This window comes from Callorhinus ursinus, unplaced genomic scaffold, assembly GCF_003265705.2.
Source record: "Callorhinus ursinus isolate GAN/ISIS: 27379988/994484 unplaced genomic scaffold, GSC_fseal_2.0 scaffold4, whole genome shotgun sequence".
Lineage (NCBI taxonomy): Eukaryota > Metazoa > Chordata > Mammalia > Carnivora > Otariidae > Callorhinus > Callorhinus ursinus.
The window spans coordinates 81,779,547-81,901,442 of NW_027397066.1; the positions used below are offsets into that span (position 1 = coordinate 81,779,547).

The 121,896-nt window shown below is 42.3% G+C and overlaps 2 protein-coding genes across 2 annotated transcripts; one reads left to right on the plus strand and one right to left on the minus strand.

The window, feature by feature from the left end:
• Positions 1–70,650: 70,650 nt before the first annotated feature.
• DAPP1 (dual adaptor of phosphotyrosine and 3-phosphoinositides 1) lies at positions 70,651–121,198 on the plus strand. Its single transcript, XM_025873499.2, has 9 exons — positions 70,651–70,936; positions 92,002–92,124; positions 95,723–95,856; positions 107,808–107,938; positions 113,143–113,190; positions 114,463–114,525; positions 115,734–115,819; positions 118,171–118,258; positions 119,514–121,198. The coding sequence occupies exons 1-9, from the start codon at positions 70,836–70,838 to the stop codon at positions 119,580–119,582; spliced, it is 843 nt and encodes a 280-aa protein (XP_025729284.1). The 5' UTR covers positions 70,651–70,835; the 3' UTR covers positions 119,583–121,198.
• On the minus strand, positions 86,199–87,658 carry LOC112825438 (U2 small nuclear ribonucleoprotein auxiliary factor 35 kDa subunit-related protein 2). The gene has a single exon (XM_073892022.1). It carries the CDS (start codon positions 87,647–87,649, stop codon positions 86,759–86,761), a length of 891 nt encoding a protein of 296 aa, XP_073748123.1. The 5' UTR covers positions 87,650–87,658; the 3' UTR covers positions 86,199–86,758.
• Positions 121,199–121,896: the final 698 nt, after the last annotated feature.

The following is a 121,896-nucleotide window of genomic DNA, read 5'->3' on the forward strand; positions in this document are numbered from 1 at the left end:
TCCTGGGCAGGTTGCTGCAGGTTGCCGGTCAAAGGTCTATTTTTACATATGGTCTAGCCATTATCCATTTGTATGTTCAGTCCCTAAGGAGTCTAGCTGTTGTGTCTGAGCTGGTAGTCCAGTTCGCCATAGGGCCTGCCTCTGTGGTTGGTGAAATTGTTTCCTATATTTTCTGCTTTAAAACTATTTCTGGGAGCACCTGGGTGGCTCAGTTGGTTAAGCACCCCACTCTTGATTTTGGCTTGGGTCATGATCTCGGGGTCGTGAGATCGAGCCCCCAGTTGGGCTCCACGCTCCGTGCGGAGTCTGCTTGAGATGCTTTCCCTCCCTTTCTCCCTCTGCTCCTCCCCACTGCTCAAGCACTCTTTTACTCTCAAATAAATAAATACAATCTTTAAAAGACAAAAAACCCCTGGGATTTCTGTTTTTAAAACGAGGATTGTCTGAGGTTTAACACAAAACTCCCATACCCTGGGAAAGCCTTCAGGCAAACGAGGATGGTAGGTGGCCCTACCAATTAATATCCTTATAATAGTCCTAATTAACTGAGTTAACAAGCAAAGCATTGACGGTTTCTAACATCTCGTCCTCTTCAGTGCTCTCTATCCCTTGAAATATAAAACAGCCGAACTAACGCAAGGCAGAATGACATCCTCATTTTTAACCAGCAGAGTAGTGAAAACTACATTTCTCTCAGATCCTTTGCACATGAGTGCAATACAATGCTGCCCTGGGAATTAGGAGGCCTGCCTTTGCTGCCAGCCAGCTCTGGGACCTAGCATAAATCTCAGAAGAACATCCTGCTCACTTTCTGGAAACAGTGAGCAGCCTTGGTTTCAACAACTCGTTCTCTATAGTGTTGGGAAAGTTACTTTATTTTGGAGCCCAAATTTTCTCATTTGTAAAATAAAGATAATTTTGCTTTAAGGATCATTGTAAAGAGCAAATGAAATAACATATGTAAAACAGTTATCTCATTGCCTGGTCTGTAATATGCTTCAATAAATCTATACACTTGGCAAATATATTTTTCTTGCTAATACCTCCTCTCATGGCCTGAGCTGTGCCCCCCTCAACCAATTCAGTGTTGAAGTCCTGACCACCCCACCCCCATACCTCAGAATAAGATTGTATTTGAAGATAGGGCCTTTGAAGAGGTGGTTCAAGTTAAAAGAGGGAATAAGGGTGGGGCCTCATGCAGTTAGACTGGTGTCCTTGTAAGAAGTGGAGATTAGGACACATGCAAGTACAGTACAGGCAAGATGAAGTGAAAGCACAGGAGGAAGGCAGCCATCTACAAACCAAGGAAAGTGGCCTCAGAAGAAGCGAACCCTGCCGACACCTTGATCCCGGACTTCTAGCCTACAGAATCATGGTCAGACATCTGTTGTTTAAGCCCCCTGGTCTGTGGTACTTTGTTATGGCAGTCCTAGCCAGCTACTCTATCTCTAAAGAGGACATCCTAGTTTATTTTATTTTATTTTATTTTATTTTAAAGATCTCATTTATTTATTTGAGAGAGAGAGACACAGCGAGAGAGGGAACCCAAGCAGGGGGAGTGGGAGCAGGAGAAGCAGGCTTCCCGCCGAGCAGGGAGCCCGATGCGGGGCTCGATCCCAGGACCCTGGGACCATGACCTGAGCCGAAGGCAGACGCTTAACGACCGAGCCACCCAGGCGCCCCCATCCTAGTTTAAATAAACAACTTGAGATAGAATAGCAACATACTACAGTCTGCTAGCTGGTTGATTATTGCTTGATTTCCTCTATACCTGAGTCTCAGACATAGCCAGAAAATATGCAAAATGTTTCCATCCAAGAGGTCTCCACAGCAAACAAATATTTGAATGTCTCAGAATGAGTGGGTTTCTAAAGAGGTTGACTGAAATCACAGTACCTGAGTTATATAAAACTTAAAATTACCTGTTGGGAAGTAGATTTCTATTTTTCCTAAATACCTGATTCTTAATCTCAACAAATAAGACAACAAGGGTTTCGGAGAGCTGTGTACATACTCCACAACAAAACGGACTGCTCTCAGAGCCAGATGAGCAGGAAGAGGACTCTGAGAAGAAATGGCTGTTGTCAGGAAGGGTTCCCTTTTTCACCCTCAGTTCCGGGATTACATCCTGGCCTCTGGGTACTATTGTGAATCTTCGGGTGCTTCAGAGCTCTAGCGAATTAACGACCACACGGTGGGGACCTCCCCCCGGGAAACGGCTGCAGAGTGCCAGGGGGGGCCCTTGTCTTCACTCTGCCATGACTGTGATAGCTTAGCTTTGGATGAAAATACCCAGTAAGGGAGGGCAGGAGATTTCAGTGATTGTGGTGAAAAGGTCAAGGCTGCCACTTCAAGGCATTAGACTGTGAGGTCCTTTTTTCTCTTAATTGTTTGATAACCGGCACAGGTTACCTGCAGATGCCTGATTGGCTCCGAGAGAGACTAAAGGTGCCCCATTTCCTACATTCCCAGGGGAGAGTGGGAGCCACGCTCACTGAAGAACCAACTATCAGCGTGGTTTGGGTATAAATTTTCTCCAAAAAGACAGGAACAGTGCAAGGGAAAAAAATAAATAATAACATGGGCAATCTTGGCATGCTGAGTGGCAACCACAACTAACACAAAGTAATGCTACAGCAAATATGCTGTAAAATAGTAAGCATATTCCCTCCAGAAAGCAACATGATCATTTCCGATGCTCTCACGTGAAGCACACAAAAGAGCGTTGGGGAAAACAACAACCACCACAACAAAAACCACACACCCGCACAGCCTGAGATATCCAAGCTAACAGAGGTTTAAAGGGAGTATCTAACAAGGAAGAAAATATCTAGGGTACTCAGAGTGCCAAGTACCTCATCAATGTCATCATTTTAAGCCCCAATTCAGTCAGTCATCTGCAAGCGTACCACACGCTTGGACTGAATGCAGTTTGGATATTTGGGTTTCCTGTAACATCAACCTCCGCGTGACGTCTGAGCTCAATTGTCTTCTGCCCCCCTGAAGGCAGCCGGGGTGGGGGGGTTGGAGGGGGAAGGACAGAGTGGAGGTTGTAGGGGCATGAATTGCTTCTTAGGCTGTCAGAGAAGCAGCTGTTCCCTCCTAACAGGGACTGAATTTCCATCTGAAGATTTTTGTCACAGTGCTTTTTACCACTTTCCAACTTTCCAAATTTGAATTCTATAAACATCTGTATGCATTTTGCATCACTCTAGAAAATAGCTACAACTCTGATTTAATTTTTAAGTCTCTTTTCAAATATTTTGAGATCATTTAGACGGTGCTATGATCTGAGAATCCTTAGTTTAGGGGAACCAAATGGCAGTTTCCAGACAACAATTTTAAAGTTGTGTGAAGTTTACCAGTGACTCTGAACTCCCACCTTTCCTTTCTATCAAATGAAAAGGATGGTCAGGAGAAAAGAGACATTATCTCTTCCGTCTTTGCAAAGTTTGATCCATCTACAAAATCCCATTTCCAAGGACTGTGACTGTGAGCTGCTTAATGACCAGAAGTCAAACAGGTTTCATAACTTTCTGCAAAGGTATGATTTCTTTCTTTCTTTCTTTTTTTTTTTAAGATTTTATTTATTTATTTGACAGAGAGAGAGAGAGACAGCGAGAAAGGGAACACAAGCAGGGGGAGTGGGAGAGGGAGAAGCAGGTTTCCCGCAGAGCAGGGAGCCCGATGCGGGGCTCGATCCCAGGACCCCGGGACAATGACCTGAGCCGAAGGCAGATGCTTAACGACTGAGCCACCAAGGTGCCCCTGATTTCAATTCAACTTCAAGCTTTTACCTTCCTAAATGATGCCTGCTTAATTTTTTTCTTGCCTTGTGCCACTGTAATTAATATAAATCAAATGCAAAAGGATAGGATTTTCAGCCACATCCTTCTACTTGATAAAGTCCTGCTCTCCACCAAGGTCCAACTCAGATCCTTCTGACGACCTTGAAGAATCTTCTCCAGATAAATGGATCCCATCCTGCCCTTCCTAAGTATCTTAGAGCGTCATGTATGCCCGTCTAGAATAGCACTCCCTGCATCAGAAATGTCTCTCAACACTGGTCATACACTCTTCGAGGAGGGAAGCAACACATGATTCTTCTCAGTATTCTCAGAGCCTGTGTTCTCCCTCATATAATCCCTGGAATACAGTCAGTGCTCCATTAATCCTTGTTGAATCCACGTAAGGCTCTACTGAAATCAAAGACATCATCGGCTACCTCTGTTTTATGAAAACTCACCCACGATCAGGGTGCTAAAAAATAAAGACCACCCCACAACAATGTTTATACATGATGTTCCATCTTTGGGATGGTTTTCTATATAGTTACCAAAACAGTCTCAGGTCTGTAACATGATGTTTATTAGGGCCATTGACCTTGGAATTCATTTAAAAAACTATTGCAGAAGGAACGGATGGCAAGACCCCTACGACTCTGAGAGCTGCAACGGTTATAAAGACGGCTCGAGCGTGTGAAGGACCTTCTGAGTTCTATCTTTTTCTCTATTTCATCAAGAAGTTTAAGAATCGAAAAAAGCAAATCAGTCTTTGCTTGGTACACTTATCTCTGCGACCATGAAATTTTCTCGGGGGTGTTTGCCTAGTCACCATATATGAGGGGCTCCTGAAAGGGGCTTAGCATTTTAAGATGTGACCATGCTTTATCTTAATGTTTTAGGGCCTCATTTAACAAATACATATAATTTACTATTTGCCAGGCACAGTGTTAGACGCTGGGATTGTAGCCATCACTACTGGTTCCTACTCCAAATCCAGGTCCTGCCCCGCCTCCACTTCCTTATTAATTTCGGTCATGGCAACAATGTGCCTGGCTGACAATCTCCAGCTTCCTGGACTGTCAGAACAGGGTGTGGCAAAGCCACACATTGCAGACAGTGAGATCTAAACTGATGGTTTCCAGGAAATCAACCTTATAAATTTAAGTTATTTGGGGGGACGGTTCTCTGTTACTTGCCGCTGAATAAATTTCTGACACTACAGCAAGGCAAACCCAAGTACTGTTGAAGTGTGACACTTCTCTGCTACAGGAATGATAGGGCTTAAATGTTGACATTTCACATCCTGAGCCTTTTACTTCTAGACTAATCTGAAATCTCAGTGGGTGGGTGAAGGAGAAGAACTGAGGAAATACACCTTCCCCTGTTTTAGGGAAGGAAGTGGATTTTGGGCCCATAGTATTACCATTAGGCCTGAGATACAGTGTGGCTGTGGCTGTCAGGCAGCATCATGCTAAGGAAACCAGTTGGGGTTTGTGTTCTGTGGACAGGTAAAGAAGTAAAGTCATCAGTGAAGGATCAGTTCCCACAGGGATATGAAACTCTCCTGGGCAACAATCTAGCCCTTCCAGGGGAGGGAACATGATCATTGTAGGAGGACTCCGAGGCATTTTCTAGTCTTCTAAATCCAGATTTCCTTACCGACACTGCCACTTTACGCCCTTGAAGAGAAAGCAGTCCAGGACAAGAATTTCCTTATTGGCAAACAAATTATGTCTAGAAGCCTAAACAACCAGCCAAGGACTAAGTATCTGGTTTGGGGAGAGGGGGCGATGCTAAATGAATTGAAATAGAGCTATATTATTGCATTTCCTGCCTCTCTTTTGAGGTCACCTTGGTCCTTAGGTCATCTTTTGTAATAATCATTCACTCACCTCCGACTGGAAAAGCAAAGTCACTCCCACTGGCCGCGGATAAATATAGTAAGATCCTTGCAATGCAATGCCTCCGAGGAGCCTGCATCCTCTATCGGGAGCGACCTCATCTCAATAACAAAGAGATAGTGAGGGACCTCCGGCGGGCCTGCTGGGTGTTCTGGGACTCAGACAGCTGCTTCCGGATGTGTCATTCCCACCTTTCACAGCCTTTCGGCGGAAATATTTACTGGCTCACTCACAGAATAGAAAAATCTTTCCAATTAAGGCCCAAGATGGGAGCTGGCAGAGTTCCTGGAGAAACCCACCTCGAACGGCAGCCTGAGTCCAAGCGGAGGGCCCGGGGAGGGGGGGGGGTCCAGGCGTGTCAGACGCCTTTGGTCACAGACATGGGGCCGGGTGCCTAGGATGGGGTCCTTCTCATTTTTTCTTTATTATCTCATTGCTGCTGTTGACGTTTTTAATTTTTCCAAGTTGTCATCACACATACATCCCCCCTCCCGCAGCTGTGTGTGTGTGTGTGTGCGCGCGCGCGCGCGCGAGTGTGCGTGTAACACCCATATGTTCGTAGAGAAGGGCAAGTGGATGAGACGAAAAAGCCTCCTGCTCCCTGAGGACCGATGTATGTGCACTTACTAAGACATTTGTAAATAACTATACTGACAGTACTCTCGGAGGAGCTGAAATATACCAAACATAGAAAAGAAGTGAATGGACTAAAATAAAAAGTGAGTCTTAGTCAAGGGCCTTGCTGTTTGGTTTAAAGAGCAGTTTTTTCCTCCCTCTATCACCTGCCTACCAGGTCCCGGCCAGCTTGTCTTGCCAAGGCCAGTGACTCAGCAGAGTGTGGCTCTAGCAGCTACTGAATGACACCCTGGGAGCAGTTACTGTGGGTCTCTCTACTCAGGAGCAGCATAGCGACCAATGAGGCATTGTATCTTTGTTCCTGCAGTTTTCACCTCCAAACGAATGCCTACCACTGTGAGCATTTTCTGCCCGTCTCTACATTGCCTCAGTGCTATGAAGTAATGCAGTGAGGGGGCCACGAGGGAGGCTTCCCGCAGTCTTCAGCCTCAAGCCTGCGATTTTCTTACCTGACTTGGCATTTAGAACAGCCGGATGGCTCTAACCCTTGCCGAATGTTGCTTGGAGCTGTGCAGCGGGGGCATCTTGCTTTGTGACGTGATTAAGTGGAAAGCATACGCTTTCTCTTTCGTTGACTTTCTCTGTGCCCAGACCTGAAATCAATCCGATCAGTAAAATCCTGATGCAGCAAATGATAAACCTCAAGGCTTACTACTGTTACTGGGAAAAGGCCAAACTCAGCAACCTGTGCTACAGCCGGGGGAGTTTTGCCTTTACCTGGAGACCATGCCTTTCCCTCCCTGTTGAAAAGCATGAAATTGCCATTAGATGGAGCTCAATGAAAGAAAAAAATAGAGGATGGGCTTTGTGTGGGTTAGAAAGAGGTTCTGTTTTCCCCGGGAAATCTACTGGAACTGTTAAAGGAGCAAGTTTCATTCTGGTATGTGATTTTACAGAGTAAAACTCCAGATAAACTCAGCAGACATCTCTCTGACGTTAATGGTCCCAGTGCAAATCCATCTGCCTGAAGGTCAGAGAGGAAACTGACAAGTGGGAAACAACATGGACCCAGGAAATAACATCGAAATCACCACCAACAATCTAGTTTATATCATGTGGGAGGTTAGAGTACCAGCAAACTCACATCTCCTTACAATTTGTAAAATGAGCTCTAATCTATTTGTTCCCATCTCTCTGCTCCTCAGTCATCCGGGCCACCAGGAGACTTTTGGGCTTCATACATGGAGCAAACTAAAGTCAAAGAGATGTACGGTCTGGGAAGAGAAAGGCAACTTAGTGTGTAGAGTCAGAAGGAAGTTTCCAGTCTGGCTTCTTGTGGTGGTGTGCATGATGATGGAGCCAAATTCCACAGCCCGGCAAGATTGTTCTCCCTTGCTTTATGGGTGGGGTCAACTCAGAATGTGCATGATCCTGTGTAATAGGGAAAACCTATGTCACGGGAAAACATAACCCTTCTGAGTCTCACAGAAGAAAAAGAAAAAGACCTGTAGCTTTTTATTAACAGCCAGCTAGTAATATTACTTAACTGAATCATAATCATGGATATTCCACTGAGCGACGTCGGAAATTTGTGAAGGATGTTTTATTTCAGAACTTCTGCATGCTGAGGTCCCGTGCCATCATAGAACTCAAAACAGCAAGAGTAAGAAAATAAAAATAAATCATTTCACCGAGTTTCTTTATACCCACATGAAACCGTAGTGTGAGATTTGTATGCTCTAAGCGGTGAAGAAAATATGGATTTAAAAAGGGAATTTGGTTCTATGAACTGATCTGTACCAGTCAATTCTGGAAAGAAGTCATTTTCCTTCTGTTTTCTGATTGTACCCCTACAGTTCTTCCATCAATGCAGAGACTGTCCATTTGTCCTTTCCTTTCCACCCCATATACATCACTTGACATGTCAGAAGAGATGTACTTCTAAAACATTTGTTTGTAAATCAAAATGTTTTAATTTTTTTTAAACTGGTGATTGCCAGGGGGCAGGTAGGTGGGGACATGGGTAAAATAGATAAAGGGGATTAAGAAGTACAAGCTTCCAGTTATAGGATAAATAAGTCACAGAGATGAAAAGTGTAGCATAGGCAATATAGTCAATAACATTGTAATAATGTTGTGTGGTGACAGAGGGTGACTACATTTATCATGGTGAGCAGGGAGTAATGTATAGAATGGTTGAATCACTATGCTGTACACCTGAAACTGATATACTATTGTATGTTAATTACACTTCAATTAAAAATATGTTTTAATCACACTGGGAGAGGCTTCATTACACTATTAGGAATAATTTCACAGATAAAACATCTTTTAGAGAGTGAAAAATTAAACTGTAGTAGATCTTTTACATAAATAGGAGTTCATATATTAAGTGTGCATAGTACAAAATACTCCACACAAAGTAGTAGATTGTGGTACCCTTTCACATATATGGTAGGTGCTATCAGTTTGGTCAGTTAGCGCATACCTGCCAAAAAGGTGTCCCAGAGATCCTCAAAGATTCCAAAGCTCTGAGCTCCTTCACTAGACCTCAAATGATGTTCTCCCACGCTTTCACTTACGTCCTGATTTTTACCCTGAACACAACTATCCACCTGGTCTTAAGTCTACTCACACCCAAAAACAAAGGTAGCAATAAGGAACAATAGCCCTGTCACTGAGTCTTCAGGAAGATATTTTCTCCCAAAGAATAAGGGAAGAAATGTCAAGGATAGGAAGAGAAGGCCGAAGAAGAGGAAGAGGGCAACAGAGCTTAACTCAATAGTGCTGAACCACAAGTCTGCGGTTTGGTGTTAATTTCATCAGTGAATGCTGGGGTGGAATATTAATTTGGATTTCTATTCTTGCATTTACCCCCTTTAACAAAGAAACAAAAAAAAAATGTAGATTCCCCAGGACTCACAGACTGATTGGGGAGTGAGAAAAGAAAAGGATCTAGGAGGATGTGGGGTTCCTGACTTGGACCACCAGGAGATATTGGTAGTTTTCACCGAGGTCAGGGTGGACCCCTCTGCAACACGTCCATCTGTATTTGGTAAAAGACAGTGTTGTAAAGAATTGTGGTACTATCGTTTTATAGAACGTTACAGTTCTCAAAGGTTTTTCGAAAACACTATCTCTTTTGCTATAACAGCCCAATAAAATATGTAGGTGAGTTATCAATAGCCTTGTTTTAGAGATAAATCTGAGGCCCCAAATGCTTAAATGATTGTCCAAAGATCACAGGAAAAAGAAATGACAAGGTGGGGCTTGAACTTTGGTCTTCTGTTTCTGAATCTTTAGAGCGCTGAGTTTAGTATTTATTGATGCTTTGTACCTTCATGAATGTTAGTTAAGTTCCTGTTTCGAAATTGGTGTATAGAGTCTCCGAAAAATTGAATAATGGTATATGTTTAGTCCCTGATTTTCTCTATCTTAGCACTATTGACCTTTTGAACCACCTTTTGTCCTGTGCATTGAAGGGTTTCTATAGCAATCCTGCCCTCTACCCATTAAATGCCAATAACACATTCCAAGTTGGGACAAGTAAATATGCTTTCAGTCGTTGCCAAATATTCCCTGAAGGGCAAATCGCTCTTGATTGAAAAATCACTGATTTAGCATGTTGCAATCCTGGACACATAAGAGAAGCCCAGTAAATCCCTGGTGATCGAAAGCTAATATGCGTTCTAGCATGTTTTTAATAGAAACTGGTCAGACAATGAAGTTAAATTGGAGTATAAAGTCAAGGACTTGGCCTTTTTAACATTTTGGAATGGTGCCTACCAAACCGGGGAGGGTTGTGACAGTGACTGTCCTTGTGCCGGTTAGCAGAATCAGCACAATTCTATAGGGATCAATTTAGGAGGAGAAAAGGGACATGGTTTCTTTCAAAAGCGGGCATGTGCACAGTGTCGGTCTCCCTCCGCACTGCAGCAGCGGGTCTGGAGTAGAGAGCACGCTCATATGTATTTCCCTTGTTTAGAAATCCCAGCCGCCGGGGCAAGAGCTCACAGAAGGGCGGTGAGTGGAAGGAGCCCGCGACTTGAGCACCTGGGGAGTGGAGTCTATTTCTATCTCTGCTACTAACCGAGTAGTAAGACCTTTGGCAGGTCACTGCACTTCTCTGGACTCGGCGTCCTCATTCATAAAATGAGGAGGTTGGAATATATTATCTCCTAGGTACCTTCCAACTTGAACATTTATTTATGATTCCGTGATCCGGGTTCCCAGTGCCCTGGGTGAAAACCTGGAGATTGCATGTGTTACTGAATTCAAACTTTTCACATTCTTTCAAAGAGAATAAAGTGCCTACACTCTTTTTAAAACAACGTTTCCAGTGTGGGCTGAGGCAACACCCCCTGATTCGCACTCAGTGACATACATAAAGGTGATGAACAGCAAAGCATCAGTTCTGGTTCGATTTTTTTTGCCACAATAGCAAACAAACAGAAACCCTTCTTGGTTCTCAGACCACTTTAGACTTCAGAATTGTGGATATGCAATCCTCAGTGTGTACTTAATTTTGATTATTGATAATTCATTAATAGATCTTGTTATAAGGAAGTAAAGTCTCCTAAATAAGCCTAGGGTATACTCTTTAAAAACATTTTGGGATATAAGGCTTTTTTTTTTTTTTAAAGATTTTATTTATTTTGAGAGAGAGCGAATGAGAGAGAGAAAGCACGAGAGGGAAGAGGGTCAGAGGGAGAGGGAAGAGGGTCAGAGGGAGAAGCAGACTCCCCGCTGAGCAGGGAGCCCGATGTGGGACTCGATCCCGGGACTCCAGGATCATGACCCGAGCCGAAGGCAGTCGCTTAACCAACTGAGCCACCCAGGTGCCCGGGATATAAGGCTTTTATTTATAAAAAGTAAGAGACCTTTTCTCAATATTTATTCTCTTGGTTTCCAATTTCAAAGCTAATGCAATAGGCAATGCCTCAGGCCTTGATTTTTATTCTACTGTTTTGTTATCATGCCAAAAAATGATTATCCCAGGTAATACATGTGATGGGAAAAATATGAACGAAAATGAAAATTAAATGAAGTCCTTCTGTATCTTAGTGTAAAAGCATATAATTTCATGACAATGATAATAACCAAATGAAAACTTACCAAAGTATGTGTAAAAAAACACTAAAAATTTAACAAATACAATACTACTATTTATTTTCTGTTACATTAATTAGGGTCCTGTTAACAGGCAGTATGATAAAAATGAAAAAGGAAGACATTTCAGTAAATGCTGTTTCCGGGGCGAGGCTCCCGGAAAGCTCTGCTACCTCCTAGCTGGCACAAACTTTAAGTTCTATGGTTGGACGTGAGGCTGACTCTCCTGCAGGTGTCCGTTTTCCAAACTGCTATTAATAGTGCTGCCACGCATGGCACTTTCCTTCACTCACTCAACACTTTCTGCCACACATTAGTATTACGCCTCAACAGAAAAACACCACTGAGCTAAAAATGTTCAAAAGTCTTTCCCCAAACAGAAAACGCATGTTCCCTCTACTGCTAGACAAACTCAGGCAGGTAGAGAGCCTCCAGTTCAGGTCATGCAATCTTTCAGTCAGAAGCTAAAAGCAGAATATAATTGCTTTGCCCTTTCCGGGAGCAGCAAAGTAGAAAGCTGAGACTTTTTACCTATTGCAAGCCAGAAAGACATGGAGAGAGCGGGTGGAGGGTTGGGGGAAGGACAGAGGGAGGAGGGAAAAGAAGGAGCGAAGAGTGTGTGAAATGGCGTCGATTATGGAAATTTGCCCTGAAATAGCCAGCTGTTCACTTGTCTATTTTGTCTCATTCACTATTCTAATGAAGAGGAGGATGATGACAAATGTCAGTCACAGCGCTAGGTGTTGGGAGTACAAGGGCGAGCGAGACATTCGAAACTTAGGGCATAGTGATACGAACAGACAATAAACAAGCAGGAAAATAAATTATTTTCCGATAATGATAAATGCTACAAAGGAAAGCAACCACGTGCTCAAAGGGATTGTGGGGAAAAGCCTTTCTGGGATGTGGGAGTTAGACTCAAAACCCAAAGGAGGACAGCACGTCAAATACGGGACACACTGCCGCTGCCAAAGCCCGAGATAGGAAGGGGCTGGGGTATTGCAGAAGAGAAAGGAGGCAGGCCATGACCAGGGCTGCGGAGCCTGAGCAGTCACCGTGAGGAGGCTGTACTTCTGTGCAAGGACAATGAGAGGACCCTGAAGGGCATAGCAAAGGAGAGATGATGGGTTTTATATTTGAAAATGAGCATGCCTGCTGCCTTGTGGAGAATGGATTGGGAAGGGCGTGAGAGAAGGTGAGAGCGCTCCTTAGACGGCTGATTTGGATGAGGGGACTGCAAGAACTTACGAATGCTCCGACACACCAACCCTGGGGCTCGTTAAGGGGAGGAGGGGCTATTACCTTTACCGCCAGCTTCCCGGAAGCCTGTGCTGTTTATAAGCTTTACATGCAACTTCTGTACGATTAAAAAAATATGTTTAATTCCTGGTGTGGATAATTTTTTTTATATTCCAAATATAGACAAGACTGCCACAAAAGCCATATTGCTAAAAACCTAAGCATTCACCCTGACATCAGATGAACAATCCCTCTTTAGCTTTTCCACGTCCTGTAGGATATTGAAGACTGAGATTATATTTCCTCTCAACCTTTATCTTCCTAGGCTGAAAAACATCTGTCTCAAGGAAGCTGCCCCTTTGTTAGTATATCTATTTTACATCCTCCTACCACTCTTTTTTCTACATTGACCAGTGGATTTTCTTGCGATGTAGAACTAGCACTCTACCCAAAAAGCCAAACATGGATACTACGTTTTATTTAGTTTCCTTTAGAGCAAAATTTTACCTTGTTCCTTTTTTCTTAAGATTTTATTTATTCATTTCAGAGAGAGAGTTTGAGCGACCATGAGCTGGGGGTGGGGGGTGGGGCGGCACGCAGCAGGAGAAGCAGACTCCCTGCTGAGCCCAAGGCAGGCCTCATGTGGGTGTCCACATGGGCCTTGATCCCAGGACTCTGGGATCATGACCTGAGCTGAAGTCAGATGCATAACTGACTGAACCACCTAGGTCCTCCTTACCTATTTTTTTCCCTTCTCATCTGTATTATGCTTAAATGGGTCAGCGGTTTGTTTCAGCTAGGAACCATGGGAAATGAGGGAGACACTTGTTGTTTTGTGTGTGTGTGCGCACACGCATATGCACATGCTGGCCTTAATTACCATATTTTCACACTTTTAGTCAGGTTTTCATATGTATTTTCAACTTTTGTCATCCTGTTAAGACTTGGCTTTCCTGGTTGGCTGAGTGGTCTCACTGGTGAAATAAGGAATTTAATTAGTTACATATTGCTGTGTTACAAATTTTCAAACCTAGAAACTTATAATAAGAAATGTGTATTATCTCACAGCTTCTATAGAGTAGGAATTCAGGGGAAGCTTGACTGGTTCTTCCTCAAGGTCTCTTATGAAGTTGCAACCAAGATGTTTGCCAGATCTTCAGTCATCTGAACGCTTGAATGGAGAAAAGATCTTCCAAAATGGCTCACTCTCATGTTGAAAACTGAAGCTGGCTCTTGGCAGGAGGCCTCGGCTCCTTCCTAGGGATGCTTGAGTGTCCTCATTACATGGCAGCTGGCTTCTCTCAGAGCTAAGAACCCAAGAGACAATGAAGCAGAAACCACGTATCTTTTATGACCTGCCCTCCGAAGTCATGATCCATCCTTTCTGCAACATCCTATTGGTTACACAGCTCAGCTCTACTCAGTGTATACACAGACATGAACGCCGGGACGTGAGAATCATTGGGGGCCATCCTGGAAGCTGCCTACTGCAGGATGTAAACTAGAGTAGGGAGGGACAGATTGGGAAGAAGTAGACACACACTATTGCAGGATCAACTGTTTTCCCTTGAGGAAGTCCCACTGGCCAGATGCAGTGTCTGGAAGGCATAGCAACAAACACCGCCGTTGGAATGTAGGGGGCCAAGCAAAGTGTTACAAGGGTGTGGATCAGGCATCAGACCATGACATTGATTCCTGTCAGGGCAAGAGGTATTCTGATTCAGGTAGGCACTTGGCTAGCATCTGGACAAACATTTATTATTCACAGTAATTCATTAATTATTATATTATAATAAGAAATAATATTACTGTTATTCATTATTCAACAACTGTGCACTGTGCACAAGAATACAGTGGGAAGATGGACTCCCTGTCATCATGAAGCTTAGAATCTAGAAGGGACTATGTGTAAATAAAAAGGTAATGTCACTATCATGTGATGAGCTCTGTGATGGGAGAGGTACAGGATGGTGGAGATTTCACAGGAGGAGCAGGAGGATCAAGAACTGAGATAAAGGAGGGAGTGACATTGGAACCAAAGCTTAAAAAGGAGTTAGCAGCTGAAAGACAGGAAGACAGAGAGCATTCTAGACCAAGAGAATAGCTCATGGAACAAGAATAACCCTGTAGCAAGAAAGAATAATTCCCTCTGTAGCAACTAAAAGTGTTTGTGGATCTAAACATGCAACCCTGAAGATAGCAGGAAGTGGGAATGAAGTGGTAACCCAGTGGCAGGATTTCAGCTGGGGTGAAGGGTTAGGACTACAACCCTGGAACGGAGCGGGGGCTCAAAGGGAGGCAAGCAAACCCCAGTCCTGGCAACACAGGGATTCTGGGGAGTTCCCCAGATAGGAAATTCGATGCTGGGACAGACATTTGGTGGGAGGATTTGCCAATTCAGGTGATATCTAAAGTGGGAGGTCTCTTGTGATGATTCATATCAAAAGTGGTCACCTTCACGCAAGTGCTGGGACAGGGAGGTGTGGGGGTGTACCAGGGAGGAGAGCTGAGATGCAACACAGCACATGAACTCAAGGGGGGGCCAGCAGATGCACAGAGAGTCCTCAGATAAGAATGTCAAAAGAATACTGTGGACGTGGAGGTAGGGGGTGAATAAGGTTTAGGAACTAAACCCACAAACTCTGGACACAAGTCCCTTCATGCAAAGCCCTGAGCTTCTAGCCAGGAGCAGAGTCGTTCCTTAGAAAGCCACCCCAGACCAGACCCCATGTATAAAGGGAACACATCTGCTAGAAATTAATGTTTCAAGAACAAAGCAGAAAAGTAGATAGCCCTGGAGTCTAAAGACAGAGCTGTCCTGGGTAGTCAGACTGGATGCTGTTGCCTCAATTAAATCTGAAATCTTCAGGTTTGGATTTGGAGAGTACATGGGCTGAGCTTTCAAAAAGGACTCATCGGTGGGCCTGATAATGGGAGAAAATAGGCAACAGTAGACGCAATGACATGGCTTTGACCCCTGAGTTGCTACAGGGAAGACAAGCATGATGGCAACCTCTGTAATCATGGGCCATTTCCTCTGGAGGACTATAAGGCAGGTCATACTGTTCCCCATTTTTATGAATGAGGAAGCTGGAACCCCAAAAGTTTACATGGCTAAAAAGAAAATCAGGATTCAAACCCAGGTCTTCAAATGTAGTCTAGTTTTTTGTTTTTGTTTGTGTTTTAGTTTTGTTTTGTTTTAACCTACTATACTGTCTTCTTACCCAATAAAAGGAGAGGCTATTAAAAATGACATTCTAGGTGGACATTGGAGTAGGCCTCAGAGAAAGAGACAGAGAGAAGGAAAGCAACACATTAATTTTATGCACATAAGGAATGCTAGTGACATCCAAGTTTAAATGTTTGGGTATCCACTTTGGGGGATATTTATGTGACACAATTGAGACATATACATAAAAAAACCTACACATATAAAATGATTTGGAGCCATACAGGTATATAGAAGTAAACCTCATGACAGTTGTTGAAGTTAACGAAGTAATGTGATATAAATGGGGTATTCTGATGGCTGTAAGGAGACACTGATGAAGGATATTTTCATATCTACTTTTGAGAACATGGAGGATACCATACTCAGTGCTATTTACTGAGCACCTACTCTGTACTAGGATTTTTAAAGAGCTTATCTCATATAGCTCTAAAAGCAACCCTGAGAAGTAGGCATTGACTTGAGCATTAACAGAAGAGAAACTGAGAATCAGTGTAGTTTGTCCAGTGGCACAGGGCTTGAAAGTGGTGGGGAGAGTCGCTATTTGAACCCGGGTCTAACTCCAGCCCATATAGTCTTGCTCCTACACCAGCTGCTACAAGTCAATGGAACCAAAAGAATTCTCGGTTCTTTCTCTCCTAATCCCTTAATGCCGAGTTTCCTAAAATCTATTCTTGTTAGCTGACGTTTCTCCCAAATCTGCCTCTCCTCATATGTTTTCTCTCTGTGACTCCCTTGGCAATCATCCCAATCAGCTGGGCTTGACGCCTTTTTTCCATTCATCCTACCCATCCAATCTGTTAGCAAGTCCTGGCAATTCTAATTCTATCTTCATTTTCACACCATTCCCCTATCTCGGCCTAACAGGAACCACCTACTGCAATGCCTCATGACTTGTAGCTTACTAGGTTGAAATAACCTCTAAAATGGCCCCCAATGAATTCCACCCACTGATATTTACACCCTTGAGTAATCCCCTCCCCTTGCGTGTCAACTGGGTTTGACAACTTGCTTTGAATGAACAGAATAAGGCACGATAAATAGAATACGGCACATGTGATGGGATACCACTCTTGAGGTTAGGTTACAAAGAGACTCTGGTTTCCATCTTGCTTGCCCTTTCTTTTTCTCCCTTCCCTTCCCTCCCTTCCCTTCCCTCTCTGCTTTCTGGTTTAGAACAAAGAAATGTATTGCCTCACCGTTCCAGAGGTCAGAAGTCCAAAATCAAGGTATCATCAGGGCCATGGTCTCTCTGAGGCACTAGGGAAGTCTCTGTTGTACATTCTTCTCTTACAGCTTGTAGATGCATTACTACGATCCTGAGTTCATCTTCACATAGCCATCTTCGCATCTTCTATGCATATCTCTGCTTTCTCTTTCTTGCTCTCTCACTTGGCTGACTCTGATGGAAGCTGGCTGCCATGTAATGAACTACCCAATGGAAAGGCTCCCTTGGCAAAGAATTGAGGGAGGTCTCTGGCCAATGACCTTGGAGGAACTGGGGTTCCCAGTCTAGTAGCCAGTGAAGAGCTGAATCCTGCAATGACTATGCCCAGATTTCTGATCCACAGAAACTAAGATAATGAATGCTTGTTGTTTTAAGTGGTAAACTTGGGGATAATTTATTTTGCAGCGATAGGTAACCAATATACTTTTAAAGGGTATTCCCAAATCTAGGAATAACATTGTTAATTTTGGGGCTGCCAAATTAAACTTCTAGTAATATAATTCTGATTATGTCATTCCCCTGTTAAAAACCTTCAATGACTCCTCCTCTGCCTTTAGAAAATATCTAAGCTTTTCAGCTTAGCAATGAGATGTGTTATCACCAAGTTCCAGCATAACAGTTAATAATTAACGAAGGATTATTTCATAGTTGAAGGCAATAATGTATAATTCATATATCAACTGAATCCCCTCTGTCCTTTAAAGCCTAAATAAGAGGCTCCAACCACCACTACACATTCTGTGGAAAACCCAACACCCTTCCCAAAATTTCTATCAATTCTTTGTGAGTTTATGTTCTCACAAACACCTTTGGCTTCAATTTTCTCCTGCTGAATTAATCAGTGTATGGCTTCTCTCTGCATCCTACACATTACTTACTGTTCCACATCATGTCAACCCAGATATGGAACTCAGTCGTGTTCCTTGACACACACACAACCACACACATAAACAAGATTGTTGTGGGACACCTAAGTGGCTCCTTTGGTTAAGCGTCTGACTCTTGATTTCAGCTCTAGTTATGCTCTCATCAGTCAGGAGATTGAGCCCCCTTCAGGTTCCACACTCAGTGGGGAGTCTGCTTGATGATTCTCTCCCTCTGCACCTCCCCATACTCATGCTCGCTCACTCTCTCTAAAATAAATAAATTAAAAAAAAAAAAGACGTGTGAAGCAGATTTTGCTAAATTTCAAAGATTTGCCTCACATCTCAAATAACTTGAAGTGAATATTAGACATTGCTATTAAAGTATTTTTAGAAGTTAGAAAATTAAAACATAAATTAATGTTAGTTTGTTTTTGCATAAACACTGGAAAGATACCCTAGAAACTAAAAAAGAAACTACCTGGGACTGGGAGAGGGTGGAATGGGGTAGATGGGGACAAAAGTCAGACTAGGACATTTCACTGAATATATTTTGTTTTATAAAACACATAAATGTTTTTTCCAGAAGACCAAAAATTTTTTAAAGATTTTATTTATTTATTTGAGAGAGAGAGAGAGAGCATGAGCAGGGGGAGTGGTAGAGGGAGAAGCAGACTCCCTGATGAGCAGGGAGCCCGATGCGGGGCTCCATCCTGGGACTCTGGGATCATGACCTGAGCCGAAGGCAGATGCTTAACTGACTGAGCCACCCAGATGCCCCCAGAAGGCTAAAATTTTAGAAATTTAATTTAACTTACGAAATCATTTAAACCCCCTCCATTGGGAATTTCTCAGTGACCACATCATCCTACTGGATTCTGAATCCCCCTCTCATTTCTCCTCTTTAAACATTCCTTCGAGGGCTGAATTCTTTCCTGCTCCAGTTTGGATTTTTCTCACTCCCAATTCATTTTGTCCCCACTCTCAAACTCAGCTCTTTTCAGGGCTACTTTTGTACATTAAAAACTCACAAAAGTGTTGATATACACAAAGTACAAAGGGAGACCTAAGAGGGGTTCTTTCCAATGTACCTTCCCATCCAGGATGCAGAACAAAATGGGGGTAATGGGGAGGACTTGTCAGGGGGGCTGTGTTATCACAAAGAAGTTGGAAGGGTGAAAACCAAATAGGTGAGGTGAAAGGATAGAAAAGGCAAATTGTGTTTATTAAACAACTTCGCTTGGGACCAAGTGGACCACACTCTTTAGCTTCTCTAGTCATCTTTGTTGGGTGTGTGTGTCCCAGATAAGCTAATAAAACAAAATGCCTCTAATGACATACATTGTTGAGGTGACTTCCAATTCTGTAGTGTAACTTTAAAGCATCATATTTTTAAAATTGTTTTTAAAGATTTTATTTATTTATTTGAGAGAGAGAGAGAGAGAGAGAGAGAGTGAGACAGAGCATGAGAGAAGAGAGGGTCAAAGGGAGAAGCAGACTCCCCGCTGAGCAGGGAGCCTGATGCGGGACACGATCCTGGGGCTCCAGGATCATGACCTGAGCTGAAGGCAGTCACTTAACCAACTGAGCCACCCAGACACCCTAAGGCATCATTTTTTTTTAATTGAGCAAAAATTTGAACTGGCATTTCACACAAGAGGATATACAAATGGCTAATAAGCTTATGAAAAGGTGCTCAATCTCGTGAGTCATTGGGGAGCGGCAAACCAAATACATACACTCTTATCGGAAAGGCTAAAATGTAACAGACAATCCAAAGTGTTGACAAGATTATAGAGAACTGCTGATGGGAGTGTAAATTGGTACAACCACCTTGGAAAACTGGCAAGATCTACTAAAGGTCAACTTCTGCACCATATGAATATCCTCTGACTCAGCCATTTCACTCTTAGGTATATTCCAAACAGATATGTGTACATACATCATGGTGATGATATTTTAAAATTTTATCTTATGTTAAATTTAACTATATTTTTCAATACAGTCTGAGACATTTAAAACTCACAATTCTGCTACTTATTTTATTCTGCTCCTTAGCTATTTATGTGACATTGGGCAGGTCACTTCACCTCTATTGGCCTCATTCTCCTCAGATATTGAATGAGGAAGTTGTTAATGAACAATCCCAGATTGAAGGTCCTTGTAATGTTGATATTCTATGTATCCATGATTTGGCTTCTATACCCTCCTGACTGCATCTCCTGCACATCCCCCACACCCCTTCACACATCCCATCTGTTAATCAAAAACGACAGTTAGCAGTTCCCAGAACAACTCTGCCCATTCTCCCCCACCTGCCTGCCTTTGCCTTTATCTCAGCAGGTCCATACCTACTTGGAATACCTCATCCTTCAGCAAACTCTTCTTGATTTCACTCTATCAAATATCATCTGCCTTTCCCCTGAAATACGATACTACTTAATTTATGCATCTCTTGTGTCAACGTCATTCTCTACCTTGAATTTTAGTTATTTGTTTATATTTTATCTCTTATTTCAGACTCTGAGATCCTTTGAAAGAAAGATACTTGCACTGTTTTGCCCATCATAGATGTTTATCAAGAATGTGTTCACCAAGATGGTGACATAGGTTGTTCCTGCCTTTGTTCTCCAACACAAGAAGAACAACTAACAACTATTCAAGAATAAGACACTACTGAGAGAAAGCCTAGAAACCTAGGCTGAAGCATTCCCTGCACCACAGAGACCAAGACAGACTGTATTAGAAAGGTAAGAGATGTGTCTACACATTGACTGCATTGCCTCTACCCTAGGCCAGTGCAGCACCACACAGAGTGATCCCCCTGAATTTCTGGTTCCTCCAGTGGGAAAAGAGAACCCAGTGGGGACAACCAGCCCCACTCCAGCATTGTGGGTCACTTTGCAGGAGCCCTATTCTGATCTCACACCACAGGGATTACAGGAGAATCTGCAGGGCTCAACAACTGAGAATCTGACTGTGGTGAAGAAGGGGAAAAGGACTTGCAACAACCATCATATGGGTCTTGGCAGACTGAGTTCATACCTGCGGTGCCCGAGTAGTAATCCCAATCAGTGTTTTTGTCCATCTACAGAACCAAATCTGGGGGGAACTCCCACCTGGAACTTGATAGGGTACAGATCTGCCTGATTGGGATCCTCAAATGAGGAGTTTTGCCAGCCCTAGAGCCTGATGTCCCCACGCACTGACAAGGAGCTGAATCACAGTCCCACCCACTGTGGAGAGTGTCTTCCAGCCCCATATGACCAGAAAGACTGTTGAAAACTCCTGGAAGCTGTGTGGCACAGTCCTGCTCAAGCTGAGAGGTGGTGGGCAAAGCTGAGAGCAAAGTCAGTACCAGGGGTGGAGTGTTCTGTGGTATGCACAGGCAGGGGGATTAATTCATATCCAAAGGTGAAGGTAGTTCCTGGCCCCTCCCAACTGGAGAACCTGCTTGAGAAATTGAGAATACCCAGAGTGTGCTCTCCTCCCTCAGGCAAAGGAGATGAGACATAGCTCCAACCTCTGTGGAGAGTGTCTTCCGCCCCCTTCCCCCACCCCCCAATCAGAAGGGTTGGAGACAACTCTTGGAAGCAGTGCAGCCCAGCAGCACTGGAACTAAGAGGTGGGTGAGCAAAGCTGATACATTGCAGAGCAAAGCCAGGACCCTCTTCAGTCAGCACTTGGAATGTGGGTTGGCTTGAATTAAGACAACAACAATGAACATTACCAGCTTTACTTCTCCTGCTGCACCTGGACAGAAAATCTAATTCATATCCCCATTCATCACTGAATACAGCCTTCAGCCTATCCAATCAAGGAATCTAACCATAGCACACAGGAAGCTGTATAGCCCATTCAACAGCCCTGTGTACAGTGGTGATTGAACAGAGAGCACAGCCCATGGCTTCCCCATCTGTAGAGCAAAGCTAGTGATCTCAACTGACAAGGGAATTCAGGACACACTCTGGCCTGATTTAGGCCCCCAAACAATGAGCTGTACAGTTCCTGAACTCTGTCTAGCTGCCCTCCCAAGACAAGAAAGCTAATTTATAGCCCATCTATAACTGAATATAGTGCCCAACCATCTAAGTCTGACCAGAGAATCCAGGCAACTGCTGAGTCCATCCTACAGACTCACATGGGCAGGTAATCAAGCCAGCAGTCCTATCCAGCTCTTCTCAGCCAGTGGCACATCCCCCATCCCCACCCTCAGAGCTCAAATTGTTGTCTTACCCCAAAATAGGCCATAATAGCAGCTCCCACAAACCCAAGGACATTACCAGCAGATACACGCAGAAACCCAAACTGTGCTGACTGAGGAAGAACTTTCTCTGCCAAAGTAAAGTCTGGAAGAGAGGCCCAGTTACCCCAAAACACTGATACCAATATAAAGAATCAAGGATCACAAAAAATCAGGTAAATATGACACCACCAAGGGAGACTTATAAAGCTCCAATAACTCACCCTAAAAAATGGAGATCTATAAACTGTCAGATACAGAATTCAGAATAACCCTCTTAAGGAATTTTTGTGAACTACAAGAAAACACAGACAACTAAACAAAATTAGGAAAACAATGCGTGAACAAAATGAGAAGTTTGACAAGGAAATAGCAACCATCAAAAACAAACAAACAAAACCACAGAAATCCTGGGGTTGAATAATTCAACAACTGAACTAAAGAATTCAATAGAGAATTTCAAAAGTAGAATCAGTGACCTGGAGTATAGGACATTGGAAATTATCCAGAGGAGCAAAAAGAAAAAGAAATTTTTAAAGAGTAAAGAAAGCCTATGGGAATTTTAGGACAAAATTAAAAGAAACAATATTTGCACTATGGGAATTTCAGAAGGAGAAGAGAAATAAAAAGGAACAGAAAATATATTTAAAGCAGTAATGGCTGAAACCTTCCTCAGCTTGGCGGGGGGGAGAAATGAACACCCAGATTCATTATACACATTATAATTAAATTGTCAAGAGTCGAAGACAAAGAGTTTCAAGGGCAGCAAGAGAATAGAGAGAAGTTACATACAAGGGAATCCCCATAGCTACAATTTTTTCAACAGACATTTTCCAGGGCAGGAGAGAAAGGGATGACATATTTAAAATATTGAAAGAAAATAACTGTCAACCAAGAAGTCTATACTTGGCAAAGTTGAGGGATAAAAATTTTCCCAAACGAACATAAGCTGAGGGAGTTCATTACTGCCAAAGCTGCCTTGCAAGAAGTCCTAAAGGAAGTTCTCTGAGTGGAAGTAATAGAATGCTAATTAACACCATAAAAACATAAAGAGGTAGTGTAAATATTATTGGTAATGGTAAATATACAGTCATGTTAGCTTCAGCAACATAGCATAGTGGTGCATAATTCACTTACAACTCTAGTTTAAAAGTTAAAAAAAATGAATGTAGTATCAATACCATAACTACAACAATCTCTTATTAGTAACAATATAAAAAACATGTGAATTATGACAGCAATCATCTAAAATGTGAGGGGAAGAAGTAATAATGTAGTTTACTAATTCTATTGAAGTTAATTGCAATCAGGTTAAAATAAGGTGTTATAAGTTTAAGGTATTTTATTTAAGACTCATGGTGACCACAGAGGAAAATTCTGTAGTAATTACACAAAAGAACACGATAAAGAAGTCAAAGCACACTTATACCAGAAGACATCAAAACACACAAGAAAAGACAGCAGGATAAGAAACAGAACAATGGATCTACAAAACAACCAGAAAACAATTAAAATGGCAATAGTAAGTCCTTACCTATGATAATTACTTTAAACATAAAAGGATTATATTCTCCAATTAAAAGACATAGAATGGCTGAGTGGATTTAAAAAAACAAGATGCAATATGCTTCTTATAAGATACTCACTTTAGCCTTAATAACACATATAGACTGAGAGTGAAGGGATGGAAAAAGGCACTTCAAGCAAATGGCAACCCCCAAAAAGCTATACTTATTTCAGACAAAGTAGACTTTAAACTGAAAATGGTAAAAGGAAACAAAGAAAATCATTATGTAATGATAAAGGGATCAAGAGGATATAATTATAAATATTTATGCACCCACCCTTTGGAACACCTACATACATAAAACAATAACTAACAGAACTAAAAGGAGAAATAAATAGCAATACAATAATAGCTGAGGATTTTTCTACTTAACTTTCAACGATGGGTAGATCATCCAGAGAGAGAATCAATAAGGAAATGGCAAATTTAAACAGCACTATAGACCAAATGGATCTAACAGACCTATATAGAATAGTCTATCCAACAACTGCAGAATACACATTCTTCCCTAATGCACATGAAACATTTTCTAGGATAGACCATATGTTAGGCTACAAAAACAAGTCAGCAAATTCAAAAGATGGAAATCATACCAAGTATCTTCTCTGACCACAATGGCATAAAACTAGAAATCAATAACAAGAGGAAAACTGGAAAATTCATGAACACATGGAAATTAAACAACAGTCTTCTGAACAACCAATGGAGCAAAGAAGAAGAATTCAAGGGGAAATAAAAACGTTTCTTGAGATAAGTGAAAATGGAAACAAAACATATCAGAATTTGTGGTATGCAACAAAAGCAGGTTTAAGTGGGAAGTTCCTAGCAATAAACACCTACATTAAGAAGCAAGAAGGATCCCAAATAAAGACCATAACTCTATACCTTAAGAAACTAGAAAAACAAAACAAACTAAGCCCGAAGTTAGAAGAAATAAAAATTAAAGCAGAAGTAAATGAAATACAGAACAGAAAAACAAAACAAAACAAAGAAACAGAAAAGATTAACCAAATGATGAGCTGTTTCTTTGAAAATATAAAGAAAAAAATTGACAACCTTTAGTTAGACTAACCAAGGGAAAAAGAGAAAGAACCCAAATAAACAAAACAAATGAAAAAAGAAACATTACATCTGATGACACAGAAATTCAAAGGACCATAAGAGGCTGTAGTGAACAACTATTTGTGAGCAAACTAAACAACTTAGAAGAAGTTGAAAAATTCTTAGAAACACACAACTTACCAAGACCGAATCAGGAAAAAGTAGAAAATTTGAGTAGCCCATTTACCAGTTGGGAGATCGAATCAGTAATCAAAAAGTCTCCCAATGAAGAAAAGCTCAGGACCAGACAGCTTCTTGGGGAATTTTAGCAAATACTTAAAGAAGAATTAACACCAATTCTCAAATGCTTACAATAAATCAAAGAGGAGGAAGCACTCCCAAATTCATTTAACAAAACCAGTATTATTCTGATATCAAAATCAGAAAAGGACATTACTAGAAAATAAAACTATAGGACAATATCCCTGATGAATATAGTTGCAAAAATTCTCAATACAATACCAGCAAACTGAATTCAATAGCACATTTAAAGGATTATATACCATGATCAAGTGAGATTTATCCCTGGGATGCAAGAATGGTTCAACATATGCAAATCAATTATGGTAATACATCACATTAATAAATTGAAAGAAAAGAATCATATAATCATATCAATAAATGCAGAAAAAGCATTTGACAAAATTCAACATCCATTCATGATAAAAATTCTTAACAAATTAGGTATGGAAAAAATGTATCTCCACATAATAAAGGCCATATTTGATAAGCCCATGGTTAACATCATACTCAATGGTGAAGCATTGAAAGCTTTTCCTCTAAGATCAGGGCCCAGACAAGGGTGCTGACTCTCACCACTCCTATTCAACAGAGTACTAGAAGTTCTAGCTAGAGCAATCAGGTAAGATAGAGAAATAAAAGACATCGGAATTGGAAAGGAAGAAGTAAAATTGTCTCTATTTGCAGATGACATGATTTTATAGAGAGAAAATCTTAGAGACTCCACCAGAAAACTGTTAGATCTAATCAATAAATTCAGTGAAGTTGCAGGATACAAAATTAACATACAAAAATCAGCAGTGTTTCTATACACTAACAACAAATTTTCTGAAAAAGAAATAAAGAAGTTAATCCCATTTACAGTATCATTAAAAACAATAAAATACTTAGGAATAAATTTAACTAAGGAAGTGAAAGTTCTCTACTCTGAAAACTACAAGACATTGATGAAATAAATTGAAGAAGACACAAATAAAGGGAGAAGTATCCTGTGTTCATGGACTGAAAGACTCAATATTGTTAAAACATCAACACTACCAAAGCTCTCTGTAGATTCAGGGTAATTTCTAGTAAGATTTCAATGGCATTTTTTACAGAAGTAGACAAACAATTCTAAAATGTATATAGAACCACAAAAGACCCTGAATAGACAAAGCAATCCTGAGAAGGAAGACCAAAGCAGGGGCGCCTGGGTGGCTCAGTCGGTTAAGTGTCTGCCTTCAGCTCAGGATATTATCTCAGGGTCCTGGGATCAAGCCACACATCAGGCTCCCCGTTCAGGGGGGAGTCTGCTTCTCCCTCTGCCCCTCCCCACTGCTTGTGCTCTCTCTCTCTCTCAAATAAATAAATAAAATTTAAAAAAAGAGGAAGACCAAAGGAGGAGGCTTCACACTTCTGATGTCAAACTATAATATAAAGCCACAGTCATCAAAACAGTATGGTACTGGCATAAAAACAGACAAGTAACCCACTGGAACAGAACTGAGAGCCAGAAAGAAACCCAAACATATATGGTCAACTAATATTTGACAAGGGAGCCAAGAATACTTGATGGAGAAAAGACAGTCTTTTCAATAAATGGTGCAGAGATAATTGCATGTTCCCACGTAAATGAATGAAACTGGACCCATATCTTACACCACTCCCAAGAACTAAATGAAACTGGATTAAAGATTTAAATGTAAGACCCCAAACCATGAAACTCCTAGAAGTTTCTTCTAGGAATAAAACTCCTTGACATGGGTCTTGGTAATGATTTTTTGGCTATGACACCTAAAACACAAGCAATTAAAATTAAAAATAAACACGTGGGACTATAGCAAGTTAAAAAGCTTCTACATAGCAATGAAGCCATTAACAAAATGAAAAGACAACCTACAGAGTGGGGAAAAAATATTTGCAAGCTATATATCTGGTAAGGGGTTAGTATCCCAAATGTATAAAGAACTCATACAATTCAATAGCAAAAAAAAAAAAAAAAAAAAAAGTAACCCAATTTAAAAATGGGCTGGGGTGCCTGGGTGGCTCAGTCAGTTAAGCATCTGACTCTTGATTTCGGCAGAGGTCATGATCTCAGGGTCATGAGATCAAGCCCTACATCGGGCTTCATGCTGGGCATGGAGCCTACTTAATATTCTCTCTCTCTCCCTCTGCCCTTCCCCCCACCTCTCAAAAAATAAATAAATTAATTAATTAATTAAAATGGGCAAAGGCCCTGAATAGACATTTCTCTAAAGAAGATAGGCCAACAAGTATATGAAAAGATGCTCAACATCAGTAGTCATGAGGGAAATACAAATTAAAACCATAAAGAGGTGTCACCTCATACCTGTTAGAATAGCTATCATGAAAGAGATAAGAAAGAACAAATGCCTGCGTGGATGTGGAGAAAAGGGAACCCTTGTGCACTGTTGGTAGGACTGTAAATTGGTGCAGCCAGTATCGAAACAGCATGAAGTTTCCTAAAAAAATTAAAAATGGAACTACCATATGATCCAGCAATTCCACTTCTGGGAATATATCCAAAGAAAATGAGAAAACTAACTTGAAAAGTGATCTGCACCCCCCGTGTTCATAGCAGCACTATTTACAAGAGCCAAGACGTGGAAAGAAACTAATTGTCCATCAGTGGATTAATGGATGAAGAAGTTGCGGTTTATTTATGCAGTGGAATATTACTCAGCCATAAAAAAACAAGGAAATCCTACCACTTGCAACAACCTTGAAGGCAACATGCTTAAGCGAAATAAATCAGACAGAGAAAAAACAAATACTGTATGATCTCACTTACATATGGAATAAAAAAAAAAACTTGTAGAAAAAGAGATTAGACTTGTGGTTGATCACGGGAGGTGGGGAGTGGGGAGTGGAGAAGGTAGTCAAAAGGTACAAACTTCCAGTGGTAGGATGAGTAAGTGCTAGGGATGCAATGTACCATGTGATGACTGTAGCTAACTCTGCTGCAGGATACATAGGAAGGTTGTTGAGAGAGTAAATCCTATGAGTTCTCATCACAAAGAGAATTGTGTTTCCTTTTTTCTTTCTTTTCTTTTTATTGTATCTATATGAAAGATGGGTGTTAGCCGAATCTACAGTGGTAATCATTTCACAGTATCTGTAAATCAAACTATCGGGGCGCTTGGGTGGCTCAGTCGTTGGGCATCTGCCTTCAGCTCGGGTCATGGTCCCAGGGTCCTGGGATCAAGCCCCACATCGGGCTCCTTGCTCCGTGGGAGGCCTACTTCTCCCTCTCCCACTCCCCCTGCTTGTGTTCCCTCTCTTGCTGTGTCTCTCTCTGTCAAATAAATAAAATTTAAAAAAAAATCAAACTATCATGCTGTATGCCTTAAACTTATAGTGAAGTGTGTCAATTATTTCTCAAAAAAACTGGAAAGAAAAAGAACTTGTTGAAGTGATTCATTCATTCAAGAATGTTAATACTATCAAGCCACTCCTTCTGCAAAAGAAATCGAATATAGAAATTTCTTTAAAACATCTGAATTAAATGACCAAGATACCATCGTCATTTTATAGCTCAGAATCTTTCCACATTAGGGTTTGTCCTAAGACAACCAAAGCAATTGAATCTGGTAATTACTGTACCATGGGGCTCTAATCTAGAGAGAATGACCATGAACAGCTGAGAAAATGTGTGTTAGTTTCTGAGACTGAACTGAACTCCTTTCCTAAGTAGGGCAGCAGGAATAAGGCAGAAGAGCTGACTCTATTTGTCTCATGTTGGTCTTCTTTCCCTCTCCGGCCTCCTGGGTGTAACAGATGGAGAAGAAAGGCTTTGCACAGTTATATCTAAGCCAGGAGAACCATCCCCAGGGAGGGCTCGGTTAACCTTCATTAGTTGCTAACTATCTTTTGCAGGTTGTTTCTAAATTAAGTTCTGTAGATTAGTGGCTTTCAGTCTTTGCATGCACGAAGCAGACTGTTCTTGCTCCTCTGAGTAATCCCTAAGGAAGTCATAGCCATGATGATCCATGCGGGGGTGAAAACTAAACTCAAGACCGGAGGAGTTTTTAGGGTAATAGGGTTTTTGTTTTTTTTTAATGTCATTTTCAGATAGGAAGGTAACATAATGATGTACAATGCTAGCTAATTAAAATGCAGTTATCTTTCAAACAAGAGCCTTTACAAAATGATTTACAAAGAAAAGACAGGTGTGTCTGTTGCGTCTGACATTTGGCTATCAGCCACAAAGACTATGGGGGTAAACGGAGAACCTCCTCCCCTGCTTCTCTCAGATTTCACTCTATCTGGAAGTGTAAATATCAGACCTGTTGTTCCAGGTGGAGTTTCTTTACCTCACAGCAGAATTTTATCTTGCTGTGAATTGTAGCTACATTGTCAGGATGAAGAAGGATATGTAGTTGGACATGTTCTTGCTGAATTTGTTAAAAGACACCTTAATTTCGAGTTCAACCTTATTGGAAAGCTCTCTGGAAATATGTATTTAAAGTTTTAAAATTTGCCTGTCCTTTAACCAAGAAAGTGCACTTCTGGAAATTTAATCTAAAGAAACATTAAAGGATTTGTTCCAGATATGTACCTCTAAGAATATTTATATGAGAACTATTTATGTGTAATGAGAAATCAGAAATAACCTAAATGCCCAACAATAGAGGGCTTGGTTAAATCAACTTTGGCCCAGTCATATCTTTTTTTTTTTTTAAAGATTTTATTTATTTATTTGAGAGAGAGAGAGAGAGAGAGTGCATAAGCTGGGGGTGGGGGGAGGAGCAGATGGAGAAGCAGAATCCCCGTTGAGCAAGGACCCTGAGATCAAGACCTGAGCGGAAGGCAGATGCTTAACTGATGGAGCCACCCAGGCGCCCGTGGCCCAGTCATATCTTTGAGTACTAGTCAACTCTTTAGAGTGATGTTATAGAAAAATTATGTGTTGATATAAAAAGATATTCAGTATATATTCTTACTTTTAAAAATATATCTTATGCCTATTTAAAAAAAACAACTAAACAGCTAAAATCTGTGGAATATTTACTATGCACTGACATTCATATACATCTTCATATTTAATCCTAAAGCAGTTCTATGAAGTAGATATTACTATTACTACTACCTTCACTTTACAAATGATGAATATTCTCAAGGTCAGAGGAGTAGTAAATGGCAGAACCACGAGAAAGAGGGAGATGTAGAGAGAAAGAGATCAGAGAGATTGGGAGGTATTGGTTAGTCAACTACATCATAAAGGATCTGCTGCAAGATGTTAAAAGCCGTTATCTATGATTTTATGGGATTGTGAGTATCGTTTCCTTCTTTGTGTGCACAGGTTGTTTTTTTCTATAATGAGACTGAGTTGGTTTCATCATTAGAATTGCTTACTCTCTCAAACATCTTTTTTTCTCTTTGATCCTTTTCAGGATGGCCTCATATACGTGGGAGAGAGCCCTGGCTCATGTGACCTCTTGCTTACAGGGCTGGTGGGGAAGGCATGGGTTCATGCAGAGTCCTTTAGATCTTGCCAAGCTCTGTTGCAGAGCGGCTGATCTCAGCTGCTCCTTGTACTGATGAATACAGATAAACACCTCCACCAGTAATGACCACATGGTCTTTGGTTATTGGGCTCCCCACTCTCAGAGGCCTCCTTTTCCCAACACCAGGCTCGACAGACCAGTGATGCTCTAAGAAACACTGTGCTCCTCTCAGTCAGCACCTGGGCACATTTGTACCCCATGGATACTCTGTGTATACTGAGGCATTACCTTTTTTTCTTATTGTGTTAAGAATGATAACATGAGATTTATCCTCTTAGCAAATTTTTAAAGGTACAATACAGTGTTGTTAACTATAAACACCTCTATACAGCAGATCTCTAGAACTTACTCACCTTGCATAATTGTAACTTTATACCCCTCGAACAACAACTCCCCATTCCCCCTCTCCCTAAGCCCTGACAACAGTCACTTTACTTTGTGCTTCTATGAGTTTGACCATTTTAGATAAAAGGTACAATCTTTTTTTTAAATAATTTTTATTGTTATGTTAATCACCATACATTACATCATTAGTTTTTGATGTAGTGTTCCATGATTCATTGTTTGTGCATAACACCCAGTGCTCCACGCAGAATGTGCCCTCTTTAATACCCATCACCAGGCTAACCCATCCCCCCACCCCCCTCCCCTCTAGAACCCTCAGTTTGTTTTTCAGAGTCCATCGTCTCTAATGGTCCGTCTAAAAGGTACAATCTCTTAAGCTCATTCCTGCTAGTACCTGTCTACCATCTCTTTGAATCTTACTGGAAGTGGTCACAAGTCTGGCTTCTCTTAGCACCTTCTATCCTTTCTCCAGCATGCTCAGGCAAGTAGGGTTCCTCTGGGTGGTTCCTCCCCTGTCACCATCTGCATCTCCCTGTTTCTCTCATAGCCCATCCCCAGTAGAAGAAGGAAATCTTTCCTCTCTTCTTATTTCTGCCAGAGCAGGACCTTCCTTAAATAGATTTTATGAATAGGTTCACCAGGCCTGATATTTGATATGCTAAAGGTGAGGACAGAGGAATTTTATAATTTTCTCTCTCCAAAATGACTACCTTTCAGAATTGTTATTGAAAATTATGTTTTAGATGCCAAAAGAGGAATATTAACTCTTTATTTCTCTTGATATTCCTGCAGCAACAATTTGAAAACTTCCCTAACAAGTCAGTTAGAGGTATCAAATGAACTTCTTCAGAAGATATAGGGGAAGTCAGTTCAAGAAAATTCAAAGACATGGGGTGCCTGGATGGCTCAGTAGGTTAAGGGTTCGACTCTTGGTTGCCTCAGGTCCTGATCTCAGGGTTGTGGGGTGGAGACACACGTTAGACTCTGTGCTCCGTGCAGAGTCTCCTGGAGATTCTCTCCCTCTGCCCCTCCTCTTGCACTCACGCTCTCTCTCTCTCTCTAAAATGTCTGCAATAGCCAAACTGCGGAAAGAGCAGAAGTGCCCTTCAACAGACAAATGGATAAAGATGTGGTCCATATATACAATGGAATATTACTCAGCCATCAGAAAGGATGAATACCCAACTTTTGCACTGGCATGGATGGGACTGGAGGAGATGATGCTAAGTGAAAGAAGTCAAGCAGAGAAAGTCAATTATCATATGGTTTCGCTTATTTGTGGAACGTAAGGAATAGCACGGAGGACATCAGGAGAAGGAAGGGAAGAACGAAGGGGGGGGAATCGGAGGGAGAGATGAACCATGAGGGACTGTGGACTCTGAGAAACAAACTGAGGGTTTTAGAGGGGAGGGGGGTGGGGGGATGGGTTAGCCCGGTGATGGGTATGAAGGAGGGCACGTACTGCATGGAGCACTGGGTGTTATACACAAACAATGAATCATGGATCACTACATCAAAAACTAATGATGTACTGTATGGTGACTAACATAACATAATAAAATAAAATAAAATTTAAAAAAGTTCGAAGACATAATAATATTTATATTTCCCTAGTACACTGTTATAGAAAAGATTGAAATTTGGCATAGCCATTATACAATTAGAGAACAGGACAAATTATCTGGGCTTTCAGAAATATGAAAAACATCTCAATTAGTGAAGGTTTGAGAAAAATGATCAGATGCTTTGTTTTTCTATGAAGCTCTGGAAAATATATTCTGAGAACATTTTCTGAGAATGCTAAGTAGTGGTGTGCTGTGAATGAGAGTTGGAATCGAAAGGCAAATTTGGAAATAGCCATACAAAAGTACTAAGTGAAATATGTAGGATACTTTGAAAGAAAAGTCAAGAAAGCCAGCTCAGGAGTAAGAGGAACTAAAAGAGATGACAGTGGAGAACAAACCACACGCAACCACTTGCCGCAAAAGGTGTCAAGCAGATGGAGCTTGATCTTTGAGGTCAAACAGAATGCAAATGAAATGGAACTTTGCTAGTTACTGACTATATGACAACCGGAAGTGACCAAACCTTTCTCTCACCAACCATTTATTCATTTAAAAGATGGGGATGATAAAACCTAGCACAGTGACTTATACAGACAATAAAAATCAGATAATGAGTAAATGAGAGTAAATGATGTATGTAAATTCCTCAAAGTACTTGTGGGGCATATAATAGATGTTCAGTAAACAGTGGCTTAAACACATGTCATCATCACTGTGCTCATCATCATCATCATCATCATCACTACCACTATCTTTAGAAAAAGCACAGTACATATGAAACTCCAAGTGAAGGCAAAGGAAAATGGGGATATATAAGAGTTCCTTACGGATATGGAACCAGATGTGGTAGTAAATTCAGACTCTCTCCAACGGAGCTTAGAAAGGTCATCTTGCTTCCTCTGCTGAGACACACAACTCTGAAACAAGAGGGGAAGAAGAGGAAGAAGCGGAGAAAAACAACATGCACTATATTTAGATTTTACACTGATCACGGTAAGAGCCATGAAATCCTCTACACATCCCCCACACGTGGAGCTTCCATATCCAGAGCATGAAGCCCTCTCTGAGCACAGGATATGTTGCAACCTGGATGTTCTCCTGGAGTTTCTGCACCAGGGCCTCTTTCTCCCTTCCTGGCCTTCATTTCCCTGTCTTCCTATGCAAAAGAGCTCTAACTATTGAAAAACCTCTACTAATTGCTATGCCTGGTGCTGTGCTAGGGACATAGCTCTTGGCATTTATGGGAGCGAGATGGCTTAATGCTTGGGATCAGTATTTCAAGAAAAGGGAAAGAAGCCACAGTGAGGCTTTATCTGTGAGAGCCCCCATCAGGCACAGTATCTAGAAGACGTGTTCAATATTTGCCCCCTGGTTAAGCCTGCTAGTTTTTGTTGTTTCACTACAGTTCTTCAAATCTGTGGAGCTGTCATTTGCTTCTAGCCACAGGGTGAGAGGCCGTAGCCCTCAAAATGAACATGCTGATGAATTACTGCCTTCTTCCTTGGGCTCTCTTCTCTAGGAGCCCCGCATAACTATGTGACCAATTAGATGTGTCTGCTGGTTTGTTGCCTACTTCTCCACCAGACAGGGGGGCTTTATTTGGGAGCATTCTATCCTGGCATGAATAAGTTTGCTTACCTCTGCCAACAGCCCAATATATATGTCTGTTCCCACACTGCATATAGTTCCACAGCTGAGTTGCTATAATTATGATTGAGAGTTATTTTTGATCTAAACTAATATTACTATTTGCCTACAATATTCTCGGTATGTTTTTTTAAGGAGAGGGCGACTGAAATACCTCATCTTCATCAAGGCAAACCTGTATGTAAAGAGGAGATTCAGGAAGAAGCAATTTGCGCATTCGGGGACCTTGGAAATGAAGGTTTGCATTATTTATACTATAAAAATGCTTTTCTCCCACCACAGAACTCCAGAAGTCCTTTACTCAAATCATTTAGTGGGATATAAGTATTGTGGCTGAAAGTATTGGCCTTTGGTGTATTCTAGCTTCCAATTCTCAAAGCTACCAGTTCATTTAATTAATGCTTCATGCCTCAAATCACATTTATTAGCATACGAAAACACTAGTCAGGCTCAAATCCCCAAAGTCAGTTTAATTTATTAGTGATCAGTATTTGCTAAGAACTTGCTAGTTTTGTTCCATTCCATTCAGATGAACAAACGGAATGTGTCATCCAGGCAGAGAGGAGACAAAGATGCCCTCAAAGACCTGAAGGTCTCCTGGGGAAGACTGGAGCGCGAACAGATCATTTCAACCCAGTGCCTAAATGCTCTCGCTGGCCTTTGCAAAGGTTGCTTTGGGAACACAGAGAGGGAACCTTTTACAGGTTGGCAGTTTGGAGAATCTGGAAGAAATGTCTACCAGAACTAGGATGTGAGAGTTGTGTATGAATTGGTCAGGCCCGTGAGGAAGATGGGCATGTGCATTCCAGCAAAGGAATTTACCCTTACATGCGAAGTGTGAGTGAGGAAATGACAGTAGGTCGGAGTTTTAGGAGAATCGTAACACATTACTATCGTCAACCATTTTGTGCCACAAAATGGTGGTTTCATGTGGTTCCACCTAATCAGTGGAGGTCAGTTACAGACAACGTTGGATTAATTCCAGGTTGAACAACATGTGCTTTCTCCTACATAGGGTAGAAACTAATGAAGAATTTTAACTAGGTGAGTTTCTAACTCAGATCTGTACTTTAGACAGACCGTTGTCACAGGAGAAGAGGGTGGCCAAAACCAGTTGGCTCCCCATCTCGTTTCTCCCTCTCATTTTCTCTCATTGGATGATAGCCCAGATGAGAGCTAGTGGAGGTCTGAACTAAGACCCAGGTACTAAAGCGGTTGGAACAGATAATCACAAGATAAAATCTGTCAGACAGGTTACTGATTTTTTAGTGGAGAAGAAGAGAGAGACGAAAGTGTCAGGTTTCTGGTTTGTGTCACCAGAGGGAATTTGGAGCCATTAATTAAAATGAAAAAAGAGAAAAGGAGCTGGTTTGGGGTGAAAACAGTGAGTTATATCTTGAATGTGTTGATTATGAGGTGCCTGTGGAACATTCCGACAGAGATAATTATCCAGAAGGAAAGTGAATATAGGAGTCTAATCCAGGGAGGACTCTGAACTGGAACGGGAAATCTGGGGACCATCAGATCGTCAGGGGGCGGGGGGTGGGGTGGGGTGGGCAGGCGGTCCAAAACATGAGCGTGGTTGACACTATTGGGAAGCACAATTTTCAAGGGAACTTCACAGAGCTGATGTTTTCTTTACATGCTTTTCAACTGAAGATGCTTTAAAAAATAATCTTATTTGTAAATATGAAAAAGAGTTGCTCTGGTTGAAATGGACATGAGAGCCACAGAACCCACTTGCTCAGGCTCCTTAATCCTTCTTCTTCCCTTAAGGCAGCCCCCAAAATCCCCGAGGAACACTTGGGAAGTGAGTGATCTGGAAAAACTAAGACCCAGGGGCCACATCTGGCCCACTGCCTGTTTTTGTAAATAAAGTTATATTGGCACATAGCTATACACATTCTTTTTCTTATTGTCTTTCCGCGTTCATGCTATAGGAGCAGAGTTGAGCTGTGGGCTGTGTGGACCACAGAGCCTAAAATATTTGCTATCTGGCCCTTTATAGAAAAAAAGTTTGCTCACCCCTGGTCTAGACTAAACCCTTGATTTCACAAATGAGAAAGCTGAGGTCCAGAGAATTTAAAAAACATCTGAAAAGCTGCTCAGGCTAGAACCCTTCTTGAGATCCAGTTCCCACTGTCCTTCTGGAAAAAAAAAAAAAAGCATAATTGGCGACACTTTGGCTAGGAATGAACTGGATGCATTGCCCACCCACAATAATTCTCATAAGAACAGCAAACTAAAAACTTTCACTGACCTGCCTTTCACTTTGGAGCAAAATACAGTTTTTAGTATTTTGTTGTTGCTGTTATCTTAGAAATAAACTCCCTTTATCTATATTACTAATTATCCTATGACTAATGATTCTTGCCTAATTCAATGAACTCAATTCTTCCCTAATTTAACATTTTATGTGAAAATGTGAAGTCTCTTTCCTTTTTTTTTTTTTTTTTAAGGTTTTATTTATGTATTTGTCAGAGAGAGCGCGAGAGAGCACACACACACACAAGCAGGGGGAGCTGCAGAGGCAGAGGGAGAAGCAGGCTCCCCGCTGAGCATGAAGCGTCATGCGGGGCTCGATCCCAGGATCCTGGGATCATGACCTGAGCGGAAGGCGGATTCTTCACCGACTGAGCCACCAGGCATCCCAGTATCCGCTTTCCTTCGCTAACTAACCCGGACTGAAGCATTAGTTCTCCAAAGTGGAGTCAGTATGGGGTGGTTCGCAGCGGTGTAACAGGGGCCGCTCCAAGTCACGTGGCACACAACCTCATTACACACCACCGGCTCCCGTGTGTGGCTCCTCCCTCTTCCCTAACTCGCTCCTTTCACCCATCGCTCCTGTCTGCACACACCGCATTGGAACGAGGGCCAGAAACAAGCTAGGGCTGAAGCGGGCCACGGCTGCACAGGTGGAGAGGTGGACGTGATGAGCGAGGGGCCCGGGGAAAGCACAGGGACCAGCCGTTCAGGCAGGTGCAGGCGCGGTAGTCCTGCCTCTGGGCCCTCCCCCTCGCTGCAGTCCACCTCCCCCATTTGGGCCTAGAGAAGAAACACAAGGCCGGAGGCACACATTGCAGAGTTCTAAATGTAGTTCAAACAGCACCAACTGGGAAGGGAAAAATTTCCCACGGCTCACCAGCAGGATTTTAATGTAGTCAGAGGTCTGGCGGTGAAGAGACGTGAATTTGGTCTCGGTTCATCTGCGGATGACAAGGCAATATTGCACAGACTCCATTTTCTTCAATCTGTATCCTGTTTTCTAGAGGAATAAAATGAATATAGAGACATGAATAACAAACTCTTATTTGTCCTGTTTCTTTTAAGAATGGCAAGGGAGAAGTGATCAGCCACTAATGAAAAGGAAGAGGTTATTTTTATAGATAAATAGGAGCTTCAGTGTTTAAAAATATCAGAATAAAATTCCCATTGTGTTTAGTTAAGATTTCTGGATGAGAAGTATGAAGGAGGAGCATAGAATAAAGAAGGTCTTCATAAGAGAATGAGACAGTTAACTCTTTTTCTTATAAGCTTACCAACCCCCTTAACATACTTCTCTCTGGTTTTGTAAATCATCAGTTCCATTTCATACGGTTAACCATGTTATTTCAAGTATAATGAAGAAAAACATATAAAGGGCTAAATTCGTATCTCAAGAGTGAATATTTTCCTATTATGCATTTGTTCATCAAATATTTATATAGCTGCTTACTTTTGCCAAGAACTATTGTAAGAGCTTCATCAATATTAACTCTTTCTTGAATAATTACAGAATACATCAGGGAAAGAACTGAACACAGAAAAAAAAAGGAAAATAATATTAGAGGCAAGATTCGGAAGAAAAATGCAAACAATATGTTGACAACTGGTATTTCATTTCACTCTATCTTGCTTCGGCAGGACAGCTCCTGTACTGAACATTTTGTTGCTTCACTTAGAGTATTTCTGTGAGAAAAAGAATCCCATGCCTAACAGCTCAACTGACAAGGGTGCCTCATCTCCCCCAAGGGACACTCACATCAATGATCAATTTTCCTCATTGCTGTGATTTAAAAGAAGAAAACTGCTTACATTTATACAATGCTTTTGAGGTTATTCTAGGTACACCATTTTACATATTTGTATTTAAATATGAAAATTGTAATACCAAAAAATTTATTTAACTACAATATCTGTACACTTCCAGTTACCAAGGACTTTCCATGAATAGCTGACAGCCATTTTCTATAACTGCAGTATCCTCAAGTTTTCACTATTTTCCTTTCAACTTTTAGAATCTTCTCTTTGAAGAATGTGTCCTATCCTTCCCATTGCCTCTTCTGGATCTTTACGTGTCTCTGGCTCACCCATTTCCGCTGGATCAATAACCTCATCGACACAAATGTGATTTTGGGTATTTCCTTTCCTCCTACAGTTCGCCAACTTTTATTCAAAGAATTCAGAGATCCCGTAGAATTGTCTTTCCTCTGGCCTCCGGCCTCGTTGGTCAGAAGTTTGCTCTCGGCCCTGAGTGCGTCACAGCCTATGGCCAGCAGGGGGCTATGTGAGTTTGCCTCGTGTTACGGCTGTCTGAGTCCATCTATTCTCTGAGCTCATGCTTCATCCTCAAGTCCCCTACTTTCTAAAGATCTTCTTTATTCCTTTATATTATATAAAACAGGTGTGTCGATTTCCTTTCATCCATTCATCTGACAAATACTGTGTGTGTTGAACTTCTAGTATGCGCCAGGCACAGGTGTGTTACCTCCACACGTCCACTGATGAACAAAACAGACATCATCCCAGTTCTTATGGAGCAAAAGGGAAGTAAACAAATATTATTTCGATTGTGCTAAATGCCAAGAAGCAAATAAACAAGGATCACTGAGGAGAACAACAGAGCTAGGACCTGTTTAGAGTGGTCAAGAAAGGCTTCGTTAGTGAAAGGTCATTATAGCTGTGATCCTAAAGTCTTTTTTATGATACATTTCCCCGGTTTTCTCTTTTGAAACGTTTACCCTTGCCTTCCAGCTATCTCCTAGCATCCTTTTTCAGAGGTTCTTTTCTCTGTTAGCAAAACTAGACTAACACACACTTCCTGCACCTTTTTTGAGAACTGGGAAAACTTGCTTTCCTTGTTGTCATCTCTTGCCTAATAATAAATACAAGAGCTCTATACCCTGGTGGCTTATATGTGAGAACATATACTTTAATATTCCTTACTACAAGGTCAGAATGAGATCCCCTCCATAGACTGCTATCCTGGTGGCCCAGCCAAACTGGGCCATTGGGAGAGAGACTTGGCATCAGGGACCACAGGACTAATTTTACTGTTTTTTGAGGACTTTCTGATCCAGGCTTTTCCCTCCCCAAGATATTTTTTTTTTCACATTTTAATTTTTATTTCTGTATTTCTTCCGTTGCCTTCATCCCCTGTGAATGACAAATCAAGATTCTCTAAACCATCCTCCACTCTTACATCTTTAGCAGATTGAAGCATCTTTATTTCCAGAACTCCTAGCTTTGGGTAGTCAGTAGAGCACAACAGGTAAACACATAGCAATGCAGGAGACACACTGCACTTGAACACCCACCTTACCGCTTTCCAGTAGTGAGACCTTGGGCAAGTGATGGAACTTCGAGATTTCACTTTCCTCACGGGCAGTGTAAGGACAATATATCTATATTAACTTTCTATTTCCAGTAACAAATTACTACAAACTTAATGGCTTAAAACAACACACACTATTGTCCATAGTTTCTGTGGGTCAGGAGTCTGGGCACAGCTTAGCCAGGTCCTTTGCTCAGGGTCTCACCAGGCTGCAGTCAAGGTATCAGTTACACTGTGTTTTCATCTGGAGGCTTGCCTGGAGAAGAATCTGCTTCCAAGCTCCCTTAGGTTGTTGGAAGAATTAATTTTCTTGCAGCAGCAGGACTGAGGACCCCAGCTTCTTTCTGGCTGTTGGCTGGGGGCTGCCCTCAGGTGCAAGAGGTCATCTGAAGTTCCTTGACACATGGCTTCTCCAATGTGGCCACTTATTTCTTTAAGCCAGAAAGGAGACTTTCTAGCTCCAGTCTGCCAAATGGGAGTCTTAAATAATGTAACATAGTCACATGGCTTTTGTCACATACTGTAACCTAGTCAGGGGATTGATGAGTGTCATACCATCACTTGTGCCGTATTCTATGGTTAGAACTCTGTCTACCACAATTTCCTCCAAAGGGCTACTTAAGTAGGTATATTATATTAAATGGCAGTTGTAAAGCCCTTAACACAGTACCTGGCAGGTCCTAAACACTCATCAATTAGCTATTGTTCCTCTGCTTCTTTGTTGTTCTTTTTAAAATCTACTGCCAGAAGGATATCAGCTTTTTAAGTTATAACTGAGCACTGGTGACATCTTCGCATCTCCATTTTACCGTCACAAGCTTTTCTTTTAAATATCTTTTCTGAGGCCCTGATCTCTCCTCTCTTTGCTGGTCACTGGATTAGCTTCACCACCAGCTGAGCATGAGGATAAATGAAGGTCATATTATCAGCATCTTCTCCAGCAAATCATGCCATGATGATCTTAAGGAGAGAATTACATTTGTCTGATCAACTTTTTTTCTGTAGTTCTGAATCCAATAAATATTTTCCCACACCCCTCCTTTGGCACATTTATTATTTCTCTGCTGCTTTCTCGTACCTCTACGCCATCAGTGACATGCCCTGTGCTGTTCTTGGCAGCTTTGCAGCATGTTTACTTCCAAACCTCTCAGAACAGTGTTTAAAATATTAATAGCTTCCAACGTCTAATTACCTTTTGCTTAAGTAAAATTGACTGCCCTGTCCTTGTATCACTGAGCATGTCCATACCCAAGGTTCTTGGCATCCCACGGTATCCTATGCCCTGTGTAAAAGGGACCTAAAAAGCTCATTGCCCAAAAGACAAATAAAATCTAGGGCTGAAAGAGATGTTGTAGTTACCATTTGGATCTGTCAGAAGCTGGTATTAAAAATGGTACAGTACCGAAAAGGAAGGTCCGGACTCAAGGAGAGATAAAAAGAGAGAGAGAGAGAGAGAGACCCTAAGGAGGGACCATATTGTCTACATAGTAGCCAGACTGAGATCAGAGATGGAAACCTACAGTCTGGTGCTCATGCTAAAGTCAAGTGGACGGAGACCCAAAAGGGAATTGAAGCAAAACAAGGAAGCACTCCACTGTGCTTAAACATTGGTGCACATCGACCCAGGGGTAGAAGAGGTGGCTGGTTAGGCAGATGGGCCAGAAGGACAGTGAACTAGAGGGAGGAAGTGTCATACCTTATGAGATGATTTTTAGCCTCAGCTGTATCCAGTCACTTTTAAATTTATTAGCAATTGATTCTGGCAAGTGTGGTTCTGAAGTCTAGGGTTACCCCAGTGGGCCCTGTTTCCTGGCCTGTGGGTACCATTTACAGTGTTTTCCTATGTGGACCATGACTGAGTCAGGCCATCTTCGGGTGTCAACTATTAGGACACTGGAGGCTTAATTTTTGACTGGTAATTCAACTCCAACCTACATCATTTCCCTTCTCTCTTTACTTTTCCTGCTTCCAAATTAGTCCCTTAAAGAACTCCACTCTCAAAAATCCAGCTGTGCAAAACACTATGTACACACATAAACATGAATGAACTCATGTTAACACATACTGGCGGTTATCCCTGGAGAGTACATGTAGTGGTTTTCCATGGTTGTTGTAAGAAATTACCACCCACACAGTGACTTAAAGCAACACCAACCCGGCATGTCACCGTTCTGTAGCTCAGAAGTCCAAAATGAGTCTCATGGGGCTAAAATCAAGATGTCAGAAGGGCTGTGTTCCTTTCTGGAGGCTTCAGAGGAGGATCCATTTCCTTGCCCTTCCCAGCTTCTAGAGACTGCCTGTGGCCCTTGGCTTCCAGCACCTTCCTCCATCTTCATGTGAGGCCAGGTTCTGGTCCTCCTGCTGCCATCTCTGGTTTTGTTTTTGGACTTCCTCTTCTACTTTTAAGGAACTTTGTGATTACCTGGGGCCTACCAGAATAGAAAACAAGAATTTTCCTACCTCAAGGCCAGTTGATTAACAAACACAATTCCATCTGCACCTTCAATTTTTCTTTGCCATGTAACCTAACATTGTGCCAGGTTCTGGGACTGGGATGCAGACAGCTGTGGGGGCCATTATTCTGCCTACCACAGTGGGATTATGGGTGATTTTGTTGTTGTTATCATTTATTTCACCTTATGTGTATTTTAAAATTTCTATATAATAAACATGGATTACTTATATACATTTTTAAAAATCAATTCACAAAATGATATAACTTTCTTATCCAAAATTTTCCCATCACTGTCCCTCCCCTAACATTACCATCACCACTATCACTATCTATCTTAAAGGGCAAAATACATCACTGAAATTTTCCATAGGAGACTACTCTTTCTTAGTTGCTTCTTTTAACAGCTCTATTATGTTTCCATCTTTGGATGTTTTGACTTACTATTTAAATTTTACTTTTTTTTTTTTTTTTACTTCTGCAGTTGGAAATGGGGAAAATATTTGTCTTTAGAACTTTCTCCATCAGAGTCACCATCGACTCTTTCACTTGAGAGAATTTTGACATATTTATAACATATACTCCCAGTCTCTGTCTGATATTTAGAAAAAAAAAATCCATTGATCTTGCCTCTTATAATAAAAGCTTACATTTATGTAGTACTTATAATGTTCCAGGCACTGTTCTGAGCACTTTACATATATTGAGCTAACTCATTTACTCTACATAGCGGTTTAATGAGATAGCTGGTATCCTTTTAACCATTTTAAAGACAGAAATAAGGCACAGAGGAAGGAAGAAACTGAGACTCGGTAGAGTTAGTTAACTTGCCTGAGGCCACACAGCTAATAAGAGATGGAGCTGAAATTCAAACTCCAGAATCCAGAATCCATCCTCTGGTATATTGTTATATTGCCACTCATGTTTTTCTATCTTCTTGTTCCAACATTTTTTCTTAGTTTGCCATAATTTTTTTCATCTCTTATTCCTTTTACCCAAATTACCATTTTTTTTTTGAGAATCTAATTTCTTCTATTAGCATAGCAGGATCAGAAAAGGAAGTACAGCATCTCTCATAATCTCTATCCTTCTAGGCACATAAGTGCCAGGAATTCTATGGGTGATTACTCTTTTTTGGAATATTCCTGACTATTCACTGCTGTATTCTTCAATCCTCTATTCATACAAGTTGATTCTAAGTATTTGGTTTCCTTTCACTTTTTTTATTATTTCTGATCATGTTTGAATGCTTTCTGCAACATAGTTAGATCCTGTTCTATCATAATCAAAACAAATATTATACTCCAAAATCAAATTCTCTGTTACATTTGTTTTAGAAAAGAAGAGAAACTGATGTATATCGATTGACTTTAAGCCAGGAAAGAGGAGATGCTTTTTCAAAGTTTATTTAACCTTCACAATAGAGCTGTGAGGCATGTGGTACCACCCCTATTTTACAACTAAGAAATGAAATCTCAGAGAATAATTGTATCTACAATTTACTGATGGCTTGCTTTGATCCACCATCTGTTTTCATGCAGGATCTTATTCAATCTTCAGAACCATACGAGGTGGTATTTCTTATCCCCAGGAAACTGAGGCTTGAAGGGGTTAAATAAATTCCCCCCAAATCATCTAATAAACATGGTTTATCTGACTTTAAGGACTATTGTCTTTTCTCATTACCACATGCGGATCTTGGCTCCAGCTTCTGTTGGAGAATCTGTTATTCTTATGTTTTTCAATCTTACTCTTCAGGAATTTCTATAAATTGAGGTAAATTCACATGCCTACAGAACCCAAACAGGTGATAAGAGGGAGCAAGACAAACCGTGTATCAGGGACGCAATGACGTGAGCTAAGTGGAAGTGGCAACTGATCCTAGAACCTAATACCTCCAGGGCAAGCACATGGATAGAACTGATTGTGAGGCTGCATCCATGCACAAAATAAAGGCTGGGAAGGCCCACAACCAATAGTGACTGAGACCAGCTGGGTGAGGGCTCAGGGGCTTAGAGCCCTAGGGTAACATTTTCATTTGGGAATGTCATCCCATGTTCCAAACCTTCAGATTTTTCAAGACAAGACAGAAAGTTATACTTTTAAATTATAGTTCCTAATTTTTCAATGATGGCAATTAATCTGGCTCTTTGTTCTTGGGCCTTCAGTTCTTGGGCCTCTGTTCTGAGTACTCACTTGCGTCCTCTCGTTCACTTTACTTTCCTCCCTTTTTCATAAAGTCATGGAATTTCTTTTCCTTATGGCCTATGTCACTTTTTAAAGAAGTATTTCATTTCTGACTTTTTTTTATTGAAACGTGGTTGACATACAATCTTATATTAGTTTCAGGCGTACACCATAGTGGTCTGACATTTATATATACATTATGTAATGATCACCATAAGTCTAGTTACCATCTGTCACTGTACTAACTTATTACAATATTATTGACTATATTCCTTATGCTATGCTGTATCCCCATGACTTCTTTATTTCATCACTGGAAGTTTGCACCTCTTAATTCCCTTTACCTATTTGACCCAACCCTCTACCCCCTGTCCTCCGGTGTTTATGGGTCAGTTTCTGTTTTGTTTTGTTTGTTTATTTGGGTTTTTTTATTTTTTAAATTCCACACATAAGTGAAATCATACTGTATTTGTCTCTTTCTTTCTTATTTATTTCACTTAATGATAGCCTTTAGGTCTATCCATGTTGTTACAAATGGCAAGATTTTTTTTTTGTTTTTGGTTGAGTACTTCTCCACTGTGGGTATACATTTATACATAATATCCTCTTTATTCATTCATCTATCAATGGAAACTTAGGTTGTTTCTGTATCTTGGCTATTGTAAATACTGCAAATAGTAAATAAATAGTGTAAATAGTGTATATAGTAAATATGATAAATAGGGGTGCATTTATCTTCATGAATGAATGTTTTTATTTTCTTCAGATAATTACTCATAATTGGAATTGTGGATCATATGGTGTTTCTATTTTTAATTTTTTTGAGGAAACCACACTGTTCTTCACGGTGGCTGCACCAACTTACATTCCCACCAACAGTGCACAAGAGTTTCCTTTTTTCCACATCCTCACCAACACTTTTTATTTCTTATCTTTTTGATACTAGCCATTCTGACTGGGGTGTACAGTCAGAGCTCGTTGTGGGTTTGATTCTCATTCCCTTGATGATTACTGATGTTGATCATCTTTCCATGTGTCTGTCAGCCATCCATGTGTCTTCTTCGGAAAAATGTCTGTTCGGGTCCTCTCCCCACTTTGTAGTGGGATGTTTGCTTTTTGGTGTTGAGTTGCATGCATTCTTTATATATTTTGGATATTAATCCCTTATCAGATATATCCCTCGAAAATGTCTTCCATTCAGTAGGTTGCCTTCTAGTTTTATTGATGGTTTCCTTTGCTGTGCAAAAGCTTTTTAGCTCGATGTAGTCCCAGTTGTTTATTTTTACTTTTGTTGCCCTTGCCTGAGGAGACAGATCCAAAAACATTACTAAGATGTCCAAGAGTTCATTGCCTATGTCCTTGTAGGAGTTTAATAGTTTTGGGTCTTACATGTCAGTCTTTAATCCATTTTGAGTTGGTTTTTGGATACAGTATAAGAAATGGTTTAGTTTCATTCTTTTGCATGTAGCTCTTCAGGTTTCCCAGCACCATTATTGACGAGACTGTCTTTTCCCCATTGTATATTCTTGCCCTTTCTGTTGTAGGTTAATTGACCATATAAGCATGAGTTTATTTCTTGGCTCTCTATCCCATTCCATTGATCTATGTGTCTGTTTTTGTGCCAGCACATGGTGTCTTATACTATATCTTGAAATCTGTGAGTATGATACCTCCAGTTTTGTTCTTCTTTTTCAGGATGGCTTTGGCTGTTCAAGGTCTTTTGTGGTTCTATAAAAAATTTAAGATTATTTGTTCTAGTTTTATTTTTTTAAATGCCATCGGGTTACACTGAACCTGTAGATTGCTTTTGGTATTGTGGACATTTTAACAATATTAATTCTCCTAATCCATCACCATGGCATATCGTGCCATTTATGTGTGTCTTCTTCAATTTCTTTCATCAGTGTCTCATAATTTTCAGAGTACGGGTCTTTCATCTCATTGGTTAGATTGATTCGTAGGTATTGTATTCTTTTTGATGCAATTGCAAATGAAATTATTTTTTCTTAATTTCTTTTTCTGATAGTTTGTTATTAGTGTAAAAAACCCAACAGATTTTTGTATACTAATTTTGTATCCTATAACTTTACTGACTTTATTAGTTCTAATAATTTTTTGGGAGATTTTTTGGGATTTTCTCTATATAGTTTCATGTCATCTGCAAATAGTGACAGTTTTAATTCTTTCTTACCGATTTGGATGCCTTTTATTTCTTTTTCTGGTCTCATTGGTGTGGCTAGAACTTCCAGTACTATGGCAAATAAAAGTGGTGAAAGTGGACATACTTGTCTTGTTCCTGATCTTAGAGGGAAAGCTTTCTGCTTTTCACCATTGAGTATAGTGTTAGCTGTGAGTCTGTCATATATGGCCTTTATCATGTTGAAGTGTGTTTCCTCTATACTCACTTTGTTAAGAGTTTTTTTTATCATAAATGGATGCTGAATTTTGTCAGGTGCTCTTTCTGCACCTCTTGAGATGATCACAAAATCATTTCTATTTTTTTAATACTACCTTTATTAACAGGTAATATGACCTTTATTATACAAGGTAGAAGACAGTCATCTACAAGCCAAGAGAGGCTTCAAACAAATTCTTTCCTCATGGCCCTCAGAAGAAACCGAACCTGCTGTCATTTTAATTTCAGACTTCTAGCTTCCAGAACTGTGAGAAAATCAGTTTCTGCTGTGTAGGCCCCTCAGGGTGTGGTACTTTGTTATGGCAGCTCAAGCAGACTATTCTATCCGCCTTCATTCTATGTTCAACACAGCAGCCAGAGTGACCCTGTTAAAACCTAAGTCAAATCACACCTCTTCTCTGTGAAAAAAACCCAAAGCCAAAGTCCTTCCACCACCCTGCAATGATCTTTTCTCCCCTGCTCCCTTCCCAACACTCTCTCCCACAAAACTCCCCTCCCTCCTTCTGCTCTGGCCACTGCAGCCTGTTTGCTGGTCCTCAACCGCCAGGCACTGTCTCTGCCTCAGGGTCTTCTGACAAATGTTCTTCCTAGGATTCTTCCCAGCACTGGCTCTCTCTCTCCTCACTTCCTTCCAGGCTTTCCCTCAAGTAGAATCTCTTCAGTGAGACGTTTCCTGGCCGTTTAATCTGAAATTGCAGCCCACCTCCCCCCCCCCCCCCCCCCCCCGCCTACACAAACACTCCACTATCCCCTCGTTTGAAATCTTATTCTCCTTAGTCCCTATTACTATCTAACATAGGGTATATTTTATTTATCTTTAATATTGTCTACCACCCTACTTAAATGCAAATTCCATGGGGAGAAAGGATTTTTGACTGTTTTATTTACTCCTTTATCTACTGTGCCTGACACATACTTGATGGTCAATAAGTAGTTCTTGAATGAATAAAGGAATTAGTGAATGAAGAAATTCTTTATACCAGTTAGAAGTCTTCCTTCTTCCTAAATGAAAAGCCTTGGTGATATTATGAACTTCATCCTTCCCTTTTACAACACACTGTAATGCAAAACTTTGATGGCTTTACTGGTGCTATTAACTTACCACACTACATTTAGCCATGGCATAATATCATTTAAAATCCCTAATCAGTTTTGAAAGAGAATGAGAAGTCTTTTTTCATAACTGCCAATGACTCTTTTCATCATCCTTTTTCCCTGATAAAGTAAATCTAATAAATCTAAAATAAATCTAATTTCTTTGCTGTTCCAAAGTTCCTCTCACACCCACTCACAAGGTTTCTTCTCTATTATTCCATACATCTATTCCTACTTCATAGAATTTGAAATGCTACAATCATATCCCTTCATTTTCTATCTATGGAATTAATAATCAGAATTCTCAGTGCCTTTTTGCAGCAAATGTACAATGTCTGCTTTTCTAATAAAGCTATGGATTCCTGCTTTCCACATGAAAAAGAGATTCTGAGCAATATTAAAACCATTACAGCCTTCATAAGATGCTAAAGATAAACAGTAATAGATTTCTTAATTTTCAGAGATTGAACTGTATTCTAAACCTGACAAAAGAGAGAGTTATAAACCCTGTATTTTTCAAAATATGGCCTGGAAAAGTCTTGGAGTGATTTTAAGCATCCAATGGGGCAAACTGTAGCTTCTAACCTCTTCTGTCCCCAGTAAGCCCCTGAGCTAATCCTGTCCTTCTTTTGAACGGGACTGCTGCTTTCCTGCCCACCTTGTGAGTCACAAGATCAGAGACCATGCCTTCCTTAAAGTCCCTTCCATCAAGATTCTATGAACGTTGCTCATGCTGGGTCAGGAACTGACCACAAAACACTTAAGCCGTCATTGGTGCAAGATTCCTTGTTGGAATATTTTTGGAGTTCAAGGAGATGTATTTTCAAGCAGCAATTCAGTCTGCTTTTTAGTTTCTAAAGGATTTCTAGGAATCCAGGTTTTCAAGAGACTGCCCTAACAGTTGAAGCTTCCATTACATTTTGTTCTTCAACTTGATTTCAATGGCTTCCAAAAAGTATTTGCCAAGTGAGGCCGTGGTGGGAGGCAAAAGAGATGCATAATGTCAGCCCTAAAAATGCTTGCCTTCTGGTAGAGAAGATCAAATTAACATCTTTAAAACAGCGAGAAGTCAAAAAATGCAAATTGGGTGGTACTGATCAGAAGTGCAGGAGTGGTTCAGAGAAAGGAGAGCAGAGTGGTCTGCAGGAATCAGGAAAAGCCTCAGGAAAGAGGCAGTGTATCAGACTGAAATTTAGGGGAGAACAGGATTAGGGTTGAGGGAGGAGGAAGGGGGGCAGTGTAGTCAAAAGAAATATCATAAGCTGAAGCATGGACATCTTTCCTGAGGAATTCTAGGTGGAGGATAAAAATCTTCAGCCTCCAGCCTCTTCCTCCCTTCCTCCAAAATGCATGATTGCCTGGCCCTCATGGGGTTTTAAAAGCACCCTAAAACCAAAGCCCATGTGCATCAGGTGAGAAAGCGTGTAGAAGTCTGTTCCTAGAATAAGAAGTGAGTATAGTGTCTTGGTTTCTCCACTACATTTTGAAGAATATAAATGAGCAAATGTCAGATTCAAATAGATCCCTCAAGAAGGATAATTTTAGTTGACTGTTTGGGACTGGAAGCCTGTCTGGGCACGTACAAGCACACAGATATCAGTTACCTTTGGTTACTGAGGAGGAGCAGGTGTCTAAACAAAGCTGCTGCTAGCCAAACTGATTTAAAATGATACTGTGCTCCTCCACAGCCCTGGGGATTAGTGAGCATGCAGCAGGCCCAAGATCACCTTCTTTTACGGATGGCTTTTGAGGACACCTGTACTTAATTAACTGTCACAGTCAATGCCTACATCTGAAGCTGCCATTTTGTCCTGAAAGGATCACAAAGTTATAATAGCATAACACTGTTGAGCTTAGAACACGGAGAGAGTGACTTCAGGTTGTTGGCCCCAGGCTCAGTGACTTCTGGAATGTTCCTGAGTCTCTCTGAGATCCAGTTTAACTCTAAGTAAGTTAGGCAAAGGTGCAACTTATTATTATTCTTTCTTATTTCTGCGCTATTACTTTTTCTATTTGCCAGAACACGTTTCCTGAGCACTGACTCCATGCAAGGCTCTCTGCCAAATGTTTGAGCAAAGAAGGAAAACACAGAGATGAATGAGGCAATTTATGTCCTCAAACAGTGTGAAATCTCCTTTGGTAGCTCAGTGCGGTAGAGTAAGGCTGAAATCATAAGAAGGGTACAGACTATGCCAAGGGGAGGCAGGGCAGGGAGCCATTAATTTGGAGGGAAAGTTTATGCCATGACTCCTCAGAGGTATTTTTTGCCTTGTGTTTTGCAGAATAGACAATACATACCCTAATTGGGAAAAGAAACATTGCATGATAACGGGAGTGTAAACAAAGACACAAAATATGAAAATGCATGATGTATTTGGAAAATGATCAGGAGCCCAGTGTGGATGCAGGGGATATAATGAAAAATATGTTTTGTTTTATTTTATTTTTATTTTTGTTTTATTTTATTTAATTAATTTATTTATTGGGAGGGAGACAGAGAGAGCATAAGGAGGCATTGGGCAGAGGCAGAGGGAAAGAGAGAGAATCTTAAGCGGGTTCCATGCCCAGCGTGGAGCCTGATGCAGGGCTTGATCTCATGACCCTGAAATCATGACCTGAGACAAAATCAGGAGTCAGACTCTCAATTGACTGAGCCACCAGACACCCTGAAAAATATGTTTTAAAAGGTAGGTTGAAGCCAGATTATGGAGAAGTTGAGTGCCAGGCTAAGAAGATATAATTTTTTTTCTATATACAATAATACAGAGTTACTGAAAGTTTTGAGCAGAAGGATATAGCATGACCATATATAAGTATTAGTATGTGAAGGGTGGCAGACTATGCCCCTCCAAAATGTACTATTTTGGCATAAGGACTATTTTGAGTGGAAAGCAATTGAGAAGAAGCAGATATAAGAATAGCTCCTTACGTCCCCCTGTTTGCCTAAAAGCTAGACATAAATTTGCAAAGGTGTCCGCCTTCCTTCTCTACCAGAAAGGACAGAACTTAAACACTGGAAACAACTCTAGTCTTTACCTGCCCAAAGAAATCTACAAAGAGGAATCTACATAACAAAACTTGCTGAAACTAGCCCTTAGGTACTATTACTTTCCCCATATATTTACCTTCCCACAATTTGCCACTCCTAGAGCCTCAAAGTCCTTTTCCTCTGTCCTGTCTTCTCTAAAAAATTGTTTTTTGTTAAGCTTTATAAGCCCAAGTTCTAACCACCCTTTTGAGTTACTCACCACTGGATGCTCCCATGTGTGTGCACAATGCATTTGTTATTAAAATTCTGTTTGTTTTTCTCTTATTGATCTGTCTTTGTCAGTCCAATTTACGGGGCCCCAGCCAACAAAGTTAAGATGGGTAGAAAGAAAATAATTTTTCCCTTCCCTACCTGTGCTACGAGGGACACGATAGATGGATGCAAGATAAAAAAGGCCAGTGAGGACCAGCAATCACCATATTTCTAGAACGAGATGACAGAGGCCTGAGAGAGAGAGAAAGTGTGTGAGAATGGCCACAAGGGGCAGATTCAGTATGCAGGCCAAGGTACAGGGAAGAATAGAGGTTGGCTCCAAATTTAGCTTCAGCTGGTATTTGCATGTCATCTTCTACCACACTTTCTATGAACATCCATCTCATGGACTAGGACTTGGACCTATTTCTATCACAAAGAAACTTAAATTTACAGACCTTCTAGATCTTCCCAGACCACAATTAGCTACGAATGGACTAAGACTGGCAAAGGATCTGATTTCAAATCCAGTAGCTGGACGGTAGAGATACTTTCAAATGAGAAAGAGGAAACAGCAAGAACCAATTTGTGAAGAAAGAGATGATGTTCAGCTGCCTGGTGTAGAGATGGCCCTGCAGTAATTAAGAATGTTCATAGCATTTGACAGAGATGACGACTGCTGTTTCAGATATTTGTGAACATTTAGGGTAATCTTTTGTTTGTTTTTCTTCATTTGTTTCTTTGGAAATTAACCTTTGAGGAAACATAAGTTTCAGTTCTAATGAATCTCCCACACTGAAGACAAGATAGAAAATACTCTCAGAGACTGAATCTCTTCTAGAAAACTTCATCAGCGTCAAGATAAACATTACGGGAAATCTTGAAACAGAGCTATGAAGGTCACAACCTTGTCTTTTAAGGGGGAGACCAGGCCTTTGACATGATAGCGCAGGATGAAGATCATTTATTTTACTTTCACCTATTAAGGCCCTTACTTACATAAGCTATTGCTTTTGGCCTATTACAACAGCTTACGCTTTCCTGAATCCAACCCCAGAACATCCTCTTTTCCAAAGATTCTGAGGAGAGGGGACTTCACTTGAGATCTTGGATGCTCCAAAGAGGCAGCACCCCAAGAGCACACCTCTGCCCTGGGCAGCCTGCATGCCTTGCCTCAGGAACAGAAGGGACAGCCAGCATTTTCTCCAAAAAGCTTATTCAGGAGCCTGGAAGTGAAACAGTTCAATGGAAAATGTGTTGCAGAGCATCCAATTCCTCTGAAAGGAAACCTAATGCCCTCATGTACCTCCAGAGTAACTATTAAAGTCTTTATTTGTTGAAAACTTTAAAGAGATTCTGAAAATTAAGAATTAATACATTTAAGTGCTCTTGATCTCTTCTTGAACATCTCGATCATCTTGAACAATTTAGGTTATAACACTTGCTTTTACTGCCTCTAAAACACTTGTGAAACATAATTTTTCTTAAAGATTTTATCTACTTATTTCAGAGAGAGAGAGGGCACAAGTGGGAGGGGCAGAGAGAGAAGGAGAGAAAGTCCCAAGCAGATTCTGCACTGAGCATGAATCCTGACGCAGGGCTCAACGCAGGGCACAATCTCAGGACCCTGATGTCATGACCTGAGCCTAAACCAAGAGTTGTATGCTTAATTGACTGTGCCACCCAGGTGCCCTTGAAACATAATTTTGAATACATTCTTGAATGACAAAAATAATAATATAAAGCAAATTTGGTTCTGCAGATGTGGGAATTTTGATGGGTTCATTCATAGTTATACTTGAACAGTGTGTTGACCCAAATTAACATTTTATGATACTTGTTACCGGCCAAAAAGTATTCACAGCCTAGGATTCTTGAGCAATCGTGAGTGAATTCTTGAACAAATTGGTTCTTGCTGTTTCCTCTTTCTCATGTGAAAGTATCTCTACCGTCCAGCTACTGGATTTGAAATCAGATCCTTTGCCAGTCTTAGTCCATTCATAGCTAATTGTGGTCTGGGAAGATCTAGAAGGTCTGTAAATTGAAGTTTCTTTGTGAATAGAAATAGGTCCAAGTCCTAGTCCATGAGATGGATGTGTGTGTTTGAGGTTTGCCTCTACTTACAGAAGAAAACTTGCATAAATTTGCCATTAGGGAGACAATTCTATTTTTTACCCAAAAACAGAACTTGAGTCCTGTGCTATACCATCATCTTACAGTTTGTGGAAGAAGAAAACATCATCTGGAGGGGGAAATATGCATAAGAAATTCACTATGACTCTCTTTGATTTGGAGGCGGTTTCCACAAAGCTGATATGTTTGTGTGCGTGTGTGTGCCTGTTTCTCTCACAAAATAAATGAACAAATATATAACAAAGAAGATGTTCTAACAAGACTGAGTTTTATCCCTGTGTTTGGTCCTCAAACCAAATATTTTCCAGATAAAAACTTTCCTAGCTAGGGGAAACAAACAATCACATTCTCTGTAAAAATGCCTTCCGGCCACTAACGAGAATGATGTTAGGTAATTATAGCTGGCTGTGATGCAAATTCTCATGATGCAGGCTCAATATGGCACTGGGAATGGAAAGTCCAGACTCTTTCTCAGAACCATGGACTCCATCTCCAGTTAAATCCTCTCTGCCGCAGGCCTCCTTCTGGCTCATTCTCTACCCATGGCCTCTCATGCTAAACCTTTGTCTACATCTGACAGCTCCACCAGGCCCTACGCTCAGTGGAAAAATACCATCTGCACATGTTATTTCCCATCCTCCGCAGCTGGAAGACACTGATGACGTATAGTCCTCCAGTCCTCCAGGCCTCCAGAGTTGTTTTCAGGAAAGAACGATTTTTCATGGCAGGTGTCCACGAATCACTCCATCCTGTAGATGGTCGGCTGAGTCTCCAGGATTGAATGACTCGCTCTCTGAAAATCCCTATAGAGCAACGATGGAGCCAGGTTCATAAGGTAGGGAGGGCCTCCACTCCACATGCAAACTCAGGAAATGAAAACGTGGCCTCAGGCTCAATTGCCGGGGAGAACTCTTAGGAGGACTAAGTATAGTCACCCCAACTGGAAGACAGCCAGTGCTCAGGGTGCCAGCTCCAGGGGTTGGCACAAGACCACTCTGGGAGCCTTAATTGCCATAGGTGGATGGCATAGTTCTTTTAAATCTCTCCTAAAAATAAATCTTTCATGAATCTAACTCCAAGTGTTGACTGTATTATCATTTTTATTTTTATTTAAGATTTTATTTATTTATTTGAGAGAGAGAAAGCTAGAGATCGAGCACGAGCAGAGGGGGAGGGGCAGAGGGAGAAGCAGGCTCCCCGCTGAGCAGGGACCCCCCCCCCCCGACATGGGGCTCGATCCCAGGACCCTGGGATCATGACCTGAGCCGAAGGCAGACGCTTAACAGACTGAGCCACCCAAGCGCCCCTATCATTTTTAAATCAAGGATCAAAAGAGGTAGTGGTAAGGAGAAAGAAGAGGTGTTCATTCTTGAGAAATCAGAGGTACCCTCCATGAGTTGCTCAGGAGTGATTTTTGAAAGTTGATTTTCTTTCTTCTTTAAAAAAAAAATTTTCTCACAGACGCCTATTTAATTTCTCCTTTACAGTATTCTTTTTGTTTTGTGAAAGCCTAAGCAATGTATCTGTCAAAGTGTGACTCCTCGCTGCCCAGGTGCGGGGATAAGGCTCCTGTTCGGTCCGCCTCACCTTCAGAGTTGTCGGAACGCCGCCCTGAGGTGCTAGGCCCACGGTGGGTGAGATGAACCCAACACATGGGCCAGCAAGTTCCCTTCTTCACCCTCCCGGGAACCCCAACATCCCTGGGGGCAGGGGGGTGGTAGAACAGACTGGGTATAAGCGAGGGTTCTGGAGTCAGATAGAACCTAGGAGTTGAGCCAAGGTTTCACTTCTTACTGCCATGTCCATGCGCAGACCCCAGGTATTATTATTTCTACCTCAGAAATAATAATATCACGCCCTCAAACAGAGGCTATGAGGAAAGATGATGGGATGGCACAGAGTAGTCCTCAAAGGACCCGTACCCGTGATATCATCTGTGCACCTTTAGGGGATCTTGCTCAGCATGGAAATAATAATCTTGAACAATTTAGGGAATCATAGTTGCTTTTACTACATCTAAAACACTTCTGTAGGGGCGCCTGGCTGACTCGATTGGTAGAGCATGTGACTCTTGATCTCGGGGCTGTTAAGTTTGAGTCCCACATCGGGTGTAGAGATTACTTAAAAATAAAACCTTCAAAAAAATGAATAAATAAAACACTTTTGTAAAACATGTTTTGGTTTTGGGTATAGAGTACGGGGGACAGGATTAGTTAGCAAGTGACAGCAGTTCCATGGGATAACTCACGGAGAAAAGCTTATTGTATCACTGCCAGAAATACAGAGGGAAAACTCTTCTTAAATGGCATTTCAAATGTCTCCTGCTTTTTTTTCCTTGACTCTCAATTTAAAGTCGTATGAATTTGCTTCCTTGCTAGAAGTTAAGGTGGCATTCCACTAATGGGAGCCCAGCTATGCCAACATGGCTGCTTGTTTATGCATTTGCCATTAGGGGGTCTTCCATATTTTCCCATGCGTTTTTCCCCTTCCTCAAAAGCAGGGGCCACATGGGCACCCCTCTCATTGCTTGCTCCCGCAGTCCCGTAACTAGCTAGTGTTCAGTGAACTCTTGGTCAATCAACTGTCGGGTGCATGTGGAGCCATTTACTGCCGGGAGGTTTCTCCAAAGACACAACCTACAAGCTGAGTTCCCCAGCTCATCAAAGCCACACTCTCCAACCAAATTTCTGTATTTAACTATAATCCTCAATAAAAAAGGAGGTGTTTAGGTTGTTTTGAGAGTTTGTGTGGGGTTTTTTTGTTTTTGTTTTTTAGGTTTTGTTTTGTTTTGTTTTTCGCCACTATTTAGCTTCTTTTCTGTTGAACTGTTTTGTTTCGATCCAAATCTACTCCTTTGTGTTTTTTTCCTACAAACTTTTTTTTTTTTTTTCCAAAAAAAGGTTTTTCTCTGAGACTTTTAGCTTCCCTGAGGCTGGGCGGGTGGACTTATGTGGCTTGAATTTTGTTTATGTGCTTTGAAAATTCTAATTATAACTCTTTGGGTAGTTGCTGTGCAAAGTGCTGTATAAAAGCAGAGCTGGATGGTGGACTGACAGGCTGGCAGGGATTAAACGTGCGTGTCACTCTGGGGCTGGGTGCAGCTGCTGCCGCTAATGCCACAACACATAAGCCCGGGACAAAGGTTTGCTGCAACGCATTGTTGTATTTTCCTGGGCTTTTAGAAGGGGGCCTGGTTAAAGGAGGGGAATGTAGCACTGTTAAATATGGTGACGCTGACTGCCTCCCTAAGCTGACTTAGGGGCACCAAGGGGTCCTCCCAAAACGGTGCAGGCCTTTCGTTCTCTAGCTGAAAGGTCAAGTGTGGAATCTAAAAATCCCTGCTAAAGTCATAGCATGCCACTTCCTAAGAGAGGGTCACTGGCTGGTCAGCGAGGGGCAATGAGGAGACAACATGGGGTCAATCCCCTTAGAAGGAGAGGCTTTGGAGTTGGGAGCTTGTTTATGTTTTGTTCCCGGGCTTGTGCAATGAGGATAAGATAAATTTGCTTGTTAAGGACATCCACTGAGGAGTCTCAGGATAGCTGCTCCACCCTCCTCGCTTTACCATACAGCTCACAGTCCAGCGCGAACACCAAGCCTTGTGCACTAAGAACTGTCTCCCCACCCCCGAGTGTCTAATTTCTGTCATTATTTGCAAATGCTAGGCCCAGGGGAAGGTCAGTAGAAACACCAGGTTGCTGACACCTTAGCTTCTCAAAGTGCAGCCCATGGGCCTGCAGCAGCAACATCACCTACTAACATCTTACTTGTTGTACATGAAGACTCCAGCCCCCATCCCAGACCTCCCGGATCAGAATCGGTGTTTTAACAAGGTCCCCAGATGATGTATGTGCACATTCAAGTTTAAGAAGCGCTGTCTCAGATCTTCATGTAGATTTATTCAATTTTGGTTTGCACATTAGAAAGACAATGGGTCATTTCTGGATGTTGAAAGAGGGTATGAGGTCACAAGAAGCAGCACCCCATGCTGTTCCCTGAAGGATTCACTTGCGTGTCTCGTGTCTCGGGGGCCCTCCTCCTGTCAGGCCTCAGCACGGGTACTTTACTAGTTTGTCCCTGTGCTTCCTGGATCTATATGCTCCACCTGCCGGTGACTAGGTCTCCACCATCCCCCTTCTGGAGCCCGTCTAGGGGATGCCGGAAGGGGGATGGAGCCGCGCTGCTTCCCCTCTGCCCAGCTGCCGCAGACAGTCTCCAACCACCCACAGAAAAAGAGGGTATATTCCAGACCTCCGAGGCCCAGAGCAGCCCCACTCTGGTCTACTCTTTGTTAGCTGGAGCTCTGGGCTATCTGCTTCCTGGGCTCTGATAGTCACCTCTCTTTCAAGTAAGAACATTTCCTTTCAACTGGCCACCTCTTTTCTGCAGAGGGGGCCAGGAAGTGACAAGGTTGGGAGAAGAAAGGGGGCCCATGCAAGATGGCGGGAAGTGGTGGCCAGAGGGCAAAGTTGGTCCCCAGAGGATGCTCTGTGGAGATGGGTATGAAGAAATTCAGCAGAGTCTGCTATTCCATGTGAAGTTTATTTCTGTGCTAATAATAAGAGCCTCCCTCCATTTCTCAGGCAAGGCTTTTAGCAAAGTCTGCTGTCTCCCTCTCCTTGGCACGAGAGCTGAGGTTCGGGGACCATGTCTGGCCTGCGGTCAGGTGGTGTGGTGAGAGGAGATATTCCCTCACCCCAGAAGGCACACCAGCTGCCTAAGTGACCTAGATTTCGGGGAAAGCAAGAAGTTGAGACCTGTAACTATGAAAGTGTAAGCCACCCAGATTCATAGAAATCTTGGGGGAAAACACTGTATTTGCCACAGAATATGGAATGGGGGAGGCTGGACCAATTACTTTTTTTTAATTAAATGAATGAGTGCCCCTAAAAGGGACTTGGATCACCTAGGAAATAGTTACACTACTGAACAGTTACACTTCCTGCCAGGACACAAAGGTTCTGGAGCGGAAGAGAGATTAGATTGAATTGAGATCAGGAAAAGCCACCGCGGCCTGCCTGCATCTGGCCCTGGGGACCATCACTGTCACTCTCTGAAATCCCGCTTCTACCCTTTTCTCTCTGCCCCTTATCTGTCAGACACGTGTCTGTCTGAACCCGAAGTTCTAGTTCCCTCCCTGGGACCCCAGGATCCCAGAATCATCAGTGATATTGAGTAACCCATAACCCCTAAGTAGATTTTGTCTGCGGAACACACTTGGAGGATCTCCACAGGAACCACCACGTCCTGACACCTGCCTCGCTGAGTCTCAGCTGAGCTGTAGAGACACAGGGACAAGAGAGCTTGAGTTTACTTAGCTGCCACCTTGCAAGCATGGAAAGATCCCTGCCTTTCCTGTTTCTGGAAGATCTCCTCGCTCTACCTACCCAGCCCATTGCCTGCCAGCACACAGCAGATGCTTCAAAGGAATGACTGAGCCTTCTTTGGTGCGGGAGTGTTGACTGGTGCAAACAGATACAGCTGGTTAGGTCATGAGATGCTTGGTTTTCTTCGTTCGGGCTTACTGCACTCATTTACCTAGAAGCCTGAAAAATCTATCACCACACCACTCATGGTCTGCAGGCTCTTCCACCATCTCCAGTGGTCCTCAACCTTTGGAGACCATGAGAATCAACTGGGGTGACTGTCAAAGATGCAAATTCCTGTGCCCTGAGCCCAGTTGGGATGTGGAGGTTGGTGGTCCGTGGAACCACTGGGAGAAGCCCTGCTCCTGTGCTTGGCCTTTGGTTTTCCAGGGTGCGAACTCCAAGCTCCCCACCTTCCAGAGTCATTAATTTCTGCTCCGTCATGGACTTCGGATGCTTAAACTCCCCTCAGGGCTAGGCTCATCCTTTTTGCTTCTGGAATATTCCTGCTTTAAGAGCTACCTATTTCCCCAGCGTAGTCGGGTTCCTCTTTTTCAGTTTCTCTGACCCCTTCTCAATGTTTCCCCCTAAAACCCCTCTCCTAGTTCCTTATAATTCTGTCCTTCCTTCTGCTTCCTCTCTCCACTTAACCTTCTGGAAATAATTCACCTTGGTAATAGTCCCTTTTATACAGACCACAGAACAGAACGAAACACATTTACATTTTAAACAAAACTTCTCTTTACTCTCATTAACATATTTGGAATGCCAAAGACTCCATCTTTATATGATTCCAGACCTATGGGCGTGGAAGGAATAGTGACAAACTTAACCCACCTCAAAAGTGTTGCTGTGGCCAAATGACGTTCCCTGTGAACAGGGGGCCCACTCTCCGGCCGCTTTCACCGTTAGACCGTGAGACCAAGCACCCAGAGAGGGAGGTCGCACTTCCCAGTCACCATTACAATGAAAGGGTGCTACTTTAGCAGTTTAATAGTACCTAGGTTCCTTATTTTAAATGAAAAATAAAATGCTTTGAAGATTTAGATTTACTAAATGAATGGAAAAAGTGCTTAAAATATGTTATAATTGCAGGAACAAAGAAATCATTTTTTAGGTTTAAAATTGAAGTTTTAGATTCAAATCACTTTTTATTCATTCAGATCCTTTTGGTAAGGTCTCAAAGCTTTAAAGGAGAGGACAGCTAGCCGAATTAAGAATTGAACTGTTTAAAACTTGATGCGACAGATAAGGAATTACATCTAAATCATTTAAAAGTTTGGTTTTTAATGTACCTTCTATAAATGTGGTGTTGAGTAATACTCCGCTCTTTTAATCAAGAGCTAAACTTCTGTAGATAGGAGGGAAAAAAAGCAATGGAGCTAATCTCCACTCCGGATAAAACAGTCAGAGCGCCCAAACCAGTGCGGTATGACTGCCACCTAGTGGCAGAATATCCTCATCACAGAAGCCCTGCCTCGTGGAAGCAGAGGAGAGGGCTACCTCAGGTGCCCGGACTGCAAGGCTAATTTACAAATGAAAACCACCAGGTGACTACAGTAAAGTTTTATTTTCCATCATGTCAACACTTAGAGCTTTTAGGGCTACTTTAAGAAATATACATCTTTTGATACAGTTTCAAAGAAAGTTACATAGGGACATGTAAATCATGGTCTTGGCTCTCAGAAGTTTATCTTATTTCACTCAGGCTCCAAATAGACAAGTAACATATATCTGAGGTTCAAATTTCCTCTCAATTTCATTCTAGCCCAGAAAACACTCAATGATTTAAAAATTAAAAAAGCAGCAAGGTTTGCCGATTTTTGTAGCATTGGAATCAGTAAGGAAAAGACGGTGGGCTAAGTCAGATTCACTCAGCTCCACCGTGGACCCGCTGTGGGACCTTAGGCGAGTATTTTATTACTTGTCAACCCATTTGCCCAACCTTTTAAGCAGAGGAGTTCAAATAGATTCTCTCTAAGATGCTCTCCGTGAAAAGTTCCAAGACTTTTCCTCTTTCTTAATTTCCACCCTACGGTGGACCAAAACATTTTGAAACTTCAGCTTAGCTGCTCCATTCGCCCTGCACCAGCTCCCACCCCACCCCCTCCACACACATTATTGTGGGTGATTTCAAGGCTGACCCATTTTCATAAACTGACTCTATCCCTTCCGGGAAATGGAGTGTCACAGAAATATCTCAGCGGGCCAGTTGGTCAAATCATCTTTGCTCTTTGTCATTTGCACCTATGGTCTTTTCAAATGAAGTTGACCAAGAAGACAAAAAGGCTTTGAATAAAGCCCACATGATTCAAAAGTGTGTAACCTGACATAGTTTCATTTTGTTGAGTTAGCAGCTACTTTTGCAAACTTAAAATCAAACGCTGGTGTGTTCGAGGTTTCATTTCAGTCCGTGCTTTCAGTATTCAGAAATCAGTGCCAAGACGATTAAGCATGACCTTTCCATACAGATGGTGCCTCCCTTTGCCGGCGCAAACAGCACCTGTCACACCAACTCTCAAATGCAGATGTTTGCATATTTGTAAGACATAGTGTCTTAAAATGGTAAAATGAGTGCTGGAGTCAAGCCTTTGCGGAAGGGAGCTTCATATCACGTAATCTGTTCCAATGACTTGATAAGAAAGCCACGCTGCAGTTCTAGGAAATTAGGAGACATGTAAAACGAAGCACTCCTCTTAAACCACACGCATGTGTTCTCTTAAAATTATTGGAATCACATACAAACCCTGCTTCATCTGAAGGCATGCTGATTCACTGTGGTAAGAGGTGTTTTGTGAAATGTAGGTGATCTCCAGCTTCAACACAAAGTAGAACGCATACTCAGCATGTGTGGGATAGCTTCCACAGCGCTGCGTCTTTTCCCCAAAGTCCTAATATCTCACAGTTAAAAGGGATCTTAAAAGCTATTTCCTCCAAATATAAGAATCCTTCACTCGTAGCTACAAAGGCAGGGGAAAGGAAGGTCTGGGAGCGATCTAACCCCGAGGATAGCCACGAAGATTGAGAAACAAGAATAAACCCGTCGAGAAGTCCATGTGTTTTTATTTATCACCAGCAACCAGCAATTCCAAACAATGTCAATGCTAAGACACTCGTCCAGGCAGGGGCAGACCACCTTCACTCGCCCACCCTGTCCCCGCCCTGTTGACTCCCAGGCTTTCTATACTCTCTGGCCTCTGACTTAATATTACATAACTAAGAGTATACTCCTTTCTGTTTGTTTAAATAAATTTTCTACTTTATATCTCCTAATTATCAAAATGATATTTTATAACTTAGAAGATATAAAAACAACATAAACAAGCATTTAAAAATTTGTCCATAATTCCACTATCCAGAGAGGCTTCCAACCTATGAAAGGCATATTTCCTGCATGTCCTCTTCTATCAATTTTTCTTCACATGTTTGAGGTCATGTGTATATCTATACTAAAGAAACTTGATAAATCACATTTTTAAAGGCTGCATAATAATCCAACTCTATTGGGCTGTGCTAAACATTTTTTAACTATTCTGTTAATGTTATACATTTAAGCTGTTCCTAGCCTGTCACTCTTACAAGATAACGTAATGAAGAAGATGACTTCAGTATTATTGTATTTGTCTCTAAGTATTTCGGTTAAAATTCCTAGAAATGGAATTACTGGATCAAAGATTAAGCACTTCTTACAAAAACCGTAGCAATTATACTGCTAAATGGCTAGTTTGCATATGTACAGCAGTGCATAAAAATGATGATCACACCAGACCTCACTGACATTGAGCATTATCAGGCCATTAGGTACAGGGGAGAGGGGGTGGTTTGTTTATTTTCATTTTTGCTAATTTCATAAGCAAAACAAGTATCTTTTACTAATACAATTTATACTTCTTTGATTACCAGTGGGATTTTGCATTTTCTCATTTATGAATTTCTCTTCAAGTCCTTTTCTCATATAGATAGCCCCCCTTTGGAACTTATTTTTTTACTTAAAAAAATGCATAAAGAAGCACAGTTTTTTATCCGTTTGCCTGCCTGGGTAACTCTCATATTGAAATGCTTTTTCTGCTGCCGTGCAACCTTGACCCCAACGACCAGGTCCTGCCTCCTGGGGACACACATACTAAGAAGCCATCCCTTCTTCCCCATGGCCCTTGTCCATCACAGTCCCCTCTGTGCTTTTCTTCCCTGACTGATCAACTCTTCCATCATCCTATTCGGTCACATTTTAGTTTGTTGGAGTCCACTAGAGCGGTGGACAGAGAAGGATACAAAAATCAAGCTATGGTCTCACCAGGATGATGGGGCAGGACTTTGACCTCCACTGGCCTTGGCGCTGTTTTTTGTTAATACTGCCTAAAAGTCCTTAACCCTTTATCTCTCTCTCTCTCACTGTCTGCTGCACTATCTCGTGGATGTTTCACAACAAGTAGGAAATTTATCAAAACTCCCATTTTTCAAATGACTTTTCTCAAGCCAGGTCTCTTTATTCTGTGCTCAAAGGATTGATTTGAAGGCTCTAAAAGCAGATCTTTACATTCATGGGAGGTGTGGCAGACACTAGTAGCAATGAAAAAAAAAATCCGTTCTTCTCTTATTTTGGCACACTGTTTTTTGTTTTGTTTTGTTTTGTTTTTAATAGATTTTCTAGGCTCTGTTGCAGTTGGGTAGAGCCACAGGGTAAGTTATATGGTAAGGTTATATGGATCTCTTATTGGTCCAGCCCATCCAAACCTCCCTCAACTGCTCCTCCATGCTGACTGGCTTTATGAAACTGAGAGCAACTTTGAAATCCATGTGTTAAGGACAGCATGACCACTGATGGCCTGGTTTGTAAATGACTATGAGGTAGAGGCTGTCCCCACTGACTTGAATACACTCACCCGACAATTACATGAATAAGAATTAAATTTCTTATGTGTTGAAGTATTAAATGTTGAGTCTACCTGAAGCAGTGATTTAGCATACCCTAATTAATGCAGGAGAAAGTGAGGTACAGTGGAAAGAGTCTACAATGAAAATATTATGTGGCAGGTCCATTCCTGACCTCTGCTCTCCTTATATCACAGGGGGCTGGAAGCCCACCAACTACATTTTGTTGATTCCCTTGCCAACTGTCTTCCAGAAAGAATCTGTTAGTTGGGAGACTAGAGAAAGGAAGAAACCTTTTTTGTTGTTGTTGTTTTTTTGTTGTTGTTGTTGTTTTGTTTTTGTTTTTGTTTTTTCCTTTCTGCTTTAGGCAGTACATCCAGCACCAGTGGAACATCTGCAAGCTCGAGAAGTATTAGTGCCTGTTTTCAGCTGCATCAACAAAGGTGTGTCCTCCTCGGGCCCCCAGACCAGCAGAGGCAGTGTCTGCCTCAGTTCATCAGCAATGCGGACTTGGGTGTCTGGATCAGAGGAGGTCACAGCTTCACGATCTCCCTCTTACTGCTCTTGCTCTTCTGACATCTTCGTAGCCAATTCCCTGTGTTATAGTCCTCCCTGATTGAAGTATCTAGATTGGTTCCTTTTTTCTAACCTGGACACTGACTGACCATACACACAAGTTCTATTCCTGGAGCTGCTAATTACTAACATATCCCTTATCATTTCTGAGCCCCAATTTTCTCACCTATTAAAAAATACCAAGAGAGGCACCTGGGTGGCTTGGTCAGTTAAACAGCTGACCCTTGATCTCAGCTCAGGTCTTGATCTCAGGGTCATGAGTTCAAGCCCTGTCTTGGGGACCATGCTGGGTGGGGAGCCTACTCAAAAAAAAAAAAAATAACGAGAAGAATGAAAACGTTCTGCCCAATTAACATAATATTCATGATATCCAAAGGAAAGCGGCATGAAACTCATTGTAATTTATACCTGCATTACTTTTTTTTTATGGAACCTGGTTAAGTTTCCTCTTGGTGGTCACATCTCCCTCTTTCTAGAATTTTAGGACCCTCTTGAATATTTCTAAATCTTGATCCAGTTAAATATATTAATTATTTCCTCCTCTGAAAAAAGCTCATATAACCCACTGTCAACAGGGAGAACTGTTCTTCTATAACCACTGAGGGCAAAGCTTCAGTTCTTTCCCACCACCTGTTGGCAAATGTCACCAGTGAACCAATGAGCCCGGCTTGCTATAACTATGCCGAACTGATTGAATGCCAAAGATGGGCTTGGGTGCAGGATACATGGTAGACACAAAGGAAGACGGACCTCAGTATCCCAGGTGAACGTTCCTTGGCTTTACTTACATACACTTGGGCCCCTCTTAGAAGAAGCAGGACCTCAGCCCATTATCCCTCATGTCCTCCCCAATTACTTCTGGGAGTTCCCCGAAACATCACCTCGCATGGGCTGAAGACCACGTCCCCTCTTGTTCTTTGCTCTAACCTTTGTGCCAAAAGTCCTATGTCCTTCTTGTCCTCCATGAGGCCGTTCTCTGCAGGGTACAGAGCTCCACCCCACTCCCCCAGCTCTGTGGACACAGTTCAGGTAAAGTGCACAGAAGCAGGAAAGGGCTGGCTTTTGATCCCACTACGGTTCGCTCCTCAGGTAGGTGACTTTCTATAGCTGCCTTTAGTGGATTTATGATATCATAGTTTTTATGATGTTCTTGGGGTGAGAAAAAAATTGTGCTTGAGGTAGACTGGCCCTTTTGATGTTTGGGGGCTAGGCAATACTTTGGGGTGAAGTGTTATGTGCACTTTAGGATGTTCGGTAGCATGCCACACCACATGCCGGTAGGTGCCTCACATTGTGAAACCAAGGATGTCTCCAGACACTACCAAATTGCTCCCAAATGAGAACTACTGTCTTAGGGTCTATGGAGTATATACGGTATTAGGATTCCCCAGAGAGGGGTGCTTGGTTGGCTCAGTCGGTGGGACGTGCAACTCTTGATCTCAGGGTTGTGAGTTTGAGCCCCACGTTGGGTGTAGAGATTACTTAAAGATAATAAAATCTTAAAAGAAAAAAAGAATTCCCCAGAGAAACAGAACCAAGAGGATATGTATGTAGAGAAATGAGATTTGTTATAAGGAATTGGCTCACGTGATTATGGAGGGTGACAAGTAAAAAATCTGCAGGGTGGGCTGGTGGGCTAGAGACCCAGGAGACTTGATGTTCTTTTGAGGCCAAAGGCTGTCTGCTGTAGAATCGAAGACGGATGTTGCAGATGAAGTCCGAAGGCATTCTGCTGGAGAATTCTCTTGCTCAGGGGAGGCTGGTCTTTTTGTTCTATTCGGGCTTCAACCGATTAGAGGAGCCCCCCCCCAATTATGAAGAGCAATTTGCTTTACTCAGAATCCATTAATTTAGATGTAAATCTCATTCAGAAACACCCTCACTAAAACACGCAGAATAACGTTTGACCAAATAGCTGGGCACCCTGTGGCCCAGTCAAGTTGTTACATAAAATTAGCCATTATAGATACATAGCTATCAAGGTCACTTCTTCCTGAAGCTCACAGTCGAGGCAGTGACCCAAATGATAAACAAGTGTTTCAGTTGTCTAGCACTGGGTAACAGACCGTTCCAAACTTTGTGGCACAGAAGAACAACCATTTTATTATGTGCATGTGTTTTTCTAGATCCAAAATTCACACAGGGCACAGAGGGGATGGCTTGTCTCTACTGTGCAGAGTCGGAGACCTCAGTTGATAACACTCAAACTACTAGGAGTTATTTAAATGGTTGGAGGCTGGAATCATCTGGAGGCTTCTTCAATCGTGCGTCTGGAACCTGAACTTTGATGTCTTGAGCTGGGCTCATCTGGAACTGTCACCCAGAGCATACACATGAAACCTTCCATATGACTTGGGCTTCTCTTGACATCACAGCTGGCTTCCAAAAGGGAACACCCTAGATGGAATGTCTGGAGAGTGAGTATTCCAAGACATCAGGCAGAAGCGGCAAGGCTTCTTGCAACCTAGCCCTGAAAGTCATGCAGTGTCACCTCCACCATGTTCTATTGGTCACAGGTGATCACCAAGGACAGGCCAAACTCAAAGGAGGGGAATTAGGTACCACCTCTTGATGGGGGAGTGACAAGGTCACATTGCAGAAGACCATTTTGGGTGAGAGATAAAGATAGATATAGAACATATGGAATATATAACTTTATATATTATATAATTTATTTGCTGCAACAAGTAAGCAAAAATCCTATATCATTAATTCAAGTAGAGCTAAACAGTAGTGGTACCGAAAATATTTAGATTGCAAATGGATGCAAGGAATCTTTTGGGGTGATGCACACATTCTAAAACTGAATTGTGATGACGGGTGCATGGTTCTGTAAATTCATTAAAAATCATTGAATGTATACTTACAGGAATCGGACACCTGTTATATATACCGTTGGCATGCCACCAGCATTGAAGAAGCAGAATAGCCACGGGTGCTGACCCTAGTGCTAGAACAGAGTTCTAGAGATCCCCTTCAGGTACAGGGTAGTGGAAAGGTCTCAGGTATCTAGGAACAGGGGTGACCAAGATAACTGGGGGACACTCAGGGTTGCAGGGCAGTGACTATTTACAAACTTGGATGGAAGTATTGTAGTATTTTAACAACCAACATCGAGTGCTTTGAGAAGCATAAGGCAGAGTAAAGGAACTGGAAGGAAAGGCCAGGGACGGAGGAGAAGCACTTTAAGACGGTAGCAAGGGAAGCTCCTTCTGAGCAGGTGACCTTTGAACAAAACACCTGAGTGAAGTGAAAGAGGAAACCCCATGAGATCTAGAGGGAGAGAAAGTGGGGGAAAAGGAAAAGCGATTAAAAGGCCCTGAGGCAAAAATGAGCCACGTTCCAGGAGGAGCAAGGAGGACAGCAAAGCCAGGTTGAAGAGAGTGAGGAGACTGCCAAATGTCCATGCCCTGTAATCTAGGAGATACCCTACCCCTGCTTCAGTAACACAGCAGCTGCAGGTACTCGTACAAAGAGAGATAAAGTCCACAGCACCCATGAACTTGATCCTTGGCATGCCCTTCCTATGACCGGATGCAGCCTGGGACTTAGCTGCACTATGGATTACAGTGGATGTGGGCGCACGTATGGCCCTCATGATAGAAGTTCTGAAAGAATGGAGCTTTCCTGGGTGACGTACGACAGTGTGAGTCCTAGGGAGCCTCAGTGCAGGACAAGGATTTCCCACCGCTGCAGGGAACTCTTGATTCTCCACCTTCCCTGATGGGTTTTGGGAAGTGCGCTGCTATACTACTTCTGCAGAACTTGCAAACACTGGTGGATGACATGAGGGAATTAAACCACATCACCGGCTTAGCAAAAGGAACCGACATTTCACATTAGATAAAGAAGGCAGAGAACGGAATTCAAGATTGACTACTGAAAATGAAAAATGGGAAAGCAACAGAGAAAAGGGGAAGTAAAAAAGAGGGAAGCAGAAGGGTCGGGAAGGCTGGAGTAAATTTTACACCCTGAGTTGGTGAGTTATAGCCATACCCAGACAGCCTATTCAACAAAGAAGCTAGGACTGCTTAGAGGGGTGAGAAGAAAATAAAATAAGGTCTCAACTAATTCAAGATGACACAATTGCCTCAGCCTTTGATACTGGATTAAATGATCACATAATTGTGACAGAGAACACAGAGGTGGTAGCTTCAAGCAAAACTAAACTGGCATATTTTTAAAAGCAATATGGCAGCTCTGAACCTGCCACAGAATTAAAAGGAGAGATGGAAGTCTTCCTGTTGGAGAGCTGGCCTCCAGCTGAAAAACATGGTCAGTTCTTTCTTTTCTTTCTCTGCTGTCTCTGTGCTCTAATTAAATATGAAATGGTGATTTTTTTTTTTTTTTAATGAGACGGAAGAGCAGACAGTGGGAAACAGAGTAAGGCTCTCTCAACCCCAAGCTATGGTTAACTCAGTGAGCCCATTCTTCTAATAAAGAGATTCAAAACTAGATACAATAGGTCTCCCCAGATTCTCTTCATGAGACAATTGATGGTTTGGATGTGATAGTCATTCCAATAAAGGCCCAAGATTTCTTGACAAATAAAAATTTTTCCAATGAAGCATAAGATGTTCCAGAATTGTTAAAACAGCTTGATTGTTTGTATCCATTTCTACGTTCAAAACCTGTATGGAAAGAATTCAGTGCTAGGAACCAGTACGAAATTTGTTTGGAAGCAAAAGTTGCAGTTTCTTTAATAATATATATGTATATGTATATATGTGTGTGTGTGTGCACGTGCGTATATATAATATCCAAACAATCTAATGTAAAATATATCACCAAATATTTTTATGAATACCCAGCATTTTGTTGAAACTGTCTTTTAATGCTGCAGCAACTGGTACCACTCCAGTACTGAATGTGTATTAGTGGAGCAAGGAGGGCAGTAGGGAAGGGAGGGAACCTAGGGGAAATGGGGTAAATGACAGAAAGAATGACCTCAGAGGAGAGGGAGAGCAAAATGTGGGAGGGAGACCTCACAGACGGGAAAGCAAAATGAGAAAAGGAGAAGGGCAGGAAGACTGAAAATGGGAAGAGGGTGATCTTAGTAAGTTTTGCATCTTTCCCAAAAAAAAGGGGGAGGAGAGGTTAAGTAAAAGAAAAACCAGAATTTGCTAAAATGGGAACAAAATAGATACTGAAACACTGAACAAAACGCTCTAGAAGGAGAACAGGAAATCTCCGCCCAGCTGCTCCTATCTCTGCCGCGGGTACACTCAGCCCCCCCGCCCAGGCCGGGGCTGGCATCTGTTTGCAAGTGGACCCTGTGCTCCTCTCCTACAAGCTGTAGCAGAAAGAGTTTTAAATGTTCCTGTACAATCAGTTACTGGCTTGTTATCAGGGCTCAGTCTCCCCCAGGCTGTCTGTAGACAGCAGGAATTTCTCACCGGCAATCAGAGTAACGCAGGGTCTCACAAGCCCCTGACCAACAGAGATGCTAGGGAAGAACCTTAAGGAAAGGTGAAACGGTGCCCGCAACAGGTGCTCTCCTTTAGGAACAGCTCCGTGGCCTCCGTATCCCACAAGGCGGTCTCCTCAGACCTCAAAGGGCACGGGAGTCACCTTGGCGGTCTTGTCTGAATTCGGGTGTCGGTCAGACGGGCTGGGACAGAAACTGTGCATTGTAACAAGCCCCTGGTCATGCCAGGGCTGCTGGTGTTCAGTTCCAGAGCACACCCCCGTGACCCCTGAGTGAGTCAGGATGTGTGTGTGTGTGTGTGTGTGTGTGTGTGAGAGAGAGAGAGAGAGAGAGAGAGAGAGAGAAGGGAAAGAATCCAGAAGCACATTTTCTCCTGCAGGTACACAGAGAGAAAAGGCGGGCAGCCGCACAGGTTCTTAGTCCATTTATTGCTGCCCTTTGCCGGACTCCCCAGCATTCAGAGTGACCGCAGATTCCCGTGGGCACTCGCAGGCGGGTGGGCTTCTCCCCTGAGCCGGCCCCGAAGCAAAGCCCGCGGTGAGTCCGCAGGGAAGGACACCGAGCTCAAGGACTCTGGGCACCAAGGCTGGCCTCTCCGACTTTTCCTGCCTTCTCACCCCATCCTCCCCCCTCGGAGAAAGCAGTAACTGTCTCTGAATCATGCCGATCTGAACGCCACAGGCATGGTGGAAAGCTTGGGTAATCGAGGCAGAAATATTGAGAGGGTGCGAAAAACCAGACTTCGGTATCGAGGCTAGGGGTTTGACTGATTTCTCCACCCACCGTAAAGATGATCCTGATACAGAAGCTTCCTCGGAGCCCCTTGCGTTTGTGTGGGAGACAGAAGGTGGGGGTGCTCGTACCCTCTGCTCCAAGTTGAATTAGCCCCTCGGAGGAACTCTGGATGGCCTCGTGGGAAGAGTTCGAATGGATAGTCCAGTCCTGGCTGGTGCGACTTCATCTTTATTTCCTTTGACAGAAACTGCGCGTGGCATGAGGCAGTGTGGGTGTCCTCAGAGGTAGCTACCTAAGTTTGCATACTTCCTGGCTGACAGAGCACTCCTGCCCGTGCCTTGGGGCCAGGGTGGTGAGGGGCAGTGGGAGGAGTAACCAAGTTTCACTTCCTTGCTGCTTGGAGACTCACAGCCACAGCGGGTTTCTCTCTCAGAGGAGAAGAGAGTGAGGAGCAGGAGGGCCCATCTCTCTCTCTCTCTCTCTCTCTCTCTCTCTCTCTCTCTCTCTCTCCCTCTCTCACACGCGCGCTCTCTCTCTCTCGCTGCCTCTTCCCGTCGTAGCACCTGGCAGGGGCTCAGCGGTCGTGAGGCGCGCGAATGGGCAGAGCAGAATCCCTAGAAGGGAAGATGAGCGCCCAGGATCCTTCAGATCTGTGGAGCAGATCAGATGGAGAAGCTGAGCTGCTCCAGGACTTGGGGTAAGAAAGCAGGTCTTCTTTTCACAGTACTGCTCTGGTGAGCGTTGACTCCCAACCGCCACCCAGATGCTCGCTTTGGTTGATTTTCTTTAGCACCCTGCCATCTCGGGCTTCGCTGCCTTCCACTTCACTCATCTGTGAAGGCATCCTCCTGCTTGGGGCCAATTGCATTTTAAAAGCATACAGTGTTTTCCCAGGTGTGAAAACATGTTAAGTGGAGAAAAGGGGACGAAAATCAAACGTTGGGCATTCTTTGGGACTAGGGACAGAATCGAGGTGTGTGAGTTGGTGTTGCTTGTTTTCCTGGATATGAATCTGGTTGATGAATAAAAGCGCTGTTCAAACACTTGAGGCTCTAAGCTATTGACAGTAAGAGGGCTGTCTTGCCAGTAAGATAAGCAGAAAGCCTAGCCTGCTGCATGGGAGAGGGACTTTCTCAAAACGAAAGAATGAGGAAGTGTCTGCACTGTCCCATCTGGGTTTCTCTCTCCTGACACCGCGTTTGCGAGCTCTTGTTTGTATACACATCGGTAGGCACCACTTGGAGCCTTTTAAATACTAAGGAGGCCGGAGGAGGATAACATTTCTGCCTCAAGCAGGTTTTAAGTTTAGGTAGGTGGAGTCATCGTAGTCCTGTCTTTAGGAAGGGACCAGATGAGACAACCCATCGGGGTATTTAATAAAAGAAGCAAGTATTACACAAGACAGGTGTAGGGGGTTTCCTAGAGAAACTGGACCTTTACCCTGAAGCACCAGAAATATCCTAACGAGGCTGGTTTTGACACCTGTGCTTCACAAGCGACAAGACCAGAGCCTCTTCATAAACAGGACTATCTCCACAGCAACCCACTGACCTAGAAACTGTGATCTCCATCTTACAAAGGAAGAAAATGGCACCAAAGGGGTTGAAAAACTTGCCCATGTCACACATCAACAAATGGCAAAGCTGGGATTTCAACCTGCAAAAGCCTATGTTCTTTGCCAGAGAAAAACTAAAACGGGGATGAAATCTCTGCATTAAGATGGCAGAGATTGTAGCTTTTGGTGTCGTATTACTGTAAAAGTTCTCAATAAAGTCCTGTCTTCAGATTTTAAAATGGAGGTCTCAGAATTGAACTCCACTTTCACAAGGTAAACCAGAAATAACAGCTAGAATTTTCTATAAAGTCAACTCCCCTTACTGGGAATTCAGAGTTCTAGGATACCACCGTTCTTCTAGGTTGAATCTCCAAAGAGAGAGGGTAAAATGCCCCTGAGCATCCAAATGGGTGTCACGGAGTCCAGGCTAGACCCTTGGGCTCTCACTTATAGCCTTGTTAAATTATTAAGGTATAATTCTTTACATGCTTCATTATCAATATTCCCAGCCCATGATCAGCAGGAAGCCCCAAAGGAGAAGAGAAACAAAGGAGGTATTCAATTCTGGTTCTTTAATTAAACCATCCTGAGCCCACAGGTAACGTTGTCACCTCCTTGGATGACAAGGATGAGCTAGATGATGTCTCTTCTCTCCACCATATGCCCGTAACAGGAAGCGACTATGGGTAAAACCCGCAAGGAAAACAGAATTGTGCCTTCCCTCTGTGGTCAAAGAATGGACGTCCAGTACAACCTAGAAACACCCAAAACAGGTGCATTTATGTCCAGACTTCTGTATTTCAGAAGGCTGGGAAATTTACTATACATTTGGGGATGGTTTCCATAATAACAGACAAGCTACAATGATCTGGAAAAATTGCTCTACGGTGCAGGTTCTCAACCTTAGCTGTGCACTAGTGTCACACAAGAGTTTTTAAAAATTCCTGTCCAGGCCACATGCCAGACAAATGACATTAGTATCTTGGGAGTGAGCGTTTTCTTGTTACACTCCCCAAGTGATTCTGGGGAGAGACCAAGGTTGGGAGTCACTGCATAGAATATAAATCCATCAGAAGTGCTGAAAAAAATGTGGCTTTATTTTTCATTTATTGGGTATGTCCCTGAATCTTAAAGCCATTAATAAATGTTGACATTTTGTTTGTTGGTTTGGAAGCAGTTTACTTAACAATTTTATTGAGGTGTACTTTACAGATAAAACTCACTCATTTCAAGTGTACAAATCCACAATTTCTAGTGACTTTAAAGAGTGGTTCAAACGTCACTGTAAATCAATTTTAGAACATTTTCATCCCCCCGATAAGAGCTTTCAGTTCAGCATAGTTGTTTTAAGTATACTCAATGGGGTGCTGAGAAACCACTTGGACGAGTGGTGATTTCTAGAGTCTGCTTATTTCCTTGGTATAAATACTGATACCATGGGCAATTTCAAGCTGCGGAAGGTTTAACAACCTACCTGTAAAATTCCTGAAAATTTAGTAATGGACTTGAGCAAGTATTACTTGCCCCACCGGGACATTGCTGACATACCTTTTGCAGGTGATAATATCTGAGAATACTTGAAAATGACTGGTTGCCCCTGGCAGAATTCTGAACATAAATGAAACTTTTTCTTTGAAAATTTGTCACTGGTTAGGTGCAATCTGTACCAAACCTTCAGCTTAATTCAGTTTTTAAAAAGCGCCATAAAAACAAAATGATTTCATGTAATTGATAAATAATAGGTGGCTGGTTTTAATGACTTAATTTTAAAATTATTTTAAATATATTACTTGAGTTGTTAGGTAGATTCCGATGTTTGTATTTTGGGTGGATATAAACAGATAATGTGGTGGTTAGAGAGATATCATACATCCTTGTTCTTTGGTCTCTATTTTTATTCTGGCTTGGGAATATGTAAGGTTTTGAAAATTAAACCCTGAGCTGTAGCAAATTAATTCATCACTTGCCTTTCTAGGACACACATGGCTTACTCAGAGCATCAGTTTATTCTTTTCTAAAGTACCTAAGTCAAACAACTCAGATGCATTTCTGAGTCTCATTTATAAACCCTCAATCTAAAAACACTTATTTTCTGGGGTGCCTGGGTGGCTCAGTAGGTTAAACGTCTGGCTTTGGCTCAGGTCATGATCCCAGGGTCCTGGGATCAAGCTCCACCTTGGGCTCCCTGCTCAGCAGGGAGTCCGCTTCTCTCTCCCCCGGTGGGGGGGGGGGGATGCACGAGCACTCTCTCTCTCTCTCTCTCTCAAATAAATAAATAAAATCTTTTTTAAAAATTAAAAAAATAAAAACATTTATTTTCTTTGATCCTAAATGTATTAATGTGTCCAAAGCAAAGGAGAAATAAAACCATCTGTGATTGTTGCTCAGCTTCACCAAAACTTTGGTGGGATGGGACTGGGGGAGGAGGTGGACTGTGGGGAAGAACGCAGGGGCAAAGCGTGCGGGGACTGGTCAGTGATAAGGAAGAGGTGGGCTGGGGACAGTCAGGTTGTTTTTTGCTTTCAAAATGAAGCAATGGGGAAATGAAACAAGTAGTGAATGCTAGACAGGTCCCCTAAATAAAAAAACTAGTTCTAAAACTGCTAGTTAGTTGATAATTTAAACTTCCAGCTGTTCTTTGATTATAACAAAGGTTCCAACAAGACAGTGTAATAACTAACTAACTAACTAACTAACTAACTAACTAACTAAAGTCTCTAATTCCTCTATCCTGTACATATAAGAGAAGGTTAGAATAGATCAGCGGTCAGCAAGTTTTTTTTGTAAAATACCAGATAATAAATTTTCCAGCTTTGCAGGCTTTATGATTTCGGCCACAAGTACTCACATCTGCCACTGACATGCAAAAACAGCCATAGATAACACAGAAATAAATGACCATGACAGTGGGTTCAGACAAAATGTTATTTGTGGACACTGAAATTTGAATTTCATATTATTTTCATGAGTGACAAAATATTCTATTTTTTTCCATAGCCATTTAAAAATGTAAAACCATTCTTGTTTCTTAGTCTATACAAAAACTTGTACCCTGGCAGGAAATACAAAGACTTGTACCCTGGCAGGAGTTGGCCCTAAAGGTGGTGGTTTGCTGACTCAGGGAACAGATGATCATAACCAAAATGAGTCCTCATTATGAAGCAGGCAGACATTTTGCATACACTAGCTCCGGTCTTCAGAAGGTACTGGCATTCCAACTTCATATACAAGGAGACTCACTAGCAGAAAAATCAGGTTGCCTGTAGTCCCAGGGTATCTGTTGTGATAATTCACTATTTACTGACCACATACTATGTGCTAGCACCATGCCATTTACGCCCATTATGTCACTAAGCTTTCCCAGTACTTTCAGTGTGGTATGATTACACCCATTTCATAGAGACAGAGAGTGAGCTCAGAGAGGTTCGGTGAACCGTGCAGCTCACTCATAGTGGTGCAGCTGAGGGACACACCTGCGAGCCTACCCCAAAGCTGATGCTCTTACACTGATCGGAGAAGCTATATGCTCTAATAATGGCAACTAGTAATTATTGGATGTCACTATGTGCCAGGCACTATTTTAAGCCCTTTGCGTGTATCATTTATTAAGTTCACATGTCACTGTGAGATAGATACTATTACTGAATCATCTCCATTTATAAATGAGAAAAGTGGGTGCCTGGGTGGCTCAGTTGGTTAAGTGTCTGCCTTCGGCTCAGGTCATGATCCCAGGATCCTGGGATGGAGTCCCACATCAGACTTCTTGATAAGCGGGGAGCCTGCTTTTCCCTCTCCCTCTGCCTGCCGCTCCCCCTGCTGTGCTCTCTCTCTCTGGGGCCCACATGCCTATCCACTAATGCAACTTGCTAATTCTCATCACACTTGTCTCTTATTATATTAGCACTATTTGTTAGTACTAGTATGAACTTAGAGACAAAAAGAAAGTTTTGTGATTACTACAACCAAGAAATGTTATCATAAAGACATTATTCTTTCATGTTCTTCACATAATATGCATGCTCATGCACACAAAGCCAGGCCAATACCCTAATTAAGCAAAACTTTATTGAATTTTTTGTAGATTCCATTTTTCAGAGCTAGACAAACAGAATAGGCTAAGAAAAGTGTAGTAAGGTCAAAGTTTTGCTTTTGTTTTGTTTGTTTGTAGAGAGAAAGAGTGAGTGGGTGGGGAGGGGCAGAGGGAGAGGGGGAGGAAGAATCCTAAGCAGGCTCCACGCCCAGCACAGAGCCTGATGGGGGCTCCATCTCACAACCGTGAGATCACGAACCGAGCCGAAATCAAGAGTAGGAGGCTCAAAAAACTGAGCCACCCAGGTGCCCCTAAAGTCAACGTTTTAAAGGAATCTGTTTACAGAGCTGTGATACCAAGTAGAGCAATAAAGCTTGTTCGTCTTCTTTTTTTTTTTTTTTTAATTCAGTTGAGACACAGAGATACAGAGAGAGAGAGAGAGCATGAGCAGAGAGAGAGGCAGAGGGAGAGGGAGAAGCAGGCTCCCTGCTGAGCCAGGAGCCCAATGTGGGGTTCGATCCCAGGACCCTTCGATCATGACCTGAGCCGAGGCAGACGCTTAACCATCTGAGCCGCCCAGGCGCCCCAAGCTTGTTCCTCTTCTTTGCACAACTCCATAATCTTGGATTCTAAAAATGGAAGGTGATTCTCCTGTGGCTGTGTGAGAGTATGTAACTGGTGTGAAGTTCAATCTCTCCTTGACTCAAATGAATTTCCTCTTCGGTTGTTGTGTTTTCTGTTCCTCTGTGGGTGATGGTGACTTCCTTCTACTTACATGTGGAAATCTGTCCACAAATGTTCTCCACATAGAATGGGGTCACTTTGTTTCATTCATTCATTCTTCCATCCATTCACAGATCCAGCTGTTGAATGATGACAAGGCAGTGTGGGGACACTGAAATGAAGAAGAAATGGCTGTCCCCTCAAAGAGTTTATGGCACAGAGGACAGAGAATGCACACACACACGTGTAGTTAGAATGCAGGGTGGAGGGGCTGAGGGCCATGAGTATGTCTAGACAAAGCACACAGCATAGGGCAGCAAAGAAGAAGATCACTGGTTGTGGACAATATGGCTTTGGAACTGATAGGTGTTTGTCAGTTGATGTCAGAAAAGATGACATTTGCTAAAGAGAAAATGGCATGAGTAAAGGGAAAGTGGCAAAACACAGGAGTATTCAGAAAATCTAAGAAGCCCATATGACTCAGAGTCTCTCATCCCAGGGACCCAGTGGTTGGTTCTGGGCTCTACCTCTCAGAGTCCCCACTGACAGCCTCATTGTCTGAGAAACGTCCACCTGCCTTTCCTCTTCTAGTTTCTAGTGTCATAGCCATAGGCTTAGCCTTAAAAAAAAAAAAAAAAAAAAAAAGCCTGCATTAATTTCTTGTTTCTTCCAACTCCTATAGAGGATAAATTCCTATTCAGAGCCCACAGGCTCTGACTCCTTCTCCTTGAAAGGGACCTGTCTAATAGCAGCACAACCCACCTGGTGGACTCTTTAACCGTGTTGCTCCCTCACCTCCAGAGTCTCTGTAGTCATATGTTCTCCCTGCCCACCTGCCCACTAGAGCCTGCCCCCATTATCTGTTTTCAGACCTTTTTGTTTAAAAATATTGATAACTTTAGGGGTGCCTGGGTGGCTCAGTTGGTTAAGCATTGGACTTTTGATTTCGGCTCAGGTCATGATCTCAGGGTCGTGGGGTCAAGCCCCACGTCAGGCTCTGCACTCAGCGAGGAGTCTGCTTGTCCCTTTTCCTCTGCCTTCCGCCCATCTACCACCGCGCTCTCGCGCTCTCAGATAAATAAATAAATCTTTTAAAAAAATTTATAACTTAAAAAATTTATAACTTTAAAAACATAAGAGCAACAAGTTAATTTGTTTTGACAGAAATATGGTTAAGTAAGGGAATGTCACTTTTTTGAGACACATGCTAAACTACTTAAAGTGTCATGATATCTATAATTAACTTTTAAAATGTTCCTGCAAAAATATATAAAGAATATATGGCAAAAGTTTGAAAATTATTCTACCTAAAATATGGGTATTATTTAAATATGTGTATTACTTTTTCTATTATTTATGCTATTTTTCTACTTTCTGAAGTTATTCACAGTAAACAGTTAAAAATAATAATCATATGTATTAATTATTGAAAATTTGGGAAATAAAAGCACCCAAAAAGTCAGCCGTGTACAACCACCCAGAATGACATATTGTTCAACTTGTCTCCAGTCTTTTATTTATTTATTTATTTTTAAAGATTTTATTTATGTATTTGAGAGAGAGAGAGCATGAGAGGGGTGAGGGTCAGAGGGAGAAGCAGACTCCCTGCTGAGCAGGGAGCCCAATGCCCGACTCGATCCTGGGACCCCAGGATCATGACCTGAGCCAAAGGCAGTCGCTTAACCAACTGAGCCACCCAGGCACCCGTCTCCAGTCTTTTAAAAATATTTTTCTGTAAATATACACACGCGCGCGCGTGTGCGCGCGCGCGCGCACTCAGATTGAATTGTGGCCATACCATGTATATACTTTTTCTCTTACTTTCTGGTAGGATTTTTCCACCATATACTTTTTAGTCTGTGTCAAAGCATGTTCTGGATCTTTTTTCCCAGGTCAGCCTGTTTCCATCTATTAAAGTTTAGATATGTAGGTTGGTACAAATTCCAGAAGGCTTTACATGGATTAAGAGTTTGGGCCTTGGTCAAACTCCATTTGACAATATGGACTTATTGAATGCTTATAGGAATGTGGAATTACATGGTCATCATGTTTTGTTTTTAGATTAATCTGGTGGATTAATCTGGTAGTTGACCATGATAGGTAGCAACGGGACCAGAGCCAAAAAAGCTAATTGGTCAGGGACTTTACAGCCTGTGAATAAGAAACTAGAGTGATGACCTGGGAGTAGCAAGAAAGGAACAGAGGTGGAAACCAGTCATTCCACTTTGCGAAGCACAGTTAGTGATTCACATCCAAATAAGGAGTTCTGCTTTTGTATGGTTTTTCAAAATAACGTCAGAGGAATTTTGGAAACCTTAATGTCACAAGGGTCTTTTAATTCATCCTTTGTTTACTTTACCACTATCCATTTCTAGAGTTGTCTGGGGTTCATCGTTTTGCTTGTAGGGTTCTGACTCACCACCAGTAGAGTCTATGTTTTGGGTTTGATTCTCCAAATAATAGAACCATTTTGCAAATGTCAACCCTAAAGCACGAAGAGGTTTGTCCACTTGCTCTAAGTTGAGTATAGTAAACTCCTTTTCATGGCGAGCTCCTTAGGGGCAGGAATGTAGCTTCTTCATCTTTGTCTGCTCTACCCCAGCCCATCACTTGGCAAAGAGCAGCTGTCTGAAGGTTTGAGGTGCCCCAAGTTGAGTCAAAGGCAAGACCAGAATTTAAGGTCCTTGACTTTAGCCCTCTACCACACCAACCCTGATGACATATTTGCATTTATTATCCTCAGACTCACTCTGCCCCCTTATGCCCAAAAGTTTTTACTGGTGGGATAAATCAACACTGGTGAGAGGCCTCATCTGAACCACACAACCCAGAGGAGATAACTAATAAAAGGATCTATCTGTATTTTTTTCATCCTCCAAAGTTTGGGGCTCTTTCCCCTAGCTGTAGCTTGCTGAAAGTGGCCCTCTCTGTCTCCTGTAGCAGCCCGAAATGGTAGCTGGCCAGCAGCGACTACAGCCCAAGGAAAATGACCCAGGAGCAGCATTTTATGCAGTACAGACGACAAGAGTAATGAGAACAAGTGCAGAGTCAAGCTTGATTCCACTCGGGAATAAGCCCTCCTGAGAAAATCTCCGGTGTGGGTCTCTGCCCAGCCATTCCAGGCCTCTGCAAGTTCTTGTCCATGAAATAGTTTTACCAGTGTGTCTCTGAGCTTTGGCTCCTGGTCCAAATCCAACAGTCGCTAAGCCCCAACCCCTGGGGGACCAATAACACTCTTGTAGTCTTGAGACCATTCCTGCCCCGTGGTGGCTGACCTGAGGACCAGACTGAAGGACCTGTGCTGGAATGATATGCAAGTTGCCCCCCTTCTCCCCTTCACAGTTCATGGCATGGCCCCTCTGGTCTCTGCAAGTCCTTGTCTGCATGTCCTGGTGTGTCGACCCACCTACGAGTCAGGCTCTGCAGGTATCTATGTGTCTGTGTCCTTTTCTCTTTGGTTTCTCTGCCTCAGTCTCCTCCATACCCTGGGTCCCTCTGTTTCGTGTGCCCTAAGCCACTGCCCTGTGTGCTTCTGCTATCTGGGTGAGCCACTGTGCCTTTCTAACTGGCTCTGAGTTTTGCCGCTCTGTCTTCTGTCTCTCTGTCCACAGTCCTTCCCTTTTGTGTCTCTGACTCTTTGTGCCCATCTATGTCTCTGAAGATCTGAGTCTCTGCCTCTGTCTCTGTGTGTCTTCCATCTCTCAGAATTGCTTGCCTCATTCCTCGGACTCCTTCGAGAACAGGTTTGCCCTGATCTCCAACTCCCACAGAATTCTCTGCGGTTCCTTTCCGCACTGTTTTCCTTTAGCTGAGCCTTGACTCCCACCCCCCCAAAAAAACCCAACAAACCTTGGGGCCCACCCTCAGTTCCTCATTTGACCGGCTAGCCAGAGCCCTGCCTCTGTCATCGCTCAGATATGTTTCTTAATGCCTGGGGCAGCTGGCCTCACCATTTAGCTCTGCTGTTACCACATGTAAATGTGGGCATTCAGAATGGCAATATGAAAAGCCACAGACCAGCGGGTTCCATGACAGAAACCTCCTTATTGGAAGGACTGTGATGAGCTGATCTTCTGCCTAACCTCAGCAACACATTTAATGGCTTTCTTAGGCCTCATTTGAATGTTCAAAAACTTTGCAAGGCCTGTTTGGTTCTCCCGCTTGGACAGGGTCCATTGCTGGTCAATTTTTCCATTGATCATGGAAAAATAAGCTCACATCTGTGAATAAGGGACTTCATGTATTTATGTGGACAACACTGTCTTAGCTTAGATATTGTCATGACTTTAGTATAATATAAATTGCAGTACTGATAGCTCTTGAGCTGACAAGGTTTTTCCTTACCCTAAACCCATGATTTCTGATGGCATAGAGGGCCAAGAGCTTTATTTTTCACAAAAAGTCATAGTATTTAGCACCAGCCATAGGACCAAATGAATGTGAAGGAAATCAGCCTCCGAGCAAGCCTGCAGAATGACTCAAGTGCTAAGGACAGATTAACCCAAGTTAAGATTGCTTGGAGTAGGCCTGCTTTATCATTTCATCTTATGTTCTATCACCATTGTGTTCAGAAGGATTCTGAGGCCAAGTATATAGCCTTGGGAAGAAAGAAAACAGATCAATTAGTGATATTATCCATGGCCTTTAAAAAGGGGAATGGAGTCATCTGTTATGCATTTGCTGTCTTTGGTCTAGAGGGTAGAAAGGGTGTGTCCATGTCATTCAAAAGTGAGAATAATTTTTTTTAAGATTTTACTTATTTATTTGAGAGAGAGAGAATGAGAGATAGAGAGCACGAGAGGGAAGAGGGTCAGAGTGAGAAGCAGACTCCCTGCTGAGCAGGGAGCCCGATGTGGGACTCGATCCCGGGACTCCAGGATCATGGCCTGAGCCGAAGGCAGTCGCTTAACCAGCTGAGCCACCCAGGCTCCCCAAAAGTGAGAATAATTTTGAAAATGAAGAAAAAAGAGAAAATTCTCTAAAGAGGGTTTGTATTAGCTATTCAACTCCAAGGACTTTCAGCTACTGTCACACAATCAGGAGTCTCTGTTCTTGCTTTATATTGAAATCTGTGTTCTCTTTATAACCCTGATGGGACCAAATGTAGGTTCTGTGTCACTTCTCTTTGCCAGGAAGGGGAAGAATAAGTCATTAAATACATGAATAATCTGTAGATGTGGATTACTAAGAAATTTTTCACCAAGAAATATATAGTCTAAATGGGTGTGTGGCTCATGTTTTAACTTGCAAGATCACTTCCTGTGTCCACTTGTTCTTCCAGTGTTATTTTGCATTACTCCTCAGTTTAAAGCCTCTGTTTCAACTAGGCATTCTGTTCCCTATATATGCCATGCATGTGTTAATCACAGTGCCTTTGCTTATGCCATTTCTCCCATTGAAATTACCTGTTCTCTCACTACTTAATGAAACCTATATTTATTCCTGAAGCTCCAATTCATGATCTTCCTCCTCCACGAAGCTTTCCCTGACATGCCAGCCCCCTGGAAACTCCCCCTCCTACACCATTTACTGTCCATATTACTAACATTGCAGCTATTGGGGAAATTTCTGACCATGTTAGCCTACAAATCCTTCTCTTTTCCTCCCCATTGGTACTTTAAAGCCACTTAGTACTTTCTTTACCCTCAGTGTACTCTTCTTTAGATGAGACACACTGTGAACTCAAACCATCAAAGTTACTGAAACAAATTAAAGTTTTTAGGACCAACAGTCCTTGACCTCTGTGCTTCTGAAACTCTAAACTGCCTTAGCAATTGTCTGGGACTCTTGATAAAAACAAATTACAGTTCAACAGGTGTAGGGGGCCTGAGAATGTACATTTCTAACAAGATTGCCAGGCACTGAGTTGCATTGTTTTTCAAACACCAGGTGCATCTCATTAGTGTCCATAAAGTCAGTTTAGTGGGTCACAATCAATGTTTGTCAAAAATAAGTGGAGAAAAGAAAATAGTAAATAGTAAGTATCCTGTGGAAGAGTAGTGTTATTGTTTCCTATAATATTCTGGAGTGTGTGTGTGTGTGTGTGTGTGTGTGTGTGTGTAGAGAGAGAAATAAAAATGCATTTTATACTGATTTAAAAAGTTTGAAAGCCTCTCCTTTAAAGGATAGAGCAAAATGAAATATCAATTTATATCAATGGATTAAGTTAAGGCAATAAAACCCAATGGGATAAAAACTATGAAGACTCCAATATGCCGGAGCAATTTCCCGGAAGGTTCTAGCACAAAGGGGCACTGCACTGGAATGGGAGAAGGGGCTGACTTGAGGACCATCCTGCTGGAGCTAGCTGGTCTGCCTTTCTCTGTGGTTGAGCTCGCTTCCTGTACCTAACTGAGAGGCAACGATGAAAATTCTTTAGTGGGTGGGTGTTTCCTAATTTGTTACTATATAATGGAAGGGATAATACCACTGTTTCCTTCAAGGTCAACTGCTGGTTTTGGTAATCTCATAAACCCAGTGCAAATATTCTTTTGAAGCTTGATGAGTCTTTGCTCTGTTACCTGCATTAGCCTTGAGACTTATTTATAGCAATGTGTGGGCTTTGGGGAAAAAGAAGAATATAACATTGCTTGAATGTATGTTATAAATAGTAGTTTCTTGCTCTTTTTCACTTCTTCAGAAAAAATGAGACCAAAAGAATTTTTTTTAATTTTTTGTTTCAGGAAGATGAACCTTATTCCAAAGTATTCCCATACCTAGCACAATACCTAGCATATCTTATCTAGCATAAGATATAAGATTTGCTATTTATAATATGTTTTATATTTAGCAAATCTTGTATCTTGTTCTCTTCTGCAAAAGTTAAAGAATCATAAAAATAGTTTGTAAAAGGGCGCCTGGGTGGCTCGGTCAGTTAAGTGTCTGCCCTCAGCTGGGGTCATGATCCTGAGATCCTGGGATCAAGCCCTCAAGGGGGTTTCCTAGTCAGCAGGGAGTCTGCTTCTCCCTTTCCCTCTGCCCCTCCCCCTGCTTGTGCTCTCTCTGTCTCTGTCTCTCTTAAATGAATAAATAAAATCTAAAAAAAAAAAGTTTGTAAAAGAAGACAGTGTTCCAATATATGAAAACAACAGGGTTTTGTTACGGTAGCATGGTTATTAGTCACCTTGACTGCTGAGAAAACTAAAGTTGCTATTTGTGTGGGGTCACATAGTTCACAAGTAGGAAGTTGGAGCAAAAGAGGGAGCTAAGGAAATGACCAGAGACAAAGGCACGCATGGTCTCTTCTCAACAGAACTCTCACTGACGCTCCAAGCTACATAGACGTTAGTGATAAACATTCGCTGCTTATTCGCATTTCTTTTCAGTTGGCATTTCCCTGTTGTAAAAAGGCTTCTTACTGCACTTAATTCTAAAAGCATCAGCTTCCTAATGCAGGGGAAGACGTGACAGGACAGCAGAGGAAAATGACTGACTTGGGAGTTTTAATCAACAAACAGTAGGTGCAGTGTGAATCCCCAGCATGACGCAGTTGTCAAGAAACTAATGCAATCTTGGGTCGCTTTACTGTATACCTAGCAGCTAGAATAAGGGGGATCCTTTGAGGCTTAGTTTTCCACATCAGCTCTTACCTTTAAGAGAGGTTTTAAAAATTTGGAGGCTATTCAGAGAAGATAAAGTCTCTGGGTGATAAAGGGACCGAAAGCCTGTCATAAAAAGAGAAGTTGAAGTTGATGGAAAGAGAAAAATACAATCTAAATGCTTTAACTGTTTGTTTAAATATCGTGTATAGAACACCAAGAAGTAGCTCTGGGACCATCTGTGGAAAGCTAGACAGCAAGAAACAGCAATTCAACGTAGGCAAGAGTTTTCTGGCCATCATGAACTATGGCAGTATGGAAAGAGTTTGCCTATAAAGTAGTGAGGGCCCATCATTATCAATATGTAGCAAAGATTGGATATGAGTCTTGTTAGGGTTGAGGCTTTATTCACCCACTGCACAAAAGAATTTTTAAAAAGAATTATAAACTAACCTGATTGGGGGGTGATTATACGTGGATTTTATTTACTAAGCTAAATAACATTTTTGTAAAGATCTACTTATTTACTTGAGAGAGAAAGAATGCATGTGAATGCGGGAGCAGGAGGAGGCGCAGAGGGAGAGGGAGAGAGAGAGAATCTTAAGCAGACTCCCTGCTGAGCACGTAGCCCAACGTGGGGCTCGATCTCATGACCCTGAGATCATGACCTGAGCTGAAAACAAGAGGCAGACGTTTAACCAACTGAGCCACCCAGGCACCCCTAAGCTAAACATTTTTAATTGTTTAGTTTTTTAGAGCTTAGAAGCATATATGATTTTTATAGTCACCAGAAATAAGTTTACTGTGAAGCCAATGAGGCCTCAGCTTCAGGGCTCCTCCCTGGTACAGACCCTAGCCATATAGTTAATAAATGTCATCCATTCAGAGAATTTAAGATTACTTCCTATGCATGAAAATGTAAAACGCCCTGGAATCTTAGAGCTCATATTTGAGAGAAATTTGATAGAGGTCCCAGAATTTGCCAACAATTTAAAAAACTTCATTACCGATAAGCCTATGCTGTCAACAATTTTTAAAAATAGTCTAGATGAAAGACTGAATTATTGTTCTAGTCTCTCTCTAGAAAACTATATTACAAAATTTTTGTCATATGAAGAAATAGTCAAAGCTAATCGGACCAAAAATACAGAGGAAAAAAGTATAAGAGTATGTGACACAGTTAATGAAAATAAGTTATTTTTCTGGGTTTTGTGATGTTTGTGATATTTGTCACAATGTGTAATTTTTTTGTGATTTCTCATTCTAAATAATTAATTTTTTGTAATTTTAAATCAATTTTCTTAAAGAGAATTCCAAATTTTACAAGCTTCAAGCTCTCGAAAATCTGACTCTTCCCCCTAATAATCAGAATAACAAAAAAAAAATTGTTTTAAGCAGTTCCAATGATAGGAACTTAGTTGGAACACAGTTCCATGCAGTCAGGACTCTACATAATGAGCAGTCAGATGTTCATATTAAGCCATAAAAATCCCTGTAGCCGTCAGCCAAGGACCTGTCAATATCCAGTGCCCTTTGTAACACGGCCAACCTCGCAGCTTCATCTCACCATGACTGCTTGCGGGCACTCACCCCGAGTAACTCACACCACCAAGCAGTGCTCTGATGCTAGACACACTTAACCATTCCCTTGTTCCGAGGTCTGCACTCCTGTTATTCCCGTCCCTGAACAACTGTCACTCCAAATCTCACCAGGCTTTAAATGGAGAAGTTTCTCTCTCTCTCCGTGCCCTTCTTCCTCCCTCACCCTCTCCCCAAGTGCTAGGTCAGTTCCAGTGTTCAATAAACACCAGTGGAATGAATGAAAGGATAAAACAAATCATTAACAGGGCTATCTCTGGAGGTTGGATTAAAGAAGAAATTAACTGTTTTCTTTTTTTTCAAATTTTAGATTCCCAGTTGGTAGATGAGTCTATTTTATTAGTGTTTTTTATATAAGATCAAGCCAAATTAGGAAAATCTGATGGAGCTACAGTCTCCTTTAACAACACCCTTCATCTTGGTTCCTTCCAGGATTTGAGTTTGGTGTGTATTTTTTTCAGACTTCTGTTTTATGCTTTTACATATCTTTATATATAAATGTGTATGTGTTGTATTGTTTGGGTGGAGGGGGAAGATTTTTTTTTTTTTTTTTTAAAGAACAAAGTACGTTTATTTGCATTTGGGGCTCTGAAGAGTTCTGTCTCTGCTGCCTGACCTCCTCCTGCCGCGGCTCCTGGACCTAGAGGAGCTCTGGCTCCCACTGCCCCAGCCCCGACTGCGGGCCCTTTTCCTTGCTCTACTTCGTGAACTGTGCCTCTCGGGACTCTTTGCCATGTGTTTGTGAGACTTCTGGCCCCGGCGCCTGTTTCTCCTTTTCCTCTCTGCTTCTCCGTCCCTCTTGTAAGAGTGCGATGGGCTAGGGCTCCGTCTCCTCCTGGGCCTCCCATAGTACTCCTCCTGGTGGCCCGTCATGTCTCTCCTCTCCGGGCCCTTACCGAAGGAGGGGCCAGTCCGATGAGGAGACAGGTAGATGTCTCTGTTGGCCTCCCAAAACTCATTGTTGGGATTTCGGAACACAGGCAGGAAGCTGCAGTGTTTTCCTCGTGGGCACTGTTGTATTTCAAACAAACCACAAATTGCCATTTTCCATCGGGTCACTGGGCAGAATTTGCACTAGAGCTGCCGTCCTGCGTACCATCGTCCGTTAAACAGGGAAAGGGCTGCTTGACATTCTTCTTCCGATTGATACCGAACATACACATTGCCCCTCAGATGAGGTTCCAAGTTGCAGCTGACCTTGAACTGGATCACTTTCCCCACGTTCTTGAACTCGGGAAGCACGTCGTTATAGAAGTCCAGGAGCTGCTGGTAGGTTTCCTCTTCACTGTACGCTAGGCTGGCATCCGGGTCATAGTCATCCCTTCTGCACTGCGCCATTCCAAACGTTGTGAACATGCTTTTAATAAGGAGTGTGGGGCTCGAGGTTGGGAAATTGTGTTTACGTGAACACCTATCTCCAAATCTGCATGCTCCTGTTTTACTGTAGAATGGACAATTGGCTCGATCTTTCTCCATTATCCTTAAGTCCATGGGTGGCTCTGGGTTTTGCCATGTGGCACCATTTTCCAACTCATTTTCAGCCTGCTCCAGCATCTTCTGCACAGCTTCCTCTCTTTCTCTCTTCTCCTGTAGTTTCTGTTCCTCCTCTTCTCTCTCCTTTCTCTGCTGCTCTTCCCATTCTTCCTTTAATTTTCTCTCTTGTTCTTCCTGCTGTTTTCTAGCTGCCTCTTCCTTTTCCCTCTTTCTTCTGAATTCTTCTTGTGCCTTCTGCTCCCGAAGTAACGACGCCTCATGTAATTTTTGCCTCTCTATCTCCAACAGCTTCTCTTCTTCTAGGTGTTGTTCTTCAATAAAAGCATCCTCCTCCTCCTTCTGTGAGAGTCCTGAGTCTCTCAGTCGAGCCAGTTCCTGCCGTCGTTTCTTTCGTTTCGCCTTCTTCAGGGCGGCCCTGTACTTTTTGTGGCTCGGTTTCTCCGGAAACATCATCTTCTCAGGCGCCGCCATCTTGCCAGGGCCGCCACGCCCCTGGAAGGGGAAGATTTTTAAAAAAGAAGTGGTGTCAAACCTGCCACTAGTTCCTCTAACTTAATAACATGTTTGGGATCTGTCAACCTTCGTGTGTGGGGTACACAGACATCTTCAGTGGGGGTGCACTTGCCTTCTGATAAGGACAATTTTCAGGTGGTCAGGACTGCATTGTTCTTTGTTGGAAGTTAAGCATTCCGGACACCCTCCCACCCTCCGCCACCGTTCCCCTCCCCACTGCCCCCCCACCCCCCCACTCCCCCACCCCTCCACTCCCCCCCTACCCCGCACAAATGCTGGTAGCACTTGACCCCTTGCCCTCATTCCTTGCCCTCATCAACAAAATGCTCTCAATGCCTTTTCACCTTCAGTTAACTTCTTACATAATCTTTTTCTATGAGCTCTCCACTTTGTTGATGGTAGATATTTAGGATGGCTCCAAATACTTCTCACCAACAACTCTGCAGTAAACACCTTTGTTCCTATTTCCTTCAGCTTACTTTTGAGTGTTTCACCAGGCAGACTCTAGAACAGGAATCGCTGGTCACATGCACCTGTTCAGCCCACATGTGCTAGATTACCCTCCAACCTTCTACCCTTACCAATAGTGGATGGTAATACCCATGGCCCTGTATTCTTCAATACTTAATACTGTCTAGTTCTTCAAGGTTAGCCACTCTGGCAAGTAAAGAAAATATCACATTGTTGTCTTAATTTGCATTTCTGATTAGTATTGAAACTATTTATAATTCGTATTTCCTCTTTTAAGAAAGACTTTGACTTTCTCTTCTGTATGTGTACATATTTTAATTTTTACTACATATGATTTCAGAAAAAATAATACACAATTTACCAAATAACTTATGTGTCCTTCAAGGCCTACTCAGATATTGGCTCATTCAAACAACAGTCTTGATCTTTCTTCCTGGAGCCATTCTCTTGGTCGTAGTTTGCAAAGTACTTGTCTTACCCTCCCGACTAGATTAATGGAGACTAGACTGGGGCTTTTCCATTTTTATTCCCTTTGACCTGCCTAGTATATGCCTTGTGTAATGTCTGGCACAGATTTGAAGCTTAATAAATAAAGATTGGAATGATAAAAAGTAGAGAAGGTTGATTATGAGAAAACTATCAACTTTATTCTATTTTCAGCCTTTAGCTCTTTGTGGACGTGGTCTTAAATGATCCTTACCAAAAGTGGATATAGTCCTATAAAGGACATGTAATGTTATTTGGATCTAGAGTCACTTTCCCGGAAGATATGTTCATCAAAATTTCTAGGAAAGGAATACTTAGCTCAACCAAAAGAGGAAGGTCAGATGTTTGTGGAAGAGAACTTTGGGGAATGAGGATCCCATTGCCCCAGAGACATCATGAAATGTAAGAGGCTGCCTGGCAGTCTCTGTCTTAGATTGGTCCAGGCCCAGGATCAGAAGAATTCTGTACATGTTTTCAACACAGACTTCAGGTCTCACTGAAAAAAATCCAAAAAAATGTCCAAACCCTTTATGTTTTAGAATTTCGTCAATCAAGTTTTATCACTTCAGATAAGTGATCTGTTGTCTCAAACTGAATCTTATGCCAAAGTGTTCATCTAAAAATTAATTATTGGCATAATGTATTTAAGGACTTGTGACCTTGTGGAGATTTCACTTATCAAAAAGAATTAGAATTTTGGTTGTAACCGAACCTGAAGTTTTTTGTAGCTTCCCTTTTTTTTTTAAAGATTTTATTTCTTTGACAGAGAGAGACACAGTGAGAGAGGGAACACAAGCAGGGGGAGTGGGAGAGGGAGAAGCAGGCTTCCCGCCGAGCAGGGATTCCCGACTCATGGCTGGATCCCAGGACCCTGGGATCATGACCTGAGCCAAAGGCAGACGCTTAATGACTGAACCACCCAGGCACCCCTGTAGCTTCATTTTTAATTCCTCCAATTGTCCTTTTTTTTATTGGGCATAACTGACATACAACATTGTATTAGTTTCAGGTTCCAATTGTCCTTTGAAAGCATTTTGTAATGAGAAGATTTGAACTTGTCTGACTCAGTTCAATGAAGGGGGTTGCTTGGCACGTAAACAACTTAGTCGGTGTTCTTATAAAAATGTTTCTCCTTGCCATTGCTTCCAGCCAGCAAATACATTTCTAATACAGAATGGGGGCATCTGTGCCTCACAGAGGAACTATGCTAAAGAAACACATATTGGGAAATGCAGTTTTAGAAAACAGATAGCTTGGAGACCTATGTAGAAACTTCCTTCCACAGATGGTCTTACGTGTATTGTTTATTATTAGGCTAAAGTTTCATGTCAGAGGGATGTCCCAGTAGACGCCAGGGTGGTTCATGAGAGCAGGAGCCCTCACCCTCAGAGTAGGGCTCTTCCTTGAAGTTCTTTTTTTTTTTTTTTTTAAAGATTTTATTTATTTATTTGAGAGAGAGAGAGAGCGAGTGAGCACAAGTCGGGGGGTTGCAGAGGGAGAGGGAGAAGTGGGCTCTCTGCTTAGAGGGAGAAGCGAGCTCCCGATTCGGGGCTCGATCCCAGGACCCTGAGATCATGACCTGAGCCGAAGGCAGACGCTTAACAACTGAGCCACCCAGGTGCCCCTCTTCCTTGAAGTTCTCATACACTATCCATACCTCTTCATTGGCTCTTTGATCACTGGCATAGTGTAGTTGCCTGTGTCCCCTTCTTCTCTGCTGCCCTGAGCTGGGGGGTCCCTTGCAGCAGTAACTGTCCCCAGGACCTAGCTTCCTGTTATCCCAAATAAATTCAAGGTAATAAAAAATTATATCTGTGCCACAAGAAAATCACACCACTGAGGGTGTATCACAAGTTATGGCTTTGTGGGTCTCGGTGGTTTTACGTAACAACTGCCATGTCCTGAGTTCTTCTGTTTGCCAGGCCTGTTTTGGCCATTTCGTGTGTGTTAATGTGTGCACTACTTACAACCGGCCTATGGGATATGGCTAGTGTGAATCCTGTTTTGGAAGTGAGAAAGCTGAGGCTCTGCCTGCTTATGTAACTTGCCCAAAGTTGTGCAGCTGGTAGAGGTGTCTGTCACCTGGATAGGACTCAGGCAAGCCAACTCCAGGGGCTGCAATCCCAACCCAGCACACTGGACCGCCTCTGGCGAGTCCTTAAAAAGACGTGAAAGATCTGTAATTAGGGGAAAGGAGCGAGGTGCAGATCAGTGTGCCTAGAATGCTCTTATTTCCACAGAATTAGGAGGTGGTAGGACGTACTAGAATGCCTTTAGATGCATAGATGTCTCTGAGGAGGAAACATGGGAAAATGGTTGACTTTGGTATCCTCTGGGGAAGAAAACAGGGGGACTGGGGATTCAGGGTGAGAACAAGGCTTTATCTTTACTGAGTCTTCTTTTTGAACTACTTGGGTTTTTTTTTTTTTCTTCTACCCTGGATCCGTGTTACTTTTTCTAAAACGAACTTTTTGCTAAAGCTATAGATCAATTTGAATCTCCTTGGGACTTCTCTGGCTCCTCAGATATTTGTCAGTTTGAAACACTATCTGATGGGGTTTACATGTCAGTATAAAACATCTGAATTCCTTGTGTTCAACTTCATCTCACTCATGACCGTGGCCTCCAGTGTAGTAGCTCAGTGGTTTTCCAACACTGCAAAGAGGGTGTGAGAAAGAGATCAAAAGAAAGAGAGAAAATTGGCCAAACCTTATTCTTACAGTTATTTTTGACTTGGACTTTGAAAAAAAAAATTGTTTACACAGTAACCTCGTATGTCTGTTTGCTAGGGCTGCCATGACAAAGTGCCACAAAATGGGCGGTTTCAACAGCAGAAAGGTATGGTCTCAAAGTTCTGGAGGATTGAAGCCAGAAAGCCAAGTATCAGTTCCTTCCAAGGGTTGTAATGGAGGGATCTGTTCCAGCCCTTTCTTCTTGACTTGGAGATGGCCGTCTTCATGTTCCTAGGGCATTTTCCCTGTTGGCAAGTCCGTCTCCAGATATGCCCTTTTTATAAGAAGACTGGATTAGGGCCCACCCTAAATGACCTCATTATGACTTGCTGAAAGCAACCCTATCTCCAAATAAGGTCTCATGCTGAGGTACTGGGAAAATTCAACATACGGATTTTCAGGACACAATTCAACCCATAACCCTCCTGTTCGCCAGTTCTCTCTACTCTCCTCTCAGTGTGGCCCAGAGAGTTCCTTGTCCTGATGTTTGGGCTGAGAGTTTGGTTTCTGGGCTACCTATGGTGGAGAATATTGCTGAGGTCATCTTGGAGAGGAAAACCAAGTGAAGGAAGAGTCACCTGCGGTGAGTCCCGAGTGAAAGTGTGGTTCTCTCCTTCCTAGGTGGTATCACGGCAACCTCACACGCCATGCAGCCGAGGCTCTTCTCCTCTCAAACGGATGTGACGGCAGCTACCTTCTGAGGGACAGCAATGAAAGGATCGGGCTGTACTCTCTCTCTGTGAGGTAGGTTGCTTACGAACTCTATGAATTCAGCATCGTCCCATCTCTTCCTTACCTGGCCATTGACTTTATCATCACACTCACATTGCCAGATAACAACATTCTTACATTGCCAGAAAAAGGTTCTCTTGACTCCTGGTAGACCTGCAGCTCTAAGGATTCCAAGCTCTGAATGGCAGACTGTAAGAAACATTCTTCCTCCTTCTCTCAGCAGGGAAGAAAATGTGAGAGCTGAAGGACACTTTATGAATTGTTTAATGTCTCGCTTGCCTGGTGGAGAAACTGAAACCCAAAGTGCTAAAGTGTCTTTGTACCCCATAAGTCCGAGACAGAAACAGCGCCGGAATCCAAATCCCTGAAAACTGGCCCAGTGCCCTTTTAATATTCCTCGCTTCCCCTGGAAAATCAGAATGATCTGTGACTGTGCAGCGTTCATAATCGCAAACTCAAGCAAGCAGTAGGGCAAATTTTAAGTTTTTTTCCCTATAAATGGCCCGACCTTTCTCCAAGTTCCACTTCCTCTGAATGTTAATGAAATTAATCCAGTCCCTGTGCAACCCAAACCTGTGATGGCCCAATCCTCCAGGATCTTTCTCCTCCCCTGCCTCCTCCTGGCTGGCCTCCTGATCAGGAAAGCTGACCTCCCCAGGTGATAACCAGGGGGAGGCGTTGGTTCTCGGTCAGCATCTGTGACCTTGGCTTCTGCGGGCATGTGGCAAGTCTTTCTGGGTTTATGGGACGTTGCCCTCTGCTTAGACTAGGGATGTGAGGACCCCATGAAATTGCCCTCAGGCACCCACTCGTTAACCTCATTAACCTCCAACCATTACCGTTTTGCTGTTGTTCTGGTGGCGCCTCCATATTCCCCTGAAAAGAGTCCCCTGGTGTTGCACCCGTCACGCTGATCCTGCATAAGGAGGTTTTTCCTATTCTTTTCTGCCCCACCTGGTCTAGGCCTCCTGGTCACTAACTCAGTAGCAACATCTACACTCCTTTCTCTCTGCATCCTCTTTTTCATCCAGTTTAGAGACCGTTTTTGTTCTGTTTTGTTTTTACTTCTCCTCTCCGTCAGAGAGGGGGAGAAACTGGCTTCAAAACATTTCCCTACATAATTGATGGCAGGAGTCTATGAGCTCAAAACCCAAGAATTAATTGTTTTTAATCTTCTCTTTGTGCTTCTGGACTTCTGTATTTTCTATGCCACTTAACAAATTCCCCCAAACTTAGTGGCTTTAAACAACTACATTGATTATCTCACAGATTCTGTGTGTCAGAAGCCCAGGCGGGCTCTCCAGTTTTTCTGCTCAGGTTCCTACCAGGCCGAAACTGAGGTGCTGGCTGAGGCTGGGGTTCAGCGGGGACTCTGAGTCCTCTTCTCTCATTCTCTTTTTTGCTCATTCATTTCCCGGCTGTAGGACTGAGCTCCCTGTTTTCCATCTAGCTATTGGCCAGGGACCAGGGTCAGCTTCTGGAATCCGCCCACAGCCCTCTGCCAAGTGGCCTCCACAGGCAGTCCACAGCGTAGACGTTAGCTTCCTTCTAGACCAGCGAGAACGTGTCTCTCTGATCTCCTCTCCTGCCAGCCAGAAAGAACTCTTTGCTTGTACCAAGACTCTCATGTGATTAAGTCGGGCCCACCCGGACAATCTCCCTATTGTCAGGTCGGCTAATGTGGAGCCTGAGTTATCTGCAAAATCCCTTCATAGCAGCATCTACACTAGCATTTTATTGAATAAATGGGAAAAGGTGGATGTAGTCTAGGGACTGAGAATCGGGGTCATGGTAGATGGCTGCCTGCCACACCTTCACTCCTGGGAGCAGAAGTGTAGAGGCCGACACTAAGGGCAGTGGGAGAGATCAGTGGGAGGGTGATGGGGGAAATAAGAGGGTCGCTGAGAAAACACACACACGTGGTAGCACACATTCATTAACATTTTTCATGTTACTCTGCTACATTTTGCTTAAGATTTTTCTAAATAACATTTAGGGAAAAGTATTAATCAGACATGAAATTCTGCTTGGGTAGAAGCAGGAATGGTGCTTTCCCTGATAGATAGCAAAGGTGAAAATCTCATCAGGTGGTTAGGCTGCAAATCCTTTAATGCATAGATCTCCCCCGAATCACAAACAAACCCATGGAAGTATTGGATCAAAGAATGTTAACTTTTCACCTGTAGATGTCTCATCTGAACAATTAGATCAGAAGCTTTTTACAATTAGGTGGCATATATATATCACATCTGTACAAAATTGCAAAATATAACTCACTAATTTCCAAGACAAGCACTTGGAAATGCTGTTAGAAAAAAAAAAAATGTCCACCAGCAGAGGTGACAGGAACCATAGCCTGGATCAAAAGAACGGCTGATTTTACTCATTCGTTGGTTCACTTCCTTAACAGTAAGTATTAGAGAGCCTCCGCTCTATGCTGACTAAGTTGATGAGTGTGGTAGAAGATTCAGACTTTGCCCTGAGGAAGTAGAGCCTCACAGGGGCCGTGGGACGCTGCACAGGTAGCTCTCTACCAGGTAGAGTGCAGTAACCCACGGGAAAGAAAGCAAGATCTGTGCTTGGATGGCTGAGGAGAGCAAAGCAGGTAACTCAAGATGGAAGTATCATTCAGTGATGGTCAGAGTAGGTGGTATTTGAACTGACGCTTGATTGGAAACAAAAGGGATGATGTTGCAGGTGAAGGGAACTGTAAGAGCTGAGGGACAACGGTAGAAACTTCTAGAATTGTAGATCCACTTGAATTAGAGCAGCAGTTCTCAGGGTCCCCAGACCACCAGCATCACATGAGAACATGTTAAGGGTGCAAATTCCCGGGCCCCATACTTTGGAAGTACTGAATCAGGAATTCAGGGGGTAGGGCCTAGAAATCTGGGTTTTAACAAGCCCTCCAGGTGGTTGTGATTTCTGATGTGTGCTCAAGTTGGAGCAGGCCATTCATAGAGAAGAGAGGACTAGTGGGAGTCCAATAATATATATCTATGTATGTATATGTATATAAGTAATATATATAATTTATATATGACTATATGTACTTATAATTTATAATTTATTTAATGCTCTGCCTCATTCCAAAAGTGAGGTGGAAATGACATTGTAGGAAATTGAGTATTTTATTCAGTAGGCAGTGGAACCGGCATGGCAAGAAAAGGGCGGGGCTCACACAACTAATTAAGTGACAGAAGCAGAATTCAGACTGGCTCCCAAACAAGTAAGATTGAGAGAGAGAAGAGCCAAAAAGAAGTTGGGGAGGGTGCGACCTGCCATTTCTATCATCCCTATTCTCTGCGGGTCTTAAACACGTGTCCTTGAAGGGGGTTACCCTTCAAGGACCCTCTTGGTAAGTCAGAGAGTGCACAGGGAGAATTGTCTCTGGTCTTCCATTACAGTGAAAAGTTGAGAAGAGCTCTGCCCAAAAAAAAAAACAACCCACCAAAAAACTAGGGCTTTAAAAATGCCAGTGGTTTCAATAATTGTGTCGTAATTCTCAGTTTTTAGAAGGGTTTAATGGTGATGCTAGTATATATATCCCTTCTTCAAAAAAAGATATTCATTTGTTAAATAACCTTGAGTATTTCTTTTTCCCTTTCAGAGCCAAAGACTCTGTCAAACACTTTCATGTTGAATATACCGGATATTCATTTAAATTTGGCTTTAATGAATTCTCATCTTTGAAGGATTTTGTCAAGCATTTTGCAAATCAGCCTTTGATTGGAAGTGAGACAGGTAAGCAATGAACAGATAGATACTTCACCTAGGAGACATTGTTTCAGGATGGAGGAGGGACAGGGAGGATTTCATTAAGTAGCTGTCACTTCTGTTGAATTATGTGCTTATGATACATAATGATATATGTTTAGAAACAATTTTTTCCAATTATCGTGCCATATGCTACATTAATAAATTATATATATGGATATATGTATATATATACATATATCCATATATATATATGGATATAGGCCGAATAATATTCCATTTATGTATACAGCGAAAAGGAAACCTACCGAAGGGGAGGAAATATTTGCAAACCATTTATCTGATAAGGGGTTGATATCCAAAATACATAGGGCATTCCCTATAATATCCATATCTATATATGGATATATGTATATATATACATATATCCATATATATGAATACTGATATATATATATCAGTATTATCATTAGGAGAAAACAGTGTGCTTTGTACAAAGTAGATAGTTTTCTTAGAATGTGTTATTTAATGGACTGATTGAAAGTACCAATTTTTTAAAAATAGTCTATTCATTTTATAACAATAATCAACAAAGAAAGAAGAAAGGTTAGAACAACTTTTTGATTCCTCATAATTTCAGGTATGGGCAGTTTGCATATTGGGGAAACCCATAACATAATTTTGAGCATTTTAAAAATAAAATTCTTATTTAAATTTCCACAAAGATCACTGAATATTGCAAATATTGACTAGAAATTGCTCTCTTGAGCGAGGCCTTTATTTTACCATAAGATTCTGTTTCTGTTGTCATGTTTTTTGTAAGTTTTTACACTGGACTTAAAGACAGAGGGAAAATTTTGAATTTCCCTGTTTGAGTGGTTAAAGTCAAACTAGAATATTCAAGTTCAAAAAAACCCCCCAAAAACACGCTAGCTTGGTATTTGAATTATCTAACTTGATTTTCTGTACCAGTTCAATAAAGTAAGCAGATCAGCCCTATATTTGTGGTACAGAATTACAATTTTATGTGACCTAAGTGATGATAACTCTCAGTTAATCAAAAGTTGGGCAATTCCAGAACTTGTGGCAGAAGAGGAACTCGACTTAGCAGCACCACTGCTTTACCGTGAATTTGTACATACTTGTTTTCTTGGTAAACATGGTCAGTGGGCTCTTTGTTAACTTCACTGTGGGGAGAGATGCCACCACTGGTTTTTCCTTCTCTGCTGTCTCTGTGGCCTGGATAGACCCTGATATGAATCATACAGTATCAAGTGTAGATGAAAAGCACAGTGGAAACCACAAAATAGTTGCCTTGCTTTATACTGACTGCACAAGGCCTATAATAGAAGATTGCAGACTACAAAATTGAAGCTCTATTTTTTTTTTTTTTCTGTTGGAAATTCTTCCAGTCGGCTGTGAAAGTAACTTCACCATTTAACCAGCAGTGGTTCTCATAAACACATGGCAGGTGGGAATGTATTATTTAATTTCCTTCGCTCCTTTGGCATTGGCAAGCTTTTCAGTTTCTCAAATCCCTTCACTGCAGACTTACTTCCTACTTGTTTCCAACCCTACGCTCAATTTTATTCACTTCTCAGTCACTAGAAATTGAGAAGAGATTTTTGAAGCTAAAGACTTCGTTTTATCTGCTTCTATTGGTGTCCTTCTCCACATCCCCCAGGTCCTGAGACGGTGCATGACACTTTGGGTGAATGAACGGATGAGTGGCTGGATAACTCTGAGAGGGAACTCTGTGTAGCCTCAAAGCCATGATAAATGTTCTCTTGCAGCCTTCTTTCTTCCTTCAAGCAATGTCAGCTTCCTCCTTTTAAACTCTCCTCCTAGACTCTGTTTTTAACCCCTTGGATCATTCTCTGTGTTTCTTCCTGAAGTTTCTCCAAGTTAGGGAAAAGGTGCACACTCTGTCTATCAAAACGTTTCAAAAAATTTTAAGACCAAAGTGAATGTCGTGGTTTCTGGTTGAACCTTTCTGGCACAGGTCCACTCTCCAAGCAAGAGGATCACCTAAGACTTTGCCAAAGTAAAGGCTCCTTGACGTTGAATTCAGGACAATGAAATTTCCTGTAAATACGTTCAGTTTTCCTGTAAATACATTAATCTAACTAAAGAAGATTTACCATTAATCCATTAGGGATTGTAAAAAAAAAAAAAAAAAAAAAAAGTATAATCTTGACTCCTATGGTAGTTTTATCCAAAGCTAAACTTTGCTGTATCATTAACATTAACCATAACTATTTTATGTATTGCACTAAAACTCAGGAAACTAAGATTTTTATCCTCTCTGCTGCATCTTCTCTGTTCCATCATTATCGAACAGGGAATTTGCCATTATTTGAACCCCTGCCACAGGTTCCTGATGCTTATGGGTATGTACTTGGCTTACTAACTTCCAGCCCTTGAGTTAGATTCCACTGCCTCTGAAATGGTCCTTTTTTTAAACACCAAGACAGTTATCTGTCCCAGCCAGATGAAGGCAAAGCCACTGAGGCTGGGGACAAGGGGAAAAACCCATGACAAGTGAGTGTTCTAGTTTTGCCCCTCTGGGAGTAATAGGCCTTAGGAAACAAGATAAGGTGCTGAAGTCATGATGACTCTTAAGCCCAGCAGATTTTCAGAAGCCACAGTCAGCACTGTGACCTGTGAATAACAGTGAATGGAAACCAGGATGCCACCTTCTAAAAATAGGTCTCTTCTTACTCATGTAAGTATTGGCTCCTGGTGTTGACCCCCCAGTGATCAGGAAACCTCCAGGCTGATGATTTCTTGTTCACCATCAGATGAAGTGCAAATTCCTAAAGTTTTCATTTGATTAAAGATGACCATGGGAAGTATTTGCCTGCATGATGGATGAGGCCTGCCAGGGTTCTCATCTCCAGATCCTAGGAATGGAAAGGACTCGAACTGGGTATGTCAGCCCACTCCTTTTCGCCCAGACCCCCATCAGGCCAGCATCCCCCTGAAGTGCCTGGGGAGTGAGTTTTTTTTAAGAGAGATTTCCCCACACTTACCCACTGGCCGGGACGGCCTTACCTTCTAGGGCAACGAGGTGGGGGGGGGGGGGGGGACGGGAACCTCCAAATAACCAATAGCCTTTCACTTCTCCTTACAGTTATACATAATATAGAGGGAAACCCAAGTTTCCCTTAGGCTCTAGGTCCTAAGAAAATCTTTGTATTCAGGAGACGTAAAAGTGTTAACCTCAAGGGAAGAATACTATTTTAAGATACCTTTTTTCCTATTCTATTCCTATTCTCTACTCTTTAAACTCTCAGGATTTCTGTTTCCTAATCAGAAGAGTGAAGATTTCCTAAGCAAGATCTAAGCCTCCTGACAGCCTCAATATTCTATTATTATAATTTCCCTTGCTATAATCTGCATTTAACCTTTCCAATCTCCATGAAAGTTTTTGTTCCCTCTAATTTCTCTCTATTGACACCCATAAACACTCTTAAGATATTTCTGACTGTCAAATTCCAATCATTCCCCAAGTATATCATAGAAACTTCTAACATGTTCTCTTCCTTTACTTTCCTCAGTGGCTTTTATCTTCTAACATAGTGCATAATTCACTTTTTAAAAAAATCTTTGCAAAAAAAAAAATAACAAAATCTTTGCTCTAGTATGTAAATCCTATGAAAAGAGGGATTTTTGTCAGTTTCATACCCTGATCCTACATCCCAGTATGTAAAAGAATAAATGCTACTAATTATCCACAACATGTCATCACGTCATGTTGGTTTCCCATTCATCCTATTGCCCAAGGCTGCATTGCAATGCACATAGCGACACTGCAACCAGTGAACTTCTGGCAATTAATTTTTGCCTCCCAAGTTTATACAGAGCATTGTTTGAAATGATGCTAGGTGTTGTATGTATGTTCAGTAATGATTAAGTTCAGAATTTGACTTTCACTTGTAATCATAGGCTGCTATGTAAAACTTCCTTCATATGGGTACAGGCTTCTAAATTCAACTCAAATAGACTTGGAAATTTGAGACTTTTTTATTAGCATGGATATGTTTGGTCCATTAAACATTTTTACCGAATCCTCTTGTAATTAGCTAAGTTTCATATATATAATCTTGAAAATTTAGACAGCATTTATTTTAATTTAATTTAATTTAATTTATTTGAGAGAGAGAGCACGCACGCACAAAGGAGCAGGGGGGGGGGAAGGGAGAGGGAGAAACAGACTCCTCGCTGAGTGTGGAGTGCACAGTCCGATGTGGGACTCTATCCCGGAACCCTGAGGTTCTGAGCCCAAGTCAGACACTTAATGGCCTGAGCCACCCAGGAGGCCCTAGACAGCATTTATCTTTATCCTTAAATGTCCAAACATTATTAGAACAAAACTTACCTTTCCTATTACCTTTTGTTTCTATTAGAATACTTCTGTATATGTAACAGTTATATACAATGTGTTATAGGAATTACTGCGCTGTGACTTTAATCACCTACCCAGCATGAAAACGAACCAGACAGGTCGAGTGCTATCTTTGTGCTTACTCTTTATAATAATTGGTTCTCAGTTTTGAAGATCCTATCTGGTTCTCTCTTAAATGTCAAATTTCCACTTCTCTTTTTGTCTTGATGTGGGAATTCCCAACCTCTTGATAACTGCTATAGTTATTATTATTTTATTTTGTAACACCAGCCTTTTTACCCAGGTGGCATTTAAGAATAATTAAGTTGAAATTAATTATAGTTTGAGACTTGTGTGACATTTCTGAAAATAATTGATGACAACTCAGAATTCTGCCAAACCACAACCAAGAATCACTTCTTTAGTTTATGTTTGCCAAAAAAGGAAATTTTCTTGCTCTGTAATGAGGCGTGATCGAAAAGGAAAAAGCAGACAGGGAAGGGAAGCGACATCCGTGGAGTGCTCACTGCGTTCTTAGCGTTCTATCAGATGTTTTCACATATATCAAATTCTTGAATCTTCTGAACCACCCGCCATCATGTGAAAGTGGTCCCATTTTCAGAGGAGGCAATCAGAACTTAGACATTCTGAGTTATTTGGCCAAGGAGGCCCAGCTGGCAAGCATCAGAGCTGCCAGTGGGATCCAGGCCAACCTTGCTCTGAAGCGTAGGGGCTTTCCATTCACCCTACGTCTCCTGGTCTACCCGTGACACGGCAGCACGTGGTCGCCGCGGCACAGTGTGACCTCGAGTGGGTTTGGATGGGAAGATCCCGGCCACTGTGACCTAGGAGAATGTTCGTAGGACATGGTGGGGCTCTCCACCAGGCTCTTCTTTAAAGTCTGTAATGATATTTTTGGTATGTGATGTAAAGCTGTCGTCCCAAAGAATGTGAATCAGTTTGAGCGTCTGTCTTTGTATTTACTGCTGTTCTTATTTTATTTACATGAATGGCCTTTTGGGAAATTACAGTGGAGGAAATCTTAGAAAAAGGTCAACTAGAAAACATACGTAGGCCCATCTTATTTATGTCCCTCCAGAAAGGATACAAAACAGCCTCTGTAAATACAGTCAGGTAAAATAAAATGTAAAGTTTGAATGGGAAGGTGGAAGAAAGGGAAACTGAGGAAACACAGATACAGTGACCCCAGGAGGAAAGTACTTCAAATGGATAGTATACTTTTACAGGAAACAGGCCACACCTCTGGTTACTAAGCGTCCTGGTATTTCTTGCTCCTGCCTTGGGCCTGGGTGTTCATCTAGATTTATAGGCTATTAGACTGGGAAGGGAGCCCACAGACCATCTCATTTTTCCTCTACAAATGAAGAAACTGAGGCCTGGTGAGAAATGTCGAGGCGAAAACTCACATCTCCATTCCTCAAGCTGCCTCCTAAAGAACCCATTTCTTTGAATTTTGATTCCTATATATGCTCTCTTGCCCACAACGGAGTATATTTCACAGGCCATAGAGAGTTTCCATGGTGTGGCCACTGTGGCTGAGAATAAGATGGTATAATGAGTAAACACACGAACTCCCTGTTCAACACCAGTGTCGGCCACTCCCCAGCTGGGTGTCCTCGGGCAAATTATGTAACCTCTCTGAGGCTCAGTTTCATCATCTTAGAAGGTAGAGCTGATGATCTAATAGTTCATGTCTTAATAGGTCATGATTTGCTGGTGAAGATTGAATGAGATTAGGTATGTAAGACTATAAAAATAATTTTTAGCATGGCATAAATAATTATTATTATTGTCTTTTAATGAAGCATTTTTTTATGGTAATTCACTCCATCATATTATATGCAAGAGCTGTACCTTCTTTGATAGATCATGAAGAGTTAGTGAGAGACAACTGAATGTGTGTTTATCAAATGTTTATGTCATCTCCAAATTTTAAGCCAGTTCCACAGTGGATTCAGATGAAAGGTCAGATCAAATGACCACTCCAAAAAGAGTGACCTGACTTGACTTGGGTATTTTAACAGAATCTTCTGACCTGGGTGACTGACCTGCTTCTCATTCCTCTGTGTTGCTCTCCCTGGGAGACTGGAAATGGAAACTTAAAAGCCCCTGTATATGTAAATGAATATCGTTTCACCAGCACCATTTTTTGATGGGTTCAAGTTCCTTTGTGGAGCAGGTTGCAAAGAAGAAAGGAGAAAGATCTTGAATATTCCTGTCATTCCCTCTAGAAAGCCACTTCCCGCTGGCAGGAGGTGACCAAGGAAACTGCCATGGACATGCCAGTTGCCAAGCTTGTTTTCTGAACCCGAGGGCAATAACAAAACATGGGTGGATGTGGTCTTATTTTAATTTAATTCAACAAATATGTATTGAGTGCCAACTATGAGCTGCACACTATTAGTACTGACAATAGAGTGATGAATCAGTTATCATCCTCACCCTCAAACACCTTACCATCTGACTGAGAAACCTGATGGGTAAGCAGGTGCTTTAGTGCATAAAAGTTTCCCTTTTAAGAGCTACGTGTGCTCTTGAATTACTCTCTATTGCAGATATCACCCCAGTGCCTGAGGTTTGAGGCTGTTCTTACTGTGTTGCTGAGATCCTGCAGGGATACAAGCCAGGGAGTGCTTCCATGCAATGTCACAATGTCGCATACAGAGTGGGTGTCCTGTAAGTTAACAGTGCAGCCAAAGCAAACTGAAAAGCCTGCCTTGGTCCTGCTCTGATCACCTCAAAAAGGTACCTCCATGGAGCGCTTCTGAAACCAGGTTTCAGGTCAAAGGCAGGAAACAACAATCTCCTTCATGTAGCTCAGAAACTGAAGTGAAACTTTCAGCCAGGTTTCCTCTCTCCTCCCTCTACCAGCCCCTGCCTCCTGTGACTTTGTATCTGAATTTTCCCACCAAATCCTGGAGTTAATTTGGCCTGAGTATCACTCGCTCCGAGTTCCTCCAGTACAGAGCCAAGGCCCTACCTTGGACCTTAGGTGGAAATATAATGAGTCTGTGGTGGCTACATTTTCTAAGGTTCTTTTGATTGCAAATGACAGAAACTAACCTTGGCTAGTTGAATTTAAAAAAGCAAACACAAAAAAACAGGAGGAGAGTAGTACAGGGAGAGAAGTGGAATTTTTTTTTTTTTTTTTTTTGGTAAGGATATTAGTATTCTGTCCCAGAAAATAAAAGCAGAATGAACACCAAGAGACAATAAAGAATCAGCCTCATGATCATGGCAACTTTGAAGCTTTCAGCGAACTGAAAAGCTCCTGCTCTGATCACCTCAAAAATGTACCTCCACAGAGAGTTTCTGAGATGACGTTTTATGTCAAAGGCAGGAAAAAACAGTCTCCTTCATGTAGCTCAGAAACTGAAGTTAGTGGGTCTTCTCTCCAGAGAAGTAACTAAGTAGATCCCCGGAGAAGTGAGTCCCGTGAGTGCACCCGGGTGAGGTGTTTGTGGAGGACACCCAGGGTCTGTGGGGATCTACCCCGGTGTACAAGGATGGGGCAGTCTCTATAGAAGGGGAAATCATTGTAAGCCCAGCAGCCATGCCAAGAAGTGCATGTATCGTTTTCTTGTACAAAACCGTCAGGTAAGAAGACCGGTCTTTAGGAGGCGGGACTATCGGTGGAAGCTATCATTTTATAAGTAGACTGCCATTTTCTTGGTTCCACCATTCAGTCTAGCCTCATTCATGGTCTTACTAGTTAAAATCGATCGATACTCTGTTCTGCTTTCCTGTTGACTCATTATCATTTCCCTCAGTTTAGCTTTTTGTTGGTTAAACTTTAGAAGAGGTTTTCGAAATAGAATATGGTTCCTCCCAGTGGAGATTCAGACAGCTGTACTTGACGTTGTGGTCCTGTGCTTGTCCCAGGGCAGGGTGATTGTGGCCCTGGGAGGCTGCCTCCTCCCAAGCTCTTCTCTGACCTAACCCTGAATTACGGTGGCATTCATTGATCCACTCACTGATCAAGTTATGTCAGCATCTCTGTTGGGAGGTGAGGATAGAAAGATAAACTTGGCACCATACCTGCTCTGAAGGGACTCTCAGGGGTGGGAAATGCACCTCTTGAAAAGGCAATGGCTTTATAATACCAAGCGGGTCTAGCACTGTGGCTCAGGTAGCACCCCTGCCCAGAGATCCTTATACTGAACACAACTGGCCCCCAAGGCTATGCTTATCTCCCAGGCACTGATATGGGGTAGTCAAGAAAATGCCTCCCCCCTCAAAAAGATGCCCATCTCTCTCCCTGCACCTGTGAATACGTATGTTACATGGCAAGAGGGAATTCAGTTTGTAGATGGAATTAAGACTACTAGACAGCTGACTTTGGATGGGGAGGTGAGCCTGGGTTTTCCAGGTGGGCCCACTGTAATCATGAGGGTCCTTATAAGTGAAAGACGGGGGTAGTAGGGGGAGACCCAGAGACATGGCAGTGTGGGCAGGCCTCACACGCACTATTGCTGGCTTTGAAGTTGAAGAAATGGGGCCACCAGGGAAGGAATGGCGGCAGCCTCTAGAAGCTAGAAAAGACAGGGAGTGGATTCTCCCCTAGAGCCTTTCCAGAAGGAAAGCAGCACTGCCAATACCTTGATTTTAGGTTAGTGAGACCCATTTCAGACTTCTGACCTCCAGAACTGTGAGGTAATAAATTTGAGTTGTTTCTTTAAGTCCCTGCAGTGGTGATGATTTGTTACAGAAGCAGTGGGAAGCCACTACGGGTAGTTTGCTCTGTTACGTGCAAAACCAGGATCGACTAGGTACATCTTTCCAAAGCATCATTTAAAAAATTATTTTCAGGGCGCCTGGGTCGCTCAGTTGGTTAAGCGACTGCCTTCGGCTCAGGTCATGATCCTGGAGTCCCGGGATCGAGTCCCGCATCGGGCTCCCTGCTTAGCGGGGAGTCTGCTTCTCCCTCCGACCCTCCCCCCCCTCATGTGCTCTCTCTCTCAAATAAATACATAAAATCTTTAAAAAAAATTATTTTCATGTTAAACATATGGAAAAGGATGAAAATTTTTGCATCATCTTTGAAGAGAAAGCATGAGAGTTCACATTTTTTCTAACTTGGAAACTGCTTTGAGCCCTGGGCTCCAGGCCCCTCTCCTCCACTGTCAGTTGGAAGTGTTTAGGAGGCGCCCATGTGTCCTTAAGAGCTGCCGTCCGTGGCTACGAGACTCTGCCATTTTCATTCTTGGCAGAATGTCACACACAGGTCTTTTTTAACTCGACATTTAAAAATGCATGTTCCAGAGATGCAATCATTGGGTTTTTATTTAAGAATTTAAAAATACTCTATATCAACGCATAATAACATCTCACATTTTCATAATCCTTTCACAAACACTTTTTATCCGCTGCTTCGAACAGCCTTGTGAAGAAAGGGTAATTATTCTCAGGTGTCCGAGGAGGAAACAGAAGCTAGAATGACTGTCCAGGGTCAACAGGTACTGAGTGGCAGTGGTGGCTCTTTCTGTGAGGCCATGGTGACCGCCGGGCACATCGCGGCGGGGGCGGGGAGATCTCTGGGGCGGGGGCACCGTGGAGCCAGACCCACGTGCATGAGCATCTGGCACGTTGTGATGGTGTCCCACAGCCCCTGAACCCGTACAACGGCTGCTCTTGATTTAGGCGTCTCTGCTTTCATTATGACTCTAACACTGTAAACCTGTCGCTGGCCCCTTGTCCTGATATGACTGGAACTGTTCTCATGAAAGGATCACATTGACAAGAGAGCGCTGACAATGGCAAGTGCGGGACCTAGGCTTCAGATACCTGTGAAAGCCATTTTTTCATTGCGATCCCAATGCTACGGGTGTGAACTGGATGCAGAAGAAGGAGGCCGGAGTCACCAAGATCAGAGACCCTCTCCTGGCTTTTCTCAGTGCTCCTTTTCAAGTGACCGTGGGGCGTCCCATGGGCCTGCTATCAGGGGCCACTGTTTGGTTTTCGCAGTCAGTACTTTGTGCATACTTGAGCACCGAGCACCGTAGAATCGTTTGGCTTTGTTTGTAGGTGTATTATTATTATCATGTGCTTTTTAACTACAGAGGTCATCGCTCTCTGTCCTCACTGTCCCTCTTACTCCACTTCAAGGTCTATACTTTTTTTTTTAGTTTTTTTTAATTTATTTGAGAGAGAGAGACAGAGCATGAGCAGGGGGGGAGAGGCAGAGGGAGAAGCAGACTCCCCACTGAGCAGGGAGCCCCATGTGGGACTCTGTCCCAGGACACTGAGATCATGACCTGTACTGAAGGCAGACACTTAACCGACTGAGCCACCCAGGCGCCCAGGGTCCACACTTTCTATAATCTTTTGAAGTATCTTTTCAAAGAAACCTTCCTGACCACCCCTATGAAATATCACCCTCTCCCCAACGTCACCCTCATCACCTGCTATGCCTTTATCTTGCTCTGTTAAGGTTTCCATAACACTGCTCTCACCTGACATATTTCTTTTCATTTTTTTTTTTTCCTGGCTCCCCTCCCAGAGGAGTAAGTGCTATACCTTCTTTGTTTGCTGTTGTCTTCCCACTGCCTGGACAGATGTCTGGCACATAGTAGAGCCCAATAAGTATTTGTTGAATGTATTACTAAATTCTTTACATCTCCCCGAATGTCTGGTACAATATTGGGCCTGCTTTTACAAGACCCCAGTGAAATAAAAAGCAAAAAACCATAGCAAGGGGGAAGAAACACTTAACTTACTCTTTTTGTAAAGTATCTAGTCCTGAGCAGCTGGGCGATTGGGGGAAAGGAAGGGTGTAGAGGGGGGAAGGTCAGAAGTGTTGAGTGAGAAGTGCCCTCAGCCTTGGAGGGATGCGCCCAAGCCCCCAAAGATTGGCCCCTTTTGGAACCCTTTTTCTGCCTGATCTTCTACTCCAGATGGAAGTGAAAGCAATCACTCATAAGCCAGTTCAGGTCACATTCACTTGAGCAAAGCAAATTTTCATGTAGCTTATTTTGTTAATTAGGTGGTAGGAGACAGTAGGGATAATGCAACGAGTCGGCTGTTTCTGAGACCCACTGATTTGTTACAAGTTTGTTCTGAAACCAGTGAGAAGTAAGGACTATGGACTAAATCCTCTCATACCTCAGTGCATTTGTTGGGTTTTACTTTCATGGCTTTTATAAAGCCTACCTGGAAAACTTCCAGTTACAGCTTAAGGTCTGGATCCATGTGGCCTCCTCCTTGAAAGCTTTTCCGAAGTGTTCCATAGAGGGGTCTCCGGGTGGCCCCGGGTACCCGCAGCATGCGTCGCCCGTATCTCTGACCCTGGTCTCCTCACCCTGTTCATTTAAATGGCGACCCATTAAGTGATATCCATTGCTAGTTCTGTCTGAGCCCTAGGAGGACAGAAATCAGCTCACCATGCTTTATATCTCCAGCGTCCATCTTAAGTGCCTGGCACATAGCTGGAACTCGAGAAACGTCGAGAAAATGAACAAGTGAAAAGATGGGAACACAAGAGGCTAAAATCTAGCCACAGTTCTCTGGTCGTCAGCATGTGGGCCTTCTTTTAGGGGCTGTTCTCTGATGATGTTCTTTTGTCTTCACTCAGGCACTCTGATTGTCCTGAAACATCCCTACCCAAGAAAAGTGGAAGAACCTTCCATTTACGAGTCTGTCCGGGTTCACACAGCAATGCAGACGGGCAGAACGGAAAGTGACCTCGTGCCCAGCGCACCTTCTGTAAGTGGCTGACCCGTAGGTCATTGCCTACCATGCAAGGAAGAGTTAGATACTTTTACAAGTACTTTTGTTCATGCGAAAATTCTACCTTGGGATATAAAACCTGTAAAGGAACATCCAGTGTGAAGCCCATGACTCAGTTCCTCTGATCCAGGGTAAATCATCAAAAACTAGGGTGCCGTAGAAATAGGATTCTAAATACTTCGAAAATGGCCCTTACATTCCTGTCCTTCCTTAGGATGGGCGAGAGTGTTGATGTTCACATAGTTGGCTACACTGTTATTCTTCCACGAGTTTCTTGTATTAAGAAAAAAAAATTTTTTTAACATTTCAATTGTCTGTGGAGGAAAAATATTCCCCACTTTGACTGTAAAACCTCAGGATGTTATTTTTTCGTATTCTTTCTCTCCTTCACTGAAGGAAGGGAAGAGACAGAAAACATTTGCACTGCTTTGCAGCGCGGACCATTGTTCAGTTTCAGCGCAGCCCCAGTACTCATTGCTCCTCAAGAGCCCATTTCTGTTTGTTCTGTGAGCTGTGACCTGCAAACATTCCTCCCGACACCGCTTCCCCCACCCCTGCACTGTGCTCACGGCTCTCCTGTTCTTTCTCTCTTCCTTGTTTGCCGAATACTCCTGGTGCAAGATACCAGGACTCGTGCGCATAATAAAGACAACACACAAACGCAGTACGAAGAACTAATTCTAGACAGCAGCTATTACACTAGGAAAAAATCATCCCTTGAAGATATTCAGCTACAAGTGACATTTATAAATGTGTGGCCTTCCTGTCTCTGCAGGACAGTTTCTACCCTGCCACCACAGAGACCTTTCTTAAAAAGATGGGTCACATGACCTCCCTGCTTAACCTTCGGCGGTGCCCGCTGTCCTGGCCCATCTGGCCTGCTCGTCCCTTGGCCTCACCTGTGCTACTCCCACGCTCACCCCAACGTGCATTCTCCTGACCGTGCTCCTTCTCCCCTCCCCGCCTCTGACATGCTGCCAACGCTGCTGCGGTCCCCTCGTCATCCTTCAAGACGGGCATCAGAGACCAGTGTCTCTCGGGAAGCCTTCCTGGGCCCCTCCTAACTTTCTTTCAAATGGCCCTCTTGGGGCGCCTGGGTGGCTCGGTCGTTAAGCATCTGCCTTCAGCTCAGGTCATGATCCCAGGGTCCTGGGATCGAGCCCCGCATCGGGCTCCCTGCTCCGCGGGAAGCCTGCTTCTCCCTCTCCCACTCCCCCTGCTTGTGTTCCCTCTCTTGCTCTCTCTCTCTCTCTGTCGAATAAATAAATAAAATCTTTAAATAAAATAAAATAAAATGGCCCTCTTTTGTGCTCCAAGCACCTTCTGCTTGCCTTTATCCTGCAATCATGGGGCGGGGAGGGGGGGCGGGGGGGTTGCTAACTACCTGTACAGGTGTCTGCCCAACACCCCCCCGGGGGGGGGGCTGACACTTCTGGGGACACGAATCATGACTTGTCTTTGTGGCTTTGGAGTGTTGCCTGGTTCACGGCGCACGTTACATTTTTGTTTCTGTGCTCCATCGACTCAAAAATAAAAATCCTGAAAATGGTTGAAAGAGGTATTTTAGCTTTGTTAGAGCTAGGGGAGGAAGCATCAAACCCCAGAACTAGCAAAATTGTGGAAAGCAAGACCATAAATAGTCCCGAGTCAAAACAGACCAAAGAACAAATCAAGACATACCTCCTAATCAATCTTTGATTTCCAGCCAACCCACCCCTCCCTGACTTTCCTCTTTACCCATACTCACGCCACCAGTCACCCCAGCGTCTTTTTCTTCCTTCCTTTCTTTTTCTTTTTTTCTTTCTTTCTTTCTTTCTTTCTTTCTTTCTTTCTTTCTTTCTTTTTTAAAGATTTTATTTATTTGACAGAGAGACAGCGAGAGAGGGAACAGAAGCAGGGGGTGTGGGAGAGGGAGAAGCAGGCCCCCTGCTGAGCAGGGAGCCCGATGCGGGGCTTGATCCCAGGACCCTGCGATCATGACCTGAGCCGAAGGCAGTCGCCTTAACCGACTGAGCCACCCAGGCGCCCCTCAACGTCTCTTTCATCTGTCCTTTCCATGTAACTTCACACTCTGCTCGGCTACACTCCCCCTAAAGATCCCCACCAGGGACAGTTGTACCATATACCTACTACGTGTGCTCTTTATCCACGGTAAAATGTAGGACCTGATCTGTAGAGCTGGTGTGAGCAGGAAGCTAGCATCCTTGGGTGGAAATAGGCCTCTTTAAGCCAAATTCTGCAAGCCTTACTGCCTGCCTTCTTTGTTCACTCCAAGGACAGGACGGATTCTCCTGCCCAAGTATCTCAATATGCCTGTACACAGAAGGTTCTGTATAATGGAGTTTTTAAAACAGTGGTGAGGGATTGGTGGGGCCTGGCTGCACCCACACTGTATTATGACAAATCCACGGAGTTTATTGTGCATTAATACAGACAGAAAACTATCAGCGTTTTCTAGTGTTGCAGGCAGAGAACAGTACAAGTGCCCTGAGGTGGGAACTAAACTGAGATGTTTTGAAGACTAGCAAGAAGATCATAATGATTGGGCATGAAGTGAGCGAGAGGCAGTGTGGTAGGAGATGAGATTCCTGAGGGAAGGAGGGGTCGATCATGGAAGGCGGTGGAGTTCTTAAAGTGCCTGCTGCCCAGCTGAGTGCTGGGAAATTTGCAGTGCTTTGGGGGTGCTCCTGGTGGCATTAGTGGGCGTCAGGAACTGTGAAGAGCCTGACACTTTACCCTGCTTGTAGACTAACAAAGCTGCACGGCTTCATGGAACACTGCTGGTCGGCTGCCTTTTCCTCTGGAGGGAGACACGATCTCCATCTTCTAAGATTGTTTGCTCTACAATCATGCTTTAAAAATGGGTCTGAGAGGCGCCTGGGTGGCTCAGTCGGTTAAACGTCTGCCTTCAGCTCAGGTCATGATCTCAAGGTGCTGGGAGTTGGGCTCCCTGCTCAGCAGGGAGTCTGCTTCTCTCTTTCCCTCTGCCTCTGCCGCCCCACTTAACCCCCCCACCCCCGCTCATGCACACTCTCCCTCTCTTTCTCTCTCAAATAAATAAATAAACAATCTTAAAAAAAATACATACGGGTCTGGAACAAAGGGCTGTTGGTGCCTTGCTCCTAAGATATACAGAAACATGAGAGCCCCTGGAGAATTATTTCCCAGCAATGGGCAGGGGCCATGGAGGCTAAATATGCTGCCACACATGGGGAAGAATTCTCCTGTCCAAAATGTCAGCTGTGTCTCCTTTAAACAACATGAAAGGCCTTGTAGGACAAGATAAAGGACTGATTTTTGTTCTAAGTGTCCAGGAGAAATTATGAAGAGTTTTGAGCAACATAATTTAAGTCTTAAAAATTTTTTTTAAAGATTTTGTTTATTTGAGAGATAGAATGAGATAGAGAGAGCACATGAGAGGGGGGAGGGTCAGAGGGAGAAGCAGACTCCCTGCCGAGCAGGGAGCCCGATGTGGGACTCGATCCCGGGACTCCAGGATCATGACCTGAGCCGAAGGCAGTCGCCCGACCGACTGAGCCACCCAGGCGCCCAAGTCTTAAAATTTTTAAAAAGCCCATTATCCCCACTAAGTGGAAAACGGAATGTGGCCAAAGTTGGAGCAAGGAGACCGGTGAGGGAGCTGTTGCAGCGGTCCAGTGAGAGATGGTGGTAGTTGAAACTGGGGAGTGGGGATCAGAACTGGTGAACTTCAGGGTGTGTTGTGCAGTAGAAGAGATGAGACTTACAACAGATTGCATGTGGGACGTGTAAGAGAGTCACACAGTGGTCCTCCTGACGTTTACCAAGATGGCCAAGGTGGCAGGAGGGGTGGGTTTGGGGGATGGGAATGAGCAGTTCTGTTCTGGACCTGGGAAACGTGAAATACCAATTTGTTGTGTTGATGGAGATTAAGTGAGATAATCTATTTCACAAGCCTGAGGTAGAATAGGTCCCAATCTAAAATGTCAGTTTCCTTAGCTTCCCTGTTGTGAGATTTCTGTTCCCTTTGCTTCTGCAACATTTTTCTTTGTTCTGTTATCTTACCAATGTAACATCGTTCTAGAACGAAATGTCCCACAAGGAGTTCAGTTTCCTTTTTTTTAAGATTTTATTTGTTTGACAGACAGAGATAGCGAAAGACGAAACACAAGCAGGGGGAGTAGGAGAGGGAGAAGCAGGCTTCCCGCTGAGCAGGGAGCCCGATGCGGGCCGATCCCAGGACCCTGGGATCACGACCTGAGCCGAAGGCAGACACTTAACAACTGAGCCACCCAGGTGCCCCAGAATTCAGTTTCTTTGGGAATGTATGAGGTTCTAAATTTCTTCATCTTAGGGTTCTTGTTTTATGCATTATTTCTATTTGCCCAGTTCCCCACCATTCCTTACATTTTATAGGCACTAGCTACGTGTGTGATGTTGTTACCCTTGAACTAATGCTATGTGAGTTAGGAAATGATTCATTGTCACTTCAAATCCCTTTTAGATAAATCAAGTGTAAATAAATCTACGTTCCTGAAAGTCTTTTCCACAGAACAGAGGTCGCAAGAGATGGTCTCTGAAAAAGGGAGCAGGGTGGGGGGGAACCTGGAAAAAGGGAGCAGGGTGGGGGGGAACCTGGAATGGGGGAGGATCACGTGATAAAATAAATATTGGAAATGCTATTTCTCATGTTCCTTCTTAAAATTCACAAGGCATACTGGCATAATACATTCTCTGGGAAGTAAAGAAATCCCTCTACTTCATCCAGTGTTTTCCAAATGTATTGACCCAATGTCAATGTGTGTGTGTGTATGCGTGTGCTGTGCACGCACACACGTGCACATATTTGTGCGTAATACCCCTGCAACGGTTTCATCAGCTGGGTTTCACACAACACACACTGCCCAACACTGACTTTTACAAGTGATGGGATGTGGCTTATTGCTTGCAAATTGCTAACTCAGGTTAGAAGAGAGTCTTTCAGTTGTTGCCTCTTGCTACAGAATTCCCCCCAACGACCCAGTCTGAAAGCAGTCTCCCACAACGTAGGGAGGATTTTCAAGTGCCTAGGTGAAGAATGTAAGGCGATTATTTAAAGATCAAAGGCAAATCAGTGTTTCATTTTAAAATAGGACAGAAATAGAAAGACAAAAATCGTGTTGCGATAGTTCTGGGCTTCACTTGGTGCTTTTCTTTTTCAGCTGGGCACCAAAGAAGGTTACCTCACCAAACAGGGGGGCCTGGTCAAGGTAAGAAAGCATGTTTCTGCTAGCCCCGGCCACAGAGACATCTCATGTAGACTCAATTCTTGCTTTGACATTTTTTAAAAGCATTATTTGCCTACTCATTTTGACCCACTATAATATCTTTCTGTTTCAAGAGTTGATCTTTACGACTAATATTAGTCAAAATTCTGGAAAATCTCTTGACTTTTCTTTGGCAAAGTCAAATGTGTGTGAGAGTAGCCTCCCGTTAAGACCGCCCAAAACATACAGTCCTTTTAATGGAACAAGCTGGATGAAAAGTAGCAAGTTAACTCTAGAATATTTCTTTTCTTTTTTTTTAAACAAAGAAGAAGTCAAAATTGCATAAAATGTTTACTAAAAGCAGGCCAAAACATCACTGGCATTAATGTAACTGTTATCAAATCCCAAAGAAAACACAATTTAAAACTTTACTAGTCTGGGGTATCCGACTGTCCCTCCATGGACGTAATTGTACTTTTCAAGTTATGCTGCTTCATTTTAATATTCAAGAAGGCCTTCATGGAATATGTCCACTCCTCCCTATTTTAAGAGTCAGGGGTCTTAACCTGTCTCATGGGTACCGGCCCACTTGAATTCAACCTAAATATTTGGTTATTTTGTGTCCCTACTAGACAGGATGCTCCCTAAGGATAAGAAGTATTTATACTCATAGCATATTTATTTTCGAGTTCTCTGTTACTTCTTTTAACTGGGCACATTGCTGCCCAAGATAAGAGGGGGGTTCTGTTAGTACGTAAGAGGGAGAAGGTGGGCAACAGTGCCCGCCACCAATACCATGGCATTCTTAGGCAAGTCTTAGAAAATCCTGTGGTTTGAGGTTCCTAAACTTCAATTTGCATATTTGTGAAATGAGAATATTTGGCATTGTGTAAACATTGGCTATCATACCCATAAACCTCAAGGATGGTACCTAGCCCATAGTAGGTGCTCACAAAATGGTATCTATTCTTATTAGAGAGTTAATAAGACAGACACCTAGTGGTTTGTTATAAATCAACTTGGATATTTATGATAGACTATTTATTCTTATTTGTTTAAACATGTCAATATCTCTGCCTTCATTATGAACTTCATGCATGGAATCATTTTAGTTTTTGTAGATATTTTGAAGCTTTTCTTCAGCAATGACTTACCGCAACAATATTTTATTGTACCTTATCTTTTAGATAGTTTTCAAATGAAAGGAAATTGTCCAGTTCAAACATTACCTTCCTCGATCCAAAACCTACACGTTTTAATTATTTTTTTTCTCAGACCTGGAAAACAAGATGGTTCACGTTGCACAGGAATGAACTGAAATACTTCAAAGACCAGATGGTAAGAAACATGATAATACATTTTCCCTTTAAACATCAGCTCTAACTGAACATAATAAAAGATCAGCTCTCTAGATGGAAGGAACATCTGCCTTTGAAATCTCTGAAATTTTCCTTATGAGCACCTGAAACACCAATAAATGATTGGAAATGTGAATTCTTGATTCCTGATAGGGGCAGAGTTTTTTTTCTTTTTAAGTAAGCTTTACACCCAACATGGGGCTCAAACTCATGACCCCAACATCAAGAGCTGCATGATCTGCCTACTGAGCCAGCCAGGAGCCTTGAGCAGAGTGCTTTTGCAAGGATGAGATGTGTGTCCCAGAAACTGGCTAAACTAGCTCCCCAGGGCACATCATCTCCTTGTTTAGGGCAATGGGATTGTTCTCTTGTCATGATGTATGAGCTCTCTCTGCAGCAGTTTCTCCCTTTATTAAAAATATGTCCATGGGAAGCCTGGGTGGCTCAGTCAGTTAACTGTCTGCCTTCAGCTCAGGTCATGATCCCAGGATCCTGGGATCGAGCCCCACATCAGGCTCCCTGCTCGGCGGGAAGCCTGCTTCTCCCTCTCCCACTCCCCCTGCTTGTGTTCTCTCTCTCACTGTCTCTCTCTCTGTCAAATAAATAAATAAAATCTTTAAAAAATTTTTTTAAAAAATATGTCCATTTGTGGGGTGCCTGGGTGGCTCAGTCAGTTAAGCATCCCACTGTTGATCTCAGCTCAGGTCTTGATCTCAGGGTTGTGAGTTCAAGCCCCGCATTGGGCTCCACGCTGGGGATGGAGCCTACTTAAAAAAAAAATAATAAAAATAAAAAAAATAAAACAAACAAAAAACCGTGTCCATTTCCCGTGCCCATTTCATTAAGCCAATTTGAAATTATTTTATTTCTTCTCACTTTCCCTATACCAAATTTCCGAGAAAGTCGAAGTTTAAAAACACGAAAGAAAAATATGACTCCTTTCCATGTTTAAAATACCTCTACTAAATTTAAATTGATTAAGACAATCTTCCTAACATCCAGTCTCATGAATAGCCAATCCCCAAACCGGGGGTTATGACTTCCCTGAGTAAGCTTCTCTATGATCAGTACCTTTAGTGAAAGTAAAATTGACAGGTGCATGCAGTGGAAGATTTTTAGGAGACTAAGTGATTAACAAATTTGTGTGGTTTTTTGTGATGACATAGGTTGCCTTTTTTTTTTTTTAAGTCACCAGAACCAATTCGGATCCTAGATTTGACAGAATGTTCGGCTGTGCAATTTGATTATTCACAGGAAAGAGTAAATTGTTTTTGGTAAGTTGTTTTGTAAAGAAAATGATTTTAAAAGTCTTCTTGCCAATTATTTTAGCTGGGGAATTAAGAAAAACAAAAACAAAAACAAAAAAGACCTGTATGTCTTAATGTGTACGAGTGTCTTGATCTGAGGGGCATGGATTTAACTAACACACAGGGCACGTAGTCAGCAGTGCTTCCAGCTGAGTGTGACGTAATACCTCATTTAAAGTGACTTCAGCTGGGGGGCGCCTGGGGTGCTCAGTCGGTAAGCGTCTGCCTTCGGCTCAGGTCATGATCCTGGGGTCCTGGGATCGAGTCCCGCATCGGACTCCCTGCTCAGCGGGGAGTCTGCTTCTCCCTCTCCCACTCCCCCTGCCCCCCTGCTCATGCTCTCTCTCAAATAAATAATAAAATCCTTAAAAATAAATAAAGTGACTTAAACAAATAGGCAGGTCCAGTGGCTACAATTGTTTATGTTGTACACTGCGTAAGTATATACATAATAGGATTCCATTCATGTCTTATTCCTTTGAAGTTTTTTACTCAATTTTAATTTTGACTCCAACAATGGGTGATTTGTATTATTATGACAGTTTCTGGCAGATGGCACAAAAGTGTTTTTGTTCTAACCTCATGAGTATATCATGGCAATTTTCTAACTAGGAGAAGTAGTGTCTTGAAAAAGGAGTGTCTTATTTCCCACAAAGTTTTATTTTAATGTTTTTCAAACATAACAAATGTTGAAAGACTTAAATACCCGTATACCTTTCAGCTATATGCATCATTAATATTTGCCATATCTGCTTTATCTCTATTCACTTTTCTCCTGAACCCATTGAAAGTAAGTTGGAGATATTGCGGCACTTTACCCCTATATACCTGAGTACGCACTTCCTAAGAATAAAAATGTCACCATTACATCGCCCCCAAAATTAACATTAATTAACATTAACAGCAACCAATAATGGAAATCTTTTTCAAATTCACTTAAATGTACCATACGAGCCAGCAGGGGGAGGTTATTTCCTATGTAACAAAATATCAAGAGGCAGGTAGCTAGCTTGGCAAGACCAGCACCGGCATCTCTACAATCCTCTTGGCCTTTAGCAGTTCACTTGCTACTTTAGTGTCCAAGAGCTACTCCAGCGTTCATGTCAGTCATAAAGAAGGATGTAGGGGTGGTATCAGCCATGTCTGTCCCTTTTTATCAGGAAGGCAGACATTTTCTCAGAAATCTTCTATCAGATTTCCCCTCCTATTTCATTGGCCAAGGCTGGGTTCCATGGCCATCGCTAGCAGCAGGGGAAGCTAGAAAACTAGTTAAGATCATGATTGGCTCCGACTAATTATCATTTATTGCCTGGGGTTCTGTTAGCAAGGAGAAAGGAAACATTATCTGCATTAATAGGCAATTAACAACGTCTCTCACAGGGAGTACCAAACAATGACAATTCCAGAAAGCAGTTTTGTACAGTGTGAGCACGGTAACACCACCCCCGCCCACAGTCCCCTCACTGCCCAGTAGGACCTCACATCAAGGTTTACCTTCTATACACAGGGACTTACGTCTTGTCTATTCAACAGTCATTACTGATATGAACATGATATGCTGCTTTGGCTCTAGGGATATAGAAACCCTTCTGAATTTCAGGTCAAGGCTTTTTTTTTTTTTTTCATGGGGGGGGGGAGAAAGGATTTATAGTGTTTTGCATGTCAACTGTAAGGACAGGAAGTATGGGCACGATGTGCTGACCTCATTAGTCAAAAGATTTGACTATATAGCCAGAGATACAGTCCATGAAGAGTTGTTCATGCCAGTAGGAAAGTTTGTCTTCTTCCAGCAGAGAGTAATTCATGACAGAGCGGGCAAAATGAATAGTTGAGGAGATTTATCTTATTTTTCCTGTCCCAAATAGTTAAAACTGCCTACATCCACAGAGGGTAACTTGTTTCTCATCGAATCAAGCCGACACAAATGAGTTTCTTCAGCAAATTCTTATCTGTCTTGCTTATTCTTTGACTCATGGCACAGGTTCTGAGTCACTTAACACATCAGCTGAATAAACACCCAAGTGTTGTATTCAGTCTAAGACAGAAGCGATAAAGGGATCTGGGGGGGGTGTCCTGGACATGGGTTTTTTTCTTTTTTGAATTCTCATTAGAAAATACAAATCTGGCTGGTGATAATATGAATCTCCAGCTTCCTCAACATTTCTCCTGTTTGCTGGCAGGAATCGCTCTGTATCTGACAAGTCTTCAAGTTGCTCTTCGTTGAGTCTTTTTTTCCTGTTGAATATTCTAATTACTGTTCAACTAATATATTCAACCAACCACCTGGACTATCTTAAGTTTTTCTTTTGTCTTCTCAGCTTAGTGTTTCCATTCAGGACATTTTATCTCTGTGCAAAGACAGGAGTAGAAGCTGATGAGTGGATCAAGATATTACGCTGGAAACTGGTGAGTTGTACCAAGTCCTCTGGATGCCTAGTACTCAAAAATAACATGTTGACAAATTCAAACATATTTCTGTTGAAAGTGTCGGACTATTCCCAAGAGTCAATGGGATGTCCACTGACAGGCTTATGGAATAGTCTGCTCATTCTTGTGAGACACAGAAGGCACGCAGACGGGGGTAAAAGAGAAAGGACAGAGCTACACTGGGATCTCAGCGCCAGAACCTTAGCCTCGGGCCCTCAAGTAAATTAGTCTTCGTTGAGCGTGCAGCCTGGTCAGTCCAGTCTTGCCTGGAGGAGGACACGTGGGATCCGAAGTTCAGACAGAGGAAAGTTAACATATTTCTATAGTAGAAAATCCTTTTAAATAGAGGAGGAAGCTTGCCAGAGGAACTTAACTTAGCTTGTAGTGTGTTACTTTGTGAAGATCAAGGACAAAATGTAGTTTATTTGATCTGCTTCCTATATACCTCCCGGGGGTGAAGGGGGGAGAGAAGAAGTGCTTATAAAAATTTACCAGTCTCATACATTTTTTTTGTGTATGTGTTTGCAACTTAGTGAGTTGTTAATCAAGAACTTGTCCTTAAAGCCTTCTAAAATTTTCCATAAATACCATCTTGAAACCCTTGATGTTTTTGAACGTAAACAATTTTTCCTAATTTGTTTTTATGTAATTAGCTGATATGTAGAAACTTGTTGAGTATTCTTTTTCCAGATGCTGGGACTTTTGCTTTTCGTTATCTTTTTAGTTTGAAAAGACCACTCATTCTGAGATAGCCCCAATGTATTTGATATTCAGTGGGGAAATACTTTGCCACGTGAAACATTTGCTCAGATATGAGTCAACTTTTTATTCTTCGTATTTTGTAATTATGCAAGTAACACATCATTATTAGAGGAAAAGTTAAGGCAAAACTATATCAAATTCACACACTTGCAGACTTCTCCCTGTGCAAATATTCAAAAACAAAAAATTTATCACTCTTTAGTGTTCTTTACCTGTGCACTCCACTGACGATGTATTATAAACATTTTTCCCTATCAATAAATTTAGATTCCCAATTTGCACGTTTTAGCAACGACTTCACAGTATTTATCCTGAGAAAAATACAGAAAACCATACTGAAAATTGTCACATGTTGATTAATTTATAGTTGCACGGTGTCCTCAGTAACAGCAGGTCTTATTTAATATCTGTTAAGTGCATTATCTTAAAATTGCTCAATAATCAATAGGCATGTGCGTTTGCTTTATTATAGTCTCAAATAAGAAAGCAGCTTGATCAAAGGGAAGGCACAATCCGGTCTCGGTCATTCATCTTTAAGTAGACCTTTATCTGACCCAGGACGCCCTGACCCAGGAGCAGGGTGGCATGGTCTCTGACGCTGTGACCCAGAGGAAAGCTAAGGATTTTTCTTTCAAAACAAATCAAAAGCAGATGCGGATTTGGACCTTCAGAACCCACCACATTTGCAGTCTCACAGGTCACTGCCTGCCTTTCAAGATATTGTCGTCTCCTGGAGAAGACCAAAGCGTCACCGATCTGACGGAAACCAATGAGACCACCAGCCCAGGCATGCTCACTCTTAGAGCGCGCCAGAGAAGATCAAGGGTTTTTGTTTTCCCTCACTGTGGTCCCCAAGCTGGTTGACATTACCTGCCTGGAGTCCCATTCTGCATCCCGCTCAGCCCATCTGATAATCCGGGTCTTGCTGTCCACTGGGAAGGGGACAGCTGCGTCCTCTGACTGCTTCTACAGAAAGCGTATGGAAATCGCAAACACCAAAGACTGGGGGTGGGGGTGCATTGTTTTTGCTTTTTTTTTTCTTTATACAGAAAACAAAACAATTTCCAAAACTAAAATGGGAAATGTTCACGGTTACCTATTTTCTCTTCGTCAAAGGCTCAGAAATGTAGTGGATCCTGCCTTCCCTTCTAATAATAAGCCTGTGAGAACTAAATGTCCTGTAGGACGTCAGGTAGGATGATAAAGATGAAGGTAAAACCTAAAAAACATCTCTTAATCATTTTGGGGGGGAAAGGTTTTAAAGAGTAAGAAAACATAAAGTGAGAAAAGGGAATAAAATAGTATATAACTTGGAGTTTAATAATAATAATTGGGATGTTATCACTATAACAATAATAGAGCACTTGGAAGCACCAAGTTGTCTGCATCCAACATTTCTGCACACAGACGGAGAGACTTTTCAAGCAGAGAAGAATGTGCTATGCCAATCTCGCCCCCAGGGTGAGCTGCCCCTGTTGGCCCAGGGGAAGTAAGATTCCCCTTGCGCTGCGATCGCCGAGCACCCTGAGCCCTTCTTCAGGAGCAACTTCTGTTGCCGGTTGAAGGAGCAACACTAAATCCACGTGAAATATATGATGATGTGTTACACCGCATTTTCAAGCTAGAATAAGGGGGTTGAAATCGGGAAACAAGATGCTGGCATCCAGAGCTCATAGATTCTAACCCCTTCCTTGCCTTATCTTTATGAATACTGCTTTTTTAGGTAGACATTTGAAGGGAGATAAAAGTGGAGACCCCAAAATAAAAAAAGAGTATGGTGCAAAGCTCTGATACAACACTGCTTTTGCAGTCCAAGAGCATACCTTGATAAATAAGTTTCTTCTGTTATTTAAACATCCAGGACTCATTAGTTATATTACATTTTTGTGTATTTCAACAAGGTTTTTAATGTATTTTGTTATGTGTGTATCATATGAGATAAACCAAACGTCAAGTTAAAATGTATTCTGTCAGGTTCACCAAGTAAGGAGTTGAAAATGAATCCTCACTGAGAGGTGCAGTTTAGGTTTTGTTTTCTTAGAACCAAGAGTTTTTCTTTGTGTAGGTAATACCATTCTTACCTTTTGTAAAATATGTCATGTTTATTTATATTCTTTGGTTAAGTTTATTAAAAAGAGCATTTTGCTGTGCCTGTAATATTTTGCTATTAAAATATATTTTTAATATCTGTAATTTAAAAAGAAATACACCGGATTAATGTCATCAATGGCCATGAAGAACCCACTTCCGTTAGAGATAGTGCCGGTCCTGAGGGAGTTCTTAATTAAATAAGGAAAAGAGGGACGCCTGGGTGGCTCAGTCGGTTAAGCGTCTGCCTTCGGCTCAGGTCATGATCCCAGGGTTCTGGGATCAAGTCCCACATCGGGCTCCTTGCTGAGCAAGGAGCCTGCTTCTCCCTCTGCCTACCTCTGTCTCTCTCTCTCTGATAAATAAAATCTCAAAAAATAAATAAAGAAAGAAAGAAAGAAAGAAAGAAAAGATAATACCTACATGATAATGTATAGAAGTAAGACAAATTCTGCATGCGAGGCACACAAAGCTCTATGATGGGAGAGTACACCTCAGCAGGGACAGAGTCATTTTTGGAGGGGTTCTGACATGAAGAGGTCAAGCTAACCTATAATACAACGTAACATATACTATGTAAGTCACTAGAACTGCCTCTGCCTATGGAGATAGGCCAGAAGCAATACCACACTTCTGGAAGGGTCTCAGAGCTTAGCGTCACCATCAAGGACTTGAAGGATGAAGGGCTGGTGACTTGCACCGCATCCTCACGCAGCCCACCTATTTGGCCTGTGTAGAAAACAGATGGATCTTAGAGAACTGACTGT

Excerpts from the sequence above, each read along its gene's own strand:
- LOC112825438 (XM_073892022.1), bottom strand. The coding sequence starts at position 87,649 with ATGGCGGCGCCTGAGAAGATGATGTTTCCGGAGAAACCGAGCCACAAA.
- DAPP1 (XM_025873499.2), top strand. The coding sequence starts at position 70,836 with ATGGGCAGAGCAGAATCCCTAGAAGGGAAGATGAGCGCCCAGGATCCT. Across the intron at positions 70,937-92,001 it reads GAGCTGCTCCAGGACTTGGG|GTGGTATCACGGCAACCTCA; the intron begins GTAAGAAAGCAG and ends TCTCCTTCCTAG. Across the intron at positions 92,125-95,722 it reads CTGTACTCTCTCTCTGTGAG|AGCCAAAGACTCTGTCAAAC; the intron begins GTAGGTTGCTTA and ends TTTCCCTTTCAG.